Raw genomic sequence first — 144,179 nt, 5'->3', positions numbered from 1 at the left:
TTTATGAAGCCTTCATTTACTGATCCCAAAACCAGACCAAGACATTACCAGAAAACAAAACTATATATCAATATCCTTCATGAACACAGGCATAAAAATTCTTAACAAGGTATTTGCTAATTGTAGGGGAGGGGTGTGGGGGGATGGGCCAGCCCCCTGATGGGTATTAAGGAGAGCACGTATTGCATGGAGCACTGGGTGTTATAGGCAAACAATGAATCATGGAACACTACATCAGAAACTAAGGATGTACTGTATGGTGACTAACATAACATTAAAAAAAAAAAGGTATTAGCAAATTGAACCCGGGGATAAGGATCATCACCAAGTGGGCCTTATCCCAGAAATGCAAGTTGGTTCAGCATCTGAAAAGCAATCAGTGTAATTCAACACATCAACAGGCCAAAAGAGGAAAGTCACATGATCTCCACAGATGCGGAAAAAGCATTTGGCAATATTCAACATACAACAAAAACTCTCAGCAAACTAAGAGAAGATGGGAACTCCCTCAACCTGATGAAGGAAAACCTAGTGGCTATCATCATCCTTAGTGGTTAAAGATGAGTATCTTCCCTTTAAGACAGAATGAAGGAAGGAGTCTGCTCTTCCTATTCTTTTTAAACACTGTACTAGAGGTCCTACCCAGTGTAACAGGCAAGGAAAAGAAATAAAAGGCATATAGACTGGAAAGAAAGAACTATCTTTGTGGAGGACATCATCTTATACATAGAAAGGCTTAAAAATAATCTATAAAAAAGTGACTAGAAGTAAAAAAAAATCAAGTACACGTGCCACAGAAACTAAGTCAACAGAACAACCTGCAATTGAAATTACAGAAGAAAACAGTACCATTTATGGTATTATCAAAAAACATGAAATACCTAGAAATAAATCTAACAGATAGAAGGTCTGTACAGTGTAAACTACAAAACACAGCTGAGAAAGTTAGACTTAAATAAATGGATATAAACCACGCTCAAGAATTGGAAGACCCAATATTCTCAAGATGTCAATTCTCCCCAGTTCTCCACATATATGATCCATTCATTCATGAATTCATTCATTTTAAAAGTAAACTCTACCCTCAACACGGGACTCAAACTCACGACCCCAAGTCAGGAGCTGCACGCTCCACCAACTGAGCCAGCCAAGCGCCCCTAAGATCAACTAATTTTTGACAAAGGTGCCAAGGTAATTCAAGAGAGGAAAGATCGTCTTTTAAAGAAATGGTGGTAGAATAAGTAGACACCCACGTCTACATAGAAAACAACAGACTTTTATTGTTACTTCACATTACATATAAAAATCAACTTAAAACAGATCATAAAGCTAAAATGTAAAACCTAAACTATAAAATTTCTAGAAAGCAAACAGCAGAAACCCTCGAGTTAGGCCAAGACTTCTCAGGACACAGAAACTACAAATCACAAAAGAAAAAAGTTGACAACAACTTAAAATGTCTTCTCATCAAAAGGCACTGTTAGGAAAATGAAAGGCAAGCCGAAAGAAGGGAGAAGATACTTGCAAAACACATTCCTGATAAAGGGCTCGTATCCCAAAATGTAAGGAACTCATACCAGTAAATAATGAGAGAACAGTGCAGTCAAAAAAGGGCAAGAGATACGAACGTGTTACTTCATCAAACAACAGATGGGTGGCAAGTAAGCTCACCACCTTGACCATTATGGGCTGCAAATTACAACCACAATGAGACCCCACCTATTAAATGGCTAAAATCCGAAAAACTGACCTATAAAATGCTAGTGAGGATATGAAGCAACTAGAACTCCCAAACAGTGCTGGTGGGACCTTAAAAATGGCACAGGACTTTGGAAACCTGTGTGGCCGTTTATTTAAAAAAAACACACAAAAACTAAACATATACTTAAAACTTAGCAAACTGACTCCTAGATATTAACCCACGAGAAATGAGAGCCTATGCCCACACAGATACATGAATGTTTACAGCAGCTTTACTGCTCATTACCCCAAACTGGAAAAACCCACACATCAACAGATGAATGAATAAACAAGTATGGCGTGTCCAGGCAGTGGGCAGTGAAACAGGACTCTGATACGTCAACAACATGGGTGGCTCTCAAAAACATCATGCTAAGGGAAAAAGAGCCAGACACAAAAGCAGGTCGGGCAAAGGCAGGTCTACGGGGCCAGAAATCAGATCAGTGGTTGCCAGGAGGCAGGGAAGGGGACTGACTCTAATGGGACAAGGCAAAAAAAATTTGGCATTGTGACATCTAACGGCACAAATAAAAAAGTGCACTTTTACTGTATATAATTTAAATCTCAATAAACCTCAATACAAATCTGATATTTAAAAAGATAATCTGTGATAGCAATAAAAAGTATCAGGGACACCTGGGTGGCTCAGTCGGTTAAGCATCTGACTCTTGGTTTTGGCTCAGGATGTGATCTCAGGGTGTTAAGGTCAAGACGCACTCAGCGTGAGGCTTGCTTAAGATTCTCTGTCTCCATCCACCCTTCCGCGCTCTCTCCCTCTCTCTTAAAAAAAAATTATACAGATCTGTATTTATATATATGTCAGAGATTTAAAGATGAAACTGCACGAAAGTACATACGCAAAATAATATAGGTACATGTTCATTTAGGTCAAAATTTTAAGCAAAAAAATTGGAAACAACCTAAATATCCTTCATTAGTGAAGTGGTAAAACCCACCAAGAGGCCAAAAATAAACACCTCTGACCCCGCAAGGAGTGCAAGACCACGCAACGGGAAGAGTGTCCTGGACCAACAGTGCTGCCGCAACGACACAGCCACACGCCAGAGAATGAGGCTGGACCCCGACCCCCTTCCATACACAGACATTAACCCCAAATGGATCGACGACCTAAATATAAGACCTAAGACTAGAAAAGAAAGCATTTTTATTAGAAGCAAACACGGAGGTAAACTTTGGATTTGCCAGTGGATTCTTAGATTTGGCACCCAAAGCACAAGCAAAAAAAGAAAAAATAAGATATGCTGGGCTTCATAAAAATGAAAGGCTTTGGTACATCAGGGGACATTCTCAAGAATGCAGAAAGACAGCTTATGGAATGGGTGAAATTATTTGCAAATCATATATCTAATAATGGTTCAATATTCAGAATATTTAAAGGACAGTTACAACTAAATAACAAAAGACAACCCACTTTAAAAATGGACAATGGACCTGAACACACATTTCTCCAAAAATACAGAAATGGGGGAGGTGGGTAGGGGGATGGGGTAGCTGGGTGATGGGCACTAAGGAGGGCACGTGATGTGATAGGCACTGGTATTATACGCAACTGATGAATTACTGAACATTACAACGGAAACTAATGATGTACTATATGTTGGCTAACGGAATTAAAAAAAAAAAAGATCTAGAAACGGCCAACAAGCACATGAAGAGGTATGACATTGTTGCTTATTAAGGAAATGCAAATCCAAGCCACCAAACACCACCTCACACCCATGACCATGCCGTAAAACAAGACAGTAAGCAGCAAGCGTTGGAGACGTAACGAGCGACAGGAACTCTCCTCTACCGCTCCCCTGGCGGGAATGCAAAATGGTGCAGCACTATGGAAAACACGGCTCCCCAAGAATCATCATACGACCCATCAGTGCTGCTCCTAAGTATATACCCGAAGTAAGTGAAAGCAAGTATTCAAACAAGTACTTGCTCACAAATGCTCGTGACACCACTATTCACAATAGTCAAACAGTAGAAACAACCCCAATGTCCATCAACCCATGAATAAACAAACTGAGGCATATTCACAGAATGGATTACCATTCAGCCATGAAAAGCAATGAAGTACTGATACCACTTATAACTTGGATGAACCCTGTGAACACTGTGCTTAAAGTCCAAAAAGACACAAAATGTCAAGTATCGCGTGATTCTTTATATACAGAATATGCAGAATATGCAAATCCAGAGAGACAAATGACAGATTAGTGGTTACAGAGAAAGAGGAGAAGGGAGACGGGTATGGGTGTTCTTCCACGGTGAGGAAAAAGTTCTAAGAGAGGTGGTGGGTGCACAACATTGTACACAGTAAATGCCACTGAACTGTACACTTTATCTTTTTAAAAAGATTTTATTTATTTGAGAGAGAGAGCACAAGTGGTGGGAAGGGGCAGAGGGGGAGAGAGAGAGAGAGAGAAGCAGACTGCTTGCTGAGCAGGGAGTCCAACACGGGGCTCGATCCCAGGACCCGGAGATCACGACCCGAGCCAAAGGCAGACGCTTAACCAACTGAGCCCCCCAGGCGCCCCACTACCAATCTTTTATCAAGGCAGTGTAAGCTCTCTCAATCCACCTAGAAAGTAATGCATACTCCAACGTAGATCCCATTAAGACTGTTCATGAAATACGACAGGCTAATGATTAAGTGTTCATACAGAACAAAGGTTCAAAGTAGGGAAGAAAAAGTATCAAAAACCCAGGAGATTTGCCTTGTATAAAAATGTTTTAAAACTATAATGTACAGTATTAGCACATAAGTGGCCAGATAAATGGAACAAAGTTTAGAAGCCGCTATATATATATATATATATATATACACACATATATATACATATATATATACATATATACACACACACACACACACACACGTGTATATGTATACATATATATGGAAATTAAAGTCAAAAAAAGAGAAAAAACTGAATGAAAAGGACAATATAGGTTATAACACGTCTATGACCAAAGACAGACACACATAAACACACCTAACACCATAAAAAAAACAGAATAGCGATAGACTGACAGAAATTACTTATACATACTGAATGATCAGTATACAACAAAATACATTTTTAGTGCTAATAAATCAATGTAAAAATTACCTAACTGAAAAATGGGTGGAGGGACACAAACAGGAAATTTATAGGAGAGGAAAAGCAACCGGCCAACAAAAACAGATGCTTCACCTTACTAGTTACCAGGGAAACACACGTGAAGACGAAATTTCATTTTTCACCCATCGGACTGCCCCAGACTTAAGTCTGGTGATATGGAGTACCGACAGGGAAAGGGCAATATCCCCCAACACTATGCAGCGGAGGGGAAATCAGTCCAGCTGCTCCGGAGCACAACGTGGCAGGTCTATTAAAATAAAAAACGCACAGACCACACGAGCCAGCAATTCTACTTCTCGGTATCTACTCTCGAAAAACTCCTGCAGACACGCAGAAAGACATGTAAGACAGCGTTGGCTGGCACACCACAGAACGAGAAAATCACAAGGAACTTCAAATGTTCAGTTAACAGAAAAATGGCCAAAGAACCACTCCAACAAACCCAGCAGATTAAAAGCACACAGCAGACCTCTACTTAGTAAAAGGGACAATTCTCCATGAACACAGACCAGAATTTTAAAAGAAACATGTTTGCATCTCTCTGTTCCGCCACACCAAAAAAAAAAAAAAGTTACGTCACCTCGAACTGGAGATATTTAACTTCATGATTTTGGTAAAGGGTAAAAACTGTTAGAATTGTACAGCTAGGACATTCAAGAAAGGTGAAAAAAATCAGCGCTTATGATCACATTTGGACTGGATCTTTCCACAGACTTGCAAGTAACCCGGGTGTTCAGCGCCGGGCTGGACGGGGCAAGCACGCTCAAGGCTTCGTTAAAACTACACAGAAAGACGTTGACTGCTCCAGTTTATACTCTTTCCCCAGTCCCAACGCCACGGTCAGTTCTGGAAAAGTCGGCCACTTTGTTTCCAGGGACTAAATTAAGTATCCTAATCAAATCACAACTTATTAAAAGTGGCCTATCAACTAATAAAAATGGAGCTAATGCTTCTTTCATTACAAAGTAAATCAAGCAAAATACTAAGAATCTGAAATAAGGACCACGCAATAAATTCCGAAGAAGGCTGTTGGAAGGACAGAATTGAACTCGATCTTAAAAAGCTCTCAATGAGCCAAGTCGAAGAATCGTAGGTGAATATAGGTGAGAGAAAAGTCCAAGTCTGATTAATACACATTTTGAAAAATTAGTGAATGGAAATGAAGTTTGGACTGGCTCTCTCCCGAGGAGATCACACGCACATGCTTTCAGGCTGCTGACGACGTGCTGAGCGGAGCTTAGCTGGAGAAAGACAACGCCAAGACGGCTTTGGTGGCAGACTGCTGCGCTCCGCGCCCCCCGGTGAATTATTAGCCATCACTTATGATTTTGAACTGACTGTTCTCTTCCATAAGGCAGACGGTCAACACTCAGTGGCATGGCTTCCGAGATGTACTCGCACACCAACAGCTCTCAAGTGTTCATGGTACCCCAGCACAGCAATAAAACCCCAGATGACCGACTCCTTCGGTCTCTCCAAAGCTCAGACAAGCAAATGAAATCTGAGGTCCAAGTGAGCCTGCATTCCAGGGGGTTGTTTTTAGAATCGTCTCTGGTGCTCCACGTGATACTGGCGGGGGCACTACCCTGCTCACTGCTTTGCAGGGTCCAGACCTCAGCAAGGATTTTAGAGCAGGGGGTCCCCATGAACTTCCAAGAACACGCCACGCACATGGGTGTGTAGGGGAAATAATCTTCTAAGTCCCTTTCAATAAGGAAAGTCCGTGCTTTCCTTTCCACCAAGAAGTCTGAAAACTTTATCTACCCTAACTCACTGGGGCAATTCACAGCAAAAACTGATCTGTCAGAAAGAGTCTGCTGTTGGTTTTTCTTTTTAAAACAGAAAAGATCTTTTGGGCCATTTCTTCTCGTCCTTCCAAAATGAGGAAATATAGAACTAACGCTTCAGAGAGTAACTGTATTAATGAAACGTCAACGGATTACAGATAAACATTTTAATTGATTAAATATATTATTTTCAAGATCTTTTTGAAATCGCACTTGTACTGTACTAATCAACAGCCAAAGGCAATAAAAAAGTTTAAAACCAAAAAATGTTCTGACATGAACACATGACAGGAACTGCTGCTATGTAAAGTGACATACACTGCTCCCGAGAACAATGATATTTTTAGAAGAGAATTTATCTTAACATGTGCAAGGACAAATCTGTAATCAAAGGCTGGAAGAAATATATATTAGTGCCTGCTTTTTAAAAGTTTATTTTACATTTTAAATACAGTATTTTCTCATTAAAAAAAAAAAAAAAAAAGCCAAGAAGTGCCTAACCCCATGGTTTCTATACCATATATACATGAGAGCTGACGGAGAGCCTGAAAGTGTTCTGGACAGAACAGTGTGGACACCTTTGAGCTGGAACCAGTGAATCAAAATTAAAAAACACAAATTAAGCACTGCTTAGGAGAAAATAATCCAGTTTCTGAATAACCAAAAGAGAACAGAGTTAGGTATGTACAAAACCAGGTATTAAAAAACAGACAGAAACGCAGCACGCAAAACCCAACAGCCCCTTATGTAGTGAACTGTATATAACGCAGCTAGTCAGCGGAGACCCTCCTACGAGAAGTGATTTATGACTGGAAATTGTAAAAATCTAAGTATTTCAGTAACAACATACAGTAACGTTACATGTGCATTGCCGTCTCTGTCGCTTTCTAGCTATGCCACCCTCCCTCCTGAAAACAAGAATCTCTACACTAGTCGATCACTTATACAAACGCGAGGCAATTAATCCATATTTGTTTTCTGTAAGGAAAACAAAAATGTACCTCTTCCCATCTATAAAGACATAATACAGATTAAAGCTATAAAAAAATTTAAGCACGGGCATATGCATTTCCAATTCTCTAGTAAGCAATTCCAAACTGGAATTGCGTAGGGTCTGTGCCTAAGTATTAACACACGAAAAGAAAACAGACTGTCTCTGGCAGTGATTTCCACTTAGTGCAATGTTATTCCCCACACACCGAATTATATTTAAGTGACTTTATGTATTTTAATTCAGTGGGTGCCAATTCGAGTTTACAAAACCCCTACCTATATGCTTGTGTAGAAAACAGTTTCAATTTGAGATGCTCTATAAAGCCCAATCGAGACAAAAATGAGTTACTTTTGCTTTGTTACTGGTTGAGTGAGTACCAGAGGAAGAGCGAAGGCCCAAGCAGAGGCTTGCTAAGACGGATGTCTGAGGTGTTCTAGGTGTCTTGATAGTTCAATTATCAATCAGCTTTGAACATTTCTGAGATTATCTTGGAAAATAATTCTCTGTCCTACAACTCTGAACAGCTGCACTCAAAGCAAAACAATCTGGGTCGTTCAGAACAAAATCGAACTGAGGCAATTTGTCTATGATCATCTGTGAGGTCTCGAGTTTTTAAGTTTTCAAAATGATGACCTTCACCAAAGTCAGCTGCACCTCAGGGAGACTACTGACATGAGGACGTCCAGTCACAGGTCACCGTAACTACGGGCTCTCGTAAGACACACGGAGCAGGCAGCGAGGGACTCACCATCAGCCAGGTGGGGTCAACGTGGGGAGGTTTTATTTTGGAGACCTTAAAGATTTAACACGTAGCTCCTGTAACTTCGCATCCATCAGTGACTCCGGTGGTCAGCACCCAAGGGCTGGCGGGCTCTGAGGAATCCCCTGAACCCCAGAGTATTAATGCTAAAGGGTCTCAAGGGAACCCTGAGTCCCAACAAGAGTTCGCCAGCCGTCAGACCAAAATCAACAGGGTAAACACTGACTGCAATGCTCCACAAAGGTCAAAAGAAATTCCCAACTAAATGCTGTCTTCTGCCCAACCCTAGACTCCAGACTCTGTAACAACATCTTTATCTAGTGTAATAGACTCTGTAGTAGACTGACTTTGACCTCCACAAGGAGTAGGAGTTGTCGAACTTGAGGAGGTAGACCCCTCTCCCTGGGTACTGGTGGCTGCCGGCGTACACCTCCTCGTGGCAGTCCCGCCGGTACACAGGCACGATCTCGTCCAGCAGAGGCTTGCTGGCGTTCTTTTTGGCTTTCTCTTCACTACTGACGTTTTCTGTGAGACAGAATGGAGACGCGTCAGTGAACAGATCCCGGAAAACCACGTTCGCATCAAGCAACCCCGTCCCTTCCTTTGAGAAACGGCTCCGCAGGAATTCTCTGGAGCCACTCTATAACGTACGCACCCGAGAGCACGTACTGGTTTCGTCTTTCATTCATCTGTTCATTCCTGTATCTCAGCAGCTGCTATCTGATGGTGGAAGCAGCCAGCGTCTCTCTCTCCCTGAACTCCGACCACCACTCCCACTCTGAGCCCCCACTCTTCCCTGGGGACACCCACTCGATTCCTCACTCCTCCCGGCAGGTGGAACCTCGCTTGTCTGAGCAACACCAAGGAAAATGATGCTCCTGTCCTCTTCCTCAACAAAATGAAAGTTATGTTTTAGGAAGGGGCAATCGAGCTTCCGAGGACTGTCCTGTTCCGTACATCTCAGCTAGAAGAGAGTAAAATGAGGAAACTACAGTAGAGAGGCAGAAAATCCACTCCTTCCGCTACAGGCCTGTGTCAATCCGGGGATGATCCCAGTGGCAAAAAGTGAGTTCTGATTCTAGGTTTGTCCCCGTTAACAGTTTCTGAACTGTAATGATACGAGGTTAGGGAAAAAAGACCTCTGGAAAACTATAGGAGTGGGAAAATTACGAACCAGCTTAAAATCTCAGTTTCACACATTAAACATAAACAACCTCAGGCAAACAGGTCAGAGGAATATGCAGCGTAGAAGATAAAAGACTTTCGGGTCCCTAAGAAGGCAGAGTGAATTTTGGCAGCATGAGCTAACTGTGCGGTGACCGTCAGTGATCACTAGTGGACATCTAAATAAGGGAAGTCTGAGAAACTCTCGCGGGCTAGAGGGGCTGAAGGAGACAGGGTAACTACCATGTGGCATCCTGGATGGGATCCTGGAACATTAGACAAAAACTAAGAAATCTGAATACACACAGACTCCAGCGAATCATAATGTATCCACATCAGTTCATTAGTGATGATGAACATACCGCAGGACAAGATGGGTGTTAGCAGGAGGGGGAACTGGGTGCAGAGTATACAGGAACTCTTCGTACTGTCTTTGCAACTTTTCTATAAAGTTAAAACTATTCTAAAATAAAAAAGCTTACTTAAAAAAAAAAAAAAGCAACCGACATTCTGATATATAGGCCCAAATCAGATTTGCTGCATCACAGCAATACTTAAATGTCCTTCATGTGCAAATGAGAAATAGAGTCTTTCAAAATGCAAACTATTGCCTACAAGGATATCTAGGAAACAGATGATTGGAATTCAAGATCCAGATTTTGTTCAGAACCTGTAAAACTGGGGCGCCTGGGTGGCTCAGATGGTTAAGCGTTGCCTTCAGCTCAGGTCATGATCTCAGGGTCCTGGGATCGAGCCCTGCATCAGGCTCCCTGCTCAGCGGGGAGCCTGCTTCTCCTCCCTCTACTGTTGCCCCGTTCCCCCTGCTTGTGCTCTTCTCGCTCTGTCAAATAAATAAATAAATAAAATCTTAAAAAAAAAACAACAAACAAAAACCTGTAAAACTAAAACAGATGAGCAATGCACCTTCTGTCAAGGTAAGCAAAGACTTGGGACCTGGCAGCAATAAAGACGGAAAGATCAGAGCGGGAAGATGGGTTACTTCCTCAGAGAGAACAAACTCCTGTACCTTCTAAGACCGAACGGAGAAAAAAACCACCAAAGCAACAGACAAAAAGACTGGACTGCTCTTCCATCTCAACCCAAGCTAAAAGGACCCTCATAAAATGCCCCATGGGGACAAGACCTGGTGGCATGGTGGCCTTCATAAGAAGCCATGGGGACACATGGAATCTGTGAACTAAATCTTCAAAAAGGAGAAGGTTAAGCTCACTCTTCGCAAACAACTCTTGGGAGCAATAAAGCCTCACTGTTGTTTCAGATCATACAGGGGTATTAACGGCTTAGTTTTAGATGGAAATCATTTTATGATTAGGACTAGCGCGAGGACTAGTCCATTTCCATCTGAGGGATGTCACACGTGACAGCAAAGATCAAGGGTGCGCCGTGGCTCTCGCCTCCGGAGAGGCACTGGACCCCGGCCATGTTTACCGGCCCCGCCCAAGGCCAGTAGCCCCCAAAACGAGACTCAGCAGAGGGCTCACACGAGGATGCACCTCCCTTCGGGGACTCTCCAGCAGGCAAGCCGGGAGAAACAGACCGCCTCGACCTGCTTCCGAGCAGAGACTCCCACACCAGCCACAAAGCTCTTCAGAAGTACAACGGTCTGCACACACAACCTCCCTTCCCAGACATGCGCAAACAGTCTGCTTTTCCTGAGTCCCTCCCTGACGTTGCTCGGGGGTACGTGCCACAGGGGCTGGGGCACCTGCCTGGGTCTCTCTTTCCTCACTCCTGTGTTTTCCTTTTGGTTCAGTGAGCAGTATCTGTGGGCCATCTTTACCCAGCTCCGGTCCTCAGAGAGAAAGGCCGCTGAAATCGAAGCGCCATGGGACACAAAACAGCTCAACAACACGGGCCCACGTGGGTGTGGCCATACGTGGCCCGAGGGGGCCTGGCGTGTGGCACCCGTGGTGCCGGGTCCAACTGCGCGCCTCGACCGCTGACTGAACTGGCCTTCCTCCACAGACCTCCGACAACTCCCTCTTTCAATGTATCCCGACGTGATCTCTGGAAACGCTACCAACCGTCTTCAAGCACAAGCAGCTGGTCTGCGAGTCACCCGAAAGGTCAGCTAGTTCCAAGAACTGAGAGGCGGCCTCTCTGCTCCCACGGCCAGGGCACTCCTTCCACACCAGCCTCGGGAAGCCGAGCCGGGAACTCAAGTGCTCACTGCTCACTGCGTAGGTACCAAAGCCCTGAGCTCTACCTTTTCTGTAAAACAAACTTAAGGAGACCACCTTCTCCATTAATATGCACACATTTTATAACCTACTTCCTAGACCAACAGACTTTAGACTGCTCTTGGAAACACTCCGTTTTGTCTAAAGAAAATAAAAAATTACACTGTGCAAAATGGGCAAGAACAGCTGACTTATTTTTTTAGGTATGATGTTCTGGTATGAGTTTCTGTATTTACATAAAAAAAAAATCTTAGAGAGTAACGACCTAAAAAACTAATATCAGAATTGTACATTTAAATAAATTCCAGAGTTGGCAGATTTCTTGCTTGGTCTTTTAAAATTTTTCAAAATGATCTTGCACATTTGGCTTTCCAACACAAAATGGTGGAAGTAAAACAGTACTGAGAAAGCAGTCACATAACACACTGCCAGACAGGCCTGCCTGGCATCACAGCAATGGCACGTTCGGACCCCAGTCCCTTCTGGGAGGCTGGCCTCTCAGCCTTTTCAGCTGAGGTCCCACTTATGAAGAGGTGCATCAGGAAGATACGGGTGCCTGACACGGGACCCGTGCCATCTTTGCCAACACACAACCCAGCACTCGTCAATACGGACCAACGGCTCTACCTTCCTCCTCCTCGTCGTCGTCACTGGACTCGCTGACATGCACGCTGACAGCAGTGTTCGGAGAGTCTGTCCATTCAAAGTACACCCCAAATCCAATGTCATAATTGTCTGTAGCAAATTCCCAAAAGAGGTATGATCCTTCCTCATGGGTGGGGACTCGGACAGTGACCACTTCTCCTCGGCCCACTGTAATCACGGAGTCTGCATCCTGCCGAATCTTCTCTTTAAAGTCTTTGATCTGGGGTCGTGTCCACATAGACGGAGCTGCTATTACTGGAAGAGATTCTAAAGGCAACAGGAATTACATTTGCTGAAGAAGATGAGGCTTCACCTGCAGGTGACCCACTCGCACTGGACCCCTGCCTGGCTGCAGTGGGGCGCCACGTGCCATGGGGTCTACCTGAGGCTCAGGGCCTCAGAGGACTATACAGGCTCCCCAGCAAAGTGTCCCCCCGAACTGCGGCATTTACCAATGTCACTGGGTATTCGAAGGTCACCACACCACTTCAAGAACACATGCAATTCTCAATCTTAGAAGTGATTTTTTTTTAACACTCTGATTACATACGTATAGGGATTTAAGACTGACCTTGGAAACCTCCCAGCCGGAGCCAGGGAACCCTAATAATGGAGAGCATCTGGACTTAGGAATAAATTCACTTTTGGATCTGGACAAAGAAAGCTGGGCTTTGACTTCAGTCTCTGTCAAAAAAAATAAAAGCCTTGACCTCCGAGGATCCCAAAGTTCCAGGGGCTATTCTAAAGGAGCTCAGAGAAACAGAAAAACCTGGACAGAATGGCACCGCTAAGGACGGAGCAGACAGGGGGCCAGTCCTGTAGCTAAGCCGTGTCTGTGTGCACCAGACCACTCGGCAGGTCTTTCAGAAGCAGTCACAGACCTCTGACAAAAGATTCATTTAAAAATCCTGGGAGACCTGGGGCGCCTGGCTGGCTTAGCCGGTGGAGCTTGCAACTCCTGACCTTGGGGTCATGGGTTCGAGCCCCACGTTGGGTGTGCAGATTACTTAAAAAAAAAAAAAAATACTGATAAACTCTTAATAAGGATCAAAGGGAAGACAGATTAAACCATGGGATTTTCAGGGTCTTATCCAAAGCCGTTTTCTGTTATTCCACAAAGTCAAGGCAGATGTCTGAAACGGACTCTCTTAGGAGCCACACCGCCGCCCACGCCACCAGCCCTGCCGTGCTCTTCTCTTCCTTCCAAAGTTAGTGCCTAGTCTTGCTTCAGCTTCCTTGGCTCAAGCGTCTCTACCCCACGAAGCCTCTGCCGACCTCCGCGACTCAGTCACAGTCCCCACGTCACACGCTCTCGACCCACACCATGCCTCTCTCCCCAGCACAGCTCTTACGTGGCTACAGTTTACACCTCGTGGGTCCTTCTGCCTCACGCTGTCCCCCTAGCGCTCAGAAAATCTTCAGTCAATTGCTCAAAGAAGGAATGAGCTGCCCGTAAAAAGCCAGACCTTTGAAACTGCTAAGTTAACTTCTGGTACTTTAGTCTCAAAAAACACTGCAGTCTATGGCAGGCAGCCTCCAGGATGCCCTGACCCCGTGATCCCCATGTCTGGGTGCTCACGCACCGGGGAGGTCACCACCCACAATGTGCCTGGGTCGGTATGTGTGGCCAACAGAATGCAGTGCAAGTGCCAATGTCGTACTTCCAAACTCAAAGCATAAATGACACTGCCACCTCTGCCTTGTCCCCTTGGATAATGTGCTCTGGAGGAAGCCGGCCACTGCGTCAAGATCACTCAGCCTGAAGGAGAGGCTCCGCAGGGCAAGGAACCGTGGCCTCTGCCAACAGCCAGCACCAGCCTGCCAGCCATGGAGGAAGCACCAGGAAACAGAACCTCTGGTGCCCACGGAGCCTTCACCCGACTCCAGTCCCAGCAGCATCAGGACCGAAACCCCATGGGACCAGAGCCACCACCGCTCAGCTAAGCGGCTCCTCTGTTCCCGAAACCCCAGTCACCTCACCCAATGTGTGAGACAATCTAGAGCTGTTACAGGGAGCTGCTAAATCGGTACGATTTGTTACACAGCAACAGATAACCCATACATGGCCCCAAGTGTCCAAAAGTCCTCTGACGAACTCTTCTCGCTATTCTAAGGGTCACCAGAAGCATCAGATTCAGACTCAAGAGGGTACAAAAGCATTCAACTCTCACAAGGATGTGACTGCTCTCCAAAGCCAGTGAGCCCAACTCCTGACTTTCTTTCCATGCGTCTCAGTTATGACATCTGGACAGACACACACACTTGCCAAACTGTACCTTTTGGTCCATTCTCCACAGCTTCTTCTGCAGCTTCTGGTTCAAGTTCTTTTTCCGGGTTGTCAGTGTGAGTTTTGGCCTGTCCATTGACTGACGTCCTGTCGCCCGGCGCCGCTGCGTTCCCTTTTGATGATGCAGGCAAAGGAGCCCCCGCAACTGCTACTTCCTGCTGTTTCTGTAAGGCTGCCTGCAAGCGGGAAACAGTGAAGATATGCTGACCAGGACGGCTAAAGATGGCACTTTTGCCCTGGGATGCACCCTGACCCCGTGTTTTTGTTCTACCAAAGCACTGTGCTTCAAGAAATTACTAACAGACTTTATATCAGTTTTATCCTATCTATGATGAGTACGAGGACAATATCAAGCCAACAGCTAAAAATGATGAAAAACTATCACAAAAACCCAGATCACGTTTTTGGTCATTAGAAAAACTAACCAGGAAAAATTAAAGTAGACAGAAATAACCAACCCCAAATATAAGTAAAAGCAAAAATTGAACACTGTGACATCTGTTCTTAAAACCAACGGAAGAAAATCTTGACAAAATTCAGATACATAAAATCTGAATTAGGAAAATTAAACTTGGTAGAAATAAATGGTCACAGAGGAAAATTTACGAAGGCAGAAGCTGTAATTAGTAAAATCTGATACGGGCCCTCAAAGTAATCAATAAATCAAATATGGGCAATTACTCTAATATGGACAAAAATAATCAATAAATGAAATCTTCACCATAAACTATATACAGAAATACTCACATCACAATTGAACTGAAAACTGTTAATCATATTATAAAGAATATAAACCTAAGAATTAAACAGGCTTATAAAATGGAGCTTGAGGTCAAAATATTTTCTCAATGAAAATTCATCACTGGTTATATAATTACGATTAAAATATGTGCATTCATAAAAATGGAATCAAAATGTCCTGAGTCAAAATGGAAGAGCAAAAACATTTTAAACACAAAGGACAACTATTTGGGGACATTCCCTTCCTCCATCAAGATGGATATTAGTAGGGGACGCCTGGGTGGCTCAACCAGTTAAGCAACTGCCTTCGGCTCAGGTCATGAATCTGGAGTCCCAGGATGGAGTCCCAGATCGGGCTCCCTGTTTAGAAGGGAGTCTGCTTCTCCCTCTGACCCTCCTTCCTCTCATGCTCTCTCTCTCTCTCTCTCTCTCAAAAAAAAGATGGGTATTAGTATTACTAGATATACCTAAGTGTTGTTACTTAAGCAAATTTTGGGGAAACTTTGAACTATACATAGAGAAAGGTGTACCAATCATACAGAAATGTACAGCCTGGTCGTTCTTCATAAACCAAACATACCCATGTAAGCAACACCAGGACAAGGCATTATCTGCATCCCAGAATCCTCCTTTCAACACACTCCCCAGCCATACTGCAAGGGTCACAACTATTCTTTCTTACAACACTACAGACTTGCTCTGCCTGTTTTTTTGATGTTATATAAATGGAATTGTATAATAAAGGTTCTTCTTTGTGTCTGGCTTCTTTTACTCGACATTATTTTTGCAGGGTTCATCAATAAGGTCATACGAGTAATGTATTTTGTTTGTTTACGCTGCTATGCTATTCTGTTGTGAAGATACACAACTTATCCATTTTACTGTTGATGAACAGTTGGGCACTGAAGTAACTCTAAATTGAACCATGTAGGCGTTAAGTGAGCTTATGTTTACAAAAGTAAAAAATAAATAAAGTAATGAAACAAAGAAAATACAGGGGAAAAAGCCTTTGTAATCTCATGGTTTGGGGATAATGACATATTCCTGCATATCTGCACACACATTTAACATATCATCTACAATCCAATTACTTCCACCAACGGCAACGCTTTCTTCTGCGGCTAACGCAAGCTGGTAATACTCGCAGGATTTTAAAATACCTCCTTCCAAGGCCTAGATTCTCGGTCATTCCCACATCAGTTTTCCAGAAAGAATACCGGTTCCAGAAAAAGCGTATACAACCAAAACAAGCTGGCACACTGAGAAGGCTCACGGCACGATCTGTGGACGATCAGCCCCCCGCTCAGACAGCCACTCTCCAGGAGGCCGTACTTGAAATCCTCCGGCAAAGGGAACAGCTCCCTTTGGGGATCCCACTGCCCGCTGATATTTATCTATTCTAGACAACAGATCATAACGATTTATTTACACCGTCTCTCATCGGCACTTTGGGAAGGTTTTAAAAAGCACAGAAAGGTACAGGAACAAACACTCACGCAGCTACACCTCCGAATGAACAAGTGTTAGTATTTTGCCATTTTGCTCAGTATTTAGAAAAAAAAAAATCACTACTTTAGGGGGCTGAAGTTTCCTTTGCTCCCTCCCCGGTGCATCTCCTTCTCCATTCCCAGAGAGCACCAATCAACGTGTAACACCGAGTTCCATCGCTGTTATCTAAATTATGGATTCCAGATCCTTCTCTTCCACAGATTCTTGGTCTGCCCTACTTGACCAACTGTGTTCCACTAAATGACAGCAACCCATCGACAGGGCAGGGCGTGAGCTATCCCACTGGAAACATCTCACAGCCCGTCACGGAAGCAGGAAGAGGGGGTGGTATGCTCAAGCAGAAACAGGCTTTCGAGGACAGAAAAGAAACCCCTCAGAAAAGCCACTTATATTTATTGATAAATAAAATCTTTTTCATCTTCTCATGAACGACACAAAATCTGCAGTGCTTTTTAACTACTCGCTAATGCTAAAGATTCAAGGGAAGAGGTATTTTAAGTAAGGATATTAATTTCCAAAGAATTTAAAGAGGTTGGTAAAACAGCCAGGATCACTTCATCCGACAAGAAACGTCAAGCAACTACAATGTCGCACGCATCCTTCCCTCAGACTGTCTGGCACGTCATAACTGCTTTCTAAGTGAAAAAAAGCAAGTAAATAAAACTTGTCCGGCTTCACTCTGCGAAGGCATTAGTGCCTCTGCCCGGTGTGAAAAGGGCACACGGATCAGTGATCTGCTGTATGTACACAAATACTTTCACAGAGCAACTCCCGTTCTCACTTTAGTCCTCTGAGAGCTCGGTGAGGTGAGCGGGGCAGGTACCAGGATTTTTTATCCCATTCCCACCCACTGGGAGAAAAGACAGAAAAATCAGAGCAGCAGGTAGCCTATCTGATACCAAACTAGATTATGGCAAAGCCAGGACCCAATCCAAGTGTGACCTTGTTTTTCATCCCATCTCTTCATCCTAAGTCGCTCACTCCTGTGTGGAAGCCAAGTACCTGCGGGTAGGGAGCTGGGGGAGGACTACCACCGTGGTGCAGGGGAGCACGGTCTCGCTCCAGCACCTCACGCAAACATCAAGAGGACCAGCCTGCAAAACCAGCCGACAGCCTTACGGGACGGGTCCCCCCACAGGCAGCTGCCCCGGCCTATGAGAGCCCACCGCCTGAACACCATGGTCGAACGAACACGAGTTACCCAAGTCCTCATGGTGCCTGGACCACCAAGAGAGTCACCACCAAGAGAGTCTCCCCCGGACTCACCAGAATGACACCTGGCCCACACGACCCCCAGATGCCCTGCGACAAAGCAGTGGCCACGTCAGTTTTTGCTTCCACGCCATCTATCTGCTTTCGTAACTGCCCGCGCACCCCGAGTCTCCCTTCCCAGAGGCCCCTGCGAGTTACTTTATCCTTCGAGGCTAACGGATGCGGAAGTGGCGAGCCCCCGTGGCGAGGGAGCTGTGGTCCCTGCGGGAGCCCCCCCGCGCCCGGCGCACCTGCTGCTGGGCGAGCTGGACCTGGTACAGCTGCTGCATGTACTGCTGGTAGTGCTGCTCCTGCAGCTGGCGGATGAGGAGCTGCTGCTGCTCGAAGTTGCCCGGGTACTGCTGCGCCGCGTACTGCTGGAACTGCACGGCCGTCTGCGAGTTCAAGGCCGCCATGATCTGCTGCCTGCAACGTCAGAGAACACACAGCCGTCGGACCGCAGGCCACGGCTCGCGGCGAAAAAAAATGTCCTCACGGCTGATTTCTATTTGTCACGTCACGAAGGGACTGAGCCAGGAATGCCTTCCCACCAACACGTGTCCCAGGCCCAGATGACAGATTCCAGAAAAGACACCGGGCCTCTCACTTTCCGCTGAGGGTTTTCGAGGAAAATCTGGGCTGGAAGGAGAATGATACGCGGGTCGGATCCCCATCGTAACCACGAACGGTCACGGGGCCCCTACTATGCGCCACGCGGTGTTCGAAGGGCTTGCAGGTCCTCAGCTACCCGGGCGCTCATGACCGTGGCAGAGACAAGGCTTCAGATGGAAGACAGTGCAGGCCTTCGGGAATTTGCCTGAGATTACACTGCCGGGGAGCGGCCCGAGCCGGGACGCAGTCAGGCAGGCCTGTGTCAGCCTGGACTCCCAGGAGGACGCTGCGCAAGGGTGCCCTGTCATCTACGGTGGGGGGTGGGGACCGACAGGCGTCATTCAGCTGCTGGCCACGGCTTCTCTACCTGAATGCACGGAGAGCAGGAAGAGGCAGGACAGTAACCAGACTATGCCATGAGCGGCGCTGGTCAGTGTAAATACAGCCAGGGAAACTGAGTGCCCCTAGCATTTCATTTAAAGCCTATCTTTGAGGGGCGCCTGGGTGGCACAGTGGTTAAGCGTCTGCCTTCGGCTCAGGGCGTGATCCCGGCGTTGTGGGATCGAGCCCCACATCAGGCTCCTCCGTTATGAGCCTGCTTCTTCCTCTCCCACTCCCCCTGCTTGTGTTCCCTCTCTCGCTGGCTGTCTCTATCTCTGTAGAATAAATAAATAAAATCTTTAAAAAAAATAAATAAAGCCTGTCTTTGGGACGTGTGGGTGGCTCAGTGGGTTAAGCGTCTGCCTTCGGCTCAGGTCGTGATCCGGGGGTCCTGGGATTGAGCCCCGAGTCGGGCTCCCTGCTCTGCGGGGAGTCTGCGTCTCCCTCTGCCTCTCCCCCTGCTTGTGTGTGCGCGCGCACGCGCGCACTCTCTCTCTCTCTGACAAATAAATAAATAAATAAATAAGGCCTGCCTTCCAGAACAATATTGAAAATATCTGAGTACGTTTGGCTTAGAGACAGTAATTTCTCTTATCATAAATCTCATTTTCTCTCCTACAGGCACCACTGGCCTCCTACCTCACTTATGTGACCAACTTCACAAAGACCACAAAGCCATCTATCAATAGACAGATAAGCAGATAGATGAGATAAAGCAAAATCTCACAAAGCCCTGCAGGAAGCGACGCTGGGCCCACCCAGGGCACCGCCTGCTCCCAAAGCTGTAGCACTCTAGTCTCTCCCCAAAGTGGAACAGGGCCCTGGGCCGGTCTGTGACTACTGCTGAAGCCTGAGGAGCTGCTGGGAGATAACAGGACACCCAAGGACTGTCATGCTCTCTGGTTTCCTCTAAATGCCACCCCCCACCCCCACCCCGCACCTCAGACCTTCCTCCCCCACGTGCAGCGTCAACCCCTTCCTCCCTGTGCCCACAGCTCCCTCCTGAAGAACCAGTCCTTTGTGACGCAGCTGCTCTCACAACCCTGAATGAGAAATGGTTACAGGTCCCAAATCCCGTATGAGGAACAGACACGCCTGACACTGGCTGCACGAAGCAGCTCCTCTGTCCTGGGACTTTGTAACCGGGGCTCTCTCCGAATCTGGCCGGTCTACCAGGACAGCCTCGTGTCCACCAAGGCAGAGAACAGAAGGGGCGAGAACAGCTAGGAAGTGAGACAAGATCGCGTGGACCCAGGGACAGAGCCAGCAAGCCACCTCAGCTCCCGCTCTAGTCCCTGGGTCCCGGCAGCTAACCCCAAGGTCTTTCCTTGTCGCCACCCACTGAAGCTTGAGTTGAGGCCCTCTCGGTAACATGACAGATTACTGGTACAAATGGTGGGAACTGGTGGTGTGCGCCTCTCAGCGCACATGTCACAGAGCTCTCAGGTGGCACCCGGAGACCGTGGCGGTCCGGCGCTCACGCTTGAACAAAAGCAGTCCGACCCGCTTACTTCTGCTGCTCCAGCCGAAGCCTCTCCTCTTCTATTCGCCTCCTCTCCTCTTCTTCCCGCCTCAGCCTTTCCTCCTCCTCTCTCCTGCGCTTCTCCTCCTCCTTCTGCAGACGCTCTCTTTCTTCCTCTTCACGCCGCCTCCGCTCCTCCTCTTCCTTCCTACAATCGAGGACAGGCACGGTGAGCCCTGTACAAAGAACCCTGCTTAAACATAATTAAAGACTTTATTTCCCAGTGAAAACTGACACAACTCGGAGAGAACACTGTGGTCATATTATTGAAATCTGAAATGCATACACTCCGCTGGTAGAAATTTATTCTGTGGGGTCAATCTCACAATCTGCGAGAACATGGCAGAAATAATCACGGCCGTGCAGCACAGGAGAAAGGTGTCCCCCAGTAAGAGACCACTGAGATCATGATGTGCCCGCATCCCGAAGGTTTCCCTCACCTACGCTCACAGAGTCACAGGCTTTCCCTTCCCACCGTTTGCTGTGGTTGCAATGAAGTTTGTATGAAAATTCAGCAATGCACCTGCCCTACTGTTAAAAGTCCGTGCTCCGCGAGAGCAAGGCTGCCTGCCTCCCAGCACTCCATCCTCAGAGCTGAGCACAGTGCTGGAAAGAACGAGCACTCGATGCGTATGTCTAAAATGAATAATGTACCCCAAAATGCCATGTGGCCACAAAAAAACATGACTATGTGGCCTGACATGCAAAGACACTTCATATGCTTGTTTAATGAAAAAAGCAAGGAAATAATAGGAAAAGAACTGCAAAGAAACACCTTAACTGGGGGCACCTGGGTGGCGCAGTCAGTTCAGCGTCCAATTCTTGCTTTCAGCTTAGGTTGTGACCTCAGGGTCCTGGGACCGAGCCCCCCATCAGGTTTCACGCTCAGCGCAGAAGTCTGCTAAACTTTCTGTCCCTCCCCCACGTGCACATGTGCGCTCGAGCTCTCTCTCTAATAAATAAATCTTTAAAAAAAAAAAAAAGATACCCTTAAATGTGTCCTTTCTCATCTATCGAGAGAAGAGAGCGACTAAAAGCAGGGTGGGAGGGAAGGTTGGGTCTGTGCTTCACATACTGCCATAATGAAAAATATTTACACCGCATGTCTCTGTATATTACTGCTGAAATTTAAAAAAATATCAAAGCTTTGAATTTAAAAGAGAAAAAGAGCTGGAAATGCAGGTGCAGCCCCTATCCAGCTCTCGTCCGCCCTCAGCCCCTTTCCCGGGGAAGCACAGACCCCACCGCACGAGAACCGGGTGCCGTGCCGACTGAGCATGGTGTGGAGGGCAGGACGCCTGAGGACGGGAGGCAGGAGGTCCCTGAGGATCTGAGGGGACACCATTTCTTGGTCCCACCACGAGAACTACTCGGCTTTCCCCATTTTTCTCCCCAAACTCTTGTAAGTGATGAACAGCACATCCGAGCCGCAATCAAGGCTCAAAACATAGCAATAACGTGACCTATTTTTAACTGTCACAGCTGGTACAGGACAAGAGGTTCCACAGCCAGCACTGGGACTGTAGGAAAAGGAAGTCTGTTCTTAAACGCTTTCAAAGGGTGCTAGATGGATTTCATCTCACGACAGAAGTCCTTTTTTTTTTTTTTTTTTAAGATTTTATTTGTTTATTTGAGAGAGAGAGAGAGCATGCATGGGGGAGAGGCAGAGGGAGAAGCAGACTCCCCACTGAGCAGGAAGCCCGATGCAGGGATCGATCCCAAAACTCCAGGACTATGACCTGAGCCGAAGGCAGACGTTTTATGACTGAGCCACCCAGGCACCCCCAGAAGTACATTTTTAAAAGGAAAATGCAGTTTTACACGTTAAGATGACTACTAACTTAAATGTTCAATTTACCACTAGGAATCAAAACTTTTATTTTGAGCAGCAAAGCACGTTTACTGAGCGATAGTAAAGTAACAGTACAAAGCTCCCAAAGAGGGAGGGGACCCAAGACGGTTGCCTGAATCAAAACTTTTCCTGTGGATAAAAACAATCTTCCTTTGGATAAATATCTTCTGAAAATGTATTAAACTACTTCCTATCATCTTAAACAGGAATAAAAACAGGAATAAATTACCCCCAGTCTGTCTGTTGATGACTCAGGAGTTACAACTGCAAACATAAGAACTGTCTATGTCCGAATACTGTGATGGAGAAGTTTATCTTCATATCAGTGGCCCCTGACTACTATGCTTTTTTATAATTCTTGTGTCTATTTTTCATGGTTTCTGTCTTCCTATCAGGCTGTTTTCTGTTCCAATTCAGGTTAAGGTAGGAAAGCAGAGAACCAACGGTTTCTAAAGTAAATATAATGTGAGGAAAAAATGGCTTTATAGTGTCATTTTCATCACTCAGATATTTCAGACAATCAAAGTTATTGAAAATATAACCTCTAGATAAATAAGGTGTTAACTGGGGGCACCTGGACGGCACAGTCAGTTAAGCATCCGACCCTTGGTTTCAGCTCAGGTCGTGATCTCTAGCCCTTCGTCGGGCTCTGCACTCAGCAGGGAGTCTGCTGGAGATTCTCTCTCCCTCTGCCCCTCCCCCCGCCAATGCTCTCAAATAAATCTTAAAAAAAAAAAAAGTTAACTATAATGCTGTTGAATTCACAGTCATGACAAAAAATCCCATCGACATAAACGGTGTATTTAGCAGCATTCCCACCCACCCCCTGGAAACAGTTAATAAGCCATCTGGGAGCCAGAGCCAATATGAACATCTCCATAAGGCCTACCACGTAGTGTAGGCGATAGCCATCATATGGAGCATAAGGTTCTAGAAGCTCAAGGGAAACAACAGCAAAGGGTGTGTCAGACCCGACGGCAGGGGTGGGGAGAGGGGCTCAGTTTACAGTGGAACTTGCTCAAAATCTCGGTGTAACCAGGACAAGAGGAATGTTGCCTCGATGGAGAGGTGCTTCCTTTCAAAGGGAAAGCCAGACAGAACCTGCAGCGCCCTGCCCCTCCAACTCCTAGTACAAATATCTGCTTACACCAGCAGGTTTGAAAAAGTGCCGTTAAGAAGTAGGGATTTGGGGGCGCCTGGGGGGCTCAATCGGTTAAGCATCCGACTCTTGATTTCGGCTCAGGTCACGATCTCAGCGTCGTGAGATCGAGTCCTGCGCATCAGGCTCTGTGCTCAGTCTGCTTGAAATTCTCTCTTTCCCTCTCCCTCTGCCTCGCCCCTCTGCTCGCGTGCCCTCCTTCTCTAAAAATAAACAAGATCTTAAAAAAAAAAAAAAAAAAAAAAAGAAGTGGGAATCCAAGGGGAGTGGGACACGTGATCCAGAGCAGACACTCCCTAAGGCAAAAGCATCAAGACCTGGGTTGCACAGGAATAAAGTACGAGGTGCCCTCGAAATTCACCTTTTCTTCTCTTGCTCCTCCTTCTCTATTTTGTGGGATGCAACATACGTTGAAAAGAGATGGCAGCACCTAGTCAGGAGCTGGACAAACTCCACCATGGCGTCCTCCTTAGACATGCTTCCCAGGGCCGCCCATTCTCTCCTGGAAGGAATAGCAAGAAAGGTCATTACCTCCTCTTCCTCAGAGAGTAGGAACGTGATTTAACTTAAACCTAAACGTGAATAATTCTCAACGACAACTAAAACGCAGAATGATTCTACCACAAGCAAAATGCTCAAAACTCAAGTTTCAACAAGTATGCGTTATCGATGTACTAAGTTAGATGTGCCAGTACAATGCACACTTACTGCTGTAAACTACAGCTCAGCTGCACTGTGGGTAATTTCCATACAAGCAAAAGGGTATCACAGTCCGACCTTCCCTCTATCACGTTTTAGTCTGAACCGAATACAGCTCTCGGGGCACAGTTTTCTGCCACAACGGTGTGTGTGTCTACGTAAGGAAATCAATGACTTCTATTTTAAGTGGCCGCTCTGAATGTTATTTAGGAAGAATCAAACGAAGCTGTACTTGTCTTATGTTCATCAGCAGATGAGTAAATTTCTTCCACATTATTTATCCATAAACACCTCCAAGTCAAAAACAGATACACATCTGAAGACTCCAGAAGCTACAAGCAAAAATGGCTATTTCAGGCTTCCTCTAAGCTAAGGGACCAGCTGTTTGCATCTTAACCGATTCGCCTTGCGCTCTTCTCAACACTACTCTCACTAAGGTCATTATACAACAAAACACAGTTACCTCCTGTCATTCCCCAACACATCAAAGAATCCAACCTCAGGACAAGTGTCTGGATTATATGGGCCCATAAGAACCTGCTTATGCAGTGCCACAAGCTTCAGTTTTTCCTCATAAGTTGGATGAAAGGCTTTGCCATCTTTTTCTGTAAGATAAAGAAACATGAAAACAATCAGAATTGGCAAAAAATGTATTTTCGGTATTCTACGCTGAAGGTCCGCTGTAAGGGATGCCACTGCCTGGGATGGATACAGATCTTACGGTGACATCTGTACTTCAAATACTAAATATTAATAGTCGGAGCCTAAGAGAGAAACCCTTTATGCAGAGATTCAGCACTCATCCTTATGATCCAACTTCTACAGAGAAACCCGTCCGTCAAGTTAACAGACACACACACTGTTCTGCTGGACATCTTCTACACATATCAAAAATTGTGTAACAATCGTTTTTTAAAAGTTTAAAAAATAATTTTGTATCAGTCACTTTCAACACGATCACGCATAAGAGGTTACGCGTACCTTGAAAGGCTACAGTCAAACGCATCGGTCCCACTGAGGCGGTGCGATGTGCTGAAGGGGCTCTGAAATGAGAGGTAAATCTCCTCTCAGACCTTTCCTAGCTGTGAGACCCCCGAACCTCTCTGTTCACTAAGGAAGTAAGGAGTCCGTCCACCTCTCCTTCAGAAGTCATGGGATGGTATCGATGATAGCTATCAGATCCTTCTCCCTCCTCCATATCGTGGTTGGCTCAGGCAAGCTTCCAACAGGCAATGAAGAGTGGAGCCAGCTCTGACCTGTAAAGACTGCCCTACCACCACCATTCAAAGCCATATGAAAGTGGCTGCTGGTACAATGGGAAATCCTTAGGGAACGGTTCTGCTTCTCTGATAAATGGCAGCATTAATTATTGACTGGCTCCAATAAAAGAGACTACCACTTTTTTTAAAAAAAGGAAGTAGTATATACTGCCTACATATTTTATCCACCCACACAGTCGTCACCAAAATAAAATCACTGATAAGACAAGACTGTGGGTTAAAGGTTATGAACAGGAAACTTAGAGGAGAAAAAAACTAAAGTTGCTAACAAGCATCCCAAGATCCTCGACCTCACTAGTCAGACTGCAAATACAAGTGCAAACGGTTCCATTAGCTACCAGAGCCTCTGCCGTCACATGGGTCAAACAGAGTCAGGTAACATCAAGAGTTGGTAAGAATGGGACAAAGAGGTACCCACTCTCCTATACTGACGTTGGAAGTATACGCTGCCAGTTTTCTTGGAAGGCAATTTAGCAATTTATTTCAAAACTAAAAATATACATGCCCCATGACCCACTCATCCCAATTCTTGTGATCCACCCATGATACTGTCCCAAATACACAGACGTAGGGGATACAGCTGTTTCCTTGTTACCATAAACAACTGCAAAGTTCCTCAATAAAGAAACTAATAAATAACATGATACATTCAGACTGTGGTAAACATGAAGCAATTATAGGAAACACTAAGTGACAAAGCAAGTTGCAGAAAACGATACAGGATCGCAGCACACAATCTATCCCATCCATTCAAGCACTCCCCCGACCACACACTTTAACATCTCGAAAGTCAGATTCAGTTTTGCAATCCAGTATTCTACACTTAAAAGAGCAGTTTTCCTTTCTTAATAGCATGTAAGATAATAGTGAGTCTTAGAACTGACAAAATACAGAACGTAAACACACCCACACGCATATTCTCCAGGTCCCCTTATATGACGGTAGATGCAAATAACAAAATCCAGAAGTCACGCGACAAGAAACCAAAGGAGTCTCTCAGAAAACTGAAGCCTTACCTGGGACATCGGAACCTTTCCAAGGAAAAGGCGTGGAAGAACAAACTGAACTGTTAAGACGGACTGCCTCTAGGGAAAGCCCTGCCAAAACTGGTGGATGGGGGCTGAAAAGGAGCTTCCATTTACATACGCTTGTTTATATGTCAAAGCTTTTCTTCTTCAAGAACTTATTCAATACTTGGGAAAGATAAATATTAAGAAAAGACAAAAGTGTGGCACTGACCTTATTTAATAAAAATTGAAATAATTCAGCACTCTGTGGACCTCCCATGTGTCTTAGCTACTCAGCAAACAGTATCACTAGACAAGGAGCACCAAGAGCAGTAACTTCCTCTAAAGCTTTTGGGACGGGATTATCATAGTTCTGTATTTACTAATGAAAGGGCAACTCCCACTTCAAAATCCAACTCTTGGAATGCTATTTCAATTAATGATGGACATTACAGAAAACATTTTTATATTCATACCTTCAACTTAATACATATTTATTGAGCCCAAGTGTAAATTCACTGCCATCATGTAACTTACAAATTACTGAGGTTGAATTAAAAATTTATAACATGGCAATACAGTAAACAGCAGTATCCAGGTGCATATTTCAGGTATATATTTACTGCAAACAAAGTATAACAGTTACATGGGATAAAAAAAATATTCTATTTTATTTGAGGGGGGGGAGAGCATGAGCGGGGGAACGGGCAGAGAGGGAGAAGCAGACTTCCTGCTGAGTGGGGAGCCTGACACGACATGGGCCTCGGATCCCAGGACCCTGAGATCATAACCTGAGCCAAAGGCAGATGTCCAACTGACTGAGCCACCCAGGCGCCCCAAGAAAAGATTGGAGTTTACTTCTGACTTAGAAGGAAACAGATCAAAAGGCAACGAAGTAGACTTGTTTCAACTCAGGCTGGGCCAGTAGTTGAGTTTAATTCCATCACAGTCTATAATCAAGATAAAGCAAAATGGATTAGAGTTTACAAAACCAAAATAAACCTTTTGCATTGTCTTTCATGGAAAAACCAAAAAGCTCAAAAGAGTTGCTATTTCATTCTCTTCCCAATGAAATCTCTCTGAAATACAACCTTGAAAAATTATCTTGGCAAGAAAAATGGTGTTGTACGTACCTACTGTTGTATTATTTAAATTAAAAAAATCTAACTATTCAACAATAACACAACACTTAAATTACAGTAATCCAGGGAACAGAATATACAGCTATTAAAAAGGCAATTATAAGGGCTACACAGCATTTCAGAGAACAGGTTTATGATGTATTAACTAAAGTTAAGTAGAATGAAAAATTATATATGATGTTTAGAATTATATAAAAATGCCTACAACATGGCCAAAGACCCACACAGAATGTAGAAAGACGAAATTTCAAGAATTGGGTGAGCGATTATACATACTATAGAGCTTCCTTTTAAAAAATTATAGTTAATGGGGCACCTGGATGGCTCAGTCAGTTGAGTGTCTGATTCCTGATTTTGGCTCAGGTCATTATCTCAGGGTCGTAGGATTGAGCCCTGCGTCCGCTTGTGCTGGGCATGGAGCCTACTTAGATTCTCTCTCTCCCTCTCCCCCCCCCACAACCCCACTCTCTGTCTCTCTCCCTCTCTGCCTCCCCACTCTCTTCCAATCAATCAATCAATTAAAATTACAGTTAAGATTTTTCTTACAAAACTAGCTACTTAGAACCCTATTGTTAAAACGTATTACAATAGTGGCTACTTTGGGCTACCATTAACCAAAAAGCCTTCCTTTAATTTTGAAGATGTGCCTAACCATCCTTAAGCATCTACCTTTATTTCATACAAATTAACCACCAAAAGTTTTCTGGTACTAATTATGTCACAGGTAATTATTAAAACAGCCCGAGGGCACCTGGCTGGCTCAGTCGGTAGAGCATGCGACTCTTGATCTCGGGGTGTGAGTTCAAGCACCATGTTAGGTGTGGAGATTACTTAAAAAATAAAAAGAAGAAAAAGAAAAAGAAAAGAAAGAAAAAAGAAACATAGCCCAGAACAATGTTCTCACTTTCACCAACTTGTGATGATTTGAAGAACAGTTCCAACTTCTGATCTATTAGCTGAAACATAATTAAGCTTTTTTTTTTAAGATTTTATTTATTCAGTTATTTGAGAGAGAGGGAGAGAATCCCAAGCACACTTCCCGCTGAGCACAGAGCCTGAGGTGGGGCTCGATCCCAGGACCCTGATGAGATCATGACCAGAGCTGAACCCAACGGTCAGACACTCAACCAACGAGCCACGCAGGCGCCCCAGGTTTTTTTAAAAAAACCAAACAGGAACTATTCTAACTACATCATTTTATCTTGAGTCTTATAAAAAGAAATTATGTGCTGGTGACTTGAGAAAGAAGGTGTGGCGAGCCTGAGAAGTAGCAGGGGCAGAGCACATGGCACAAGTTCCTTGCTTTGTTCAGTCACTATTCCTGGGATTTTGTTTCATTTTCTCCTTCAGAAAAGAAAAAAGAAAAAAAAAAAAAAAAAGCCTGTGAAAGTAGTTGCTTTGACCTAAGTAAATGTAAATAAAGATAAAAGCAGATGGAAACTTCACTCACTGGAAGACCAAACACGTTCCTGATAAGTCACGTAATACAGGAATTTTCAAACCTACACAACACACAAATTCTTAACTTGGCACGGGGACAGGATTTGAACTAACAGGTCTAGCGCATACGAGGAAAAAATTTTTTAGCTTATGAGCACACCAGTTATTTTAATGGCGGGAGGGCCCATTTCTTATCAGGTAATGAATTTACTTTATTTTGAACACTCAGAACACTCAGCAGTAATGATCTAGGAGCAGGGGAAGAAGGGATTGGTGCGTAAACAAGGAAACTGTACTCATTAATCAGCAAGGTGTTCGGCTGACCTCCAGCCCTAAGAAGTGACTCATCAATAGGGAGGGTGAGTTTCAGGATATCTGAATGTCATTTTAACACCTGCCCTTTTTATGCCTGACGGAATTAAGAATATACCACCAATCCATAAAGGATTTTTCAAAAGAGAAATATGTCTCTGGGCGCCTACCTGGCTCCATCAGTACAGCACGGACTCCTGATCTCAGGGCTGTGAGATGGGGCCTCACAGTGGGTGCAGAGATTACTTAAAACTAGAATCTTTAGGGGCGCCTGGGTGGCACAGTCATTAGGCGTCTGCCTTCGGCTCAGGGCGTGATCCCGGTGTTTCGGGATCGAGCCCCATATCGGGCTCCTCCACTGGGAGCCTGCTTCTTCCTCTCCCACTCCCCCTGCCTATGTTCCCTCTCTCGCTGGCTGTCTGTCACATAAATAAATAAAACCTTTAAAAAAAAAATAAATAACCTAGAATCTTTAGAGGTGCCTGGGTGGGTGGCTCAGTCAGCTGAACATCTGCCTTTGGCTCAGGTCATGATCCCAGTCCAGTCCTGCTTCGGGCTCTCAAGAGCTCAGTGGGGAGCCTGCTTCTCCCTCTCCCCCTGCTTGTGCTCTTTCTCTCTCTCACCTGTTCACTCTCTCTCTCAAATAAATAAAAATCTTAAAATAAAATAAAATCTTAAAAAAAAAAAAGAGGAATACGTTTTAACAGTTAGTTCTGGTCAGGCAGTCAAATCTGTTCACCACCAAGAGCCCCAGAGCTAAGCAAGCACCATGCTTGGTCCACCAGTACTGCCAAAACCATGCCCAACAAATCTCACTAAAGAAAAAATTAACTTTACAGGTCAATTTCTGTGAGACTTAGCAAAACAGTACATCCATTCTTATGAATTATACTGGCATTTCCATCGAATCATTTACACACTTGTTAGTTTTAAGAACTGTTCCATAATCTTTTCTTTAAACTCTATTACCAGATCTTCAAATTAATCATCCTTATTCAGGCTGGGGACAAAATTTATCTAAAACAAGAACAAAACCCAAAAAAACCACAACAAAACAAGAAAAGGAAACACACCAAAATGTTAATAGTAACAGTTATTTCTGAAAGACTGGATTATAGATTTTTCTTTATTAATTTTTTATTTTCCCAAATTTTCTTCAATACGCATATGTACTTTCATATTAAATACATACACACTGCGATGCCTGGGTGGCTCAGATGGTTAAGTGTCCGCCTTCATTTGGGGTCATGATCCCATGGTCCTGGGATCGAGCCCCATGCTGGGCTCCCCACTCAACGGGGAGTCTGTTTCTCCCTCTCCCCGCTACTTTCACTCTCTCTCTCTCTCTCAAATGAATAAAAATCTTTAAAAATAAATACATACATACACACACACTTCTTTTCTTAACAAAATTTTTTAAAAAGTCAAGATAACTGGGGTACCTGGGTGGCTCAGTCAGTTAAGCATCTGCCTTTGGCTCAGGTCATGATCCCAGGATCCTGGGACTGAGTCCCATGTCGGGCTCCCTGCTGAGTGGGGAGTCTGCTTCTCCCTCCGCCTCTCCCCCGCACCCTCCACCCCCCTACCCGGCCCGCTGGGGCTTGCACATGCACGCTCTTTTTTTTTTTCCTCTCTCTCTCTCTGTGTCACAAAAATAAATAAAATCTTAAAGAAAAAAAAGTCAAGCAACTTATTTTTCAGCCTTTGGGACAGGTTAACAGATCAATTACCCTCCCCTGAGAGATATATATATACCTGTGTTTTGTGTATCCCTCAGGGGAGGGTAATTGATCTGTTAACTGGTACTCCTCCCTCCCATTGTCTGGCAACCCCAAGCATGCAGATGGCTACCTCACCCCTACTTCAGCAAAGAGCTACCTCACCCCTCCTTCAGCAGAGGTCTGCAGTTTACTAGAGAACCTGAATCAGATGCTCCAGATGGGAGGACACCAGGCTGCGAGTGAACTGCAGGACTAAACACAGAGAAACAAAAGTTTCCCTAGTAAATGGTGAACAACTCCAGCCGCCCTCCCTTCTCCTGCCTGGTTCCTGATGGCTGACAACTAAGTTCATACATCCCAGGAAGGAGACAGGAGTATTTGCAGGGGAAACTAGCCCAAAAGAAAAAACCGACAGTTACTGATTTGACAGATACTGATGTCTGAGGGTTCCCCTATGAAACCTGTGCCTCTTCACCCTCCAGGAAAGGCTTCTGCTCAAGGTTACAGTGAGCTGCTCAGTGCCCTACCCTTCTATATGAAGGAATAGCCAAGTGTTACCCAACATTTGAGAAAGCTTCCAACATGGAAAAAAAGTCTAAAAGAAAATTTTAAAGATTTTATTTACTTGAGAGAGTGAGAGAGCATGTGCAAAAGCAGGAGGGGTAGAGCGAGAGAATCTCAAGCAGACTCCACACTAAGCGTGGAGTCTGATGCGAGGCTGGATCCCACGACCCTGAGATCCTGAAACGAACCAAAGCTAAGAGTCAGACACCCAACCGAATGAGCCACCCAGGCCCCCCTAAAAGAAAATTTTAAAATAAAACACAGAACTAAACTTGCATTTAATATCCTCAGAGACAGAAGCTGATAAGTCCATTAAGCAAAACAAGGTACCAGAAAGAAAGACAATTTAGAGAATAAAAACTCTTGGAAATGAAAAATGTAAAAACAAATTTTTAAAAATCTTCCATAGGTTGGAAAATAGAGTTGAAATTATCTCTTAAAAGACAGAGCAAAGGGGCGCCTGGGTGGCAGGCCTTCGGCTCAGGGCGTGATCCCGGCGTTGTGGGATCGAGCCCCACATCAGGCTCTTCCGCTATGAGCCTGCTTCTTCCTCTCCCACTCCTCCTGCTTGTGTTCCCTCTCTCGCTGGCTGTCTCTATCTCTGTCAAATAAATAAATAAAATCTTTAAAAAAAAAAAAAAGACAGAGCAAAAAGACAAAGATGGAAAAGATAACAGAATTAGATGTTCAATCCAGGATCCAACACCTGATATTAACAGCATAATTCATACATTAACAGTATGAAGAGAGAGGAAAAAAGAGGGGCAATTATCATGAAATAATACAAGAAAATTTCCCACAAATGAAGGATGCAGGTTTAGAGACTAGAAGAACTATCAAACATTGAACATAATCATTCAAAAAATTAAACAAACAGAAAGGCAATAACAGAAGTTCTTGAACACCGGAGATAAGAGAAAATTCTAAAAACTTCTAGGAAGAAAAACAGGTGACATACACAGGACCAGGAATAAGAAAGACTACAGACATCTTAAGATTATGAATACTGAAAGCTAGAAAACAATGGACTAATACCTTGAAATTCTGGGAGGACCCATTTTGAACTTCTGACCTCCAGAATCGTAAGACTGTATGTGCTGTTTTAAGCCATTAAATCTGTGATTTGTTATAGTGGTAATAGGAAACTAATGCAATACAGAAAACACATTTTCCCAAGCAACTAAAAATAGAAATGGCTTCTAAATTATGTTCTTATTAAATTCATTAGTACTTAACTTTACAGTTCTAATAAGGCAGCATAATTTGATAATAGTATTATAATCACAGTTACCAACCCCAAAGCTCTGAAAGATTAATATTAAGTCCCTTCCACCTGAAATAATATACAAAGGGTTATTAGTCTCACCCCTCAATTGCTAGAATAAGTTTACACAAAAATCATATTTTTCTCTTCTCTCTGGAGATAAAGGTGGAGGATGTAACAAAGTATTTCAATGTCCCTTCTAGCCTTTATTTGATGAAATGAAACCATACAATCTACGAGCTGGAGAGGATATTCACCATCAGTGACTGAATTGCACACCTGAAGTTCAAATCCCCTCTGCACATCTACTTGGCCTGCAATAATTTGTTACTGGACACACAGTATAAAAAAGATGCATATGAAATCATCAGTACCCTAAAGTATGAGAGAAGCAAAGTACAGAGTTCCTGTATGCTGTGGAAGTTACCAGTTTAAACTAAAATAACTATAAAGAATTCTACGCAAGCCTCAGGGTAACCACAAAGAAAAAACCTGTAGCAGATACAAAGAAGATTAAGAAAGAGGAACTGAAGCCTACCCACCTTGCAACTGCTGACTTACGCCTGAGCAGGTCCAGGGGAGGGGAACTCACTGTCCCAGAGCATTCTATTCCATCTCTGCGTGGCTGTGAGTTTTAGTTCTTTAACCTGACTTCGCCTCTCACATTTTCATCCAGAGGGTCTATTTCCGGTGCTCAGCATTAAGTAAAACACATTTAACCGATAAGACCTCAAAAGCCACAAAACACCCATCATGTTTGCCCTGAGTTCCCTACTCTCTGGGCTGAGCATCCGTAGCTCCTTCCCTCGCCCCTCCCGAAGACCTGCACTTATATCCCCTCTCCGCCGAGTACGTAATAGGGACTACTCATTTAACCCTCCGAGCCTCAGTTTTGTTACCAATAAAATGGAGGGACCTTCTCCATAGGGTTCTTGTGAGGGTTAGAAAAAATGTGTTCCAAAGTCCTGGTAGAGTGCCCACACCGAGCACGGAGCAGACACTGACCGCACAGCACCCATCACGGTAACGACAGCAGGGATCTGAATTCCCGCATCTAGACAAGTTGCTCTCTTCTGGACCAGCTCCATTTGTCTTTAACCCTACAGGATGACGCCTCAAACTAAAAAGCATTATCCAGGGACTGTCTGATCTGTACAGAGGAGAGCAGGACCATCTCTCTCCTCCCTGTATTTCCACCAAACCAGCCTAAGATCAAATGTGTTTGCTTTCACGGCCCTAGCACACTGCCGACTCCCAAAGAATACTTGGAGTAAAATCCATCTTTCAGAAATATTAAAATTAAAACCACATCTCCTCCATGTTGGATTGAGAAAAACCTGACTGGTAAATTCTTATATTACTTGTAAGAAAGTGTAACACAATGCAGTATTTCTGAGCCAATGACTATAAAACACCCTGGCCTAGCACGTACTAAGTGTTTAATAAAAGCTGACTCCTCCTCCCAATTAATTCAACACACCCCATAATAAAGTCTTGGTTATCTCTCCTCTTTAACAACGTAAGCAGCCACAGAATACCAACTGCCAGGCACTCGACTAAGAATTTACATATATAATTTCCCGTAACTCTCACAACAACCCTTGAGTTAAAGGAAGGCACGGCATTTAAGAAACTGAGTGGCAGAACTAGAAAAAGGGCCCTAGATAGTGTTGACTCCAGAGCGCAACTTCCTAAATACTGAGCCAGAACAGATCTCATTTAGTGAACGGATTAAAGTACAGTAGTCCTCCCTTATCCGCGGGGGATACATTTCAAGGCCCACTGTGATGGCCATGGATGGTACCAAACCCTATATATAGTATGCTTTTTCCCCATATGTATGTATCTATGATAAAGCTTAATTTATAAAATGAGGCACAGTGAGACAGTAACAACAAGAATAGAACAATTATAACAACACCCTGTAATAAAAGTTATGTGAACGTGGCCTCTCTCAAGATACCTTACTGTCCTGTCCTCATCCTTATAATGGCGGGAGATGATAAAATGCCTCCATGATGGATGAGATGACGTGAGGTGAAGGACGCTGGAGGTGTGACGCTGCGCCAGGCTGCTACTGACCTTCTGACGCTTGGTCAGGAGGAGGACCACCTGCATCCTGACTGCAGCTGACCACCAGGGAGAGCGATGCCACGGATAAGGGGGAAGCTACCATAAACAGTATCTCCTTCTGGGTGTTGGTGACCAGAGTATGTACCCTTTGTGAAAGTCCATCATGCGATACACCTATCACCTGTGTCCTTTTCTGCATGTGTGTTAAACAAACAGAGGCTTCTGGTGAATGTTAAAATCACTTACATTAAACACACACGCATATAAACATGCACATGTACAAACATATCCTTGAATCCAGTCTTCACACGAAAACTTCAGCTCAAATTTAATATGAACCAGCAAATTAAAAAATTAGATGCTTGAGAGGTATTACTATTCTTAGTGGCTACAATTTCTTTTTTTTTTCTTTTTTTGATTTGGTGTTTTTTTTTTTAAGATCGTATTTATTTATTTATTTTAGGAGAGTGAGAGAGCAAGCATGCAAGCGGGCGAGGGAGAGTGAAAAACAGACTCCAAGCTGGGTACAGATCCTGATGTGGGGCTCGATCTCACGACACTGAGATCATGATCTGAGCTGATATCAAGAGTCTGATGCTTAACCGACTGAGCCACCCAGGCGCTCCCAGTGGTTAGAACTGTCTCTTGGGTCTGTATGTCCTCCTATAGTATTATACACTTACGTCTAAAGGTAAAGACAATAAAAAAGGGAAAAATAAACTCAAAATTTATGGGGTGCCTAGGTGACTCAGTCAGTTAAGTGTCTGCCTTCGGCTCCCTGCTTGTGGGGAGCCTGCTTCTCCCTCTCCTCCCCACTCGTGCTCTCTCAAATAAATAAAATCTTTTAAAAAAAACCTCAAAATTTAACAGATGGTCGATAGTAATAAACTTGAAATTATCTGAGGGCAGACCACTGAAGTCCAGGAGGCACACACTAATTATACATGTTACCAAAGAATAAATTACAGCTGTACATTTTTAAAAAACATTAATGGGGCCATCCTTACATGCTGTTGTACACGCATATGCTAAAGTGACAAACGGAAACAGCCATTTCGGCCCGTCCGCCTGACAGCCTCTCTGCGATCGGTGACAGCTGTGTGTACCACGGAGTATAATCACCAGCACAGCTAGCGGAAACGCATTAACAAGTCCAGAAAGACCCTGAGGCCAAGACTTAAGTTCCTCCAAATTCAACTACAGCTTAAATACATCATAGGCTCAAAAATGCTCCCTTCTCTCTGTCTGTCTGTCTGTCTCTCTCTCTCTCACACACACACACACCCACCCTTGATCTGTCTACCGAAAAGGCCTAGAAATAATGGCCAATCCAGTAGCAATGAGCATCCACTACCATCATCCATGTTACGTCTCTTCAAATGCTGTTTCCCACTAACGGGAACCATGTCTCCTTGGACAAATGGCTGATGATTCCCGCTGAATCAGGGAATGTATAAGAATAACCTGGAATATCTCATCACACCAGATAGCAAGGAAGCTATGAAAAATTACCAGTCATGTCAAAGGAACTTACGAGCCAATCTGACAAGGCTCCCACTTGCTAAAGATGGTATTGAGCATCGGTAAGAGCTTAAGAAAAATCAAATATGTTTAAAAGCATGAGTACATAAGGGCAATAAAAAAACCTGTCACCTGTTAAGGCTGCTAGAGAAACAACTCATTATTTGGAAAACCAATAAAGGGAAAGAAGCATTTTTCCTTTCCTATTTGAATTTACACTCCACACCAAACAGCATATGAAGGAAAGTATTCCAGCGAAAGAAAATTAGAGTACCACCATTTTCCAGTCCCCAATGAATTAACACATCCATTTTCAATTTACAAGAGTTAAAAAAAAAAATCATTACTCTAGCTAAATGCGGGCCTCCCAAAAGAGCTCATATTGTATTAGTAGCAGTGGGATTTATCATGTCAATATTTTGACGAGCACGTTTACTTTAGTCCTTCCGAGCCAATTTCCGCCCCATTACGTTCAAAATCTCAAGCCTGATACAATATCGTGTAGGAATTCAGAGTAGATGGTTATCTCACACTTCACTCCTCCAGGTATCTAAAGAGACTCAATAAAGTGTGTGCAGAAACCAATATGAATCTTTTCATTAGCCCTTAATATTTCCAAGCACATATATTTAAAAAGTTCCAAAATGAGGGGGCGCCTGCGTGGCTCAGTCGGTTGACTGTCTGCCTTCGGCTCAGGTCATGATCTCAGGGTCCTGGAATCGAGCCCGCATCGGGCTCCCTGCTCAGCCTCTCGCTCTGCCTCTCCCCACCGCCCCCCTTCGTGCTCTCTCTCAAATAAATAAAATCTTTTTTAAAAAATAAAAATAAACAAATAAAAAGTTCCAAAATGTGATAAGGCAACAGGATAGTAATTCTAAATATCTTCCTCAGAACACCATCAGAAAAAGCAGGGTTTCTATTCATTTGTCATCTCCTGTAGCGGGAAGACCTCTTTGGAATCAGAGTTGAGAATCAACACTGCCTCTTACAAATAACCGAGGGACCTGGATCAAGTTCCTTTACTAAGAAACCAGAACAACTCCTCACTAGAAGGTCTGTGGAGGATTACACAGAATAATGTATGTTGCATATTATGTATTATACTATCTCAAAGCCGTACCTGACATAGAGTGAACATCAGCTCAGCAACTGGGGCTAATTGACACTGTGGAATTTTAAATTAATGCAACCATCTAACAGCTTCATGCAATGAAAAAATAAAATACTAGAGAAGGACACATTCACCCCCAAAGACTCTAAAAACCAAAACACAACTCCTCAGGTTAGCTCCATCCAAGAAGTATAAAGGCTACAATAAAGCCACCCCACACAGTCCTTACCCAAAGAGCTCAGAATACCAGCTGAAGCTTGCTAAGCTAGAATCGGGCAACTTGGCTCCGCCCCGTAAAAACCTTCAATGGTTCTTCACTGTCACTGACAAAAAGGCTATTTACAATGGCCTTTAAGTCCCTCCGCGGAACTGACATTTCCCGACACACGCCTTGTCCTTTCACAACTCTTGGCCGTTCCCGCCCGCTCCCCAGACCCCGCCTCTGGAATGGCATCTGTCCCTTCCATCCTTCACACTGTATTGAGACTGTCACTGGGTCTTTAACTTTTGGGCACTAAGCTCCTTACCACTACTTTATAGTGGTAACCTAACATAAAACTTTACCCATTAAAGGATTCAACAATGTTTGAAGTTTATTTATCTAAAGCTTATTTATTTAGGTAATTTCTACACCCATTAATGGGGCTCGAACTCACAACCCCAACATCAAGAGTCACATGCTCGGGTGCTTAGGCGGCTCAGTTGGTTAAGCATCTGCCTTCGGATCAGGTCATGATCCCAGGGTCCTGTGATTGAGTCCCGCATCAGGCTCCCTGATGGATGGGGAGCCTGCTGCTCCCCCTGCTTGTGGGCTAGCTCTCTCTCACAAATAAATAAAATCTTAAAAAAAGAGCCACATGTTCTACCAACTGAGCCAGCCTGGAGCCGCAACAATGTCTGAAGTTTGGACAGTGAGAAAGCTAACTTACACTCACCCATACTTTCATCTATTATATTATGTTTACCTGCATGAAATTAAGAGAGTGATTAGTTGACATAATGGGTTCAGACACTGGCCTGTGACCACTGAGACAAGGATGGAAGAAGAAACAGAGTTCGTGATTCCCAATCCAAGTTATTTTCAATAGATAGCCATTCTTTCAAGATTTATATTTATTCCACAGTGGAAGATAAAATTTAATGTCATTTCTGAATCTTGCTGAGATTCTGGTACAAAAACCACAAAAGAGTGATCTATTAGAAATCCTTACAAAACTGATAAAAATGCCAAGTATTGCACTGGGAAAATTTACACATTAAAACAAATGCAGCAACATTTGACTCACCCACTTTCCGTCATTCTTCTGACTGCTTTTAGATTGCACCCCCCTTAGGCGTCTCTTATCCTAACAGCCTCATCATTGCCAACTATGTAATGATCCATGCAGAAAGGTAGCTTTAATTGCTACACTGCTATTTCTCCTTTTAAGTATCTGAATACTGCTTTGAGAGCTTAACTTAGGAAGTGAATGAACCATACCTATCAATGTAGCTTTTCTAAGGTCAGTGATAACTAGGCCCCCCAATTACAGGTTCCCCAAGGGCTTCTACTCAACGAACATGTTAAAATAATGTTAGCTTGAGACCAAATCTTAAATCTGAGACATCAAATTTCATCGAACCTAGCTGCTCTATACACACACATACACACACACACACACACACACACACACACCTGGAAAACAGTTTGGAAGAGAAAAGTTAGTTGTCTAGGAGTTTACATGGTAAATAGAATCCAGGGCCTCCTGACTCCCAAAGCAATGCTAAATTTACTGCACATCATACAGTGTTTTAATCTTTCCAAGAAAATATTACCACTTTCAAATAAGACAGGCTCAGAAGATAAAATGACCTTTATTTTTTTGTTAGTCATGTGGGAAAAGCTAGGATTAAAAGTGGGTCTTTTTCTATTCTTAGATACCTTTGTGCTACTATATACTTTAATCTTCCTGAACACTGGAAAAGTTAAGTTCCAAGAATAAAAATTTGAAGTAAAATATAGTTATACAAATTGTATAGGAAACACCAGATTTCTATATAAGTGGTAATATATCACAACCACAGGAAACACTAAATCCAAGCCAGTGACCTAAGGGTCAAGTGATCCAAAACCCATTAGCCATTACCAATTCCCCGAGCTGGCCAGTGCACAGAGGACTGAACTCCCTGTTCAATGACAATGAATATTTCAAGGGTAAACTTTTTAATAAAAAATACAATGAATGTGGAATAATCAAATGTTCTGCAAAATTTATAAAAGACTATCATTAGTTTGCACAGTTATTTCGGGAGAGAACAAATAGCTTTTGCATGTATCACTACAATGAACTACACAACTTCAGTTACTGAAGTATGTACTGTACTCCAAAAGGAACTCCCTCTGGGAAAAGTGTCATAAATATGCTGTTCTGGAATGTACACGAAACCTAGCAACCACTTTTAAAGTTTCATTCTGCAGAAGATCTGCACCTCAAGATCTAAATATCTCTAAGAATCAAACTAACGGGCTTCTCATCAGTCTTTCCCACTGAAAAGATCATGTGACTGGTATCACCACCAGTGAATCACCCAATTAAAAAAAAAAAAAAAAAAAAACCACACACCACAATGTTGCTCTAAGACAACAGGCATTTTACAATTAATTCTGCGAGAAACAGAGAGGGTACTTTTAGGCCTTAACTGAGAATTTACTCTTGCACATTGTTTCCAAGGTGCAATTCTAACCATCTAGAAGTTACTAGAACATAATGGGCATCCCTTCGAAGCCTTTAGAGGTTGATTAGCCAGAGGGAACCTATTAGCTTAATACTTGCTCCTCTCTGCCACATCAAAACTGCCAGGTGAGCAAGTCCTATCCGGAGTTTACGGTTCCCCAGAATGACTGGAAAGGGAGTGAACAGAACCTATGGGAAGATTTGTTCCTGCCCGAAAAAGGGGTAAAAATCGGTGGAGTGTGATGTGCCAAGCCATAGGAAACAAGAAAAGGAAGGCGACAGTTAAAAACAAAAATAAAAACAAAACCCATACAAAAAGTCATCCTAGAATGGGATCCCCTGGGAGAGAAAAGGCTCATTCTTCCACCCCGGCCATGGAAACCTGAGAAGCTAAATTGGGTAAAACGTCCTGGTAACCTCGGGGAGGCAGGACTCGGACTACTACACTGACGTTCCAGGCCCTTCAGGGGTGTGACCCAGTGGCCCAGCGGGTGGTGACAAACTTCGGGGACCCCCCCCCCCCAAGGACGGAGCTCGCTCCGGTCGCCGCGGCCCGGGCAGGCGAGGCGGTGACTGGCCCGGTCACGCTCGGGCCACGGCCCGGGTCGGATTCGCCGGGGCTGCCGAGGCGGGGGTGGGGCCGAGCCGGCTCACCTTTGAAGAAGCGCAGCGCCAGGCCGTACAGCTCCTCCAGGCCGAAGCCCCAGCGCTGCTCCAGGCGCCGCGCCTCCTCCGCCGCGCCCCCAGCCGCCGCCTCCCCGGGCTCCGGCTGCTCCCCCGCGGCGCCCGGCCCCCGGCCAGCCCCGGGCGGCGAGGGCGGCGGCAGCGGCGGCGGCAGCAGCGGGGCGCCCTCTGCGCCGGGCCGCTCCTCCGGGTCCGGGCTCAGCGTGAGGCCGTCGACGGAGACCTCGAGTCGCTCTGCGTTCAGCACCGCCGCCATCTCCGGCTGCTGCGCCTCCTCGGCGGGGACAGGCGGCGGCCACGTATCGACTTCCTGCTGACCTCTGACCCCCACTTGCCGACGCCGGAACTTCCGCCGCTGAGGAGGATCTCCGGCTCCGGGAGAGGGGCTGAGGCTCGCGCCCCGCCCCTCCGCGACCCCCAGCCCCCGCGGGCCCCGCCCCGGCCGGCCCCGGCCCCGCCCCTCGGGCCCGCGTCTACCCGCGAGCGTCCTCCTCCCCCCTTGGCCCCTCCCCCGCCCCCCACTTTCGGCGGTCGGGGCGGGGCCCGCGGGGCTGGGGGTCGCGGCGGGGCGGGGCCGGGGGGGCTGGGGTCGCGGAGGGGCGGGCCGGGGTGACTGTGGGCAGGCGCCCTAGGCTCGAGGCCGAGACCCCTCCCGGGTGTGGGGTCGTGGACTTCCCGGAACCTGCCCCCCACTTTGCCTTGGTCTTCACTGCAACGCTGGGCGAATGACTTTTTTTGAGGAAGCTGAGGTTGTAGAGAAATCATTGGCTTCTCTGCGGCTGTTTTAAATCGGCAGACCCTGGTTTTGCGAGAACAGTACAATTTGTGGGACCCCCAGTAAGAAAAAACATACCCCAGGGGCTCCTGGGTGGCTTAGTGAAGCAACCGACTCTAGACTCTTGATCTCAGCTCGGGTCTTGGGTCTCAGTCCTGAGTTCAAGCCCCGCGTTGGAGCCTACTTAAAAAAGAAAAATACCCCAAATTATGTGCATAAGTATACTTAGAATGAGAAATCACAAATGATACTTTGAAAAGTTAAAAAAAAGCCACAAGCATCACACACACACAGCCATAAAGCATTTATTAACTTCCTGACACACTTCTACAAGGTGTCCAAAAGTCCAGAAACACAATTACTTTTTTTAGATCGAAAATGCCCTTGACAGCATTACATTTATTTACCTGTCTGTCTAGACTTTATGGGCACCATTTATGATAATTTTTCCCACGCTTTTTGGCTGCATACTTTTAATCACCTTTTCCTACGATGTTTTGTAATACTCTTCCATAAAGAAAATAGGTGGGTGTTCTTTTCAGCAGGGTGCTCAAAATTTTTTGTTATTGTTTATGTTTCAGCCTCACAACTCATTAGTGTTATTAGTGTGTTCTTTTTAAAGATTATTGTCAAATTTGGAAGAACCTGTATCAGGTTGCTTTCACATACGAGCTGTGGGGTATTTTAGGGCTGTTTGGCAGCTTCCATGGCAATGTCGTGTATGGTTTTTACTGGATCCCCAGTGGTTTTCAGAACAAGATCTGTCTGCTCCCTTAAGACAGGTTCTGATCCATTAAGATCAATAAAACATGTGACTTCACCTACAGACAGACTCATTGAATTACACGTTTGTGTCCCATAAACGCAAGAATGGTACTAAATTCCGTTTTGCGTGATTCGCATACAAACATAAGCACGGTGCATTTACAACTGCAAATGTAACATAACTTAGTAGATGTCTGATGAGTGAGAACCTCCATTTTAGGTTAGACATTGAGAGACTTGATTCTTCTGCTTATAATTTTTTACTCTTGATGGTTGGAAGGATTTTCTATGGACTAGTTTCTCCTTTTCTTGTACGTCTTGTTTCCCCTCCACTACCCACGTATTTTCTGGGCCAGGCATCACAGAGCTCCTTTGCCTCCGGCCCTGCACCTTTGTGACGTAGTGCTGGCTGAGTTGGCATAATGGGCAGTAGGTGTATTTTCAGAAAGCCATTCCTACACCCACGGACAGCAATGATTTAACGGCTTGCGGAAACGACTGCAAATCACATAAATGCGAGCCACTAAGCCCCAATTAAAAGTATCCCTTACTCGGGGCGCCGGGTGGAGCAGCTGGTTAAGCACCCAACTCTTGATTTCAGCTCAGGTCATGACCTCAGAGTCGGGGATGGGAGTCATGGGAGCCCTGTGTTGGGCTCTGCGCCCAGCGAGGAGTCTGCTTGAGACCCTCTCTCTCTCTCTGCTCCTTCCTCCCCCTGTGCTTGCTGTCTCTCTTTCTCTCTCTCCAGAATAAATAAATCTTTAAAAAAATGTACCCCTTAATCGATCATTGTCCCCTTAGCCATATCCCAAAAAAGCCCGTGGCCATTCCTGAATCATGAAACACAGAGAAGTCACAGAAGTCAGGATGCAAAGAGACAGCGGTCTTAAGTACCTTACTTTAGAAACTTTTACAGAAACTTCGGACCAGGTGAATATACCGCTAGGGCTCCTCCAAAAGGCCTTGGGAGGACCTGTGTATGTGAGAGCTCTAAAACTGTCTTCATTAATCTCCGGTAAACCTGCTTCTAGTTGTCGGGGACTTGAACAATCAGCACATCCTTTGTATCAAACATTTAAACCTCTTCCTACTAGGGCCATCAGGAACTATCTCGCAGGTAGTTGCTCTTAGTGAGCTAAAAAGATTAGGGAATATAACTTCCCTTTAATTACTCATTATGGGAAGTGAGTTCCAGACACTCACTATAACAAGAGGTCAAACTTAACCATGCCTGCGAGTCACCCGAGTGGCTTGTTAAACTGCAGACTCGGACTCAGAAGGGAGTCAGAAGGGAGGCATTTCTAATAAACCTCCTGGGCTGCTACTGTCTATAGACATTTGGAATAGCAAGAGCCTAGGACGCTTTTTTGCACGGTTCTATTGAGGTATAACTGATGTCCAATAAAACTGCAAATGCTCGAAGTTTACAAGGCGATGTGCTTCGCCGTACGCGTACCTGTGAGACCATTAACCACGATCGAGATAACATATCAATGGCTCCTTCTAGACGTTACAATGGACGTTCGTTCGAATGTCCTTGCCACAGTAGAATCTGACTTGTATAAAACAATTCAGATGAACCACCCCCCTTCCATACTTCTCTCCTTTATATGTGGAGGCACAGAGAGTAAGCAAAATGGTATATTTTCCAAAACCTTTCAAATATCTTCCCCGTGTCTGTTCCTATACAAAAGAGGGGACGTTTCTCTTCTTTTTTTTAAAGATTTTATTTTTAAGTAATCTCTACACCCAATGTGGGGCTCGAACCCAGAACCTCAAGATCAAGAGTTGCTGCTCTACTGACTAAGCCAGCCAGGAGCCCTGAGAGTGCTTTTCTTTTTTCTTTTCTTTTCTTTTCTTTCCTTCTTTCTTTCTTTCTTTCTTTCTTTCTTTCTTTCTTTCTTTCTTTCTTTCTAGATTTTATTTACTTATTTGAGGGGCGCCTGGGTGGCTCAGTTGTTATGCGTCTGCCTTCGGCTCAGGGCGTGATCCCAGGGTCATGGGATCGAGCCCAGGGAAGTATGACCATTTCTGAAATGCTTTCTGAAGTTCCTCCCTAAAATGCCTGCTTCCCTCTGTTCCCTCCACATTATGTTCATCTTCTCTGTGAAATATTATTAGATTTCCAGACAGAGACAGAGTTCAATTTCCTGCTTTCTCTGGTGATAATCAATACTCAGTACACATTGCCATTAGTCTCAGTAATGCAGAACACTTCAGCAGTGAGGATTATTTTGTGTTCCTTGAGTGCAGGCATCTGGAGGGCAAAAGCTGCGCCTCTGATCTCCCATAGTCCCTAACAGAGGATGGTCAAGGGGGTAGGGACTCAGAATGTTACAGTGAGTGGGTGAATTGAGGTCTAATTACATCTGTCCCGTAGGATACCAGTTCAGCTCAATGTACAGTTAAGGAGTGACTCCTGCACCACACGCTGGGAGAAATACGAAGGTGAGGGGCTGTGCGTGGTGTCTACACCCGAGGAGCTGTGGTCCAGTAGGTGGGATCCGTGAGCAGCACTGTATTAGGGCCGGGGTGCCCGGTGCTGGAATCCCACTTGGTGACCTTGGGCGCGTGACTCCACTTCTGCCGTGTGCGCTGCAACCTGGGAATAATAATAGCACCCACCTCTTAAGCTGCTGAGAAGACGGGAGGTGTGAATACATGTAAAGCACTAAGAAAAGGACCCGTCTGGCATGCAGTAAGCTTTTCATAAATTCGGGCCACTGCTGTGTACCGTATTCCATCAAAACGCAGAGGAGACGCTGCCGTTGGAGGCTCGCAGGAGAAAGCCAGCCAACTTGATGTCTTTTCCTTGGCTCACAAGAGTGGACACCCACAGTGCTTTACGTGTGAATTGGCGGTTGGCATTTCAAGATCTGGGTCTGGCGTTGGCGCTGGGCGACAATGAACTTGGAGGCTGCTTCCTTGAGGAGGGACATGTGGTCTCAAGTTTGCAACAAGCCCCCCAGTCCCCCCCCAATGTGAAGGACACTGTCTTGCCATTTATCCTGGGCCTGGAGGAGGTGCTGGGGATCATTTTACACCGCTATCTATTTCTACTGCCACCTGCCTGGCCCCTGTACGCATTTGTGTTTGTGACTCCCTGATATAGGAGAAGCTGGTATCCTGCCTGGAAGGTTTGAGGAGGTCATTCTGTGGATTACTATGAGTGTTTATGTTTGAAGAAGGTAGAAATGACATTCTAGGGGCGCCTGGGTAGCACAGTCGTTAAGCGTCTGCCTTCGGCTCAGGGCGTGATCCCGGCGTTTCGGGATCGAGCCCCACATCAGGCTTCTCCGCTAGGAGCCTGCTTCTTCCTCTCCCACTCCCCCTGCTTGTATTCCCTCTTTCGCTGGCTGGCTGTCTCTGTCAAATAAATTAAAAAAAAAAAAAAAGAAAAGAAATGACATTCTAGGGAGAGGGAGTACCATTCGCTGACAACCTGTGGGTCTGGGTTGCAAGAACCTTGGCCTGAGCAGAAACTGCGGAGGGAGGGGAGGGGTGGCAGGGGGTGAGCATCCAGACAGCGGCAGGGGCCTGATGCGAGAGGCAGAAAAAGGTAGGCCAGGCCAGAGTTTCCTGAATGACTCGGGCTGCAGGCAGCAGTAGAAGGGGAAACCAGACGGGAGGCCGGCAGTAGGGAGCTCAGGATGAAAGCTGCTGTTAGCCCAGGCCAAGATGACGGGATCCTGAGAAAGCGCAGCGTAGGGATATGAGAAGGAATAAATGGGTTCCAAAAAGATGTGCCCCGGAGCCTACAGAGCCAGCCAGGGTGGGGGAAGGGCCTAGAGGGACTGAATCTGGCCCCTTTTAGACGTTGTGACTTTAGGCCCACTTTCTGGACTTCTGTCTCTTTCTCTGTAAAAAGTAGAAATTGTTTCTGCCTTTGTTCCGTCGCAAGATGTTGATATAGGAACAGGCCTAAAATAATTGTTTATCTATGAAAGTGCTTTAAATTCCTGGAAAGATAAGATAGGATTCACGTAGCTACTGTTACCCCGCCTTTCTGACCTTCACATTCAAAACACTCTTAAAGGTTATTTTTTTTTTAGAGATGGGGAAGGGGCAGAGGGAGAAGGAGCGGGAGAACCTCAAGCCGAGTGTGGAGCCGGATCCGGGGCTCGATACCACGACCCTGAGCTCATGACCCCAGCAGAAATCAGGAGTTGCAAGCTTAACCGAACGAGCCATCCAGGTGCCCCCAACATCCAAAACCCTCTTAAGGGCCATTGTCCGTTATGAAATTATGCACATTTGTTTAGGTGCAAAGGTAAAAATGAGTCTAATTAAAGACTTACAATTTTTAAAAGCAAGCCTCCCATAATCCCATTACTGAGATGTAACCAACATTAGCAACATGGGGTACAGCCTTCCATTCTCCTATTTGCAAATGCTAATATCCATATAATAATAATATCGATAATTGTGACTAAGTAGTATCCTCCATTGACAGTAGGAAGCGGTGAACTGCTGAGAAAAGGAGAGGCCCCTGAGTCCAAGATCTGTTCCGAAGAGGCTCAGACTAATGCTTAGGCTTCAGGGCCCATCAGCGCCACCTGCTGGCCTGAGGCGAAAGTACTGCCGCAGGTGGACTCACCCCTCCGCCCCGACCACCTCCAAGGTGGCGGGGCGGGGGTGTCAGCGGGGAAGGGGGAGCAGCGGCTGTGGCCCCACCTGGTACCTGCAGAGCCAGAACAAAGGCTGGGGCTCTGGGCGGGTCTGCTCCCGCACAACACACTGACCACCATGACACTTCCCTAAATGATGGATGTAAAAACCCAAACTCAATCAGCCCTGCTGGAGGAAAGACTGAATTATTTTTCTATCCCCTCAATAGAAATTAAATTTTGAAATTGTTATCATGTGGAGAACAAGGGATATGCAGCCAAAAAAAATGTAGGAAGAAAAACAAGCATAGAGATGTATCAGGAAATCACGTAATATGAATAATAGTGGTTATTATTACTGTGTCATTTTTAAAAAAGATTTTATTTATTTATTTGAGAGAGAGGGAAAGAGCGTGAGCAGGGGGAGGAGCAGAGGGAGAGGGAAAGAATCTCCAGCGGACTCCTGGCTGAGCGCAGAGTCTGACATGGGGCTCGAAATCAGGACCCTGAGATCATGACCTGAGCTTGAAACCAAGAGTTGGACGCTCAACTGACTGAGCCATCCAAGTGGCTTATTACTGTATCATTTGAATTTTATCATACTAGTCAGCTTTCTTAACACTTGTGATTCATTGGGGTTTCATTTTGCATTCTAAATAAACATTCATTTCTGTACCTGATTTTCTATTCTTTGTCTTAAAGAACTCCCCTTCCTCCCATCCCTGAATAAGTTTCAAGCCCCATGAATTCTGGATGTGCTCCCAGGCCTGGCCTGACCCCAGCATACACAGAAGGTACCCAATCTACGTTTGCTGAACGACTGAAAGGGCACGCACATTTCATAGCAATGCAAGGAACTTCCATGAAGGAGACCAACTTCAACTGACTAAGAGGAAGAGCTTTCTAAAATTTGAATTGATCGTTGAAGAGGGCCGATCATAGCACTCAACACGTATGTGCAAAGAGCTAGGCCAACCCCCCCCTTTTTTTTAAGATTTTTATTTATTTATATGACAGAGAGACAGCCAGCGAGAGAGGGAGCACAGCAGGGGAGTGGGAGAGGAAGAAGCAGGCTCCCAGCGGAGGAGCCCGATGTGGGACTCGATCCCGGAATGCCAGGATCACGCCCTGAGCCAAAGGCAGACGCTTAACGATCTGCGCTACCCAGGCGCCCCCAAGGCCAACCCCCTTTCTATACCTTGTCTTTTTTTTTTTTTTTAAGATTTTATTTATTTATTCAACAGAGACAGAGACAGCCAGCGAGAGAGGGAACACAAGCAGGGGGAGTGGGAGAGGAAGAAGCAGGCTCATAGCGGAGGAGCCCGATGTGGGGCTCAATCCCAGAACGCTGGGATCACGCCCTGAGCCGAAAGCAGAGGCTTAACCACTGTGCAACCCAGGAGCCCCTCTATACCTTGTCTTATTTAAGCCTCTGAGCAGCTGTTTGAAATAAGTGTCATTGTCCCTATTTAAAAATGAGGAAACTGAGTCACAGAGGTGAAGCAGCCAGCAGGTTCTTGCCCAGCACTGGTCGGGGAGCCTCCAGGGTTGGCCAGGTCTGTCCGGCTCCGAAGCTCCATCAGACCTCACCCTGAAGGCCTGACGCTACCTGCAGCCCTGGTTGGCCCGTACCTCTGAGTCCTGCCGACTCTCTGGGGCCCTTGCGTTTCATATGCAGACTGTGCCCAGCGTTTCAAGGGGGCGCTGCCAGGCAAGGCCAGCCTGTGTCTCCGATGGGCAATTCGGACACCACAAACACAGCTGCTGAACACCGCTGCTACAGAGCCAAAGCCCCCATGAGCCTTCACCTCCCTCCACAGAGCAGATCAAGAGCATTCCTCAAGGCGATGTGTCCTTGGAAGACCGGGTCCCCAGACAATCCACCTCTGGAACCCCCATCGTGGTAAACAGGGCCCCCCCCCCCATGGTATTAATGATGGCCAGTTAATTTATTTCACACATACAATGCCCCAAACACTTCACATGCTTGATCTCATTTATTTCTCAAAATCTCATTAAGTAGATGCTATGAATCCATTTTACAGAAGAAGAAACAGAGGGTCAGAGAGGTCTGTTATAACAGAACACTATTTAACAGAAAGGGGAGTGAGTATAGGACTAAGCACGGGAGACTCGAGAGCCAGTCTGCATAGTTTCGGCGCCCGTTCTCCCACCATCCTAGCTGTATCATCTTGAGCGTGCTACGCAATCATTCCGTGCCTCAGTTTCTACAGCTGCAGAACGATTATAATAACACCTTATCAGAACATGTGTTAACAAGCATAACCACCCATAGAATAGTAACCAGCGCAATAAATTCTCCATAAATGTCAGCTCTTTTATTATCACTGTTTTTATAGGCGCCTCCCAGAGTCCTGAGTCAACAAGGGCATAAGAAAGATCCTGCCACCAGACCTCCGGATGGGTCCCCACCCCGCATCTGGGCTGCCGCAGAGAAAGCCATCTTAAGGAGCCCTCCGCAAGAAGGGAAGACATTCTTACCTCCCTCTAGGACGTGCCATAAAATTATTTAAGATATGGGCACCTGGGTGCTTCAGTCGATTAAGTGTCTGCCTTCAGCTCAGGTCACGATCACTGGGTCCTGGGATCGAGTCCCGCATCGGGCACCCTGCTCAGCTTCTCCCTCTGCCCCTCCCTCGCCTTGTGCTCTCTCTCTCTTAAAATTTAAAAAATCATATAAGATAAAGTCTATGTTAAAAAGAAAAGATAAAGTCTAGGTTGCTTTCTTTTTCTAACTATAAAAGTCTGTGTTTGTTGTAGAAAATTTTGTCAATACAGAATAGCGTAAAGAAAAACAATCACGCAGAATTTGGCCTCCCAGAAAGCCGCACTGACACAGGTCCTATTCGTAGTAGCTCTGTTGTTTCTAACTGTGTGCTCTCCTGGCCAAGCCCAGCAGAGGCTGCTATTGGAGAGATGAAATCCCCCTCCCATTCCCCTGGCTTTGCCCGGGACTGGCCAGGCGAGGACAACAGTTGATTCCAGAGCATGGCAAGGGGTGCAGGGAGTCCCTCAAGAGGGTGCTAAGAGATAGGCACAGGAATGTTTATTACAACAGAGTTGGTTGTTTTTTTTTAAGATTTATTTTATTATTGTTATTTTTAAATTTATTTGAGGTCAAGAGTGAGAGAGCACAAGCAGGGAGAGGGGCACAGGGAGAGGGAGAAGCAGACTCCCTGCTGAGAAAGGAGCCCAACACTGGACTCGATCCCAGGACCCTGGGATCATGACCCGAGCTGAAGGCAGGCACTTAACCGACTGAGCCACCCAGGTGCCCCAACAAGTGTTTTAAGAGAAAAAAAATAAGTAGCAACCAAAGTGCGCAGCGATAAGGGACCAGCCATAAACATAATGGTACCTCCACTCAGTGGCGTTCTAGCAGATGCTAAAGACGCCCCGGTGTGGGGCCCCAGCCGGCTCAGTCAGGAGAGCATGCAGCTCTTGGTCGCGGGGTTGTGAGTTCGAGTCCCATGCTGGGTGTAGGGATCGCCTAAAGATAAAAAAAAAAAAAAGCCCCAGTATGAAAAGAGCTCAAAAATATTACTATGTTACAAAGGCAAGGGGCAGAGCCGTGTTCACAGTATGGTTTTTCCGGGTTAGAATATCTATATGGCTACAGAAACTACACGTATGGGATATTTGAGGGACATTTTCTACCTGTATGAATTTTCTAGTCTTATACAGGGCATTATTTAAAAAAAAATTTTTTTTTAAGTCATGTCTACACCCAGTGTGGGGCTCGAACTCTGGACTCCAAGCTCGAGTACACGCTTCACCAACCGAGCCAGCCGGGCGTCGCCAGGGCACTATTTTTTAAAAAATATCACTGAGGATTATCTGGGAAGGAAGATTATGGGTAATTTTAAAAATCTTTCTATTGTGTATTCTTGTATTTAAAAACACATGAATCTTCTATTCTTGTACTAAAAATAATTTTCTGGGGCTTCTGCAGGGAGCCTACATGCACAGGACAGAGAAAGGAGCTGGTGTCAGCTTCCCGGAATTATTTTCATAGTTAAGTTATTCATTCAACAAATATTTATTGAGCACCTACCATATATTCTGAGTGCAGAAGCTAACGGGGTGTGCAAAACAGGGCCACGTCCCAGGGCTGTTGATCTCAACCCCGTCAACCCAAAGCCTCTTCATAAATCGGATCATTTTTAGTGTCTCTGTTAGCATATTAGTGAAATGCTCCAGAGCCTCGCCCGCACGTGGGGCCACCTTGTCATCAGTTCCTACAAACGCAGATGGGTAATGGGGTTGCTGTGGGTGACACGATTTTCGAAATAGCGAACACCCCTAAAAAATTACTGTAGGTGTAGATCCCTCCCTGGAAATTTTAGTGTGTGTTAAAACAGTGCAAAAAATTCACTGTGTTTATTTGTAACATTCAGGTTCTGTGTTCAGATCCCTACAGACAGGTTCTTTGTCTCCAGGACCTTCCAGCAGGAAAGGGGAGGTTGGGAGAAGGACCTGAGCCTTGCAGGACAGACGGCTAGCGTCCGCTGCCCCAACCGCAGATCAACCAGCTCGTCGTCGTCCTCAAGGCCGAGAAAAACAGAACTGCCTGGAGCGGACGCACTACACTGGCCATTGGGAGCAAGGGGTCCGGGCTGGCAGGCCGGCGGGGAGGCTTCAGGGGCAGGACCTCTGAAGCATCAGGACAGCCCTGTCACACTGCATATCTTCAGACAGCAGCAGGAAGTCCTGACCCCCAGGAAAAACTGGTGGATGAGCCCCAGAGCCAGAGCGGGGACCAGGGGGCTGGCTTTCCAGGTGTCAGACAGCAGGATCCTGGCTGAAGCAGACATCGAGGTGATAATCAAATAAGATCTCTGTTTTAAAGGACCTTAAAATAAATACCAAGAATGTGCCAGCTACGGCCTCCCCCGTGGCACAGGGCCGGGCCCCAGGCTATACCTATTTATTAAAAAAAATAAAAAAATTGTTTAAGCTGCCTGGGAAGCAGGGCTATGAAACTCTTGCATCTGGATGTGGAACAGGGCGAGAGCGCCAGACCACGTATCCGTCCAACCTGGGCGATGGGAGCAGGCAATATTTCCTTATTCTTTCATTCCTTATAAATGTTATTTGTTAATCTTTCCTAATATTAATTGTAATTCATACATCTCCATATATGTTGTATTTTAGAAATATAACATATATACGTAGGAGACAAGTATTAATACAATTCTACAAATATAAAATATATGCCTATGAGATAAGCATTTATATAATTCTACAAATATCAATAATAATTCATATGTATCCTTAATAAAGGAATAGTTTTTATTCCCTATTCACTTCGCTCTAATATATTTGCTTTTTAATTAATAGCGCCTATTTGTGGTAAAAATATATTCACACAGCACCGAAGGATAGGTGAAAAGTGAAATTCCCCTCCCCCACCCCTAAACGCCCCAGTTCCACTTCCCAGAGGTTCGAACTTCTCATGCAACCTTCCCTGAAATTTTTTCTGTGCGTATGCAAATATACGCATGTATACAGAGCCTGGAGCCTTTTAACAGAGACAGATGTGCTTCTAGTGTGCATGCTGTTTGGCGATTTGCTTTCTGCCTTTCACGATATCCTGGAGGACTTCTCTCCATGACAGTACACTTCGAGCTACAAATTCTTTTTGGCCGGTCTTGATTTCCTTTGAACCGATGTACCTCCATTTATTTAACCCGGAATCGGGCACGCTCTGGACCCTTGGGGGGAGCAGGGCACAACAGACCGGACAGGAGGAACTCACCCATGCGAGCATCTGTCTGGCACACCTGGGGAAGACCAGGAGGACCCCATTCTAGAAGGCAGTCCTGCTGTGTAGTTAGCCCCTCTCCCCGTGCTAGCCCGGTAAGCGTTTGAGTCATGGAATTAGAAGGGACCTGGGAGTCCAGTGTCCTCACTGCATGGATCAGAGACCTGGGGTTAAGAGTTGGCCAAGTCACTGCCCAGCTGCCAGTAGAAGCATACTGCCTCCAAAGTCCCCACAGCCCCGCGGACCCACCAACCCTCCCTATGGCATCAGTCCTGCCCCACCTCACGCCCCGGCATCCCGGCCTGCCGTCAGAGAAGGATTCTCCTGCCCTAGGAAGAACTTTGAAACTATTGAGGTGGAGCCCCCTCTTGTGCAGTGAGCAGCCTTTAAGGTGGCTTCTTTGGGGGGATTTTTTTTTTTACTGTATTTTTTTATTTTTCAAGATTTTATTATTTATCAGAGAGAAAGAGAGAGAAAGCATAAGGAGGGGGAGTGGCAGGCAGAGGGCAAAGCAGGCTCCCCAATGAACAAGGAGGTGCACCCGAGACTCAATCCCAGGGCCCTGGGATCATGACCGGAGCCGAAGGCAGACGCTTCACCGACTGAGCCCCCCGGGCGCCCCCACCAATTCCCTTTTTAAAACAGGGCTGCAAGTAAATGATCTCATCAGACTGTGTTGGGTCCTCAGTTGCTGCTTTTTTACGAACCCTCCTTGGTGGGGACCCCGGTGGGCAGTGAGACGGGACCCGAACCAGCGGCCAGGAGGGAGGAGGTGCAGGGGGTCCACCGTGGGCGGCGTTTCAGCCTGGGGCGTGGCCACGTTGGGTTCTAGGCGGATGTGCAGGGAGCTAAGTCACCTGAGAAGGTTTGTACGCGGGTGAAGTGCACTATTGGTCAGATTCAGGAGAAGATTTTGGAGTAAAACCTCCATGTATGGCGTCCTGAGGGTTTTTAGCAGTCGGCAACGTGGCTGCACCTCCCATCAGAGCTGGCAAGGAGGTGGCTGCCTGGACAGTCGGGGGCCAGCTTCGGTCCACCAGAGCCTTGCTGTATGGTGCGACATAGGCCTTGGGGGTCCCCCAGGGCCTGCTACAGAGCCTCCCACGTGGAGGGTGGGGGAGATTCTGGAATAGCCAGGAGGGGCAGACAGTGACCCTAACAATAGGAGGGACCAAGGGCTAAAGAACTTGGTACAAAAGGAAAGCCCACTGCGTACTGGGCTACGTCCCCTCTGTCCCTGCAACTCCAAACACAGCGCTCACTCACAGCGCTCCCATGTCCTTTAGCCGTGGGGACAGACGGCCCGAGGGCCACTCTGGGTCCGGAGGCCCCGGCATGCTGTGATCGAAATGGCCAGACTTTCAAAAGTGGCCTCTGTGTTAAGGAAAAAATTATGGGGGCGCCGGGGTGGCTCAGTCGGTTAAGCGTCAGACTCTTGGTTTCGGCTGGGGTCGTGATCTCAGGGTCCTGGGATTGAGCCCCAGGCTGGGTCTGCTTGAGATTCTCTCTCCCTCTGCCCCTCCCCCACTCTCTTTCTCTCTCTCTCTCTAAAATAAATAAATCTTAAGAAAAAAAGAAAAATGATGCATGACACTTGTTAAAAATGGAAAGGCAGGCCTTATTCAGGACACTCTGGATACAATGGCATTGTGCAGGGCAGGGACAGAGATTGGTCTCAGCTGTGAACACAGCACAGGCAAGTGGGGGGTACAGCCGAGAAGCAGGTGGGGCAGTGCCTGGAAGGTCACCAAGAGGTCAGTACTAAAATTACATTAAATTATGTCGGTGGGTGATGTGGGCGGGATTCTGGCTGAATAAACCCAACAGGATTCTCACTGAAGACAGGCCAAGGGGGTCAGACATCACCTGGGGACAGTGGAGAATATTGGGGTCGGATACCGGTTAGTATCCCAAGGAGGGAGGGCGTGTTCTCGCCAAACCAGTTCAGCAGAGCCCCGGCCAAAACTGGATTTTATTTTATTATTTATTATTTTTTATTAAGGATTTTATTTATCCATTTGGCAGAGAGAGCACAAGCAGGGAGAGTGGCAGGCAGAGAGAGAGGGAGAAGCAGGGGACTCGATCCCAGGACCCTCGGATCGTGATCTGAGCCAAGGGCAGACGCTTAACCTACTCAGCCACCCAGGCGTCGCCCAAAACTGGATTTTACACGGAAGTGCACAGATGGGCCTGGGAGAATGTTCAGGAGGCTGACTGAAGTTTGGCCAAGCAGAGAATCCTTGTCGCCGGTAGGCGCTACTGTTCTCTTTCTGTGCGCAGGGTCCTAGGGCAGGACCAGAGCCCCTGGTGGGCGCCAGTGAGAATCCGAAGCCAGCGCCCCTCCAAGCCTGTCCTGGGCGGGGATGGAGGCCCCGTGGGGTCTCCCAGGCAGAGAGAGGAGAGGAGCCTGGCCCCAGGCTGAACCCCTGGCAGCGGACTCCTGCACCGCCCCCTCCTGGCTGCTGGTTTGGGGTCCCCTCTCACTGCCCATTGGGGTTCCCACCAAGGAGGGTCAGTAGAAAAGAAGCAACATGGTCAGACGGGATTGTTCACTTGCAGCCCTGGTTTTAAAAAAGAATTGGCCAAGGAGAAGAATGAAACCCATGGACAGGAGCGCTAGGTGTGGGGGTGGATCTCAGTGCAGCCCTGCCCTGTCTTCCCATATGCAACCGAGAGGGCTTTCTGAATGACTCAGACGCACAGGTTGAATTTCCGACCCCCTCCCCTAACGCCCCTCACGTGAAACTCCTCCCGTGGTGGGAAAGTGCATTACGTTAGCGAATCACATAATTCTAGAAATCTGCTCCAGTCCTCACACCAGTCTGCACCCTGGAATCACCCGGGGAGCTTTAAAAGCTTCTGATGCCAGGGTCCTACCTCCTTGGGGCTCAGCTTTATTCCCTCTGGGATGCAGCCGGGAGTCGGGGTTTTTACATCTTCCTAGGTGGAAAGTAAATAAAATAAAATAAAATAAAATCTTCCTAGGTGATTGTGGTGTGCCACCAAGTTGGGGGACCATTCCTCCGCTTGGCTTCCTCCTTTCCCACATGGGGAAACTGAGGCCCAGGGGAGGGGAAGTCCTTGTCCAAGGCCCTGCCTTTCTGGCCTCCACCCCTGGGCCTAGGGTCCTCAGCACCTTACCCCAAGTCCCCCTCCTCTGAGGAATGACGGGTTTTCATTGCAGATAAGGGCCCCCAGCTCCCCCACCCCCTCACCCTAGGTGTGGCTGATTGCCATGCTAATTCCTCTCCACATCACCCTCTGGGGCTTCACAAGTACCCGTCAGCTGACCACTTCCTCCAGCCTCCTCCAAGGCTTCGAAACTGCGAGAAACTTAATATGGCCCCAAGAACCTTTCATCCCATCCGTGCCTTTCATCTGAGCCTTTTAAGGTGCTGTGAAAAGCTTCAACTATCAGAGAAACTCCAGGAAGAAGGTGGGAGGCAGGTACCACTTTGCCCATTTCCCTGCTGGCAACACTGAGGCTCTGGGGGAAGCTGTCAGTCGCCCCCGCTGAGCCTCCCACCCCCAGTTCCTCTTGAATAAAGCAGTTGACGGAAATCTGCAGGGACTGACAGAGAGCCCCGCTGAGTCTTCCAGAAAGAGCTGGTGGAGCCCAGGGCCGCCCTTGCGTGGTTGCCCTCCCGTGTCCGCTGTCTCGGCACCCTGCGTGGGGGCCGTGCTCCTTACTCCTGCACCCGCAGGAGCTCGCGGCCCTCATGCATTTGAGCCAGGCCCAGAGTTCCACACACGCCTGGGGCCCTGCCCTCCGCCCCCCGGGGGGAGCTCGCAGGCCAGGTGGGCACCCAGATGGGCCCACCTGGGAAAACACTGACTGCAAAGCCTGGAGGGAGATGTGACAGACGTGCAGGGTGGGTGCCCGGGGAGCCCCGCCAGGCCGTGGAGGGCGGGGAGGGGGCACGGGCAGAGCCAAAGAGCGTGCACAGGACCCTCCACCTCACCCGAGCCGCAGCACCGCCAACGCCAAGGTCAGGATCGGCAGGCCCCCGGGGCGGTGTTCTGAAGCAGGTTCGTTCGCAGGCGCAGGTCGGCCTCGGCCACGGCCACGGCATGCACTTGGCCTGACTACCGGCTGGGCGAGCCCTCTGTTAGGTGAGCCCCTCTGCTCCTCGGAGGCACACTGAGCAGACAAGAAAAGCAAAGCTCAGAGCGGTTAGGGGCCTGCCCGCGCGCTGACCATCGATAAGGGACTAGAGTGAAGAGAAGTGCAACCATCTGCACCCTTCCTGGTGTGGGAGCCCTGGGGGGGCTGCCAGAGCTCATGGAGCATGGTGGCAGCAGGGGCACCCTGGCCCCCGAATGCTTTTTCATAAGGAAACGTTCCCTGAGCCTCTGTGATGTACCCGGGCCTGGGCAGCGGTGGGGGGTGGAGAACCAGCCTGACCCAGCTTCTGACTGTCTGCAGGGAAGGCCGTCAGGGGAGAGGGGCAGGCAGGCAGGGGGGCTGGGAGACGTCACACCCTCACCCCACCCTGCAGAAGACCCTGACCCAGTCTTGGGGCCAGGACTCCTGTTGGGTGTTCCATGTGGGACGGAACCCCAAGCCATCCATCCTGGGCCAGGGGCTTTGGGGACCGTGTGGGAGGACAGGTGTCCCTTGGAAGAGAGGCTGTGCGCCGAAGGAGGCCGCCTGGTCTGGCTCCAGGCGTGGAATGAACAGCTCAGAACAAACTGCGGCTTCCAGGAGCAGGTGCAGGGCCGAAACAGGGAGAGGACTTCCAGAGTCCAAGACGGACGCTCGCCCAACCGCCCAGCCAGCCAGCCCCCCTCGGCCAGCCCTGGACGCCACCCCCAGCCCTCAGATTCAAGGGGTCTCACTCAGGATTCTCAAGTTTCCTCCCCGGCCCTAAAGGCTTTCGAAACATCTCGAGGTTAAGACCAAGGCCATCCCCAAGGCCCCAGCTCAGACTCACAGGCCCTGTCCGCAGGACATCACACTCTCGGCCCACCTGCAGAGCCAGAGGGTGTTTTCAAAGCACGGCTGGTTTGAGTCAAGTAGGGTCTTCCCAGAATAGGAGCGTCCGGGGATTTCCCCTGGGGCATCCCGGAGGTGGCCCCCGTCCTCCCAAATCCAGAACACAGGCGAGATTACAAGAGTTTGAGTAGCTGCTGAAAGAGAAATACAGATATTTTATTTATTTCTTTCTAATGATTTTATTTATTTATTATTATTATGTTTTAAGATTTTATTTATTTATTCGAGGGAGAGAGAATGAGGGAGGGGCAGAGGGAGAAGGAGAAGCAGGCTCCCCCGCGGAGCAGGGAGCCCGACTCGGGACTTGATCCCAGGACCCTGGGTTCATGACCTGAGCCGAAGGCAGATACCTAACTGACTGAGCCACCCAGGGGGTCCTGAAATACAGATTTTTTTAAAAAGATTTTATTTATTTATCTGACACAGAGAGAGAGGCACTGAGAGAGGCAACACAAGCAGGGGGAGTGGGAGAGGGAGATGCAGGCTTCCCTCTGAGCAGGGAGCCCGATGCGGGGCTGGAGCCTGATGCGGGGCTCGATCCCAGAACGCTGGGATCATGACATGAGCCGAAGGCAGACGCTTGATGACTGAGCCACCCAGGCGCCGCATGAAATACAGATATTTTAAACACACGTGAGGTAAAGTGTGAAAGACCCTCTCCCCGGTTTCAACCCCTCCCCCCGCAGGCGAGCCTGCCACCGAGTTTGGACTGTGGGCTCTGAGATGTCTTTGAGCGAATCAATCAAATACGTATCGTGAGCCTGTTCCAGATCTGATGCTGTGCCAGGCACAAAATCATATGATACGTTCATGCTCACGAAGGAGTTAGTCTCGGGTTTGGTAAACAAGACGTGTCTGTATAAAAACCATGCGTGTACAGTTTTCTTGCAGAGCTATAGGTATGAAAACGTTACACACACATGCAGAACAGGTCTTCCACGAAAGGGCTGATAGTGGCCGCCCCCAGATAGATTTATTTACGGGTCTCTCCTTTTCTCTATGGTTGCGTTTGATTTCCACAGAGTGTAGGACTCACACTGGGAACTGGGGGGCGGGCAGCGGAGGGCAGGCCCCAGAGAGACTGTGGGTTCACGGAAGGAGGGCTTGGACCGGGCCTGCAAGGCGGGCGGGATTTGGAAGGAGCCTAAGTCCTGGGAGAAGGAACCCTGTCACCCTTAGCCCAAGTCTGGGAAGGGGAGCCCCACGCAGGACCCCCACGCTGGGCAGCACCTCGCAAACACCCCTGTGAGGCCTGCAGGAGGCAACGGGTTCTCTGGCGGCTATGAACCAAGGGCAGCCTTGCCTCTTCTGGAAAGTTCCTGGGGTGGGCTCCTCAGCCCCGCACCGCCGGAAGAGTCCCCTCACCTCACCTCCGGTGGGCCCAGGAGATGGGGAGTTATTCTCAGCACGCCGTGGATGAGGTGCGGGTCAGCACTCAGGGCTTTCGCCGGCCCCACTGCCTTGGCCCCTGTAGTCCTGCGATATTCCTGTCTTGTGCCTTTGTTCCTACACTCTTCTCCCTGAGGCTTTGTCCCAGCGCGCCCACACCCCGCCTCTGCCCCTCGTCCAGGGAGCGCCTCAGGGCTCCCACCGGGCACACTCAACGCTGACCCGGTTGTGGGGCCTGAACCCACTCCCCGCACTGCCATCCTCTAAGCACCCCCCCAGACCCAGTGGGGGGCTGCTCCCCTCCTCCTCTGCCCGGGCTCACAGAGCTGCAGAGCCTGCCTCCCCCGGAGCGAAGCTCTTGTCCTCATGCTCAGAATCTTCTTCTGCGTCTTTCAAAGACACTGACTTTTTTCTTTTTCACTTTTCATTCCAGAAAAATCTCAAACATACACAAAGGTAAAGAGAACACTGCGGTCAATGGCCCCGACCCAGCTTTAGCTGTTGTTCATTTATTATTCAATCTTGCTTCTTCTGTATTCCCCTGCCCCCAAACTAGATTATCGTGGAGCAAATCCCAAACATTGTACTATTTCTTCTGCCAACATTTCTATGTATCTCTGAAAGACGATAAAAATATAGCACGAAATCACTATCATAATTAAAAACTAACCACGGTTCCCTAATATCATCTCAGAGCTAAGGTTCAAATATCCCAACTGCTCTTAGAGATGAATTTTTCTTGAGTCACCTGGGTGGCTCAGTTGGTTAAGCATCTGGCTTGATCTCAGGGTCCTGGGGTCGAGCCCCTCTTCTGCTTCAAGCCCATTTCTAGCTCCGTGCTCAGCGGAGAAAGCACGCCCGTGAGCAGGGAGATGGGCAGAGGGAGAGGGAAAGAGAAAATCCGAGAACCCCAAGCACATGCCACACCCAGCACAGAGCCCGATGTGGGGATCACGACCCCGAGATCATGACCTGAGCTGAACCCAAGAGTCGGACGCCTACTCCTACTCGACTGAGCCACCCAGGCGCCCTGATTTTAATACATTTGATGTGTCCCAACCTATTGTTTTCATTATTCTTACTGATGCTCACATTATCCTGTTTGAGCAGTGGGAGCCTCTTCACTTATTTCCCGAGAGGCTAGCGCAGTGGTGTTTAATAGTGTTGTCCTCTGCCAATGTGACTGAATATTCCAGACTCATGCCTTTGCTGCCCCTGACCTAGAATGAGACATTTCTCAAAGGAGCACTCCCCCGCCCCTTTGCACTGGAAATGGTGTGGAGAGACCACAGCCTGCATGTGAATGAGTTTAAATAATCCCAGAATCATCAACCAGGTTAAAAGCAGGGCCCTCTCTGGCAGTGTTTGTTCAAGCGGCACACCCAGAGCGAAAGCATATTTGGGGCGTCACAAGGGAGCGGGCTGGTCTGGGTCTACGGCCGCTCCCCGGAGTCATGGGTCAGGTGCACTAGGGGGTGGGGGGGGGGGTCCACTGATGCAGGATGGCCGTTCACGCAAGAAGCCAGGCGGCTGAACAGAATGCCCAGTGGTAAGGGGACCCTCCCCACGGTCCCAGAGCGGGGGGCCAGGCATGGGGTTGGCACTGACAGCGTTGCGTGCAATCTGAAGGAGTCCCAGAGTGGAGCCGTTTAGTGAAAACCATACATCCTGGTGTAAATTAAAATGGAATAGTCTCTCCTTGGGAGTGCCTTCTCTCTTATATCCACCAAGAGTCTTAGAGTGGCATTTTACCCGCTCGGATGTCTCCCATCTATTGTAGGCGATGATATCCAGTAAAAGGAAGTATTTTGGACATACACACCCACTACTTGGGGCCGGAACGCCAAGTCCGGAATTGATCTTAGGTTACCCTGGGCACCTGCTAATGCTTTAATAAATTATTTGGGAGTAGAAAAGAACAGGTAGATACTGGCAGATGCTGAATTCTCCTGATGCCTCTCTCTTTATTTGTCCTTGTCCAGGGTGGCCGCACGCAGGGTAGGCGACATACGCTCACTCAGTCCCGGCCACGGCTCACACAGAGTCAGAGAACTTTTGAAGCGAAGTTGCACTATGTGGTTGCAAGAGAACAAAATTATCAGAACGACACGGGGTTTGAGTCCAATGACCATATTAAAGAAACCCACAGCATCCCACAGCTTTCACCAGCATGGACGCCTTTGAAGAAGCCACAGCAAGATTTAACGCACTGATCCGTGGCCACATCTATGGGGGACTGTTCGGTATGAAGACGGGTTCATCATTTTGAGGATCCAGAGCTCTGTTTAAGCGACGCAAAACAAGAGCCCAGAATTCAAATCTAGTGTATGGTTCTGAGCCAACTAAAGGCCTCATTGGACCTGCATATCAGCAACTATCAACCAAGAGGAGTTTGCTGGAAGATGACCCGGAGCTGTCCTGTTTCCGTAGCCACTGGCCACGTGAGGCTTAAATTTAAATCAGTTAACTTGAAATAAGGTAAAAAATAAACCACACATACAAAAATACGAAAACCCAGTTCAGGGGCACTAGCCCCATTTAAAGCGCTCGATAAGCCGCCGAAAGAAATACAGACAAACGTCGGTGTGAGGGCCACAGAGTCTGCTGGTCCATTCTGTTCTTCGTTATGAAGCGTGTGGACGCGAACTTGGGAAATCTATGGTTTTCTCTCTCTGGGGTTGAGATGTGCCTTAATCTTCCTGGCTGTGCGAGTCTGGGTGGTAAAAGACACCGCCCAGAGGCTTTGGGTAGAAATAATTGAAAGAAGGAAAGGAATCGTCCTTTTAAAAAACTCACTCTGTTGGGTCCCAAGTCTATCTCGCGTTTGGTATTGGAATTCATTCGGTGTTAACCAAGCAACCAAAGAGGCTCCTTCACCTTTTATCACTTTCCTGGCACATTAATACCTTTTGGGGGATGTCGTCTCTCAATCTCCTGTAACCTCTGCTTCTGGAATACACTCCAGAAACTCGGGAGGCCGGGCAGCAAGAGGGGAGGAAATCAAAGTCAGGATCAAAGGGGGCGAACAGCTCGGGGGCTCCGGGCGGGAGGAGAGCCATCAACTCTCCTTTTCCTGGTTCTCTGGTCAATAAACACCCGGCGGAGCGAGGGCCAGGTCTCAGGGCAGCGCCGAGGACCCGACTTGAACAACAAAGCCGGGAAGAGGGTACTTAGCACTTCGGGAAGAAAGGCAGGCGGCTGTGATGTTTGGGGGAACCAGGGACAGGAGCGGTGGTGGGAAATGCCGAGGAAGCAGAGCAGGACGGTTACCCCAAGTGGCTCCCGCCTCCCCACTGGGGCTGCTCCAGATAATGATACTTTTTTTTTTTTTTAAGCTTGTTGTTTTTTCTACAGCGTCCTCACTGGCCTTCCCTCAGGATGCAGGGTGTGTCTCCCTGAGGCCTGTCTTCTGTGTCACCTTGCTCTCCCCTTCTGTTTCACCAGATGTTACCAGGGACCAAATGCAAATAAGGACCAAAGCCCTGAGCAAGTCTGGTGGTGAGTGAGCGGAGCCCAGGTGTGGACGAGACCCCTTGATCTCAGTGACCCTTGCCTTCAGCTAAACCTGAACTTCAGTGTGCTGTTCTGAAACTGGTAACCTGACTGGCTTTGGTCCAGAAAAGTACCTCCTGGAGCCTATTAAAAATGTACTTAGGGGCACCTGGGTGGCTGGTCCGTGAAGCATCTGCCTTCGGCTCAGGTCACGATCCCAGGGTCCCAGGATCAAGTCCCGAGTGGGGGGGGGGGTCCCCTGCTCAGTGGGGAGTCTGCTTCTCCCTCTCCCTCTGCCACTCTCCCTGCTCATTCTCTCTCTCTCACTATCAAAAAAATAAATAAATAAAAATTTCTTTAAAAGCACTTAAATTTCACAGATTATGTATCTTGGGAAAATAACTTGCCATAATTATTTTTTAAGATGTTGTCAAGGATTGGGCTCTTTCTGTTTTCCATTTGGGGAAACAGGTATGGAAGAATTAACTAGAATATTCATTGTGTGCTTGCAGCAGGATAACTGAGTAAGGAATCCAGAGCTTGGGTTTCGTGGGAACCATTTGTGATTTTAGAGGTGTCTGTCAAACACAAGGGGAGCGGAAAGGACCTGTGATTTCGAGCGAGTGGACACATCAGAGCTTCTGAAGAGAGCTGTGGGAGCTTAGAGCTTCGTCACCCTGGTCCGCGTCCACCACGGAAATGGGAATTCCATTCCCAGCCAAGTAGTAGCTCTTTCCAGACACACTACTTGCATCCTCTAAACATTCAGATTTTAACAGTGTTCCCACTAACGTCCTTTCGTCTTTCCTAAGGATCCATCCCGGGGTGCCTGGCATGCGATCTCCTGCTCGTGAGTTCCGGCCCCACTGGGTGTAGACTTTACTTAAAAAAAAAAAAAAAAAAGATCCAACCCAGAAAGCCACATTGCCCCGAGTCATCATGCACGTGATGAAAGAATCATAAGGCAGCACCAGGGAGTGTAGGATAAAGTCTCCCTCACCGACCCCTCACTCCCACTTGCAATCCTGGGTTTCGGCCGTGTCCCCACCGAGGTGATGCCTTAGGTTACAAGCGTGCACGGATAAAACGTCATTTAGAGCAAAAGGAGGAGAGAAGGGGAAAGGCTGAAATCTTATTCCACTGCAGAGGATTATGATGCCACAGGCTCTCCAGAAAAGTCAGGAAGGAGACCGCTCGTCTAGCCAAGCCTGCGGGATGACCTGGCCCCTCGCTGAGCGCGGGCATCTCTCACTGCTGGTTCGAAAGCTGAGAAGCCTGTGTGTGTAGGTGGCTTTGTCAAACCGCCACCGTTTGCACCCATGACCAGGCACTCGTTCCTCTGGGCGGGTCCACCTTCCGGCCTGCGAGGCCCCGCGGGGAGCAGGTGCCGCAGAGGACCGGCTGGGACGCAGGACTCCGGGGGGCGGGGGCGGGGGAGGTGTCCGCACAGCCGGAGATTTCCTGTGACTCCTGGCCCTGGGCGGTCTCTGGCTCGAAGGGCCCTCTCCGGCTGTTGGACCTCAAGTGGCTGCCAGCAGCCGGCAAATCGCTGGCTCCCTCGGAGGCCGGCCTCCTGGTCCCGGTAGCTTGGCTACAGCTACGGACCTTAGGTCTGCTCAAGTCTGGCTGATCACCACTGCTTGTGCCCGGGACCCCAATGAGCCCAAGGGGCCTGAAAGACAACCCCAAGACCGGAGGGGCCAGGGGTTTTGCCCCCCTCCAGAGGGTGCAGGGGAACTGAGTGGTGAGACAGGAGTCTCTCTGGAGGCCGGCTTGGCACAGTGGCTTTGGAGTCCTTTGGGCCTCGTCTGGATTGTGGAATTACTCCGGATCTGTAAGACTGGGAGGGGAATACCTGCTTCATAGGGACACACGTGTACTACGGCCTTGCCCAGGGATGTTTCATAAATGGCTTTTGGGTGGGGGCGCCTGGGTGGCTCGGTCGGTGAAACATCTGCCTTGGGCTCAGGTCGTGATCTTGGCATCCTGGGATCAAGCCCAGGGTCTGCTTCTCCCTCTGCCTCTGCCCCTCCCCCTCTCATGCTCTCTCTCTCTCTCTCTCTCTCTCTCTGTCCCTCACTCTCTCTCAAGTAAATAAATAAAAATCTTAAAAAAAAAAGGTTTTTGGGTTAATGAAAGAATGATGGAGCACATCGAAATGGAGGGTCTGACCTCCCATCCCATATACCCTCTGCCTGAAGACTCATAACCCAGCAAAGGAAGAGAGAGAAGAAGGGGGGAGGAGGGAGAGAGAGAGAGAGAAGGCATGGGGGTGGGGAGACGGAGGAGCAGACTGCCCGGAAGAGCCTCAGGGGTTTGAAACAGTGCCTGACACCCCAGCCACCCGCCAGGAGAGAACCAAGCGCTGAACTCCTGTCCCCAGCAGCCTTTCCGGTTTGACACCCAGGACGTCCCTCCAGGACGGAAACATCCAAGGCCTTCCTGGGGGGGGGGGGTGGTGTCTTACTGCCTTCTAGAATGGACAGGCAGGGACAGCGCCCTGAAGGACACTCCCAACGAGTAACCTTGCACGGTCCTGGCCAAATCGGGGCTCAGGTTCTGGGAGCAGGAAGCCAGGGGCCTGCGGCCCCTCTCCTGGGTGGAGCGGTTCCCACGCGGGACTCTGCGTTTCTCTCCCCATAAAGTGAATTCAGAGGCATCCAGTGCGAGGGGCGTGCACGGGGGGTCTACGGAGGGTCTAGCACAGCGCCTCAAGCACGGTGAGATGTCCAGACTTGAAGGAGAGAAATGGGTGCCCGAGCTCTCAGACGTTACCGTCTAGGAGGGGAGGCGGAGGCGCAAACCATGACCACAGCACACATCAGGACCAAACGGGAACTTGGACGGGGCCCCCCAGGGCAGAGGCAGGCCTGCGTGGACACTTCCCAGGGCCCCGCCCGTCAGACGGCTCGTGAGCATCGCTGGAACACCCCGGAAAGACCAGATTGCGCGTCTGTAAACGTGGGCACGCTTTCAGGCCCGCGGCGCCCTGGGGACCCTTGTTCTACGGCCCACGGCCATTCCGAAGGGGCCGCCGCTCTCTCAAGGTGAGGTCGCGGCCTCCCTCTGCCGCCCCTTAATCTGCACCCCCTCCCGATTCAGGATGTGCCGGGGAGGCTGGCGGAGGGCAGGGGCCGGGCTGTTTGACCAACCTGGTACCGGGTCTGGCACGTAGCCGGGGGTGGGTGGGGGGTAAGTAAATAGCTCCGAGGACGCGGGCAAGGGTCGCTGCCCCGGCCCGGCGCGCCGGCGAGCGGGAGGCCCGCCCCGTGATGTGGATTGCGGCCGGCGGGCCGGGGCGGGCGGGGGGGTCGCCGGGGTGGGGGGAGGGGGAGCGGCCCAAGTTCACGCCTCCCCTCCCCCCGCCGCAGCGGCGGAAGCGGCAGTTCCCACGGCGTCTGGCGGGGCTGAGGGCGGGCCGACCCCCCGGGGGGACACGGGCCTCCGCGCGCCCGGCCCTTTGAGCGCGCCGCCGCCCCTCCCTCGGCCCGCGCCCTATAACCCGGGCCCGCGCCCCTCGGGCGGCGCACTGGCTTGCACAGCGATGGCCGCGGCTCGGTCCCAGCAGCTCGGCTTCGGGGCCGCCCCCGCGCTCCCCGCGCCCCCGCCCGGCCCCGCCGCCGCCGCTACCCCGCCGCCGCCCCCGGGCCCCGGCCCCTTCGCCGGCTTCCTGGGTGTCGGCCCCGTGCCAGTCGCGGCGCCCCCTGCGCCCCGCGCGCCCCCCGCAGGCGCGCCCACCCCGTCGGCGTCGCAGCGCCGCAAGCGCACGTCGTTCAGCGCGGAGCAGCTGCAGCTGCTGGAGCTCGTCTTCCGCCGGACCATGTACCCCGACATCCACCTGCGCGAGCGCCTGGCCGCGCTCACCCTGCTCCCCGAGTCCAGGATCCAGGTAAGCCTCGCGCTCGGCAGGTCGCTCTCCGGTAGCCCCCGGGTCCCGGGCTGCCCACGGCGGGTGGCGTCGGGACCCGTCGCTGGGGCGATCGTGGGGGGGGGGGGGAGTCCGGCGGCGCGCGCGCAGCCACTTTCCTCCGTCGGAGTCCAGTGTGATCGCGGCCCCTCCAAGGACGCCCTCCGGCCCCTTGAAAGGGTCGGAAAGTCCACCTCGAGCAGGAGGGTGAGAAGTACTTTAACACTTTTTCTTGATCCAGGAAGGACGGATAAATGAGGCACGCTTGGGGCTTCCCCCGGTGGGACCCTGGTCTCTGGGAGAGGCCAGGGCTGACTCTCCGAGTGGCCCCCAGCGCCCTGAAGGCCCCTTTCTTGGGGGTATTGGGTCTGGAATTTTGGTTCGAAGGAGTGTAGCATCTCAGTAAAGCCTGATTTACGGGGAGCTTCGTGCCACAGTTTGAAAAATCCAATGCCAGGCGCGTTTATTGCGAAGTGATTTAGACCCGAATCCTGGAGCTTGCTGGTGACGAAGAGCCTGCCTTTTTGCGCGAGTCTGCCGCGCGTTGGTCTGTGTCCACAGGCAGTTTTAAGTAGGAGCCCCCACTTTAACACTGGGAGGAGCGGACTCGTTTCCCCGCGTCCCTGGTGGAATCCATCTGTCGGCTCCAAGCGTTCCTAAGGCTTGTTCCCGAGCCTTCTTAAGCCGGACACTCTGTTTGTTGGGAAACGGTGAGCAGAAAACTTCATTCACAGAAGGGAAGTCCGCAGAGCAAAAGCACCTTCTCGATTGATTTGACAAGGGGCTGTACTTCCCGAAATTGATTTTCTAAATTCTCTCAACGCCTGGCATCTTTAAGCGTAGAAGCATTTTATCCTCAAATGCAAAGTGCTTCTGTTTCTGCTACGCTACTTTTCATCCTAGATACCCCCGTATGCTGCCCGGGTAGAACGAGGCGGGTTTCCCGTTTTGCACCCCGGAGCGGTGAGGCAGGGAAAGCCTGGGCCTCTGAATTCCCAGCCACCGTTTGGCCCAAGAGTTTTGTGAAAAGCAGGGGTGGGGGTGGGGCTCCGAGAGGGGAACAAGGGTGGGTTCAAGGGGAACTCAGGAATGGTGAGCTAGCCTAAGCACTCCAACCCCAAACAGCTTCCCTTCCCTCTTCCAGGTGTGGTTCCAAAACCGGCGGGCCAAGTCGAGGCGGCAGAGCGGGAAAGCCTTTCAGCCCTCGGCCAGGCCCGAGCTTTCCCTCCACCCCGCCGTTCAGGGAACCGAAGCGAAATGTTTGAAGCCCCAGCTGCCGCTTGAAGCCCACGTGAACTGCCTGCCCGATCCCAACAGGGCTGGGGAGGGCATCTCCCATCCAGGCTGCCAAGGTCAGCACTTCGAAACCTACTCTCCCCTCTCTGAAGACGCTGGTTCCAAGCCGGACTCGTGGGAGGAACACATCTTTTCTGCCTTCGGTCACTCCTGAGGAGTCTGGGCCAAGCCAGGATCAGCCCCCAGGAGCCAGGACGGAAGGCGACGACGCACACATCGGAAGGCTGGCCTTTCTGGCTGCGGGGTGAGGGACACATGCCTGCTAACCTTGGTGAGAGTTTCGCCGGCGGCTCTGAGCTGTGAAGCTCCCTCCCCTTCTCCTGTGAGCCTCCCTCCCCCCCCCCCCGCCCCCCCTTCTTCTTCCTCCGGCCCCGCCCCAGGAGTCCCGAGGTCCTTGACCTGGGCGTCTCCAAACCCGCACCTCCAGTTCAGTCTGCATCCCTGCTCCTGCTGGCCGGTCCCCCTCTTCCCTTCTGGACTGCGTTGTCAGAACTCCCTCTCCCCGTCCTGAGAACACGAAGGCCAGGCTCACTGTCCCGTTGTGCACCGCAGCTGCCGCGTCTCGGGTTCCTCCAAAGCTTTGACCTTGAACTCACTCGGACCCAGTCCTCACCCTGTCCCCGAGATCGACTCCTTTTCTGTGTATGTGGCCTGTCGTCTTTACACTTGTTCGTAGCTCCGGGGATCATACATGCAGATTATTCCAAGGGCCCCCAGCCTCTGGCTTCTCAGATTTCCACACATCACTCTCTTTAGAAATCTGTAGAAGCCTCCAGTGGCCACCAGATGGAAAAAACCTTTCTGTTACCCTCCCAGACATCTCCAGCCAACTTCTTGAGGTCAGGAGCCCCTCCTGTCCGTCGCCAGGGGACCAAATGAATACCTCTCTCTTTCAGACCCTCGAGGTCCCCGTCCCCTGGAGTCTGAACCCTCCTCTAATCCTGATTTTGTAACTTTTACTGCAGTCACTCCCACATTACCCTTAGCACTTGTAATTGTACTTGGTGCAACTTGAGTGGGTTATTAAATGCTTTCCGCAAATGCTTCCCTGTCATTCAGCTGAAATGAATTTGGTCCTTTGGACAGCACGTTGTGCAGGGCCTCCCTCCACAACTTGTGGAAGAACAGAGTCTCTGCAAATGTGGCCCTTTGGTCATCAGGCCGCTGTGCTGACAATCAGTGTTCCAATCAGTCGCATGAGTGCTGGCTTCTGGTTTCTCTCTCCCAACGTATACATTAGAATGTATGCACATTAGGGTCTAAGTTAGCCTGAGATCCATTAAAATCCTGTCTTGATATTTTGAGGGTTTTCAAGCTCCTGAGGGCCGAGGGAGACCGTTTGTCCATGGGGTGGCCGTAGGGGGGCTGTCTCTGTACATGGCGCTTTGGAGGAGGCTCTCGGGGGCTGTGGCTAAGGCCAGGACTCCTCTCCGGATGTTACTCGAACAGTCTGAGCGCGGTGGAATGTCCTCGAGATCGCACATGCCAGTTGCCCTCATTTTCACAGAGGTGTTATTCAAATGACTTGCACTTTTCAGAGTAGCGAATGCATTGCGAGAAGCCGATGGGAGACAGTTCAGGCTTTCCTGGCAGACCTGACTTCCGAACCCTTGAAAACACAAGATGGTAAACATTAGCTGTGGTTTATTTAAGTGCTCGCGGCGTGCCCACGTCCTGCTCAGCGCTCCCTTTCCATCTGGACGCGTGACCTGGACAGACGCGGCGCTACACACATTCACACTCACAAGACCGAAAGCCCGACACTCGGAACTTACGGTCCACTAAAGGGTCACGTGTGGAGGTGAATCTTGCAATGAACTTATTAATTGGATTATTGCCCTTACGTTGTGTTTTCCCCAGCGAATACCTACAAAATCTATAAATATGTAACTCTTGTCATTTTTAATTTTTAAAACTTGTGGGACCCTCCAAGAACATTAGTCTGCCTCTCCCTTTAACTCTCGAGTGACCCTACCTGCTAAATGTGTTATGGGCACTATGTGCTTAATCCTTACGACGCCACAGAAGGTAGGGGCTATTGTTGTTGTAAAGGGCAAGAAACTTTAGTGGTTCAGATCACAAGTGAAACTCCGACTTGTGAACAGGCACTTTATCAGGGCCTGGAAATACAACGGTGAGCCAGCCAGAAACGGTCCCTCTCCCCTCTCGGAGCAGAGGCCAGCAGGCAGACCAAAGAAGAAATACTGAATCACAGATGTGACATGTGCTGCACAGAGAGGTACAGGACCTGGAGACAGTGTGTTGTGGACAAGGAAAGCTTCCCGGAGAAACTGATGTGTAGGATGGTCAGGAGTTAACCAAGGTGAGGAGAGGGAACTGCATGTGCAAAGGCCCTGTGGCTTAAGAAGCAGGGTGGAGAAATTGTTAGGGGACGTCAGACCATACGTGGCTCTCTGGGTCTTACTGGAAGCATTCTGAATTTGTTCTGAGAGCCCTAAGACCTTAAATGGAGAGAACATGACCAGTTTTGCAGTTTAAGACGATCACTTCCGGAAGGCTGCAGTTGAGAGGGCAGAGTGGCCTCTGCAGAGAAGGCAGAGGTGACTGATGACTTCCAGGCTGGCGGGGACGGTGGCCAGGCCAAGCGAGAGAAGTGGTAATGACACAGGCTCATAAAGTGTGTGGATTCAAGAGAAGGAATTTAACAGGCAAATCTTTTGGTAGATTCTCAACGGTAGTGAGTGAACCTGGTTTTTGGGACTCAGAGAAAGTAATTCAGAACGAAACCTACATGGCACGTGGCATTGACGACTCTCTTTAGACGAAATGTGCTAGGCGGTGGCAACATCGTTCAGATAAATGTACAGCTGATCCAAAATGACTAGTTCGAACGATACAGATTTCTTCTTCCCTAAACAGAAATAAAATTCAAATATATTCTCGGCACAGTTCCTGCCACCAACACACAGTGGCAGTGAAAGGCGCGGGCAATGCTTGGCTAGAGATGTGTTTAGAACGAGGTAGAATTTAAATGTGACAAGTCAGTCTTTTTTTTTTTTTTTAAGATTTCATTTATTTGAGAGAGAGAGAAGGAGCACAAGCAGGGGGAGCAGCAGGGAGAGGGAGAAGCAGGCTCTCTGCTCAGAGAGCCTGACATGGGGCTCGATCCCAGGACCTCAAGATCATGACTTGAGCCAAAGGCAGACACCCAACCGAGCCACCCAGGCGCCCCCTGCCAAGTCAGTCTTAAATGTGAAAAACGGGACACCTGGGTGGCTCAGTTGGTTAAGCACCTGCCTTCGGCTCAGGTCATGATCCCAGGGTCCTGGGATCGAGTCCTGAATCTAGGCTCCTTGCTTGGCAGGGAGCCTGCTTCTTTCTGCTTCTCTCGCTCTCTCAGACAAATAAATAAAAAATCTTAAAAAAAGAAAAAAGAAATGTGAAAAAAACTGTTTATGTAATTCTAGGCAGACCATATTAAAAGCAACCTCTCACTAGGTCTACAGTAAGCCAAGAACTGGTGTGTTTTCTCACAGTGATTTGTAGAGATGGAAAAACCCCTCCCTTAAAGTTATATTGGATGATAGGTATTATATGATATTGTAATTCAAAATGATTTAGTAATTGATCTGTACCGTTTCCCCTAAAATTATAATTCAGTGGAGGGGCGCCTGGGTGGCTCAGTCGGTTGAGCGTCTGCCTTTGGCTCAGGTCATGATCCCGGGGTCCTGAGATCCAGCCCCGGGCCGGGCTCCCTGCTCAGTGGACAGTCTGCTTCTGGCTCTCCTCTCCACCCCCGAGCTTGTTCTCTCTCTCTCTCTCAAATAAATAAATAAAATCTTAAAAAAAAAAAAAAAAAATATATATATATATATAAAATTCAGTGGAATTTACAGTTCCTTAAAACTTTTGAAATAGAAGGAATATTTATCAACTTGTATTAATTAAATGAGAATGGCAGACAATACTACTTTTCATAGATCAATTTATTTAGAATTACAAATATTAAGAATAAAGGATTTATGCATTTCTTAATTAACATAACAGTTTAGCTAAATATAAACTCTGCACTAAAGTTCTGCAGGGCACAATACCAACGAAGAATATGGAAGCATTTTTAAACTATACAAAAATTTCAAATGGAAAATAATCTCGTTTTAGTTTTATTATACATTAACATATAAAAAGTCCCATTTTATGAGACATCTAAAAGAATCAAAGCCACCGCTACAGGTATATCTTAAACTCCGAATCTGAAAACAATGTATTATATTTTGACTTTATAATATTCTATATTAAAACAAAGAAAATTCCAAATACACACTTTTTACAAGATTAACGTTTTAGGCAGGGTTTTTCCTTTAAAAAACCAAAAAACAACAAAAAAACCCCACAACCGAATACAAACCTTTTTTTCTGCATTTCACAGCACTGGTTATTATATTTGTTTTCCTTATAAAATCTTTTGACTTTATAAATTGTGTACGGTTGGATTTTAACCAGTCATCTGGTTCAAAAGTTGTGCAAATAAACAAAATATGAAAATAGTGTGTTATCAGTCTTTTTAAATAAGTCTCATAACAATAGCACTTTTTGCCCTGAATTGACGGGAAAAGTCATGCCAAATCCACTTGCTGAAATTTAGCATTTTGCAAGTAATTTTTTTTCCTGCTCCTTCATTTTCTTTCAACAGACAAACAACAAAGGTTTCTTTTATAAATTATGATAAATTAAAATATTTATTATTATAAAATGATCTCTAGAGCCATGTCACACTGCAAGTATCCGTCCCGCATACTTGTCAAGGCCGCGTCTCCCATCGCTATTCCAGTGGCTTCGTCCGCACGTGACTGCCCATCTCTCGAGGGTGCGCTCTGCGGGAGACGGGGACGGAGGCCGGGACGGTGGGGAGCTGGCGGGCCGCGCTGTCATCTCCCGGCCGAGCCCTGCGCCCCCCTGGCCGCGCACGAGGCCCGTGTCTGCGCCGGCCGGGCTGCATTCATGCACGTTGAACAAAGGGTCAGCACACTCTTCCTCGAGCGCGTATTCCGTTCAGACAGTTTGAGTTTAAAAATACTTGCGAATAAACATGTAACAAGCGACGCTACTGCGGCTGAGTAATAAAAGACAAATAAAGAGACTGCTGGTCAGCGAGGCCGGTTAAGCAGCACAGGAGAGTAAAATGCCGTATTTGGAGATTACATTTCCCTTGTTTTCCAGCACTTGGGTTGTCTGGTGTTGGAAGCCGAGCGGAAGGAAACGCGGTGTCCGAGGCGGCTGCGACAGCGAGGTCCCCTCCTCAGTCTCTGTGGGTGTCATTGGCTGCAAAGGCGTGCAGGTTCCCCATCTGGCTCAGGCCACTCTGGATGTGTGCAACGTGGATTTCTACATTATTCTGAAAGCAACTGAAGAAGAAACACGGTTAACTGCTTCATTTCACGACGTTAAGAAAACAGCTGAATGTGAGCGGCCGAGCTCCTGACCCTGAGGAAGGAGTAGAGCCCCCACCCGGCAGCTACCGCTTGCTCCCGGGAAGGCTGCTGGAGGGGCACAGGGGCCACGGGAGTGCGGGCCAGGGGCCAGTGTCTCTGCCTGCGGAAGCTCTACTCGGTGACCCCCCCCCACCAACCAAAACCCAAATCCCGCGTCTTCGGAGTCCTTTACATCAAGCAAATCCACGCGAAATTTCTGTTCCGCCAACAGACAGGATACAACTGAAAAGCTCTTTTGGAATTTATTTACAGGATAAAACTTATAGCAATGCTTCACAAATATGCATAATTCTTAAAACTGGTACTGGAAATCCCCATGAACTTCGACAAATGGTTAGGGTACACCTAACGGATTACCTGATATTAGAAGCATCTATGGTGCTCTTGATATCATTTAACGAATCTGTAAGTGATTTGAACTCAAAGGAATTCAGGTCTCCTCCTTCTGCCAGACACTAAAGGAAAAAATATTTCAAAACTGAATTGAATTCTAGTTCAAATACAGACGCAGAACACCTGATACAATCTGTGTATTATAATCGTTTAGCAACAAATTAGCGTTGTTTGTGTAGGTGTCAGAATCAAGAGAATGTTTTCTCGCAGATGTACCTTAATTTGTAATAAAATAGCGGTAAGCCTGGAGATTAAGTCTGTCAGATTTTCGTTCTCCACACAGGGCTGTCCCGTGGAGGAGTTGGCGTGCCGGACGATCTCCTGGGCTTCCTCCTCACACCTCCGTCTCATATCCGTGGGCTGGTCTGCAGGCTGCAGGCCCTGGTCTGGAGCGAGCTGGAAACAGAGGGTTCGAGCATGAGAGGTACGGTCACCAGGCCAGACGAGTTCTGTGTGTTCGTGCCCTGTCTTCGGATGCGGATGGTTACGAAACCAGCCTTTATGAAGAAAACGGGCCTCACTCCTACCTTAGAAATGCTTCTTCTCGAACAGTTTTCTTTTCTTGATTTCATATTTTTGGCAAGTTTTAATTCTGATATAATTTCAAACTGCTAAAAAGGAATAGAACAAAAAACTCCTGAAAACCTTCTACCCAGACTCGCTGTTTCTGGTTTATTCCGTGTGGCAACATTTGCTCTCTCTCTGGGGAATCAATGTAAAGTTTCCCCCTTAATTATTTGAGAATAAGCTGTGAACACTGTGCCTCTTTCCCCCTCAATACTCCAGGCCGCGTTTCCTAAGGACACACCACAGGGCAACTGTCACAATCGGGAAATTTCACACGGATAGAAGACCATATTCCCCTAACAGGGACGTGCACGTTCCAGCAACCGTCCCAACAGTGTCCTACACATAGCTCTTTCCCCCTGAAGACATCTGGTTGTCCTGTCTCTGTAGATTCCTTTATTCTGGAACAGTTCCTCTTCCATGACCTTGATATTTTGGAAGACTACCAGCCAATTATTTTGTATACTGTCCCTCACCGTGAGTTTGTCTGTTTCCATGATTAGGCTAAAGTCATGCATTTTGGGGACGAACACCAGCGTGATGCCGAGTTCTTACTCAGGGCAGCACGGTCAGGAGGCGCCTGATGTCCATCTGTCCCATTACTGGCCGTGGCACCTCTGATCGCTCGGTTAAGGTGGTCGGGTGTCGGCCAGATTTCCCCACGGACAGGATTTTCCCCTTCGTCAGTATTTGTGAAGAGAAATTCGGAGGCTCCTCATCCTCACACTTTGATCCCCCAGGTTTTACTGAGGATCCTTGCCGTGACCAGTTACTGTGGTGATGGCCGCCAGGCACCACTCTGCTCGCTCTACCATCCCGCCTACAGTTATTAGCTGGCATTTTACTCTAAGAACTTCCCCTTAAAAGTTGATTGGTTAGGGGCACCTGGGTGGCTCAGTCAGTTGAGGGTCTGCCTTCGGCTCAGGTCATGATCTCAGGGTCCTGGGATCGAGCCCCACGTGGGGCTCCCTGCTCATGGGGAAGTCTGCTTGAGATCCTCTCTCTCCCTCTGCCACCGCCCCTATGTGTGCTCGCGCTCTCTCAAATAAATAAAATCTTTAAAATCAAATCGAATCAGTATTATACTTCCCCAGGAGCTTTGTGAAAATTAAATCATTTTACTTCATGGGGAAACGAGCCTATCACAAAAGGCCCTGTGCACACACGGAAATGACACAGGAAGACTGTGAGCGGCCCACTTCCGCGTGTGTCGTCAGCTTTGTTACGTGCGGTCTTGGACGGCTTGGTTTGCATCTCTCGTGGGTTAGCTGCTAGTCCAGAGGGAGAAATCTATTCTCTAGGACGACACTTATTACTGTGTAGGCGACAACTACCAGGAAAATAAAAGTAAACGATTATGGATGGCTAGAGGAATGAGCAAAATTTTCTCCGAGTGTAGTGAAGGCAACCGCAGTCCACTCCCCTCAGCTCCAGGCGGTGGACTGGTAACAAGGCCTACGGCAGACCTTTGGGACTTAACTAGGAGGCTAGTGTCCTAAAGAGCTAACTGTTGAAAAGCCTCCTATGACAAATGGGGGTGGCTCACAGGAAACATAACGCCTCTACAAATGCGAGCGCTGGAGCGTTCTGAGCTCACGTCAGTCATTTAATTCTTACCTTGTTGTAAGAAAATCAAATTGGAGGTGAAACCACTGAAATGCCTTCATCTACATAACTTATGTCCACGGTAACAATTCACAAATAACCCTGTGCTCCACATACTTGAAGTTCAAGAATCCACAGTTCTAATGTAAAGTTTCAAGAAGGAGGAAATAAAACTGTACACACGGCATGATCATAACTTCGTGAGGAAAAGCATATATCTCTATGTGTATCGATATCTATATAATGCACGTATCTATAGAAAAGACTAAGGGGAAATAAACCAAAATACAGTATTTGGGATTGTGGAACGAAGAGTTTAAGAGTAATCATTTTTCTGGATTTTTCTAAATTTTTCAAGAGCTAAACCATTTGTAATTGAAACAAAAATCAACGGAATTGAGAGGTGACTTTGTGTCATTAAGCATTCTTCGACACTGATGCTGTAAAATACGGTTCTGCTAAAGGACCTGATAGAGATGTTGGCTTAGTCTGAATTTTCTAAAATGTGAAGGTAACAGTATTTAGCTTCAAATACAAGAGTGGGGGGGGGCACAGGCCCTCGGGGAAATTTATACACATCACCCACCTCATAGCAGTACTGCTGAACTTTATGCAAAACTTTGTTGAGGTCCTTGTTGAGTTGCTCAAGCTCCAGAACGATTGTTGCATACCTCCGCTGAAACTCGATGCCGATGGGCATGGAATAGGATTTCTGCAAGAAAAAAGATCAGGTTATTTATTTATTTATTTATTTATTTATTTATTTATATTATTTATTTATTTATTTATTTATTTATTTAAAAGATTTTATTTATTTGTTGGACAGAGAGAGACACGGTGAGAGAGGGAACACCAGCAGGGGCAGAGGGAGAGGGAGAAGCAGGCTTCCCAGCAGAGCAGGGAGCCTGATGCGGGGCTCGATCCCAGGACCCTGGGATCATGATCTGAGCCGAAGGCAGACGCTTAATGACTGAGCCACCCAGGCGCCCCAAGATTTTTTTTTTTTTGAAGATTTCTTTCTTTCTTTATTTGGAAGAGAGAGAGAGTGAGTGACAGAGAGAGAGCATGAGCAGGGGGAGGAGGAGAAGCAGGCTCCCCGCTGAGCAGGGAACCCGATGCGGGACTCGATCCCAGGGCTCCAGGATCATGACCCGAGCTGAAGGCAGATGCTTCACCAACTAAGCCACCCATGTGCCCCCAAAATCAGATTTTGATAAGGATTTTTTTTTTTTTTTAGAGAGAAAGCACACACGGGGTGGGGGGGGGTAGAGGCAGAGGGAGAATCCAAACTGACTCCATGCTCAGTGAGGAGCCCGACTCGGGGCTCGATCTCACGACCCTGAGATCATAACCTGAGCTGAAATCAAGAGTTGGACGCTCAACCAAGTCACCCAGGGGCCCCGATAAGGATTTTTTTGAGCAGTGCACGTTCAGTGATCTAACGGGAGATCTGATGTATCCAAAACAAACGGAAGTTTATCGGACTTGTCCGCAGTGCTGTACTTCTCGTGTGCGCTAACGGTGTTACTGTTACGTAGGAGCCTGTTCTTACGAGCACCACGACGTCTGCCATTTACATTATATTTCTCTAAAAAAGCCAAATCTACCCTTTATTGGTGGGTTTTTTTTTTTTTTTGCCATTTACTTTTCTTTTTAAGATTTTATTTATTTATTTGACAGAGAGAGAGAGAGCACAAGCAAGGGGAGCGGCAGAGGGAGAGGGAGAAGCAGGCTCCCCGCGAAGCAGGGAGCCTGACGTGGGGACTCCATCCCAGGACCCTGGGATTATGACCTAAGCCGAAGGTAGACACTTAACTGACTGAGCCACCCAGGTGTCCCCACCTCTCAACTTGTTCTTCTCAACTTTCTATTGAAAATATTTAAAATTCTTTGGAATAGAAAATACATTTGCATGTCTGTGTATATAATGGGATATGTCAACTGTCGGACTGTGTTAGGGTGAGTGGAGAAGGGGAACCTGTCAGGCTGTGGACCCCGACTACCAGAATGAGACCTCTCAGGCATAACCTCATGTTATATAAAACTTGTGTTTTTTTTTTAAAGATTTTATTTTTAAGTCATTTCCACACCCAGTGTGGGGCTTGAACCCACAACCCCAAGATCAAGAGTCACATGCTTCACTGACAGAGCCAGTCAGGAGCCCTGTAACTTAGTATTTTTTTAATTGGAAAGTATAACATGAGGGGCGACTGGGTGGCTCAGTAGGTTAAGCATCTGCCTTCAGCTCAGGTCATGATCTCGGGGTTCTGGATGGAGCCTCTCCCTCTCCTTCTGCTCCTCCCCCCAGCTTGCGCTCTTTCTCAAATAAATTTAGAAATTTAGAAATCTTAGGGGCGCCTGGGTGGCTCAGTTGTTAAGCGTCTGCCTTCGGCTCAGGTCATGATCCCAGTGTTCTGGGATCGAGCCCCGCATCGGGCTCCCTGCTCAGCGGGAAGCCTGCTTCTCCCTCTCCCACTCCCCCTGCTTGTGTTCCCTCTTTCGCTGCCTCTCTCTCTGCCCAATAAATAAATAAAATCTTTAAAAAAATTTAGAAATCTTAAATTTAGAAATCTTAAAAAAAGGTATGAGAAAAATGCACAAAATATAAATGTACAATTCAATGAATTATCACAAAGCAAACACCTGTGTAAAAACAACAGTTCTTAAAAAGTTAAACACCTACACCTACCATAGGATCCAAGAGAAATGAAAACATTTTCCATGCAAAGACTTGTACACGAATGTTTGATTTTCTCTGTAATAGCTAAAAAAATGTAAACAATTCAAATGTCCTTCAACAGGTGAATGGATCAAGAGATCGTGGTACGTCCACACAGTGTGGTACCGCTCAGCAGAAAGAAAGAATTACAGCATGCTGCATGAGCTGTGGAACACACAGCCAAGGGGATGGATCAAGACCATTATACCGAATGAAAGATGCAGGCAAAAAAAGCGTATCCCTGTACGATTCCATTTATGCACAATTCTAGAAAATGCAAGCTAATCTGTGATAACAGAAGGCAGATCAGTGGTTGCCCGGAGGCTGGGTAGAGGGAAGGATGGATTATAAAGGGCTTGGGGAAATCTGGTGAGGAGGGGAGAAGACAAATACTTGTAACCTAGTCTGTGGTGATGGCTTCATGGGTGTGTATGTGTATACGGACGCACATATCTATCCAATCAAACCGTACATTTTAAACAGATGCAGTTCACTGCACATCAATTACACCTCAACAAAGTTGGGGAAGTCATGGGAAAAATCCACCCAGATCAAAACATTGCCAACCCTTCAGAAGCCCCCACGTGTCACCTTACAATCCTTTTTCCTTTTCTCCCCAAAGCAACCTTACTGACATCAAACATCAGAGTTTGACTTCTGAAATTTATCTGAAATGCAATTATAAAGTATATACTTTTGTTCCTAGCTTCTTACAATTAACATTGTGAAATTCATCCACACGGTTGTGCATATCCATAGCTCATTCACTGTGGTGTACTATTCCTTTGTAGAACATGATATACCCAGGCATTCTATCGGTTATTTGTCATTGGGCAATAGGGCTGCACCTAGTTCTTGGCCGATATGAATAGTGTCGCTATGACACTTTGTACTTAGGTACCCACATGTGTACTTTTCAGCAGCCAGAGCCAAAGAGTTCCCCAAAGTGATGGAATAAGAAAGTTCTGGCTGGGGCGCCCAGGTGGCTCAGTCAGTCAGGCATCCGACTCCTGGTTTCGGCTCAGATCATGACCTCGGGGTGGCAAGATCGAGCCCCACGTGAGGCTCCGCGCTCAGCGCAGAGACTGCTTGGGATCCTCTCTCTCCCTCTGCCCCTTCCCTACCCCCTCTCTCAAATAAAGAAAGTCTTTAAAAAAAGTTCTGGCTGCTTCACATATTTTGTAATCTTTGGTATTTTTATGATACATTGTCTTATTTTATTCAAATACCAGTCCAATCACATGTGGTCCAAGAACACAAATAATAAGCCACATATAAACAGATGCTAAAGATTGGTCTTTAAACATTCTAGCCAACGATGCCACGCTTGCCTGTAATTTCGCCGACATAAAACCACACTCACACCTCGGTGGCCACCAAACCATTCAGCAGGGCTTCCTTACTTGTGAACTGTGTGAGCTACCAGTCGGAGCACCCTTGACCATTTTTTTCAAGCTTTGAATAACTGCAGGGATCTCAGCAGGGGTTGGAGGAACCAGCTCAACCTTGGCATAGTGCCAAAATGTGGCCAATCAAGGCTTTGAGTAAGTCACAGAAGCGTTCACCAGTGCCGGGGCCTTTTCCGCCAGGTTACGGGCAAACTGGGCCATGGTTCCAGGATGGCCAATCTTTGATATTTTAAGTGTTTGAATATTAGCCACTTTCTCTATTACTAATGAGTCTGGATACCTTATCAAAACTTTTTTGTACATCTGAATATCCTCTTTTAAAAATGTATCTGTTCAATTCTCTTTCCTTTTTTCTATTGGGCTTCCTATCTTTTTCTTTCTTTTTTAAAAAAATATTTATTTATTTATTTGAGAGAGAGAGCACGAGCGGGATGAGGGGCAGAGGGAGAAGCAGACTCTCCACTGAGCAGGGAGCCCCATGTAGGGCTCGATCCCAGGACTCCAGGATCACGACCTGAGTCAAAGGCAGATGCCCAACCGACTGAGCCACCCACACGCCCCTGCCTATCTTTTTCTTACTGACTTACAGTTCTTTATATATTCTGGATGCAAGCTTTTGGTCAATTATATGTGCTGTAAGCATTTCTTTCCATTCTGTGGTTTGCCTTTTATTTTCTTGTATCTTTTGATGAACAGAAGTTTGTAATTTTAATTTAGTTCAATGTATTAATCTTTTCCTTTATGGTTACTGTGTCCCATACTCTACTTTTTTCATTTAAAGAATTCTTACCCCAAGGTCTTAAAAATATTCTCCTATATTATGTTCTAGAAGCTTTATATTTTGCCTTTCACATTTAGATCTAAAATAGCAATCATTTTGGGGGCACGTGGCTCTCAGCCAATAGAGCATGGAAATCTTGCCCTCAAGCTTGTGAGTTTGAACCTCATGTTGGGTGTAGACATTACTCCAAAAAAAATTAAATCTTAAAAAAAATAATAAAAATACATAATACAGTCATTTTTTGAGTGAGGTAGGGGGCGGGATCCCACCCCCACCATACTGATACCCACTGACTCAGCACAATTAATTCAAAAACTTTTCTTTCCTCATTACTCTGCAGAACCACTTTTGTCATGGATCGAGTGTCCACACATGTGTACGTCTATTCCTGGGCTCTCTATTCTGTTCCATGGGCTACGTGTCTGTGCTGTGCCAGCACCACACAGTGAAGACTCCAGCTTTGTACAGTACTGATCTCCAGAACAGGAAGTCATCCCCCCTTGCTCTTCTTCAAGAACACCTTGGAGATCCTAGCTCTTTGTAGTTGCACATACATTTTAGAATCAGCTTGTCAATTTGTATCTACTTCACGCATGTGTGTATGTGCGCACACATGGATTAGGACTCTGGGATTACACTCCGTCACCTATGGATAAAGTTGGGGGAAACACACACCTTTGCAACACTGTGTCTGAAATCATGAATGTGATATATCTGTTTTTAAGTCTCCTTTAATTTCTCTCAATATTTAATAGTTTTCTACATAGAAGTTTAATACATCTTATATTTACATCATTTATATATTTAAATGGTATTTTTGAAATCTCATTTTCTAATTACTTAATACTGATATATGGAAACATAACTACTTTTTTAAAAAACTGATATTTAATCTAGCAACTTTGCTAATTCTAATAATTAATCTGCAGATTCTTTTCACTTTCCTAGGTACACAACCACATCGACTGTGAATAAAGCCGGTTTTATTTCTTCCTTTCCAGTCTTTATAGATTTTTTGCTTTATTACACTGGCTAGAATCGCCAATATGCTACCAAATTGCAATTGTGATTGTAGGCTTCCATATGTCATTCTCATTTTTAAAGAGAAAGGTTTTGTTTTGTTTTTTTTAAGTCAGCTCTATGCCCAACATGGGGCTCAAACTCAGAACCGTGAGACTGAGAGTCACATGCTCTACAGACTGGGCCAGTCGCATGCCCCTAAAGAGAAAGGTTAGTAATAATTCAATAGTAAGAAAAGGGATCTATCCCTGAGAATTCCGTCTTAACCATGTTTAAAAACCTCATATTGGTGGTTCTCTGGGTAATATTCTCTCTGTGCTTCTTCCTGCTGTCCTGGTTTTCTTGCCCCAGATATGTTGTCAGAATTGTCCTGTCATGTTCTTAGTTCCCTTTTATTTGGATTTCTGCAGAAACCTGTTTACTAGTTAACCAGTCTTCACGCTCAGCGTGTACGTGGCAGTCTAAATAAAGCACACTAGCTATTATAGGAGCAATTGGTAGGAAATCACGTTTAGTTATAGTAAATATTTAAAAGGTCAGGTTTTTTTTTTTTTATAACAGCTTTATTATTCTTTTTAAAGTGGTATTTATTTGAGAGTGAGACAGAGTGAGCAGGGGGAGGGGCAGAGGGAGAGGGAGAAGCAGGCTCCCCACTGAGCTGGAAGCCTTGATGCGGGGCTCGATCCCAGCACCCTGGGATCACGGCCTGAGCCGAAGGCAGACGCTTAACCATCTGAGCCACCCGGGCGCCCCATAAGCTTTCCAAATTTAAAGGAGACTTTATCCGACCAATATTTTATTTTCCTTGCAAATTCCGTAAGAAAATAAACTTTGAACATACAGTATGTCTAGTCCTTTGAGGTGAGAAACAATAAACTCATCAGGACATCTGGTAAAAATAGAATATAAATTAACTTTCAACTTCAAAATTAAATTAATTAAATAAAATTAAATATTTGTTAGGGTGGAGGCTGGGTGGGGATAAGGTAGATAAAATTACTTCTCCTTGGTGCTAAAAACACTAGGGGTTAGCAATGCAAACGTTCAGTTAGCTTCCTGTCATTAACCTGAAGCTTCAGAGAAAAATAAGGGAAAACAGTTATAAAGAATAAATGGAATGTATACCCAGAAAATTTATGACTCATAAATCTGAAAGAGCTGCTATATTTCGGAAGGTTTTTTAAAATATTAGTTCTGCAGATATGAAAAATAAAATCTCACATTATAATATCTGGGATTGTTCTGCAAAGATGGAATTAAATTGAATAATTTGTATTTGTCCCTGAAATGCTCTGTAAAATTCCACTTCACAAGTGATATACAAACTAGGATGAGTAACAGCTATGTTAAGATTAAAAGATAGTGGGGTCCCTGGGTGGCTCAGTCGGTTAAGCATCTGCTTTCAGTTCAGGGTCCTGCGATCGAGTCCCTGCATGACTGGGGGGGGGGGGTCCTTGCTCAGCGGGGAGTCTGCCTCTACCCCCACTCTCGCACTCTCAGATAAATAAATAAATAAATAAATAAATAAATAAATAAATAAAATCTTAAAAAAAAAAGATAGCATGTGATTTTTACCACTCTACAAGGCACTGTACATATCTTATATCAATATACCAGAACTGGCACAGTCTCTAAGGATATTTGCCAGATTTTGTTTACATTCTAGAACTAATCCCCAAATCACATATCATACACCTATTTCCTTTTTGATGATTCCACTTAAAGGTAGGGTTTGTTTGTTACATGTCATACAAAGGAGGTACTCTGAATAAACTCCATCCTGCTCCACCATTTGTTTGTAGTAAACACAGGTATCAAAAACATACCTTAACATACTTCTGATAGCACTAGTCGCTAGCATCTCTTCCAAAATCAACACGATTTGCGATAGCATCCGTTTTACCTGCTATTTTAAACAATTTAAATTTCAACTAAGTAAACATGTGATTTATGCTTTTCCTTCTTTGGGAAACAAACATCATTCTACGGTAATCTGATACTTCTTGCCTTGTTCTTATCCTGTAAACCTGAATTCCAGGTTTACATTTAAGTGACAGTGCCTTGCTAGGAGAAAAAATACCATGGTACATTTTTCCTCCTGTTGTCTGGAAACATAATGAGTATATTTTTATTTTATTTTATATTTTATTTTACTTTATATTTTATTTAATATTTATTTTATCTTATTTTATTTTTAAAAGATTTTATTTTTTAGGGATGCCCAGGTGGTTCAGGCAGTTGAGTGTCTGCCTTTGGCTCAGGTCATGATCCCAGGATCCAGAGATGGAGTCCAGAGGGGGGGCTCCTTGCTCAGCGAGGAGCCTGCTTCTTTTCCCTCTGCTTGCCGCTTCCCCTGCTTGTGCGTGCTCTCTCTCTGACAGGTAATAAATAAAATCTTTAAAAAATTTTTTTATTTTCTAGTAATCTCCACAACTAATATGAGGCACGAACACACATCCCTGAGATCAGGAGTTGCACACTAACTGAGCCAGCCAGATGTTCTGAAGGTGCGTGTTTTAAATATTTTATTACCAATGACCAGGTTATGTTTACCAACTGGAATTATTTTATTAAATGTTTGTTTTGCATTGTAATACTCAATCAAGATATTAACATGAGTAGAAGGTTGATTAATGACAACTTGGAGATCCCCTAAAATCAATCTGTTTCATCTTTCTATCTGTTTCATCTTTCTTTTTATTTTCTTTTTAAGAAATATTTTATTTATTTATTTGACAGAGAGAGAGAAGGAGCACAAGCAGGGGGAGGAGCAGAGGGAGAGGGAGAAACAGGTTCTCCACTAAGCAGAGAGCCCGACTAGAAGCTTGATCCCAGAACCCTGGGATCATGACCTGAGCCAAAGGCAGCCGTCCAAACAACTGAGCCACCCAGGTGCCCCTCTTCCTTCCTTCCTCCTCCCTCCCTCCCTTCCTTCCATCCAAGAGGGGCACCACCCAGGGAGAAATTTCTGTGCCTCTTCCTCCTCTTGTAGGACACCAGTGTTATTGGATTAGGGCCCCACCCTTATGGCTTCATTCAACCGTAACGGCCTCCTTGGAGACCATAGCTCTAAATACAGTCACATTAGGGGTTAGGGCTTCAACCTATCAATTCTGGGGGGCACAATTCAATCCATAGCAATATCTTTCCATGATCTTTTTACTGTCTGTAGGCACTGTAGCAATGTTGCCTCTTTCTTGAGTTATTTGTATCCTTTTTTTTTTATAAAAAGTTTTACTTATTTGTCAGTGAGAGAGAGCGCGTGAGAGAGAGTGCGTGCACACACAAGGGGCGGGGGCAGCAGGCAGAGGGAGAAGAGGCTTCCAGAGGAGCAGGGAGCCCAACACAGGGCTTGATTCCAGAATCCTGGGATCATGACCTGAGCTGAAGGCAGATGCTTAACTGACTGAGCCACCCAGGCGCCCCAGTTCTTTTATTCTAAAACAGGCATGGCTGCAGCCCAACATGTTGATGTATGTAATTTTCAATACCATCCAATTCAAAACATTTTCTAAACTTCCCTCAATTTATTCTTTGATCTACTGCCATTTAGATTGCATTCGTTAATTTTCAAGCACAAAAGGTTTTTTTAATCTTTAAAAAAAAAGATTTGAGAGAGAGCGCGAGAGAGTGTGTGTGCACACGAGTGCTGCGGGAGGGGTAGAGGGAGAGAGAATCTCAAGCAGACTCCCTGCTGAGTGCAGAGCCCGGCTTGGGGCTCAATCCCAGGACCCTGAGGCTTGGGGCTCAATCCCAGGACCCTGAGATCATGACCTGAGCCAAAATCAAAGTAGGCTGCTCAACCAACTGAGCCACCCAGGTGCCCCAATCCTTTTTCTTATCAACTTCTAAGCTTATTCGTACTGTGATCAGAGAACATATTCTGGAAAAGTCTAATCATTCTGAAATTCGTTGAGATTTTATTTAGGGCCAGCATACAATTAAATTTTGTAAATATTCTATGTGAGCTTGAAAAGAATAGGTATCCTGCAGGTGGTAGGTATAACATGTCAATGTGATCAAGTTTGCTCACTGTGTTTTTGAAATCTATATCCTTATTAGATTTTTAAAAAATAACATTGATTTTTCAAAAGTTTTATTGAATCCAGTTGATTTTTTTTTTTTTTTTTTTAGTAAGCCCTATGCCCCAAATGGGGCTTGAACTCTTGATCCCAAAATCAAGAGTCAGCCAGGGGCCCCTCCTTATTAGATTTTTTTGACTAGTTGTTTTATCTATATAGTGGAAATGTCTTTTTCCTTTGAATTTTGCCAATTTTTGCTTTATGAATTTGGAAGCCATTATTATGTACATATAACTTTGAAATTATTTTGAAATACCTTTCATCATTACGAAGCACACTTCTTTATATCCAGTAATATCTGTTGCCCTGAATTTTACTGTCAGGTATTACTACAGCTATCAGATCTTCTACTGCTATTTTAAAACTCGGCACTGTACACATTTTCATACATTTAAAATTTTTTATTTTCAGGATGCTTTAATATTAAATGTGTCTCTTACATGCATCATAGAGTTGGGGTTTTATTTTCATCCAGGTTGGCAATCTTTGCCTTTTATTCAGAAGATTTAGTCCACTTATATTTAATATTATTACTGATATATTTAGATTTAAATCTACCATCTTACTATTTCCCTTCTACTTGTCCCTGCTTGGTGTCATTTTTTTTCTTTCCTTTGTCTTTTTTTTTTTTTTAAAGACTGATTGAATATTTTTATTGTTCCATTTCCCTACCCACCTCACCCTGATTAGCTTGGTAGTTAGGCGTCTTTTACTATCTTTTTTTTTTTTTTTTAAGATTTTATTTATTTATTTGACAGAGAGAGAGACAGCGAGAGAGGGAACACAAGCAGGGGCAGAGGGAGAGGGAGAAGCAGGCTTCCCGCTGAGCAGGGAGCCCGATACGGGGCTCGATCCCAGAACGTTGGGATCATGACCTGAGCCGAAGGCAGATGCTCAACCAAGCCCTTCAGGCACTCTTCATGTTTTCTCTTTTACTTGAACAAAACCTTTATTAATTTCCTTTAGTATAGGTATTCTGGTAACAAATTCTATAAATTTGTCTTCAAATAGTCCTTATGTTACTTTACCTTGAAGGAATTTTCATTGGGTATAGAAATCTAGTTGGTAGTAATTTTGTTTTAGCCCTATGAAGATGTCATTCCATTTTCTGTTCTCTATTGTTCTGTGGAGAAGTCAGATATCAAAGAAATTGTTGCCCAGTACCCATCTGGGTCTGGGTATCTCATTTATTTCATTTTATTTTAATTAATTAATTGATTGATTTTTACTTGTTTAAGTAATCTCTGCATCCTATGTGGAGCTCAAACTCATGACCCCATGATCAAGAACTGCATGCTCTGAGGCAGCCAGGTGCCCCTGGCTCTGGGTATTTCAAATATTTTTTACTTTATGTTTAGTTTTTAGCAGCTTTACTATCATGTGCCTTTAAGTCCTTATCCTTTTACTTATCCCATTGAGATTCACAGGAGTTCCTGAATCTCTGGTCTATTATTTTTTGACCTTTTGGCACTTAAAATCTGTCTAAAAAATTCCATTATCTAGAATCTGCCAATTGTCTATACTTTCTTTTGGTTTGTTTTAGGGTTATCTCGTCTCCTCTTGTGTCTGAGATTTAAAATTGAGTGTCAGACACTGTATATTAAGAAGTTTAGAAATAATTTGAGTGTAATGTTATATTCCACTAAGAGGAATATTTACTTCTGGTGGGCTACTTAAGGGTCTCAAGTTCTATAATCACCTTAATTCCATTTTAGAGATGAGATCATTTGAAGCTGGGCCAATGTTGCCTTTTGGGGTTTCAACTCAGAGCAAGGAAGGTTTGCCAGCTTCCCCTAACCCTTGGTGGTCTCTGACTCTAATTTTTGTCCTCCCTCCCCTTGTATACCTTTCAGGAATGCCACTCAGTTTCTCAGCTACCTTTTCTGAAAGTGTGGAAAACCCCCGAAGAAAAAAGCAATACTAAATGCCAGGTTCCCCCTTCTGAGTTTACCTCTTTTCCCAGATTCTATCCCTGTAATTCTTTAAGATCGAGTTAATGCTCTAGTGTCTTCAAGCAGGTGATTTTTATATTTTATTCCAGGGAAATGATTGTTCTCAACTATCTAGATTAGAAAGGTTAATCCAAATTACTAATCTGCCATTACTAAAAGCAGAAGCCTCAGATTTCCCCCAAATTCCATATGCAAATTCTTTAGAGGCACGTCTGTTTCCTTCTCTCTTTTTAACTTGGGTAAATGTCATGTTTACCCAGTTCTGTCACTAAGATGAAAACGGGGAATGAGGAAACAGACATTCAATCAATTCCTTTTAAGCAGTGCACCTCACTTCTGCATTCCTCCATCAAATGTGCAACTCTGGGGCCAGAGCCTCTTTAGGGTTCCAACATGCAGACTCCCAGCCATGTTCCATCTCTGCTGTGTTTCATCCAACACAGAAAATTTTTAAAATCTTGCAATCATTGTTAAACAGTCTGCTTCCATTTACTCTATTTATTTCTCTTTGTACATCTTATTTCATGTGAAATTGTAGGGGATAGGAAGAAAATGTGTCTTCAGCCTACCCCCTTAAACCAGAAAGTTTCATTAACTCTTTAAAATGTTCATATACTTTGGCCCAGCCATTCTACTTTTTAAGACTCTATCTTACAGATAGACACAGACGAATGCACAAAACTATAGAGAGGAGGATATTGGTATAGCACCATTTTATTTATTTTTATTTTTAATATTTATTTATTTAAGTAATCTCTACACCCAGTCTGGGGCTCAAACTCATGACCCAGAGATCAAGCTAGTCATGCGCCTCACTTTAGCACGATTTCATTTATTTATTTATTTATTGAGACTCCATTTATTTATTTGAGAGAGAGAGAGAGTGAGAGCAAGAGAGCACAAGCAGGGGGAGCGGCAGAGGGAGAGGGAGAAGCAGGCTCCCCGCTGAGCAGGGAGCCCAATGCAGGGCTCAATCCCAGGACCTGGGCCGAAGGCAGATGCTCAACCGACTAAGCCACCCAGGTGCCCCTTTAGCTCTATTTTAGAAAAATAATGGAAATAATCAAAATATCTATTAATAAACTAAATTATGGTACAATACAGAAATTTTTAAAGATTGAATTAAGTTAATATAATGACAGAATTCAATTTTTTTAGAAAATAATTTTCAAAACCACACAGGACAGTATATGCATAGAAGAAGAAGTCCGTGTGCTTACCATATAAACATTTATAGCACATGCTAAGCTAAATAACATCCATCTATGGGGAAGGTACTATAAAGCACTACTGTTGTCATCGGTCTTACAGTATTTGAAGTTTTATAATGGGAATTGTTTTTAATCATAAATAAAACAAAACAAGTAATAAAACATATCAAGCCATCTAGACTTCTACAAAGTTCTCACATGCCAAGAGCCAAGCCAACATCAAATCAGGCCTCTATTCGAAGTAGGTAACACTAACCAGGTTCAGGCAAGCCCAGTACTTTAAGGTGTGGAACCTAGACACAGGGAAAAGTCCTCGCTAGGGATATGAAAGTGACATAATTAGACTATGCATAAAGATGAAAGAGATGATAAAATGATTAAAAGAGATATAGGTGAGGAGCAATGAAAAGGCATTGAGAAAACGGCAGAAGTAGAACTGCTGGAAATCAAGAAAGGAATTAAGAGTCTAGTAGGAAAGAGGCAAGAATACACATTGTTATGTTTGGATGCATAATGGCAATACATTATAGCTAACTTTTTGCTATCTTTGAGAGCCTGTGTATCTGTCAATACTGTTTTCATATTGTGCCTAAATGAGTTAAGCTGGGACCAAGAAGCCTATTTTGTTTGTTTTTTTAAGCAGGCTCCAAGCCCAGCTTGGAGCCCAATGCGGGGCTTGAACTCCCGACTTTGAGATCAAGACCTGGGATCAAGAGTTGGACACTTAACCAACTGAGCCACCCAGGTGCCCCAAGAAGCCTGTTTTGGTATCTGTACTACTAAATAGCAGGATGATCTTAGACTGAAATTCCTTGACATCTTTGGTCTTCAGTTTCCAATTCCATAAAATGGAGGTTCAAATTAGAAAATTAAAAGTCAAGTTCAGATAAAATGCCATCATCCTAAAAGAAGACTGTTCCTCTTTCAACTGGGCATCCCTTATCCACCTGTCGGCCCGCACGCACTGGGGATGACTGATGCTATGACTCCCTAGGCCTGCGCTCAAGGCAGGTGCCGGCAACGAGCTGCGGCGCTTGCCCGGGTCTAGGACGGAGCTCTCCGTTACTTTCAAATCTCCATGTGGCCATTTGCAATCACTTGGAGACAGTACTTGGGATGAAATCTATTTGCCATCCTACAAATCCATAAGCAAGTTATGACTTTCAGTACAATTCAAAACCTTTCTTAGCGAATATTTTCTACATTAAAAAAAAAACTCTGATAATTCTCTCCTATGACAAAAACTGACTCTCATATTTTTGGACTGACTAGATTAACAGAATAGGATATGAAGCCCTGTCAAGATAACCCGAATATGCCAACTTATATATTTCTTGATTTATTTATTCTAAATCACTTTTAATAACCTCTGTTAACATGACTTCCTTAGTCAAGGCACCAGGGCTAGGAATCCTACATTCACGCAAACTGTCAAGAACCCAGCCCACCCGTTCATTAATCCTATCCAACCGGATAGGCAGTGGCATAATGAGGTCTGGGGTAATGAACTGCACTGTACTGCTAATTTACTTAGCATGTGTTTCGTATAGCAAGAGATAAAGATAGCAAGTGAGGATTTAAAAATAACATTTATCTCGTTTATCTCAAGGTTTTCTCCAAAAAAGTATTTTTAATTCCTTAGATATAGAAGTCCCCACCATTTTAAAAGTAGACAAATAAATAAAAAAGAGAAATATCCTTACCAATTTTTCTGCTTCTGTGTTCATTTCCCTTAATTTTTTGATATGTTCCTTTTTAATCATGAGAATTTTTGATAATTTGGTCTACAGACAAAGAAAAAGAGATGTTTTGGAATACAGGCATTTGAGTATAACAAACATCAAATTACCAATTTTCCACTAAGATATTTTAGCAGATTTTAGTGTTTCAATATAAATAAATATAGCACAGGCGTTTTTAAAAATAAATCTGATTGGCTAGCAGAAAAACATTTTCTTAAAATCCATTGTAACCAGAACATGTCGAAAGGACTCAGGAGTCAGTTTGAACAAGCTTTCACTGGCCCACATGGGACCATTCAGGGACCAGTAAGAATAGCCACTGCAATGGACGGAAGCACCAATATGTTAAAATGTATGAGTTCATACAGCTACTTAAAAAAAAATTAACCATTATTGGAGAATGCCAGTGACCAAACTCATTATTTTATAAGCTGGAAGACAAAGAGAAAGAATCATGTGTTTATCCTGCCTTTCCTATACGAACTATATGCCATTAGGTAACCAGATAATAGGTTAGGGGAAGCTTTTCTTCACAAAACTATTTCAGGGATACCTGGGGGCTCAGTTGGTTAAGTGTCTGACTCTTGACTTCTGTTGGGGTCATGGGATCAAGTCCCAGGACAGGCTCTGTGCTCATGATAGAGTCTGCTTGAGATTCTCTCTCCCTCTGCCCTCCCCTGTGCTCACACGCGCTCTCTCTCTAAATCAGTCAATCTTAAAAAAAAAAGACTATTTCAGTTAGTAAATGAAGAAGGAATGACAGAGCGAGAACAGTGCCATTTTGCAATCCTAATGAATGGCTGCATCTAGGCACTGACAATCAGTGGCAGCTAACTCTATATAAAAAACATAAAATAGCATGGGTCTATCAGAACACAAAAGCTCCTATAAAAGTAATCACATAAAATAAATGAACAAAATAAAATCCCCAAATCTAATCAAACTTCTATATTCAATGAGCAATTTACATGAAATACAAAAGACAAAAGGACATGCTGAATGATACAAGGATTCAGTCAGTAAAATCCACCGTGGGAGACTCTCTGGGCAAATAATCCAGTTTCTCCAACAAGTAAGTTGTGTGGGGAAAAGAGCAGTCAATGGTTAAGAGACAACTAGAAAATCTGAAGGCTGACTCAATGTTTGATGATATTAAGGCAATTCTGTTAACTTTTTAGATGTAATAATGGTGCTATAGTTAAGTTTCTTTCTTCTTCCCCCCCCCCTTTTTTTTTTTTGGTCATCTTTACACCCAACATGGGGCTCGAACTCATGACATGAGATTAAGAGTCACGTGCTCCTCTGGCTGAGCCAGCCAAGTGTCCCTTAGTTATGTTTCTTTGGGGGAAAAAAAAAAAAGTCCTTACAGATACATAATAAAAGATTTACATATAAATGATACAATGTCTGGCATTTGCTTCCAAATAATGCAAAAGGGAGAGAGTAGGTGGAAGAACAGATGAAATAGAGCCAGCCGGGAGTTGCTGAGAACCGCTCTAGTCCGATGCCGGGCACACGGAGGAGCAGTAAACAATTCTGTCTGCTTTCGTGTGCTTTAAATTTTCAATAATAAAAAACCCTAAGAATTGGCCTAAGTCGATACAGGCAGAGGGCCTAGTAAGTAAGCTATGCCTCAAACTTATTACGGAACAGACTGTAGTTAGTTCTCGGCAGGCCCAGAGCTGGGGACAGGCCTCCCTTCTCTTCCAAGTTGTTGGATTTTTATGGAAATAGGATTCTTCAGAGGTGGAAGCAGTAAAAGATGGGATGAAGGCAACGGTTCCTTTTTTGTTTCTACTTCAGTGTTGTGTTGCTTGTTTTTGATAGAAAATCATGCTGTTTCTTTTTCATTCTTTTCAAAACTGAGTCCCCTTGAAGAAGGCAGATCAGTCTCTTTAGATTCCTCAAAATCCCTAACCCCAGGAAATAAAAAGTTTCCTCAAAAAGAAATTCACTGTAAACTTGAATTATGAAACTTGCTTTTTTTTTTTTTTTTTGAGAGCAAGCGGGGTGGAGGGTGGGAGGGCAGAGGGGGAAAATCTTGAGCAGGCCCCCCGCTGAGTGCAGACCCAGACATGGGGCTCAGTCTCAAGACCCGAGATCATGACCTGAGCAGAAATCAAGAGTTGGACACTTAACTGATGGAGCCCCCCAGGCGCCCCAAAACTTGCAAAAAAATTTTAATACTTGTTTTGTCATAAGAAAAAAAATATTAAGAACAGAAAAAAATAAAAATATGTCTACTTGAGGGGCCCCTGGATGGCTCAGTCAGTAGAGGGTGCAATTCTCAATCTCAGGGTCGTGAGTTTAAGCCCATGTGGGGCGTAGAGCTTACTTAAAAAAAAAAAAATCATATATATACACACGTGCACACACACATATGTCTACTTCAAAGCTTAATATTAACAAGAGCAGCCTGAGTTTCATAAAACCTTATATAGTACAAAAGACAAGTACGTAAGAGAACTTTTACTTTTACCTCTTAGATAGCTTAAAATAATAGTAAAAGTAGTGTTTTAAGTAGGCCTTATACCTAGTTTTTGAAATTAAAATTAAGCACTGAAACCAAATATTTCAGCACCAATAAAAATATCAGTACTTAGAGGTACTGTAGTAGTACTTAGCTTCTGACTCCCTCTGCTGGTGTCTCTCTCCCTCCCCCCTCCCCTTCCCTCCCCCCCCACATACACACATCCCCAAAAAAACGTCATATTAGCTTTGTTTTTACTTCTCTACTTAAAAGAAAGAATTTCTTTAAAAAACAAGTGTCCTATTTGTGAAGAGGATAAGCCTTGGCTCTGTTCATAATTTCAACTTTTCATATAAAAATATCTTATCTACTTTGGAAGCCAAAAGGCAAAAGAAATTCTGCACTGCAAGGATAACCAACGACATATGATCAAGGAATACAAAAAGCTATACAAACGCAATTAAATGATAAGATGTGTCCTTAAAATAACATCAATTGCAAGTGGTAACAAGGAATATTTTACTGGGTTATGTTATAAATATATTTATTTATACTCTACCCCAAGCCAAAGTAGATTTCTTTTCAAAAAAGGAAAAGAAATCAAACATTATTAGACTATGATTCAAAGTAAAGGACTGATTTAATCTAATTTTCAAAGCAAACAGCTCATTACATTCTGATGAGTCAGTCTATTGAGGAATATTGTTCTACATAATAAATCTATACTTGTTTCAGGTGAGGCTTATATTTCTCCGTGTCTATATCACTAGTTAGCAAGCCAATGCATTGTAACTGCTCAGTTGACTGATAATTGCAGGATGCACTGAGGTCACTAAATAAAGGCCTTTATATTTACAGAGGTTATTAACAGCTAACCATTCAGGTTTGACAGAGCATACGTTATAACGTTAGAGTCCTTAACATAGCAAAATAAAAACCAAACCCAAGAAGAGCTCAACAAAAAAGACCTCTAAGTCTTTTTTGGTTGTTATGACTTTTATTTCCTTAAGGTTTTTTATTATTATTATTATTATTATTATTATTATTATATTATTATTATTGTTGTTGTTGTTGTTATTATTTTTAGCGAGTGAGAGAGAACAAGAGCGAATGGGAGGGGAAGAGGGAGAGAGAGAATCTCAAGCGGACTCCTCACTGACTGCAGAGCCCCATGCAGGGCTTGATCTCACAACGCTGAGATCACGACCTGAGCTGAAGTCAAGAGTCAGACACTCAACCTACTGAGGCACCCAGATGCCCTGACTTTTATTTTCACGCTTTGCTGGAAATAACAGGGTTCTTAAAACCAACACAATGGTTAAAAGGAAAAAAAAAAAGTAAAAATATTTGGTCATAGAAAAATTTTCAATTTTAATTAACACAAAAGACGTTGAGTTTTTTTCATAAGCAAGCCAAGATACTCAGCAATTCTTACCACTTGGATAAGGAATTCTACCGGAAAACCACCTAACGTTTCCGTGTCAGAGCCAGAAATTTTACTTCTCCAAGGTGACTGTCCTAGTAAAGGATCATTATCCTACGGGAATAAAAGGGAATCATTTAACCACTGACTGTTCAAAAGAAAGCATTTTATTTTTAGATAAAAAGTAAATCCGATTATAATTAATATTACATTAAAAATCTTACAAAAAGGAAAATATTTCCAGAGTTGAAGCAACTACTTACTTATTTTATTTAATAACTGACAACTTAAAATAATGTAGCTACCTCCCGAAGTTGCTGTAATAGATGTCTATTTCATAAAAACATAACTCACACTCATAATTATCACTTCAACTACTGATGACATTTAAAAAATATTATTTACTGTAATCGGTGACTGGAGAGGAGGGGTATAATGTAACCGTGGTGGAGTCATGAAGAATCGAGAAGGCCGCTGTTTTTGTCCAAAGGCAGCAATTGGCATCGTCTCGTGAGGCTCATTACTCTTCAAGAAAAGAGAAAAGTCCACAAGTCTTGAAGAACTTTACTGATCATCTTAGCCTTATACCCGTGACATTGCAGCTGGAAATACCACCAGCTCATGTGTTATATTTATCACAGAATCTATTATCCTACAAAGGTCAAAGGGCTTAAAACGTAAGTCAGAGTATGAAAATCCTACTTTGCTATCAAAAGGTTGAACTCACAAAACAGAAGAATTAAGAAAAGAAAAAGACCACCGGATGGAAACACTTAGGAAATGAAACGTCCTATCGCCGCCGGTGCTTGCCGTGAGCTGAAGGCCGGCTGGGTGTTACCTACTGTGCGCTTATCCGGCCGGGGGGGATATTTGGGCGATCTCATCAAGGAAATCACATTAATGAACGGGAAAAGCAATTTTCCTCTTTTGATGGGGGGGTTGAAAGACTGCATCCTTTAAGGAAAAACACTTAGGGTTGGCGTCCTTTGCTCTACAAACGTAGTTCGAATTTTCTTTCTCTCCTATTTTTCCTCTCTAAAAAGTATGTTTGATAAGGAAAGCCTCACAATAAACAGTCTTAATTTTTAAACGGTACGTATCAGAAAAAGAAGATTCTTCTACATTTGCACTAAGGAGATAAAGAAATTTTGATGTTTTTAAAAGATTTTATTAATTCATTTGAGTGAGAGACAGAGCACAAGCAGGGGGAGCGGCAGAGGGCAGAGGGAGAGGGAGAAGCAGACTCCCCGCTGAGCAGGGAGCCCGACATGGGACTCAATCCCAGGACCCGGAGATCATGACCTGAGCCGAAGGCAGACACTGAACCAACTGAGCCACCCAGGTGCCCATAAACCTTAAAAATCAAATGTATAACAAAGAAATGAAAAAAGGGAGGTTAAAAGTGAACAATTCAATTTCCATAATGCTGAGTGGCAAACAATTCTGTTATAAAGAGTTCATTATTGAGGCGCCTGGCCAGCTCAGTCAATACAGCACGCGATTCTCGATGTGAGTTGTGGGTTGTGAGTTCCAGCCCCATGCTGGGTGCAGAGAGGACTTCAAATCTTTAAAAAAAAGTTTATTATTCAACTTTTAAAAATCTTTATTAGATTGCAGAGTTGTCTTAGTTCTTAAAATTATTTTGACTTATTAGAAAGGTGCATAAGTCTCATGACACTGCTAAATCAAACATGATTGTGAAGTAATGGCCTAGTAGTTTAAAGCATTGATCCAAGAATTCAAAAGATCCGGATTCTGGTCTTAGCGTGCCAGGAAACCAGCTCTAGAGACTTGAATAAATTACTTAATGTACTATGTCTTAAGTTTCATTATGCAAAAAGTGAAGGTAATTAAAAGCCACCCTGCATAATTCTGAGGATAAAACAGGAGAACAAATCCTAATGTACAAGATGTTACTTCATACTTTTAAAATCATTTGGCATGGCAACCATAGTTTAACAACACAGCTGGAATAAAAGTGCCATGTCGCTTATTCCCCAAGGTTATTTAGTGAGCAGTGATCAGCTCTGTCACACTAAAATGCTGTGTGGATAAGGTACAATGGATGATGTTCACTTCTAGACAACGTTGAAGACTTGAGCACACTTCTGGTCAAGGCGCCTAGGAGGCAGGCCTGTGAACTCCTAAGGATCGCTTCCTCCATGACCTGAAGTCTCGATTCTACCACAAAATACAGTCTGTAGAAAATTCTACACAACACAGTTTTTTGGTTTGCTTTTTCTCAGATTTTTAAAAATTTTTGAGGCACCTGGGTGGCTCGGTTAAGCGTCCACCTGATCCCAGGGTCTTGGGATCAAGCTCTGCATCGGGCTCCCTGCTCAGCAGGGAGCCTGCTTCGCCCTCTGCCTACTGCTCCCCATGCTCGTGCTCTCTCTCTCTCTCTCCCTCAGATAAATAAAATCTTAAAAAAAAAAAAAAGATTTTTAAAATTTTTAAGTAATCTCCACACCCAACAGGGGGCTCAAACTCACAAGCCCAAGATCAAGAGTCATGTGCTCTACCGACTAAGCCAGCCAGGCACCCCATATAAAATATTTACTAGGCATAAGACACAAGTGCATTATGAAATACTTACAAGAACTTCGTAGTCAGGGATGGTATGGGTTCCAAGCCCTGCCCTATCAAAAGTTACTCTATAAGTAGCATTAAAAGTGTCCACAGCATCTATCTGTCCAGTGAAGAGACCATCATGAACACCACGTAATCGAGCTGGGAAAAGAAACAAGAAGGCATTAAGATATTTGGAAGATACAACGAATTGTCAAATATAAAACTGCTCTAAGCATGCAATTTAAAATGTAGAAAGTATAGTATCATTGTTTATTCTAGTTTCAAATAAAGCATGTACTTCCTTTTAGGTTTAGAGAAACAACAGAATCTTTAAACTACAACTATAAATGATGATGGCGGGGCGCCTGGGTGGCTCAGTCAGTTAAGCGTCTGCCTTCAGCTCAGGTCATGAACCCAGGATCCTGGGATCAAGTCCCACGTTGGGCTCCTGCTCTGCAGAGAGTCTGTTTCTCCCTCTCCCTCTGCCTGCTGCTCCCCCTGCTTGTGGTCTCTCTCTCTCTGTCAAATAAATAAATAAAATCTTTTTAAAAATGATGATCACTAATTAGGTATATGAATGAAATCATATTATCTACAGGGAAAATTTATTTTTAAAGATTTTATTTATTTTTTTGAGAGAAAGAAAGAGAGCACACACAAGCAGGGGAGGGGGCAGAGGGAGAGGGATAAGCAGACTCCCAGCTAAGCAGGGAGCCCGACACGGGACTCTATCCCAGGATCCTGGGATCATGACCTGAGCTGAAGGCAGATGCTTAACTGACTGAGCCACCCAGGTGCCCAAGGGGAAAATATTTTTAAATCACTGCTTTAAACCCCAAATTGAAAAAAAAAAAAAGTCAACAGAACTTTGGTTATTATATTCAAGTGAGACTAGGAGCAGTTCGGGGCACCTGGGTGGCTCAGTTGTTAAGCATCTGCCTTTGGCTCGGGTCATGATTCTGGGATCCTCTGATCAAGCCCTGCATCAGGCTCCCTGCTCAGCAGAAAGTCTGCTTCTCCCTCTCCCACTCCCCCTGCTTGTGTTCCCTCTCTCGCTGCCTCTCTCTCTGTCAAATAAATAAATAAAATCTTAATTAAAAAAAATAGAAAGAAACACTAGGAGCAGTTCAACTATCAAAAAAAGACCAGGATGATGTTCAGATAAGGTTAATATACCAGGCCTAAGACTGCGATCCTTAGAAAGGCCCGCCTGCAAGGCTGGCATCTAGGAACTTGAATTTCAGGAGTGCTCCCACTGTTCCAGTATTAACAGAGGTGGTGTACTGCGCCTGGACTGTGATTGTCAAAGACAACCATTTCGAGGTTCTGGAAAGGGACCAAATGCAAAAAACAATTAAGAAATGTTTACTGTTGGGGCATCTGGGTGGCTCAGTTGGTTGGGTGTCCAACTCTTGATTTTGGCTTGGGGTTGTGGGATCTCAGGGTTGTGGGATCAAGCCCCACATCGGGCTCCATACTCAGTGGGGAGCCTGCTTCTCTCCCACTCCCTCTGCTCCTCCCCTCATGCTCTCTCTCAAATAAATAAATAAATCTTTAAAGAAAAAAAAAAGAAACACTTACTGTTAAAAAACGGCTAAAGCTTCAGGTCGGGACAGGGGAAGTCAGTGGCCTTCTTGTGTGAGGCTATTCACACCCTCACCATCACCACGACCTTGGTTGGTAAGAATTGTTTTACTAGTGAAGGGCTGTCATGAAAACAGGAGTGTGATTGCCAGAAGGGGCAGAGTCAGTGTGGACCAATGGGTGAAACCTGTGACCCTGAAAGTGGTAAACTTCATCAGGAGAGAATAAGAGAAGCCCCCAGTTTTCTAAGCCCAAGGTGTAGTCCTGGCTGACGTGAGTGGCAGAACAGGGAGATCGTGGAAACTAAAGAGCCATCAAGGGCTGAAAGCTCTCCATAAATCTCTAGCTAACTGGAAAACTACGTGAATGGGTAGAGAAGATGCAGGCAAACTGGTAAAAAGTAAAAGCTAAGGTTCACTTGAAAACTGACAGCAACTTTGTATGTATTTCCCAACTCACACACAGATCAATCTGAGGCCTTTCTTATGAAGACGCTTGCTCACAACCTCTGCCCAGGTCGCTGGTTGATCACTAAGTTATACGGACACAGGTGCAACTCCTAGGAAGCCAAGCTTAAAAATACAAGAATGAAAAAACTGAGCAGAACATCAGTGGCTGCACAAGACAAGTTACTAAAGCAAACACAACTATCAAAAATATTAGAAGGCAGAGTTACTACAATCATTATCTAAAATGTCAAGTTTTTCTTTCTTTTTCTTTTTTAAAAGATTTTATTTATTTGACAGAGAGAGAGGCATCGAGAGAGGGAACACAAGCAGGGGGAGTGGGAGAGGAAGAAGCAGGCTCCCCGCCGAGCAGAGAGCCCAATGCGGGGCTCGATCCCAGAACACTGGGATCGTACCTGAGCCGAAGGCAGATGCTTAATGACTGAGCCACTCAGGCGCCCCTAAAATGTCACATTTTCTACCAAAAATGACTAGACATGTAATGAAATAAAAAAGCATGACTCTTACTCAGGATAAAAAGGGTATTAAGTAGAAATTGACAGAAATGACAGATTTAGCGAAGGCTTCAAAAGTAGATACTATAACTATGATCAGAGAATTAAAATAAAGATGACAATACTTGATAGGACATCTCAACAAACAGAACCTACAAAAGAACCAAATGAGAATTCTCGAGGTAAAGAGCAAACTTGAGATAGCAGAAGAAGCAGTGAATGTTTCAAATAATGTATTGTAGAAGTCTGGACTATGACCTATTAAGAAGAAACCAACAGAAATTACGCAATCCAAAGAACAGAGAGAAAAAGATTGGAAGAAAGAGAACAGAGCCTCAGACACCTACGGGAAGATATCGGGTTACCAACATATTTGTAATGAAAGTCCCAAAAGACAGAAAGAAGCAGAAAATATATTTGAAGAATTGATGGCCAAAAATCTCCCATATTTGATTAACAAATTAACCTACCAATGCAAGAAGCTCACTGAACTTTCAAAGAGCTCAATGAAATACAAAGAGCATCAAACCTAAAACATCGTAGTGAAATTCCCAAAATCCAAGGACAGAGAGAGACTATTGAAAGCATCAAGAGAAAAATGACATCACATATAGAAGAAGAGCCACACAATTAACAGGTACATCTCACTAGAAACTATCTCCTCAGAAGCAAGGAAGGTCAGAGGGCAGCAGAGCAATACATTCAATGTGCCAACAAGAAAAAACAGGCAAGAATTCTGCATCCCATGAAACTATTCTTCACAAATGTAGGAGAAATAAAGACATTCTCTGATAAACAAAAATGTAGAGAATCTGTTGCTACTAAACAAATTAAGATGAAATACTAAAAAACACCCTTTGGGATAAAAGGAAATACCAGACATTAACTAAAATCCACAGTGAGGAAAGAAGAACACCAGAAATGGTAAATATGTAAGTGCACATAAAAAGCTATGTGTACAATACACACACACACAGAATTTTTCCCCCTGTTCTCTTAATTTCATTTTAAAAACAAGATCACTTAAAGCAATAATTATAATACTGACTTCCCAGGTTTATCACAGACATAAATGTAATATAGATGACGATGACAGTAAAAAGGAAATGGGAAGAAATGGTGATATACTGAAGCAAAGTTGCTATATTTTACCAGAAGTCAGTAATTAACCTTTGCTAGGTTGCGATATGTTAAAAATGCATCATATTGCTTAGAGCAAACACAAACACACACACACCTCAAAAAATAACAAAAGAAAAATTAAAATTGTATAGTAAAAAATATCTGTTTAACACAAAAGAAGGCAGCAAACGAGGTACAAAGGAACATAAGAGACGAGACATACTGTAAACAAACAGCAAAGGCACGGACATAAACACAACCATATCAACAATTACATGAAACGTGAATGGACTAAAAACTCATCAAAAAGCAGAGGTTTGCAGACTGGATTTAAAAAAAAGCAAGACTGAACTATATGCTGTCTATATATTTCTAAATGTCTGAGACATGCTTTAGATTCAAAGACACAAAGAGGCTGAAAGTGACAAGATGGAAGAGGATGCGCCAGGGTAACAATCATTGTAGGAGTCGTGGAATGGCTATACTAGTAACAGACAAAAATAGAAATTAGGAATATTACTAGAAACAAAAAAGGACATTTCATAATGACGAAAGGGTCAATATATCAGGAAAATATGACAAATATAAATGTGTATGTACACCTTAATAGAGCACCGAAATACATAAAGCAAAAACTGACAGAATGGTAAAACAAAACAGATTTTAGTATTTCTTTCTCAGTAATTGATACAACAATGAGACAGAAAATCAATTAGTGTATAGAAGATATGAACAATACTCTCAACCACATGTCTAACTAACATATATGAATACTGACCCAACTGTCCTCTGAAACACACATGGGACATTGTGTAAGACAGACCATCTGTTAGGCTATAAAACAAGTCTCAATAACTTTATTTTTTTTAAGATTTTATTTATTTATATGTCAGAGAGAGAGAGAGTGCGCGCACAAGAGGGAGAAGCAGGTTCCTCGCTGAGCAGGGAGTCCAATACAGGACTCGACCCTAGAACCCTGGGATAATGACCTGAGCCAAAGGCAGACACTTAACCAACTGAGGCACCCAGGCGCCCCCGAGTCTCAGTAACTTTAAAAGAACTGAAATCATACAAAGTACATCCTCAAACCACAACAAAATCATGTTAGAAACAATGAGTCTTCACCAAAAAGCACTTGGGTATGTAAAATAACCTGAGAGAATACTTGTAAAATGAAAAATGTAAGAATTTAAATATAAAGCAACTAACTCTCTTTTTCTCAAGGGAAAATTGGGAGGGAGGACAAGCTTATATTTTGGCATATATTGTGGGACTAAATACACCAAACTTTAGAGGAAGAAATATAAAATTGGGGGAGTGGGGTTTCACCTCTGCACTTCTGGGGATTTTTTTTTTTTTTTTTGAGTATGTATTACTTTCATAAATCAAGAAAAAAAACTATTGCCACATTCTTAATAGATTATCTGCAGATGATCCTTTTTTTTTTTTAAGATTGTATTTATTTATCTGAGACAGAGAAACAGAGATAGTGAGAGAGAGCATGAGCAGGGAGGAGAGGGAAAAGCAGGCTCCCCGCTGAGCAGGGAGCCTGATGTGGGGCTCGATCCCAGGACCGACACCGGGATCGTGACCTGAGCCCAAGGCAGACACTTAGCTGACTGAGCCACCCAGGTACCCCTGCAGATGACATTTATGCCCCTCTTCCACAGATCTGTATCTAAAGTACAAGTCAGGCTCCCCTATTATTACAGGAGTATCTATCTGTTCAAGCGATGATTAACTTCTATTCAGTTTTTTTTTTTTAAGATTTTATTTATTTATTTGACAGAGAGGGAGACAGCCAGCGAGAAAGGGAACACAAGCAGGGGGAGTGGGAGAGGAAGAAGCAGGCTCCGAGTGGAGGAGCCTGATGTGGGGCTCGATCCCATAATGCTGGGATCACGCCCTGAGCCGAAGGCAGACGCTTAATGACTGAGCCACCCAGGCGCCCCTAACTTCTATTCAGTTTTACTTAACTGGTTCAAAAACTTTAAAAATATTTTGTTTTAAACTTCTTTGTCTCTAATGTAGCAGCTTTCTCCTTAACAGTCATTTCTTTTTTATGTTTTTAAGACTGATTTATTTATTTTAGAGAGAGAGAAAGAACATGCACATATGAACGGAGAGAAGGAGAGAGACTCTCAAGCACATTCTGCATTGAGTCCACAGCCCAACTCGGGGCTCGATCCTACCACCATGAGATCATGACCTGAGCCGAAACCAAGAGTTGGACTCTTAACCAACGGAGCCACGCAGGGGTCCCCTTAACAATCATTTCTGTATGGGATCACTGTGCTGTGCTGACAATGCAAAGCTAAAAAAAAATCAAAAACAAAAGCAGCAACCTACGTTAGTATACATGATCACTCAGGGAAGAAAGTAGACTCTAGGTCAGAAAGCCAAGTTCAGGAAAATAAGAAAAGACATCCCCGCGTCAGGCTCCCTGCTCAGCGGGGAGTCTGCTTCTCCTTCTGTCCCCCATCCCTCTCTCTCTCAAATAAATAAAATCTTAAAAAAAAAAGAGAGAGCATGCATGAGCGGGGTGAGGGGCACAGGAGAGGGAGAAGCAGGCTCCTGCAGAGCAGGGAGTCTGACGCGGGGCTTGATCACAGGGCCCTGAGATCATGACCTGAGCCGAAGGCAGATGCTCAACCGACTGAGGCACCCAGGCGCCCCAAGATGCAGTTCTTGAAGCACAGCAGATGGTTTGCTGGTAATGTGGTGAATATACCTAATGGCATCCCGAAAATCTAGAAAGTAATTTCATTACAGACATCAAGGGGCAGCTTTAAAGATTATGGGTCAGGACCTCGGCTACGGGCTAGCACTCAAGAGTTTGGGTTAACAAGAAACTGTCAAATCTTAACTCTATTTATTGCTGTAAATCCTGTTTTTCCTGTTTGTCTGATGGTCTCTGTCCCTTTACCCCTTTGACTTAGACAAATTACATTACCTTTGGGACACTTCAGACTCTTACAGTTTCCTAACAAATTATTTCAAATCTTTTTTTTTTTTTTTGGTATTTGTCCTCATTTTAATGGTCACGGCAGAAAGCCTGATGTGGACCCCACACATGGGAACGGTAGTGAGCCTTCACCAAGCCAGCGCGAATGAATGTAGGTTCTCAAACCCAGGACAAAACGCTGGGTGGATGCCAGGGAGAGGATCCAAACGCCATGGTGGGAAGACTGTGGGAAGTCACTGTGGGTTCCAGGTGGGATTCTGGAAGGGGCTGAGGAAGAGGGGCAGCCTACCAGTTATAGGGGGAGTGAAGTGCTCCCCATGCGGCAGATGAACAAGGCAGGGGAAGGACCCCTCACCCCGGGGCTCGGGTGGCCCCACAAACTTTTCAGAACATCTTTGCTGAGGCCTGGGTCCCACCCTTGGCTTGAGCTGCGAGTGCCTGCGAGTTCTCTGACTGCACAGCGTGCTAGTTCTAGAGCCATTCGGAGTAATGGACACCTAATGAACAATTTCCTGTATGGTGTGGCTACACTGTGGTGTCTAGACATTTCCCCAAAACTTCTCCACTACTCGGCTTTCCCATCATGTTGAGCACCTTGGTGTTGATCAGAAATCCTCTGCTCTTCCCTCTGCACTAGGAGCCATTTACAAAGTCCAGTCACTTTTTACCTGCCTGCTTTGCTCTTACAGCAAATATGCTTTTAAAATTCATTTTGTTATTGTTTGGGGGGAAGAAATCAGTCTACTACTACTTGTTCACTAAAAAATTTTTTGCAGTAAGGAATGTGGAATTTTGTTTGTTTATAGCACTTTTCTTTCTAGGTAAAATTTATATACGGTGAAATCTAAATTTAAGTGTATAATTCTATAAATTATGGCAAATATCCATGTAAAACAAACCTTTATCAAGTCACAGAATATTCCTATCATTCCGGAAAGTTCCCCCTTCCCAACCAATCCCTTCTTCAGCAGAACTGCTTTCCTGGTATTTTTCTGCCATGAATTAATTTTGCTCATTCTACAACTTCATAGAAATGAAAACCTAACGATATGCATTCTATGGTTTTCAGCCTCTTTTACTCAGCATATTGTCGGAAGTTAATCTATGTGTCAGTAGTTTCTCTTAATTACCAATTTATATTCCATCATAAGAAAATACTACGTCTATCCATCTTCCTGTTGTTAAGTTGACTTCAGGTTTTGGCTTTAAAATTATGAACATTCTAGCACATAGCTATCCATCTATGGACAGCTGTTTTCACTTCTCTTAAGTAAATACTTTGGAGGAGAACAGCTGGATCATAGGGCAGGCATAAGTTTAATTTTGTAAAACACTGCCAGACTTTTCTCCAAAGTGGTAGACCATTTCACAACGCCACCAAAAGAGGCCAGGAATTACGGTAGCTCTGCATCCCTGACAGCCCTTGGTGTTACTAGCTGTTTCAGTGTTAGCCATCCTGGGGGTGGGGGGTGGTACTTCACTGTGCTTTTAATGTGCATTTTCCTGATGATGTTGAGTACTTTCTCACGTGCTTCTGCGCCATTCATATATCTTCCTTTGGGAAGTGTCTATTCAAGTGTTTTGTCTAGTTATTTGAACCAGACTGTCTTTTTATTACTAACTTACAGAGTTCTTAATAATTTCTAGATACAAGTCTTTTTTCGGATATACATTTTGGAAATATTTATTCCCAATATGTGGCCTGCCTGCCTACTTATTTTCTTAATGGTGGCTTTTAATGAGCAAAAGTTTTTAAGTTAAGCCTAAAAATCATCTTTTTTTGTTATTTTGTCAGATCCAAGAAATTTCTGCCTACTTACAAATCACAAGGATATTTTCCTGTGTTTACTTATAGAAGCTTTATAATTTTAGCTTTTATGTTTCGCTCTTTGGTCCATCTCAGGTAAAGTCTTTTTGTGTGGTGTGAGGAAGCATCAAGGTTCATATGGACATCTAATTGCTCCAGCATTGTTGGAATGCCCTTCCTTTCCACTGAAATGCTTTGATGACGTAGGAAGTCAATAGCACATATGTGTGGATCCACTTCTGGGTTAGGCTGCCCTTCCCATTTCCATATAAACATTAGAATAAGCATATCAATTTCAATTTAAAAAAAGAAAATGTCTGCTGTGATTTGGACTGTCTGCCTCAACAGGTCAATCTTGGCAGAAATGACTTTTTTTTTTTTTTAAGATTTTATTTATTTGAGAGAGACAGAGAGAGAGGAGGGACAGAGGGACCCTGGGATCATGATCTGAGCTGAAGGCAGACACTTAACCGACTGAGCCACCCAGACGCCTGCCATTGGAATGTTCACAGGGACTGCACTGGGTCTACAGATGGCTTTGGGAAATATGGACAGTCGAACCATGTCGAGAATGTCAATCCTTGAGCATGAGGTATCTTTCCATTTATTTGTGTCTTCAGTTTCTTTAATCAATGTCTTATAGCTTTCAGTATATAGATTTTTCACTTCCTTAAATTTATTCCTAAGTATTTTAGTGTTTTTGATGCCATCATAAATGGGATTTTTTTCTTATTTTCTTTTTCAAGTATTTTGAACATTAGCGTATAGAAATGCAACAATTTTTGTATATAGATTTTATATCCTGCAGCTTTACTGAATTTATCAGTTCCAATAGTTTTTGGGTGGAGTCTTCAGGGTTTTCTATATATATGATCATTTCATTTGTAAATAGAAACAATTTTAATTCCTCCTTTCTGATCTGGATGTCTTTGCTTCTTTTTCTTGCCCAACTGCTCTGGCTAGGACGTCTAGTACTACGTTGGTGAGAGTGGCTACCCTTGTCTTATTCCTGATCTTAGAGGGAAAGCTCTCAATGTCTCCCTGTTGAGTATGATGTTAGCTGTGGGTTTATTCTCTAGTTTCTTAAAATGCAAATTTAAATAGTTTTTTAAAAACATGTAAGCACTTTTTTCTGATATAAGCATTTAAAACTGTAAATTTCCCTGCAACTACTGTTTAGTGCACCCCACGAATTTTTACATGCTGTATTTTTATATTAGAAGTATTTGCTATTTTCCCTTGAACTTTCTCTTTTTACATAGGAGTTATTTAGAAGTAGAATCCTTAATTCCCAAATATTTGAATGTCTTCAGGATTCACTGTTTCACTTTCTAATTAAATTCTGTTGTGTTCAGAGAAATTCTATGTATGATTTCAATCTCGTAAAATTTATTGACATTGCCAGCAGATGGTCTGTTTTGAGAAACAAATCATGTGCATGTGCAAGGAATCTGTATTCTACAGTTTTGCGGCTTAGTGTTCAAAAATATCAATTGGATCTGGGCGCCTGGATGGCTCAGTCGGTTAAGCGTCTGCCTTCAGCTGAGGTCATGATCTCAGGGTCCCTCTGTCCCTCCTCTCTCTCTCAAATAAATAAATAAAATCTTTTAAAAATGTATCAATTGGGGGCACCGGGGTAGCGCAGTCGTTAAGTGGCTGCCTTCGGCTCAGGGCGTGGTCCCGGTGTTCCGGGATCGAGCCCCACATCGGGCTCCTCGCTGGGAGCCTGCTTCTTCCTCTCCCACTCCCCCTGCTTGTGTTCCCTCTCTCGCTGGCTGTCTCTCTCTGTCGAATGAATAAATAAAATCTTAAAAAAAAAATGTATCAATTGGACCATCGTAATTGACAGTGTTTTTCAGATTCTCTATATTTGTACTGATTTTTTTTTTTAAAGATCTTATTTATTTATTTGACAGAGAGAGAGGCAGCGAGAGAGTGAACACAAGCAGGGTGAGTGAGAGAGGAAGAAGCAGGCTTCCTGCGGAGCAGGGAGCCCGATGCGGGGCTCAATCCCAGGTTGCTGGGATCGTGACCCGAGCTGAAGGCAGACGCTTAATGACTGAGCCACCCCAGGCACCCCTGTACTGATTTTTTTTCCTCTTCTCAGTTACTGGTAGAGAGGTGACAAAATTTACAACTATGACTGTTGATTTGTATATGACTTCCTTCAGTTGTCTCAGTTTTTGCTTTAAGTAAAGTTCTGTTATGAAGGACTTACTAATGAACGTATATTAGGATTGTTGCATTTTTCTGCTGATTGACCTTTTTATCATTACCAAATATTCCTCTCCCCCTCTCTCTGGTAATACGCCTTGTCTTGAAATCTATTTTGTCTAATGTTAATATAGCCAGTTCAACTATCTAGGGTCAATATCTGCATGGCGTATCTTTTTTACCCTTTTGCTTTTAATCTATCGGTGATTTTATATTTTAAGTATAATTTTTAAAGACAGCATACTGTTAGGCATTTTTTTAGAAGATTTTATTTATTTATTTGACAGACAGAAAGAGCACAAGCCGGGGGAGGGGCAGGCAAAGGGAGAAGCAGACTTCCTGCTGAGCAGAGAGCCCGACATGGAACTCGATCCCAGGACCCTGGGATCATGACCTGAGCCAAAGGCAGACCCTTAAATGACTGAGCCACCCAGGCATCCCAAAGTTTTCTCATATCTTTATACATCCTGTCCGACCTATTCTCTACTGTAACGAGAATACCTACTTACAGACCCTCCATAAAACTGTCAGTCCTTAAAATTCTGAACAATTAACTTCTATGTCATACTATGCATTCTAACACTTCTCTGATTTGTAGTTGTATTGCACACTTTTTATCTGTAGTTATTTATACGGGGTTTTTAGAACTAATGTATTTTTTCAAGAATACAATCTCCTCCTCACTTCATCTCCAATCTCACCCCCACACTAATTTTGTTGAGCGAGAGATCATCTGTAACTTCTGTACATGGTTAAGTTGTCACGGTAAGTTATGACCAAATCTATTCTTCTCTTTTCTACCTGCATTTCATATGCACAATAAAGTCTCCTCTCTCTTATCTACCTTTCCTCTTAATTACCCATTTTTAAATATAATGGAAACACGTACCACTTTTATAACCAGAAAAAGTGATATTAATATGTCACTCGAGGTTACCTTTCATCCAGAAAATATTCTTTGATAAATCCAACCATTTTTTAATCCCTTTCAATACAGCTACTAATTTACCTACTCACTTAACACCTTGTTATTTCCTATATTCCATAAATTGTAATTTTACTTTACCAAATTATTAAGGATTAACTTAAACTTGAGATTTCGGTGGTACTTTCCTTCCGTGTCATAACTGAATGGAACACACAGAATCACATCTATGAGTTGACAGACTTTACACCCTTAAAATTCTGAGCAAACTACCTACTGAGTAATTACTATTCAGTCACTAGAAACGGACCATCCCTAAACCCAAAGAGCACGAAAACAATGGTACTTGTGAACTAACCATTGGAGATTGGTTAGAAAGGAAAATAAATGATGTGAAGGCAAAAGACAGAACAATTTAAAATTTTAAAAATTTAAACAAGGTAGAGAGATGCTTATTCCAGTGAGTTTTAAATTTCATCTTTGTGGCAGTTTGCTTTAGTTTATGCTGTCGAAGACGCTGCTCTGAACCAGTACACTTTTTCCCAAGTAGTTTAAGAACCAGATGCCACAGATGAGGAAATAGTAACTTCTACGGTACCCTGCTGTAGCACTAGAGTTTCAGCTTTTAAAATTTAAAAGCCCTTTGTCCAGTGGTTATCTAGTAGTTGTCTGGTGAAAAGTTATAAAGCAAAATGGTCATGAGCTTATGTTCACTTACCTGTAACTTTGGTTCCAATAACCAGGGGCAAAGGAATTTCATCTGGGAGATCTTTGAACTGGGAAACATCTGCAACTTTCCTTTGTTGTAACAGCCTTATTTTCTGTCGTTTCTGTTTTAATGCAGATCTCTCTTCCTCAAAAAATGCAGAAGAACATCTAGAATTATAAAAATCATATAAACTGATAACTATCCTATACAAAAACTTGAAATCAGGGGGCCCCTAGGTGGCACGGTCGGTTGAGCATTTGACTCTTAGTTTCGGCTCAGGTCAGGATCTCAGGGTTGTGAGATCAAGGCCCAGGTCGGACTCTGAGCTCAGTGAGGAGTCTGCTAAAGTTTCTCTCTCCCTCTCCCTCTGTCCCATCCCATGATCACTCGCACTCTCTCTCTCAAAAGTGAATAAATCTTAAAAAAAAAAAAATAGGGGTGCCTGGGTAGCTTAGTCAGTTTGAGTGTCTGCCCTTGGCTCAGGTCGTGATCCTGGAATCCCAGGATCGAGTACCGCCTCCAGCTCCCTGCTCAGTAGGGAGCCTGCTTCTCCCTCTCCCTCTGCTCCTCCCCCTCCTTGTTCTCTCTCTCTCTTGCTCACTCTCTCTCAAATAAAATATTTTTAAAAAATAAAAACAAATTTTAAAAAACCCCTTGAAATCAGACCATCCATCTCACCATTCCCTCTTTTCCTCTCTTTTTTTTGAGTAATGTATTTAAGAATGAGTTCTTAGAAATAATAATTGTTTCTCTTCAAAGTAAATTATATCTTTTTAAAAACAGGACTTTGCAAGACTTAAAGATTTATAAGCAAGTCTACATCATCCTTTCCTACAACGCAGGAGGATTTGTTCACCATCCTTTAACAACACTGCATCTGGATCCCAGGTTTCCTCCTGGGATGAAGTTCAATTATAATATCCTATTCAGAAGAACATGGTATTTTTCCTGTGACCCAGGGAGCACACCAGTATAGAACCAAAGATGAGGCTTACCACTGTGTAAATGTTTAATCATACTTCCTGCCTTAAAGCATAAATACTGAATTTACTCTTATCTTTAAGGGCTAACTTACTTCTATTTTTAAATACTAGGATGAACCCAAGTAACTTAAACATAGCTTTCATGCCACGAAATACATATCCGCAAAACCATCATCACAGACAAGATAATGAACGTGCGAAGGTATCAATCACTCCCCAAGGTTTCCTTGTGGCACTTTATTATCCCTCCTTCACATCCCTCCCACTTCTCAAGCAATCACTAGGTTGCTTTCTGTCATTGTAGTTTCTATCTTCTAAACTTTTATATCAACGAGCTCATCTCCTATGAGCTCTTCTGTCAGGCTTCTTTCACTCAGCATAATTATTCCAAGATTAACCCATGTTGTTACATGTATCAACGGTTCATTCTTTTTTTCTTGTTTTTAAAGATTTTATTTATTTGAGAGAGACAGACAGAGATAGTGACAGAGATGGCAAGAGAGAGCATGAGCGGGGAGGAAAGGGAGAAGCAGGCTCCCTGCTCAGGGAGCCCGACGCAGGACTCGACCCCAAGACACTGGGATCATGACCTGAGCCAAAGGCAGACACTTCACCGAGTGAGCCACCCAGGCGCCCCTCAATGGTTCATTCTTTTTATTGGAGAACAGTATCCTTCTCTTTGAATGTGTCGTAATTTGTTTATCCATTCACCTATTGGTAGACATTTGCGTTGTTTCCAGTTTGCAGTTATTACAACCAAGTTGATACAAACATTTCTGTAAAGGTTTTTGTATAAACATACGCTTTCATTTCTCTTAACTAAATACCTAGGAGTAGAACGGCTGGGTCATATGGTCAGTGTAAGTTTAACCTTTTAAGCAACCAAAGAAGTCAAATATTACCAAAGAAGATATACAGATGACAAGCCAATTTGATGCTCCACATCATATGTCATCAGGGATATGCAAATTAAATGAGACATTGCTACACATCTATTAGAATGACTGGAACACAGACAACGCCAAATGTTGGCAAGGATGTGGAACAACAGCAACTCCCATTCATTCTGATGGGAATGCAAAATGGCATGACCACTTTGGAAGATAGTTTGGTGGTTTCTTATAAAACTAAACAGTCTTGCCATACAATCCAGAAACCACACTCTTTGGTATCTACCCAGATGAGCTGAAAACTTATGTCCACACCAAAACCTTAACACGGATGTTTACATCAGTTTTACTCATAATTGCCAAAACTTGGAAGCAACCAAGATGTCCCTTAGTAAGTGAATGGATAAAAAAACAGTAGTATATTTAGACAATGGAATATTATTTGGCACAAAAAAGGATGAACTATCAAGCCATGAAAGATACAGAGGAACCTGAAATGCACATTACTAAGCGAAAGAAGCCAATCTGAAAAGGCTGCATATGGTATGATTCCAACACATGACATTCTGGAACATGCAAAACTCTGGAGACAGTAAAAAGATCAGCAGTTGGCATGAGCTGGGGCCATGGGGAGAGGAAGGAATAAGTGGAGCACAAAACATTATTAGAGCAGTGAAAATACTGTGTGTGACATTATAATGATAGATATTATGTCATTACACATTTTTTCAAAACCCACAGAATACAAAACCAAGAGTAAACCCTAATGTAAACTATGGACTTGGGAGATTATGATGTGCTGATACAGACGCATCAACTGTCATAGTGTATCGCTGTGGTGGAAGATACTGGTAAGGAAAGCCGGGTACTTGCGGGGGCAGGGAGTATATGGGAAATCTCTCCTCTCAATTTTGTTGTGAACCTAAAATTCTCTCAAAAAAATAGTCTTTAAAAAACAAAAGAGAAATCATCAGTTTTTCAAAGTGGTTACACCATTTTATAATTCCCCTCAGCAGCACACAGGATTCCAAGTTTCCCTATAGCCTCACCAACACTTGGTATGCTTAATCTTGTAAATTTTAGACACTGTGGGTTCATTTGCATTTTTCTATGGACTAATATGTTGAATATCTTCTCTAGTATTTCTTTGACATCCTTAGATCTTTGGTGAAGCATCTACTGAAATCATTCTGCAATTTGTTAATGGGGTTTATTCTTTTTTTGCATTTTTTTCATTGACGTGAAAATGACATACAGTGTTATAGTAGTTTCGGGTGTACAACATAACGAGCTGACAATTTTAAACACTATTCAATGCGGACCACAGTAAGTGTAGTTGACACCTGTCACCACATGCTATTACAATATTATTGATTATATTCCCTATGCTGTACTTTTCTTTTTAATCTCCATGACTTGTTCTTTTTATAACTGGAAGTCTGTACCTCTTAATTCCCTATACTTATTTTACCCACCTCCCCTCTGCTAACCACCAAGTCTGTTCTCTGTATTTAAGAGGTTTTTTGTCTTTTTTTTTTAAGATTTTATCTATCTATTTGACAGAGAGAGCCAGTGAGAGAGAACAAGCAGGGGGAGTAGCAGAGGGAGAGGGAGAAGCAGGCTCCCCATTGAGCAGAGAGCCCGATACAGGTCTCAATCCCAAGACCTCGGGATCATGACCCGAGCAGAAGGTAGACGCTCAACCAACTGAGCCACCCAGGTGCCCCTTTTTTCGTTTTTTCGTTTCTAAACATGAGTGAATCATATGGTATTTGTCTTTCTTTGTCTGACTTATTTCACTTAGCATAATACGCTCGAGGTCCATCCATGTTGCTGCAAATGGCAAGGTTTCATTCTTTTTTATGGTTGAGTAATATTCCATTGTGTGTGTGTGTGTGTGTGTGTGTGTGTGTGTGTGTTCTTATAAATGAGGAAAATATTAAAAACATCATCACCAAGGTCATCTTTTAATACAGAAATAAAATATTACCAGTTCAATTAAAAGTTCTCCTTGCATTTCATCACAATCTACAGAAATCATTAAAATTAAATTCTGTTTCTACTTGCCCAAGTCACTCTATATTTCCATGCCTTCCCTGGATTTTCCCACCATCTACAGTGAAAGAGTCTTGTGCATGCTTTTACTAGGCAGAGAGACATAATATGAGAACTAATCTAACAGATTTCAAAATTTCACTCGAAAGTAATATACGGTTTTCCAATGTGTTAGAAAGCAAGATAACACTACATAAGGAAAAGTCATTTCACATGAAAAGTAATTTTCAGAAAACAACATATTGGATAGATTCAATTGATTTTTCTTTCTGGGGTTTGTTTTTTTGAGATAGCATATGTTTTGACTTTACTGAGGTGTCACAGACATATAACACACTATGTAACCTTCAGGTGTACAACAGTGTGAGTCAATATTTGTATATGTTGTGCAATGATCACCACGCTAAGTCTAGTTAACATCTGACACCATATATAGTAACAACATTTTTTTCCTTGGGATCAGAACTTTTAAGATCCGCTGTCAGTAACTTTCAAATGCTTTACAGTATTAGTAACTATAGTAATCACACTATTCGCTACACACCAGGACTTACTCTATAACTGCACGTTTGTACCTTTTGATCCCCTTCATCCATTTTGCCTACCTCCTTATCCCATTTTTATTTATTTTTATTTTTTATTTTTTAAAATATTTTATTTATTTGACAGAGAGAGACACAGAGAGAGAGGGAACACAAGCAGGGGAAGTGGGAGAGGGAGAAGCAGGCTTCCTGCAGAGCAGGGAGCCCAATGCGGGGCTCGATCCCAGGACCCTGGCATCATGACCTGAGCCGAAGGCAGACGCCCAACTGACTGAGCCACCCAGGCACCCCATCCCATTTTTATATAAAGTAAAATACGTACTTGTAAGAAGGCGTTTGCAGTGATAAACGGTTTTTAAAAAGATAATAACAATGTATGGATACCCTGAGAGCTTATTAAATACAGCTGCCTCCTGAAAAACATGGATGTGACCACCCACATCCACTTATACATGGATATTTTTGACAAATGCAGTACAGTACTGTAAACATATCTTCTGTTCCTTATGATTTTCTCAATACATTTTCTACAGTATACTTGACATACACATGACATACAAAATATGTGTTATTGACTGTTTATGTTATCAGTAAGGCTTCCAGTCAATAGTAAATGACTAGTAGTTAGGTTTTCGGGGAGTCAAAAGTTATATGTAGATTTTTGACTGTGCGGGGTTGGCGTCCCTAACCCCCATGTTGTTAAAGGATCAGCTATATTTTCTACTGCATTCTTAAATATTTTTTGGAACATAGTGGGGCATAGATAATGTAAGAAAATTATACTCAAAGCCTGTAATTTGAACAAAAATGGAATTGTACATGTAATTGTAAGACACACAAGTATAAAAAGCACCTACATTAAGGCTGGTTAACAGGATATATTTAACATATAATTATTCTGAAAAGTTATGTTTCAGTACTAGTCTTTGTGAAGATGAAAAAGAATCAATGTGGTAATGATATTACCAACTAACTTAATGATTTTATTTTAAATAAAAATATTATTTTTACCTCCGTGGTTTTCCCATAAGTCGCCTGATTTTTCCCCATTCTACTCTTGTTAACTTTCTTGTTTTTAAATTAGGAAAGGATTCCTTCAGGCATACACAGAAGTCATTATCGCCTTCAAAAAGTGGTCTGTAAAACAGAAATGGTATTTTAATGGTTAAGACACAATGAGTTACTTCAGAGGCATAAATTTCAAAATGTTTTCCAATTTTCAACATTATACTAATCACCAAATGCCATCTTTTACTTCTACCCAGAACATATACAAAATAGGTACAAATTCAAAGTGCTAAAACTAAAAATGGCATTTGTGAAACAACATGTACAAGTTACTCAAGAAATATTGTCTGTGCTGGAGATTCTAGGAGACACTGATTTTTGTTAAATCTCATATATGAGTATATCCTAGTATATCCTAGCACCGTCATTATATCCAGTGGGGATGAACAATGTTAGCCACAATGTATCCTTGTCCCAAAGGTAATACCAACACCAAGGAGTCCTCTTTGAGATTAAATCAGTTTTAGAAAACTAGAAGATTCTAAGGGGTTAGGTCATGATCCCAGGGTCCTGGCATCGGGCTCCTTGCTCAGTGGGGAGTCTGCTTCTCCCTCTCCCTCACTCCCTGCTTGTGCTATCTCTAAAATAAATAAATAAAAATCTTTAAAAAAATAAAGAAAAAAATATGTCTTGTTCATTACAAATAAGGGAGCTTTGTTCTAGGGCATCTCCACTCCATGGTCTTTGTAAATTATAATATAGATTATACTTTCATTTGAGTTTTCTCAAAAATGTATAACCACTTCTGCAAAGGAGAAAGGGGAAAAGCAAACTATGAGGAATGGAAATGGATCAAAGTAGAATGAAGAACAGAAAAAAGAAATCAGGAAAAAAAAGAATCAAAACAGGATTACAGAAAACAGCTAATAATGCTTGAAAAACTTAAATTTCTGATTCAAGTGATATCCACGATATAAGCCATGATACATACTTATCTATATTTGAGTAGAACCATTCATATATGCACCATTTGTGTGCTTTGGGAAGCTTGAGTAGGTTACGTAATCGAAAACCAATCTTCTGTGAGGCTTTCTTATCTGGTGTAGACATTGTTGCTGTAAATTTCTATATAATAAAAAATAGAGATTAATTTCAGGTCCGCCAAGTAAAAATGAACACCTATAACATCGAATACATTTGTAAAAAGGTAGATTATGATTAAGTACTCAAAAAGATTCAACAACATAAAACTTTTTGTTATTAATTAACAAAATAAACATTGCGATTATTTCTTACAAAGTTAAAGCTTCCAGTTTCATAACATATTCTGACAAGGAAAGTGAAAACATTTGCCCCAACCATGTTTGTACTGCTGTACAATTTCAATTTAAGTACGTAGGAAGAAGATAATTGTGACAGAGAAACACAGAAAATGCAAGCAAACAAGCACTAGGCCCAGAAGGTTTCACCAGTGAATTCCGTATCAATCACAGCACCAATGCTATTAAGATGTTTTAATTCAATGAAAAACAAAAAAAAGAGTGCTCCCCAACTATTTTTATAAAGACAGCATAGACAGATAAAATCTACTGAAGTATAATAAAAGAAAATCTGAAAACAAAATCACTTGTTTGCATGAATTTTATTTTTTTAAGATTTTATTTATTTACTTGAAAGAGAGAGCGAGCGAGCCCATGAGTGGGGGTAGGGCCAGAGGGAGAGGGAGAAGCAGATTCCCCATTGAGCAGGGAGCCCAATGAGGGGCTCAATCCCAGGAACCCGAGACCATGATCTGAGCCAAAGTCAGACACTTAACCGACTGAGCCACTCAGGCCTCCCTGCATGAATTTTAAAAAGGCTTGGAAAGATCCTCCATGCTCATGGATTGGAAGAATTAATACTGCTAAAATATGCATACTATCTAAAACACTCTAAAATTCAATGCAATCCCTATGAAAATTCCAACGGCATTTTTCACAGAAGTAGAACAATCCTAAAATTCGTATGGAATCACAAAATATCCTGAATAGCCAAAGCAATATTGAGAAAGAAGAACAAAGCTGGAGGTATCAAGCTCCCAATTTCAAACTGTATTACAAGCTACAGTAATCAAAATAGTATCATACTGGCATAAAAACAGATACACAGGTCAATATAACAGAAGAGAGAGCCCAGAAATAAATGCATGCATATATAGTCAATTAATTTACAACAAAGGAGGCAAGAATACACAATGGAGAAAGGACAGTCTCTTCAATAAATGGTGTTGGGAAAACTGGACAGGCACATAAAAAAGAATGATGCTGGACCACTATCTTTACATCATACAAAAAAGTAGCTCAAAATAGATTAAAGACTTGGGGCCCCTGAGTGGATCAGTCTGTTAAGCATCCTACTCTTGATTTTGGCTCAGGTCATGATCTCAGGGTGGTGAGATTCAGTGCCGCACTGGGCTCCACGCTGGGCAGAGAGCCTGCTTAAGATTATCTCTCTCCCTCTGCTCCTCCCCCTCTCTAAAAAAACATAATAAAAAATAAATTTAAAAAAACAGATTAAAGACTTGAATGTAAGACCTGAAACCATAAAACTCCTAGGAAAAAATGTAAGTGGTAAGCTCCTAGACACTGGTCTTGGTGATGATTTTTTTGGATTTGACACCAAAAGGCATAAAAAAAAAATTAATAAATGGGGCTACATCACACTAAAAGCCTTCTGCACAGCAAAGTAAACCATCAACAAAATGAAAAGGCAATCTATAGAATAGGTGAAAATATCTGCAAATTGTTTATTTGATAAAGAATTAATATCCAAAATATATAAAAACTCATGCAACTCCATAGCAAAAAAACCAATCCAATTAAAAAATGGGCAGAGGATCTGAAGAGACATCTTCCCAAAGACATACAGATGGCCAAGAGGGGCATGAAAAGGTGCTCAACACATCACTCATCATCAGGGAAATGCAAACCCACAATGGGATATCACCTCATACCTTTTAGAAGGACTAAATCAAAAAGATAAGAAATAACAAGTGTTGGTGAAAATGTGGAAAGAAGGTAACCCTTATGCACTGTTGGTGGGAATGTAAATTGGTGTGGCCGCTATGGACAACAGTATGGAGGGTCCTCAAAAAAAATTAAAAACAGAACTACCTTATAATTCAATAATTCCACCACTGGGTATTTATCTGAAGAAAACAAAAACACTAACTTGAAAAGATAGCTGCACGCCAATGCTCACAGAAGTATTATTTACAGTAGCCAAGACATGGAAGCAGCCTAAGTGTTCATCAATGGATGAATGGATAAGGAAAATGTAGTGTACACACACACACACACACACACACACACACACACAAGGAATACCATTCAGCTCTAAAAAAAGAATGAAACATGCCATTTGCGATAACACCAATGGGCCTTGAGGGCATTATGCTAAGTGAAATAAGTCAGAGAAAGACAAACACCAAATGATATCACTTATACGTGAAATCTAAAAAAACTCCCCTGAAAAACAAAACAGACCAAAAAAACCAAACCAACCCAAACCAAAAACAAACCAAACCCCATACACAAACCAAACTCATAAATACAGAGAGCAGATTGGTGGCTGCTGGGAAGGGGGGAGTGAAATGGATTGAAAGGGGTCAAAAGGTACAGACTTACAGTTATAAAATCAGTACGTCGTGGGGATGTAAGGCACAGCATGGTGACCATAGTATATATTGTATTGCATATTTAAAAGTTCCTAACAGATAGATTTTTTTTTTAAAAAGATTTTATTTATTTATTTGACAGAGATAGAGACAGCCAGTGAGAGAGGGAACACAAGCAGGGAGAGTGGGAGAGGAAGAAGCAGGCTCACAGCAGAAGAGCCCAATGTGGGGCTCGATCCCACAACGCCGGGATCACGCCCTGAGCCGAAGGCAGACGCTTAACCGCTGTGCCACCCAGGTGCCCCCTAACAGAATAGATTTTAAAAGTTCTTATCACAAGAAAAAAAATTTGTAACTGTGGTGACAGATGTTAACTATATACTTAATGTGGTGATCATTTCACCATGTACACAAATATCAAATCATTACGCTCTGCACCTGAAACTTACATGATGTTATCTGTCAATGCTATCTCAATTTTTTAAAAGCTTAAAAAAAAGGTACCAGGGCACCTGGTTAACCAGTTGGTTAAGTGACTGCCTTTGGCTCAGAGGTCATGATCCTGGAGCCCCAGGATCAAGTCCTGCATCAGGCTCCCTGCTCAGTGGGAAGTCTGCTTCTCCCTCTGCCCCTACCTCCTGTCGTTCCCTCTCTCACTCAAAATAATAAATAAAATCTTAAAAAAAAAAAAAGGTACCAGATAAACATCATCAGAACATCAAAAGAATACCACACAATCAAGTGGAATTTGTGTCAAGAATGCAAGGATGGTCCAGCATTAGAAAACTGTGCCATTACCAGAGCCTGTAAAGGTGAACCCACTGGGGCTGGCTGGGGGAAAAGAGGAAGCTTGTTCCAGAAGGAACTGCCTGAGGGATCGTAAGGGATTTCTAAATATGGGAAAGGGGGAAATAAATCACTTGCTGAAGTCGATTGTATATTTGTTTTCCAGGCCTGAAGAAAGAACAAGGCCTATATCACAGGAATCCAGTTCTTCAGGAATAACAAAAGGAAATTTTCAGGTCATTTTTTGTACGACCTAGTATGGAAAGTAGCTTATATTTGTTTCAGCCTTTCTAAATAAAAAGTTTAACCTTCAAAAACAAACAAACTCTGTCATTAGAAAAAAGTGTCATTATTAATGAATAAAAACAATAAAAATCAGGTGGTCACCTCTACAGGCGCTAAAGATACTGGATAAAATTCAATATTCATTAACAAAAACTCTCAACAGAATTAGATAGAATGACTGAAAATATACAACATACCAAAAGTTAAATGATACAGCTAAAGCAGTGCTTGTGGCAGGGGAGGCAGGAGAGAGACTAATTTATAAGGTAAATGCCTATATTAGAAAAGGACAAAGATCTCAAATAAATAACCTATTCCTCCAACTTAAGCTAGAAAAAGAAGAGCAAAGAAAACCCAAAGCAAGCAGAAAGAAGAAAATAAAAATTAAAGCAGAAATACGTGAAATAGAAAAATAAGAGACAAAAGGATGAAACCAAAAGTTCTTTGTCTTAAAGATTTTATTCATTTATTTGAGAGCGAGAGAGTGCACGAGAGACAGCAGGGGGAGGGGAGCAGCAGAGGGAGAGGGAGAGGCAGACTCCCCGCTGAGCAGGGAGCCTGACTCAGGGCTCGTTCCCAGCACCCTGAGATTGTGACCTGAGCCGAAGGCAGACACTTGACCAACTGAGCCACCCAGGTGCCCCCAAAAGTTCTTCGAAAATATCAACAAAACTGACAGGCCTTTAGCTCTACTGACCAAGAAAACAAAAATAGATGGATACTTTCTTAACCTGTAAAATTTATTTCTCCTCATTCCAATCCAAAAGTCATTATCATATTCAATGTTAAAATACTAAAAACATTGTCATTAAAGTGAGGAATGTGACCAAGATGTTGACTATCACTACAATTTTTTAACATTGTTTTGATGGAATTATCCAATAAGAAGAATAAAAACTGTAAAGGAGAAAATAAAACCATTATTTGCAGGTGATATGACTGTCCTCGAAAACTCAAGAACAACTATAACCGTGTAAAACAGTAAGAGAATTTAATAAAGTGGGCAATACAAAGCTGACACAAATCAATATCTTAAAAAAATCACTACTTTTCTCTAAATACGTGAGAACCAGTTACAGACAATAAAACAGAAGAAATATCCTGTTTATGAAAGCAAAAATGACAAAAGTATTAAATACTTTTGTATTTAGGAATACACTTAACAAATGTTCAAGATCAACACGGGAAAATATTTTAAAGTCTACAGAGGGACACTGAGGCTTGAATAAGTGGAACTGAAACCAGTTCTTGGGTAGAGAGTCTCAATGCTACAAATATGTTACATAACATAAATGAATTCATAATATTAGGGTAATGCCAGGAAAAATCCCAACAGGGTTTTTTTCCTAGTCAAGTTGATTCTGAAGTACCTACAGAAAAATAAAGGTGCAAGAATATTTAGGAAAACCTAAAAATAGGATATGTAATAATGTCTTACCAGACAAAAACAATTTGATACTAGCACATATAGAGACATACTAGTCATAGACAGATACAAAGTCTAGAAATAATCCCAAATATATACAGAAATGTAGCTTGTGATACAGGCAGCATTTTAAATCAATGTATAAAAGATGGATTACTCACTCAATGTTAACAGGACAACTAAGTAGTCCTCTGGGAGGGGGAAAGAAGCGAGGTTGCAGTATAACCCAATCCTTAACTCCAAAATAAATCCAGATGGATTGAAAATTTAAGCATCAAAAAAAAAAAATGAAATAAATTTGAGTCAATTAATAAAGTATAAATTTTAGACTAGGGAAGATCTCTCTGAGTAAGTATAAACCCAAGAAGTCATAAAAGGAAAGACAGTTCTATGTGACCCTTAAATTTTTTTTCAATCCTACATGGTAAAAATACAGAAACAAAGGGAAAAGACAAACTACAAACTGAAAAAAATTACAACCAATGTAAGTAGCCAAAGGGCTAATATTCTTAATTATATACAAAATTAATTATATACAAAATTATATACAAATTATATACAAAATTCTTACAAATGAATAAGAAAATGACCAAGAATCTAACAGAAAATAGGAAAAAAAGACAAACAGTTTACAAGAAAGAAACTGTTTTTGAACATACATGAAAAGTACCTCGACGTCACTCATAGATGAAATACCACCTAGAACCAAGGAGATGCTATGAATCAGATTGGCAATAACCTAGATGTTTGTTTATATACTGAGCTGACAAGCATTTGGGAAAACAAGCACTATGATGTCTTGTTAGTAGAAAATATAGACCAGATATGCCTGGGTGGCTCAGTTGGTTAATCGTCTGTCTTGGGCTCGGATCATGATCCCAGGGTTCTGGGATCGAGCTCCGCATCAGGCTCCTTGCTCAGCAGGAGCCTGCTTCTCCCCCTGCCTGCCGCTTTCCCTGCTTGTGCGCTCTCTCTCTGACAAATAAATAAATAAAATCTTAAAAAATATATAGAGAGACCAGTACAATGTCCTTGTACAATAATATAAAATGTCTAAATGTGCATATCCTATGATACAGCAATTCCACATTTCAGGCATCTGTCCTAGAAAAACACTTGCAGTGCTTGCGGCAGGGGTGTTCACTACAGCATTGTCTGTAAGAGTAAAAACTAAGAAACCACTTAAATGCTCATAAATAGAAGAAGGTATAAACTACAGTATCATAAGGCTGAATAATATATAACGGTAAAAAGAAAAATATTGAAGGCTGCCTGTCATTGATCTAAATCAATCAGCATGGCCAAATCTCAAAACTAGACTTTAAATGAAAAACTGAATTACAGAATGATGATTTCTATGAATACATATATAAAATTTTAAGAAAGGTCTATAAACATCTAAAAGGCTAATCAAACTAATTCCAGTGGTTACCAGTTAATGAGGGAGGTAGATCTAGAGAACTGGTAGAGGTAAAAATTAACTTTTTATTTTTTGTTAAAGCCTTTAACTTTTGAAAAATTGTAAATTTATAGAAAAGTTGCAAAGATAGTACTGAGCTCCCACATGCCCTTCACCCAGCTTTCCCTAATGGGAGCATCTAATATAACCACGGTTTGTCAAAACTAAGAAACGAACACTGGTACAACACTATTAACTAAACTACAGACTATATGTGGATTTCTTCAGTTTTTCTATTAACGTGTTTTTTCTGTCCCAGAATCCAATTCAGAATAGCACCGGTACTTTAAAAAATTAACTTCAAAATGTAAAAAAATATTTGTAAGCTGGGAGTGGTTTAGCATAAATAACAACCAAATTATTATAAAATATTATTATCAGGGGCGCCTGGATGGCGCAGTCGTTAAGTGTCTGCCTTTGGCTCAGGGCGTGATCCCAGAGTTCTGGGATCGAGCCCCGCATGGGGCTTCTCCACTAGGAGCCTGCTTCTTCCTCTCCCACTCCCCCTGCTTGTGTTCCCTCTCTCACTGGCTGTCTCTCTTTGTCAAATAACTAAATAAAATCTTTAAAAACAAAAAAAAGTAGTAACATTTAAAAATAAATAAATAAAATAAAATATTATTATCAGAAAAAGTGCTATTTTTCTTTCTGTTGAGTTACTAACCCAGATTTTATTTAAATAGGGTATTGGTGGTTCCGTGGCTATAAAACTGTGTTAAAGATCCCCTGGCTAGAGGTAATATAAATTACCACAACTTCCTCGAATATTTAGTAGAATCTTCCAAATTAAAACTACAGTGAGATACCACCTGACGCCTGTCAGAATGGCTAAAATCAAAAACACAGGAAATAACAAGTGTTGGCAAGGACACGGGGAAAGGGGAACCCTTGTACGCTGCTGGTAGGAACGCAAACTGGTGCAGCCACTCTGGAAAACAGTAAGGGGGTTGCTCAAAAAAATTAAAAATAGAACTACCTTCTGATACAATAATCCCACTCCTGGGATTCGAAAAGATAGATTCTATGTTTACTGCAGCATTATTTACGACAGACAAGATACGGAAGTAGCCCGAGTTTCCATCCAGAAATGAATGGATAAAGGAGAGGTGGTATATATACAATACGGAATATTAATGAGCCATAAAAAAGAATGAAATCTTGCCATCTGCAACAACATGGGTGATGCCACAGAGGATAGTGCTAAACGAAGTAAGTCAGAGAAGATGAACACCACATGACTTCACTCACACATGGATTTTAAGAAACAAAACAAACAAAGAAAAAAAAGAGACAAAAAACCCCGGACTCCTGAATACAGAGAACTGGTGGCTACCAGAGGGAAGGTGGGTGGGGGAGTAGGTGAAACAGGTGAAGGGAGTTACGAGTACGCGTGGCGTGGGGCACCTGGCTGGCGCAGTCAGTTAAGAGTCCGACTCTTGCTTTTGGCTCGGGTTGTGATCTCAGGGTTATGGGATCGAGCCCCTGCATCGGGCTCTGTGCTCAGCTCAGAGTCTGCTTGAGATTCTCCATCTCCCTCTGCCCCTACCCACTCTGCTCTCTCTCTCTCTCTCTCTAAAATGAATAAATAAATCTTAAAAAAGAGTACACTTATCACAATGAGCACTCAGTAATGTATAGAATTGTTGAATCATTGTACTGTATACCTGAAACTAACAAAACCCTGTTAATTATACTTCAATTTTAAAAAAGTTAAAAAGCTAATGAGAAGATATTGAATAAATTAATCTCTTACTGAAAAAAAATGCCAAAAATGAAAAAGAAGATATGACTTCATACTACACAGTTTCCTCTTTCGGATAAGGAAGTATTCAACACACTTTCCTCAGTGATAAAGTAAAATGTTTCCCTCCCTCTTATTTCCATGCAAAACTCCAAACTGATTGCCTACTGCCAAATCCATCTGCTTAACGTCCACTCTCCTCTCCACGCTTAAAAGTGTGCGTTTGTAAGACTGAGGACCGACTTTCTACTCCCAGAAAAAGTCGATCAATAAAATAATGGCCTTTCTAGGTAATTAATATAGGAGCTGAGTTGGAGCACTGACTTAAAAAAAGAACTTGTTACTCAAAATGTAATAGAATAGTAAAAAATAAACTTTATTATGCTGAGCAATTGCTCATTTCCTTTCACATGGAACAATACGCTAGCGACACACATACCTGTGGGACCATTGCGACTCTCTGGTTTCTTTTGGGTGACCTTGTATTTATCTGTCTGTCATCTTCATCAGAAAAGAGTCGACTTCGTTTTGAGTTTCTGAAAGGCTATGGTAGAAATTTGTTTAGTTAATAAAAAAACTGAACACATCCCATTTTTATTCCAAAATGCAATTCTATATTTGGGAGACAGAGCTGACGCTGGACTGTAAGCAGCCTGGAAGGGTAAGTAAGGATGGGTAATACAAAGGACACCACGTCGAATACAAAGAAGCTCAGATTTACAAACTAGTACAGATTTATGCAACTTGTTTACAATCAAAACATCTAGCTGATGACTAAATGAAACACCTAGCTGATGACTAAAACTGGAACCCAAGTATCCTTAGCAGCCTTGAATGGTGACGAGAGGAAAACAAGTTCTGGAAATTCCAGTTCTCGTTATGTTAGTGCTCAGATTAATAGCAGTTGGGTGTATCACACGTTGTGTTGGCTGCATGGGGCTGGGCTGGACGAAGTTACTAGATCACTCTAGAGAGTCAATCTCAATGTATAATAATGCACTAGATGCGCTGTGAAAAATTGTTAACCGAATTTCCATCTGTGAATAAAAGTACAAGACACCTGTCACAGGTATTTGGTAAGTGACTATAGGCTAAACTAGACTGCAGAACCAGAACTAACTTGTTGAAATACCCAAAGGACATCATGCACTAAAGGGTCTGTAATAGGAACAATTTTACAGTCCACCCTAGGTTCAGGGGCCTCATCAAAACAGAAGAAGAGAAATAATATCCCAATCATACCAACATCCTGTTTCAAATCCTTCTCCCACCCCTGCAGACAGACTTGCATGCCCAGTCGGAAGAGAGGTAGGCACAGAGGGCTAACAACATATGGGCAGCGTCCAACTGGGTCAAGGCTAGAGGTACTGACCCTTGAAATTAAACCTACTGAGAATCTTAATACTCCACCACCCTGAAAGAAGACCCTTGTACCCTACATGTACTTACCCTTGACCTACACAAGATTTTATTATCTTACCACTTACTTATACATCTTTTTGCAGAGACCAGAACCATGTGAAATTTTTTATACTCTAAATAAAGGATGATTTGGGGTTGTTAGAGTTTTTTTTGTCCTGCCAATTTAAAGAAACTGCAATTACTTAACAATGCTTACTGATGACTAGATTATCAAAGGCTATAGACTGTTAACCTAAGTATGATCGTACACTACACTCAATGGCGCTTAAAGACTCAAATGCTTGGAGTCGGGGAGAACCTTAGAAAACTCTTACTGGTCTGTAAGAGTTGTGTACATGACAATCATACAAACAATTTAGCTATCATATTCTAAAGAGTAAGAAAAACTAATCCCTTACCATCTCCACAGCGGAGCCCGTATTCCTGCCTTTCCAAACAGGTGTTTTTTGTAAAGAGCTGTACTTTTCATTCCATGTGTTAGATAAGCTTCCCTCTGTAATAAGTAATTATTACTAGTAAGATTTAGGTTTAGTTCAAAGGATTTTATACAATGAACATTGCCTTTTTATTAATAGCAATATATCTGAGATATTTAACAACAAGGAAAAAATATACTGCCCACAGTAATTTTGGTTTATTACAAATTAAAAATCTCTTCTGTATCTTTTTGTCAAACTCTACATAATTTGACAAGGCAGTGCATCGTGAAAGTATTAAATTCTCATATTAAAATATGTGTGGCTTCTTTGTGTTTTTAGTAATTCCTTTATTCTAATTTGCTAAGAAGCTTAAGTACAATCTGATTGAAAACAGTGCAGTGGAAAAATGGAAAAAGCTTCTAATCTTCAATTTAGAGTATACGTCTAAATGTTTCCTGCTTCAATAAGTGAAACCGTGGATATACAAAAATAAAATGTGTGGGTGTTTCTGTTTTCCTTGATTTGAAGAAATGTCTTCAGAATTGTATGCAACCAGAAAAGAATCCAATCAAGTAACTGATTAGACATATTATGAAAATACAGAATGGTGAGTTTAATTTTTATAAAAAGGATATGTTTATTAGAGAAAGACAAAGAAAGCTGGGATGAAAACACACAAGATAGTTATTTTCATTTCTTCGAGCTGCTCATCAGCATTTCCTAATTTTTTTCTGTAAGAAATAGATCACTTGTATATGTCTTCTTTTTTAAAAAAAGAATAGTTTTTATATTGGGAGGAAAAGAATAATGGAATACTTTTTGAGATGTACGTTTTAAGTACAAAAGAAAAGAGGTGGACCAGGGTTGATCCTGCTAGGCAAATGAATTAGGGTAGTTCTGGAAGGCAAGTGTTCTCAAGCCAGGACTCGATGTGGTGAATCACCAATGCAAAGCACAACACAGAACTTTAAACACTAAAAGTACCAGTGAACTTTTGAGCATAGCTTGGTTCCAGATTTACTTAGTAGAACCCTGCTCAAGCAAAAATTCAAAACAAACTACAGTAAGAGGCTTGGTCTAATGTACTTGTAGAAAGAAAGAGCAAGATCAAAGAACATGTATAACCCTGTTCTTAGGAAAAGAAAAGTACTGTCATTCTTTCATTTCAAGAGACTTGCATTTTTACTTAGAAAGCAGAATTCCTAAAAATATAAACTCTTTTTTCTTTTTTAAGTAGGCTCCCACACCCGGCATGAAGCCCAATGCAGGGCTCGAACTCAGGACCCTGAAATTAAGACCTGAGCTGAGGTCAAGAGCCAGCCACTTAACTGACTGAGCCACCCAGGTGCCCTGCTAAAAATATAAACTCTTAAGCAAAAATACAGCTGAGTACAGCTGTTCAAGAAATGCTTTCACTCTAGTAAGATGTCTGCAATGTCTAGTTAAAAAGTTCCTGGGGTTTGAGGCACCTGGCTGGCTCATGGGGAGCATGTGACTCTTGATCTCAGGGTGGTGAGCTCAAACCCCACATTCAGTGTGGAGATTACTTAAAATCTTAAAAAAAAAAAAAAAAAAAAGTTCTTGGGGCACCTGGCTGGCTCAGTTGGTGGAGCGTGTGACTCTTGATCCCCCGGTGGTGAGTTCAAGCCCCACACTGGGCATAGAGTTTACTTACAAAATTAAAAAAAGAAAAAAGTTCTTTAATCAATAATTCTCAGGGAAAAAATTTCTTAATAATTTCCACTAACCAAAGATCAATTCTCCTAAAACAGTCCATGAATTTAAAATTACCATCGTGAAAACCAATACTAAAAAGCTATACCGAATCCTAACTTAGACTGAAAAGACTATACCCAAATCAATTTAATGAATTAAATTTCTAGCTTATGGCGTGCCCACAGAATCGTGCTATGATCTTACCTTTTAAACTGACAAGGGCTTTTGCTGAAGAGCCTGCAATTAAAACAAATCAATATTATTTCATAATCAATGTGAGAGAAAAAGAACTTGGCTACAGGGCGAGAGTGCCCCGTCTGGTTTTAGCGGTGCTGAGGCTGGAGTGACGATGGGATGTGCAATCAGAGATAACCAGAGGGCCACTGAAGCTATCAGACAGAAGTCCCAGAAGGTAAGGAAGAGCTGGAGAGAGATATATGGGAGTCTTGTTGAAGTGAGAACCAGAGGCCTCTCCAAGAGTGGGAAGAGGGAGAGTGGGCAGAGAGATTCTGGATCCGCATCCGCAAGTATTCGGGTGCTGGAGGAGAAGAGACAGGGACTGACGTTTACTGAAGCAAAGATCGGAAGCGGTAATAGAGCAGAGAGAAGAGAAAACGAAAATCATCCAGGGGCGCTGTGGTATCTGTCAACAAGTGCCTCGGATAGTCTAGAATGCAGGTGTGTGCAACCCTTCAAGACCCTGAAGGGTTTCCAAGCTGAAAAAGGGAGTTCAGAAGAGTCAGAGGGGCCAGCATACCGATGGAGGGGTTCGCTGCCTAAAACAAGCCTCAGTGTGTATTAGAATAACCAGGAAGCTCCTCATGCACGCAGAGCCAATGTTGTTAATAAAGGTCCTCGGGGGTTCTGCTGCAGGTAACCCTCGGGCCCGCTGGGCTGAGACGCACTGCGCTACAGGCTCTGGTGTGAATCAAGGGTGGGATCTACGGGTGAGGGGAGGCAGGAGAAACCACAGGGAAATACATTTTTATGAGACAGGGAGAGAACTAAATTGAAAATCTCAGGATTGGAGATGTATATTGCAAAGACGTCCAAGTCATTTGAAAAATAATGAACGATGATCTCTCTCACTTACATGTGGCATCTTAAAAACAAAAACAAAAACAAAAAAACCCGAACTCCTAGATACAGAGAATGAACTGGTGGTTGCCAGAGGTGGGGGCTGGGGTTTGGGCAAAATGGGTAAAAGCAGGGGCGCCTGGGTGGCACAGTCGTTAAGCATCTGCCTTCGGCTCAGGGCGTGATCCCTCCGTTCTGGGATCGAGCCCCGCATTGGGCTCCTCCTCTGGAAGCCTGCTTCTTCCTCTCCCACTCCCCCTGCTTGTGTTCCCTCTCTCGCTGGCTGTCTCTCTCTGTCAAATAAATAAATAAATCTTTAAGAATAAAAAAAAAATGGGTAAAAGCAGTCAAAAGGTATAAACTTCCGGTTATAAGATAAATAAATCCCAGAGATGTACCACACAGCACAGCAACCACAGTTAACAATACTGTATTATATACATGAAAGGTGCTAAGAAAGTAGATCTTAAAAGTGCTCACCATAAGAAAAAAAATTGTAACCATGTGTGGTGATGGGTGTTAACTAACCCAGGTGAGGCAATCATGTCACACACAGCAAATCATTATGTTGTACACCTAAAGAATACAATGTTAAATGTCAATTACAGCTCAACAACAAAAATTAACAGAAAAAAAAATCCCTTCTACGCTCCAAAATGCAAACTATTCACAGAATTCTAGATGAGTGAAATCTCCCTCTTTTAACCTAAAAAAAAAACTGTTTAGAACACTTTTTTCTTGTATTATAGTCAAATTATTACATATCATTTCTCATTTTTAAATTTGCTTTATTTTAGAACCAGCTAGTTCTCATCTCAGTTACTGTGACATCCATCTGTGTTTGACAGAATATAATCTAAGATCAGGCAGTAGTTAATGTTATTTGAAAGGCTGGTCCTTTACCTGCCCTGAGAAAAGACAAATTTTTAAATGGCAAGTTCAAAATGTGTGCAAATAACTCCAAGGAGCCAAACCATAATGGCATTTCATAAAAACACAAATATAAATAAATAAAGGATGATTCCAGGGGATAAAGTAAGAAAGAAGACAATGAACCAGGTAAAAAAAATCAGAGTAGACAGATTAATTCTCCTTGGTGTTTAACAGAAGCAGCCATGATTTACAACTCTTATAAATGGCCAACAGACTTTAAAGGAGAAACAATGAGAATGCACTGCGGTTCTGGCTATGAAATATTTTTATGCCACTCTGATCCCTAAACTTCATCTGACTTTTCCTCTGCAGGGCAGGATGAGAGGCTTATAGAACCGACAAGCCATCAACACCAAAGCCACCCTTGCTCTCACTCTACTCTCTTGCACAGATGTGGAGACCAGGTAACAGGACACCTGGCCGGCCTCCAAACAGCACGGTGGTTTAATGACCAATGGAAGTAGGATTGTGGGGGAGAAGTTGGGGAGAGAGGCCATAAAGTCTAGCTAAAAAGCCTCATGCAGAACAATACAACTGGGAAGCAGCTAGTGGACAGAGCACAGAGCCACCACGAGAAATACAGTTTATTTTAGAAAAAGTAGTAGCATCCACTCATCCAGTGAATATGTGGAGTGCCGACTGCACCCCCGTCCCTGCTGTAGGCACAGGGGATACAACAGCATGCAAAAGAGCCAAAGTCCCCACTCTCATGGAGTTTACGTCCCAGTGAGGGGAGAGGGGAGACAAACACATACATACACATATCAAGTGATGATGAATGCTGCGGGGTGGGGGGGGGGGGGTAAAGCAGGATAACAGGAATGTGCTAGAGGGTTGGGAGAGGGAAGACTATTTTTCTAGGAGGTGCTCATGAGTAGCTTCTCTGAAAGGTGATACTTGAGCAGAGATCGGAAGGAAGAGGTGCGAGCCTCAGGGATATCCATTCCTATTCCATGAAGGCAAGACTCTGTCCTGGGGATTCTGACCTACCACTTTGAACTTTTTTCTGAGAGGTGGTATAGCACAGCAGTCAAGAGCACACACGGAGGCTAGCTGTGTTTGGACACTGGTTCGGCCACTTTTTGCTGGGTTACTTAAGCATTTTACTTCACTCCTCTGTGCTGATTCTTCATTTGTAAAATGGGGATTAGACAAGTTACCATATGTAAAAGTGCCTAGAGACCAATGCACATAGCACATGGCTAATTTTTAGATCATGCTTATTGCTACCATTACTTTGGTCAATCAACAACAGCGACATATCCACTGAACGCCTGCTACCACACTATGCGAGGGCCTGGGCTGACCTGAAGGTCAAGAGCGACAAAGGCCTCTGCTCTCTGAGAGTTTTCACTCCAGTGGAAGAAGACACACAATAAACAAGTACATGAAATGATAATGATGCGTGGCAGTTATCATAAAGGAAACAAATGAGGGGATCTCAGTGTGTGTGCGTGGAGGGGTACTTTACACAGGGTAGAGAGGGAAGGCTTCTCTGAGGAGGTAACATCTAAAAAGGACTAGTCTTGAGGGAGCGGAGGTCAAAGCAATGAGTCTGGGCAGAAGAAATAACAGGTAAAAAAAAAAAAAAAAAAAAGCCCTGAGATAGACCGGTTAGAACATTCAAGGAACAGGGGGAAAGGGCACTGTGCTTGGGAGTAGCTAGCAAAGGAAGAGGGCCGTGGAAAAGGGTCAGAGAGGTGAGCCAGGTATTATTCATGGAACCGGAACTGGATATCTTCTCCAGGAGGCTTCTAGCCAATCATGTGAACAAATGTAAAGTGGCAACTGTGACAGGTGCCACCACGGAGTTGCATGGTGGTAGGAAAAGATTTAATAGGAAGATGTAATCTTTGTCAAGGACAGAAAATCACTTTCTAAAGAAGCTTAAAATGGGATCTGAAGGCTAAGTAGCTGTCAACTGCACGAGAGGAGAAGGAAGAGCGTTCCAGATAATGAGAGCAGCATGTGCAAAGGCCTTGCAAAAAAAAAAAAAAAAAAAAGAAGCAAGCCTGGGGAGTACAGGGAATGAAAAAGGCCAAATTTAGCCCAAAGGGACAGGATGAGAGGAAGAGTGGTACAAACTGAAGCCGGAGAGGTGGAGTGTGGCCAGAGTCCAAGGCTCTTGTGGCAACTAAACTGTTCCAAGCAGCAGGATGACATGTACACATTCTGGAAGGACCGCTCCGGCCACGTGTAGGTTGGGGTGTGGGGGCGGGCCATGGGTTCATGGTGACTGGTGCACAGGAGCGTCACCCGGGCTGGGGCAGGAGATGGTGAGAAGTAGGCAGATCAAGACATGCAGAAGGTAAAAGTTACAAGACGTAGTAAAGGCTTCGATATGGAACATGGAAGAGAGGGAAGGGCCAAAGCTAGCCTTTAGGTTTCAGCAAACGCGCAGTGGAGCCGTTCATTAAGACAGGAACCCCTGGATTATGATGTAGGTCTTGGACCCGTAAAGTCTGAAGGGCCCCTGAGGCATCTAAGAGGAGATGTGAAACAGGTAGGGGATACTGAGTCCAGAGCTCAGAGGAAAGGCCTGGGCAGAAGACAGCCTCCGATTCCTCATACACACAATCCAGCTCGTAAGAGTACTTAGCCGACTGAAATGAGCACTCAGTGAGCAAATGCCTATCATAAGCTTTGCACAGCATCTGGTTCACAGTAAATACTCAGATGGTAGCTTTTAGTATTGATAATGTTATACTGGCTATTGGCTAATTTATGAGCTAGCCCCTTTGACTAAAATTGGCAGAGAAACATACAGCTATTTTCAGTATCAGACTGAAGTCACTTTCCCTTTCCAAGACTCTGCTCCAGGTTCATTAAGAATGCCTCTTACTCTACCTTTGATTCAGTATAAATCAAGTATTTACATATACTCGATATGCAGCTCTATGCAACCAACGAAGTAAGGCAATTTCTGCTTTCAACAAGCTGTGGTCTAGCTAAACAAGACCTACACCACACAAACACAGGGGTACACCCATATACACCCCAATGTACCAGAGATGTCACAAAGTAATATAAACGTCAGCTATATCGTTTGAGAGTGTAGTTGGAATGTGAACCCTACTGTGAGTCCCCAGTCTCTACGAAGAACCATAGTAAGTTTTCAACAAATGTTTAACGACGACAAGCAAATATTCCAAATGACAGTTAAAAGAAGGCCACTTAAAATGCCTGTCATCTCAACAGAATGACCACAGTAATCAAAATGACAGGTCTAGTGGGTGTGACTTCAAAGCCCTGATATAACATCTTTATTCTAAAGATAGCACAGATTTTCAGATGACAAGCACGTTGTGTCTAGTAGGCCCACCCTTATTTGGGGGCATCCAAAATCACAACTGTGTTCTCCAGACAAGAAACAACAAGCCCCATGGTGGTCCACGGAGTTGCCCTGTCCAATGTAGTAGCCACTGGCCACAGGAGACCTCGTAAATTTCAATTAATGAAAATAAAATAAAATTTAAAATCCTGATCTTGTCACGCTAGCCACATCTGGAGAGTTTCGCAGCCCCGGGTGCCTCGTGGCTACCCTCCAGGACATTACAAAATCGAGTATTTCCATCAACCAGAAAATTCTACTGGAACTTTGCGCTGGTCTAGAACAAATTTAAAACACAAACTCTGTTCACCAGTTTGGTAACTTGAACTTTTCACTTTGTAACACATTAAGGATACATGACCCCACAAAGAAAACAGAGTTAGCTGTATGTAGCTCTCATTTTAAGAGTTTCTATTTGCCTCCATCCTGCACAGTTGGATTTAGCCGTGATTGAGACTTTTGTTTTTGTTACACTAAGACTCTCGCAAACGACAGGCATACATAAACCGAATAGTGAGTGTGGATCAGGAGGACCCTTCTGTAATTAACTCAAATACCTGCCTTCTTCCATACCTCATACAACACTGTAAATTACAAAATTCCGCCCTGTCGTGCTTAACCTACAGAACTGGTGCTTGCACTTACTAAACACGGGTCAGTGTGCAGGTCAGAGGCAGCAGGGTGAGTAAACACCGTCAAGGCAGGCGATCGCAGGGGTGGGTGTCAGGAAGGGCACCGTGCGTGCAAGCTGCGATGCTCTCAGCCATGCAGAAAGGTACCCCATGATTCTGAAGGCACCAACGCACACCAGGAAGTCTGCGGGCTGGGGGCTACCAGCACACCGGGGCGCCCAGCCTGGATCCCCCTGGAAAGGTCCACAGCCACCTGTGGTCCCAGGGGAAGGGGCCAGCCCTTTGACACGGAAACACTTCCAGGGGTGGACACAGCAGGGGGGTGGGGGGAGGACAGCGGGGATCCCGAGTGCCTGCAGAGGCAGGAGCCGCGGAAGGACGCGACCCCGGGCCCGGGCAGCCCCTCCCCGGCCCCCGCCCCGCGCGGCCCCGGCCGGGCGGGTTACATAACCCCGCCGGGCGTCCCCCCGCGCCGGGTGAGCTGGGCAGGCGGCGCGGACGGCCCCCGCGGTCCCGGGGCCGCTCCTCCCCCACCCGGCCGGGGGCCCGAGTCGGGCCGGGACAGCGGCCCCCGCCTCCGCCGGGCGCGCGCCGGGCCCTCGGGCTTTCGGTTTCCGGCCCCGGCGCTCACACCACCCCAGAAACCAGCACACAGACACCATAACAAAGGCGGCGACGCGGCGGCAACCCCGGGGTGGGAGCACCGGGGGAGCGCGGCGGGGCTGGCAACCGGCCCGCTCGCCCGGCGGAGGGCACGGCCGCCCGTCCCGGCCGGCGCAGCCCGGGGGCGGGCGGCCGGCGGGAGGCGGGGGGCGCTTTGAGGTGCTACTCACTCTCGTCAGGCAACTGGTCGAGCTCCGCCATCTTGAACGAGCCGCGCCGCTTTTTCAAAGGCTGCCCGCCGCGGTGCATTGTGGGGCGGAGACTGTCTTTGCGAGGGAGGTTCGAATGCGGAGCTCGCTGCCCGCGGCGCGGCGCCGCTCCCGCGGATGTCGGCTGAGGCGGGCCGGCTCCGCCCGCGGCCGCCGGGGAGGGGTGCGGCCGAGCGGGCCTGGCGCCGCGCCCCCCGCCCCCCCGCCCCGGACCTCGGCCCCCCGCCCCGGCCGGCCACGGGCCGGAGGGAGGCGGAGGAGGCCGCGCTGCCAGGCCCGGCGCCGGAGCGCGCGGGGAGCGGCGGAGGCCCGCCAGAGGCCAGCCCGGCTGTCCCGGGCTCGCGGCCGGCGCTGCGGCTGCAGTGGGGGAGGGGGGGCGGAGAGGGGCGGCGGGCTGGGGCGCGGCGGGCAGCCGGCACCTGTGGGCCCGGCCGGCGCTTCCCCGGCGCGCCCGGCCCTCCCTGCCGCGGGGAGCCTGCGGGAGGGCCCTGGCCGGGTCACCGACTTGAGCTCGTCGGCCGGCCGCCGGGCAGCTGCTCTGCTCGCCGCAGGACTTCGTACTGGGTGGGGAGGGCACTCTCGGCCCGGCGACCGGAGTCCGCGGCGGGGCGGCGGGTCCCCTGCCCCAGGTGTTCCGGGGACACCGATGACAGCTCGTCCCGCTGCGGGAGAGATTGCACTGCCCCGTGATAAAGCCACCGTAGCTTGTCAACAGTAACGGACGTTAGTGAGCCCCGAGGCTTCCTCTCCACGAGTTCAGGGGGTCGGGGGGAGAGTGAGGCAAAGACGATACAACACAGGTGAATTCAGGGGACTGGAAGCGCCGACGGGGCAGGCAGGCGAGGCCAGGCTAAGCGCGCTGGAGCGATTGAGAAGCCGGGTTCCGAGTAACAGGGTGGCAGCTTGCATCTGTGCCGTAGAACAAAAATGTGGGCAATGGATTGCGGTGCCACAAGGTTAGAGTCCTGGAGACACGTATGGGTGGTGGCGGGGAGGCTCTTTGGGGCGGGCAGGCAAAAGAGGGGAGAGACCTGTGCACCTGCCCTGGGAGAGGTTCAGAGGGTGCGCTCTGGAGGCCCTAAGGCCCGGTTGCGGTTCTGGCTGCCAGTTGTGTAATCTATAATGCAGGTTTGTTTCTCCTTCTTTTTAAAAAAGATTTATTTATATTTGAGAGAGAGAGCACCAGAGGGAGGGGCAGAGGGAGAGAGAATCTCAAGCAGACTCGCACTGAGCGAGAAGGCCGACGTGGGGCTGGTTTCGGGGCTCCATCTCACCACCTGGAGATCACCACCTGAGCCGAAAAGGAGAGTCAGGGGAGCTTAACTTAGTGGGCCACCCAAGGCGCCTGGTAGGTTTGTTTCTTAAATCTCTGTGCCTCACATTCTTACAGGGGAAAAAGTGCTGTTTAAGTAATTTTAGGCTCTTCTGATAATCTGCATTTTATTTTTTGTTGTTTTTAAAACTTTATTATTTTTTTAAATTCCAGTAGAGTTAGCACAGTGTAATATTAGTTTCAGATGTACAATAGAGTGATTGAACACTTCCATACATCACCCAGTGCTCATCACGACAGGTGCACTCGTTAATCCCCATCACCTATTTCCCCCATTCCCCCACCACCCTCCCCTATGGTGACCGACAGTGTGTATTCTCTAGAGTTAAGAATCTGTTTCTTGGGGCGCCTGGGTGGCACAGCGGTTAAGCGTCTGCCTTCGGCTCAGGGCGTGATCCTGACGTTATGGGATCGAGCCCCCCATCAGGCTCTTCCGCCATGAGCCTGCTTCTTCTTCTCCCACTCCCCTGCTTGTGTTCCCTCTCTCGATGGCTGTCTCTATCTCTGTTGAATAAATAAAATCTTAAAAAAAAAAAAGAATCTGTTTCTTGGTTTGTCTTTTTTTCTTTTTTCCTTTGTTTCTCAAATTCCACATATGAGTGAAATCATATGGTATATGTCTTTCTCTGACCTATTTCACTTAGCATAATACCCTCTAGGTCATCTATGTTGTTGCAAATGGCAAGATTTCATTCCTTTTTACGGCCGAATAATAATCCATCATGTATATATATCACACATGTGCATGGATATATTGTGAGGGCTGCTTCCATACCTTGGCTATTGTGGGTGCTTCTGTAAAAAGTGGGGGTGCAGGTGTCCCTTTGAATTAGTGTTCTTGTATTCTTTGGGTAAATACCCAAGAGTGCAATTACTAGGTTGTAGGCTAGTTCTATTTTAACTTTTTTTTCTCTATTTTTACTTTTTGAGGAACCTCCATACCATTTTCCACAGTGGCTGCACAAGTTTGCATTCCCACCAACCGTGCACGAGGGTTCCCCTTTCTCCGCATCCTCATCAACACCTGTTGTTTCTTGTGTTGTTGAGTCCAGCCATTCTGACAGCTGTGAGGTGGCATCTCATCGTGGTTTTGGTTTGCGTTTCCCTGACGATGAGTGATGTTGAGCACCTTTTCACGTGTCTATTGGCCGTCTGGATGTCTTCTTTGGAGAAATGTCTGTTCATGTCTTCTGCCCATTTTAATAGGATTATTTGGGGTTGGGGTGTTGAGTTGTGTGAGTTCTTTATGTATTTTGGATACTAACCCTTTATCCTCTATGTTATTTGCAAATACCTTCTCCCATTCAGTAGGTTGTCTTTTAGTTTTGTTGATTGTTTCCTTTGCTGTGCAGAAGCTTTTTATTTTGATGAAGTCTAGTTTATTTTGCTTTTATTTCCCTTGCCTCTGGAGACATATCTAGAAAAACACTGCTTTGGCCAATGTCAGAGACATGACTGCCTGTGCTCTCTTCTAGGAGTTTTATGGTTTCCGGTCTCACATTTAGGTCTCAAATCCGTTTTGAGTCTATTTGTGTATGTGGTGTAAGACAATGGTCCAGACCCATTCTTCTGCATGTTGCTGCACAGTTTTCCCAGCACCTTTACTGAAGAGACTGTCTTTTCCCCATTGGATGTTCTTTCCTGCTTTGTTGAAGAGTTGCTGACCGTATAGTTGTGGGTTCATTTCTGGGTTTTCTGTTCTGTTGCATTGATCTGTGTCTGTTTTTGTGCCAGCACCAGACTGTCTCGATGACTACAGCTCTGTAATGTAACATGAAGTCCGGAATCGTGATGCCTCCAGCTTTGCTTTTCCAAGATTGCTTTCACTCTTTGGGGCCTTTTGTGCTTCCACACAAATTTTAGGATTGTTTCTTCTAGTTCTGTGAAAAATGCTGGTGGTATTTTGGTAGGGATTGCATTAAATGTGTAGATTGCTTTGGGTAGTAGAGACATTTTAGCAATATTTATTCTTCCGATCCATGAGCATGGAATGTCTTTCCATTTCTTTGTGTTGTCTTCAGTTTCTTTCATCAGTGTTCTGTAGTTTTCAGAGTACAGATCTTTCACCTCCTTGGTTTGGTTTACTCCTAGGTGTTTTATTGTTTTTGGTGTGTTTGTGAATGGGATTGTTTCCTTACTTTCTCTTTCTGCTGCTTCTTTGTTAGTGTTCAGAAATGCAACAGATTTCTGCACATTGATTTTTGTACCCTGTGACTTTACTGAATTTCTCAGTTGAAGCAGTTTTTGGGTGGAGTCTTTCAGGTTTTCTAATAGATAGTTGATAATCTGCATTTTAAACAAAAACCCTCGGGGCACCCGGGTGGCACAGCGGTTAAGCGTCTGCCTTCGGCTCAGGGCGTGATCCCGGCGTTATGGGATCGAGCCCCACATCAGGCTCCTCAGCTAAGAGCCTGCTTCTTCCTCTCCCACTCCCCCTGCTTGTGTTCCCTCTCTCGCTGGCTGTCTCTATCTCTGTCGAATAAATAAATTAAAAAAAAAAAAAAAAAAAACAAAAACCCTAAATGAGTCTTCTCACACTCTGAAGACCGAAGCTGTCTCCCAGACCCACACCTACTACGTATTAACTGTGGGACTGCCAGCAACGCACGAAACTGTGATTTTCAGTGAGGTTCTTTATTGGGTATTTATGAGAGTTTAAGTCATTGGCTTACTTGATTCTCTCAACAACCTGGAAACTTGCGCAAGGACATCGACCAGGTGAGAGAATCAGGAACCTGGCCCCCTCTCCCTGCCTAAGTTTCTCCCTCTGTGGTGTGACAATGACACATCCATCACAAGGCTATTAAATTGTGTATTCCAACTTAAAATGACGTATAAGAGGGGCACCTGGGTGGCTCAGTTGTTAAGCATCTGACTCTTGGTTTTGGCTCAGGTCATGATCTGTGTCCTGAGATCGAGCCCTGTGTTGGGCTTTGTGCTGAGTGTGGAACCTGGTTGAGAGTCTCTTTCTCCCTCCCCCTCTCCCCGCCCCCCCACTCTCATGCTCCCTCTCTCTCAAAAAAAAAAAAAAAAAAAAGGAGGGAAATTCTCAAATATGCTATAACATGGATAAACTTTGAAGACATTATGCTGAATAAAATAAGCCGGTCACAGACAGACAAATATTGTAAGGATTGCACTTGTGTGAGGTACCTAGAGCAGTCGCGTTCATAGAGACAGAAAATAGAGCAGGGGTTCCCAGGGGGAGTTAGTGTGTGGCGGGTGCCGAGTTTCAGTTTGGAACGACGAAACAGTTCTGGAGATGGATGTGGGCATGTTTGCAGAGATGTGTGAATGAACATAGTGCCACCGAACCCTACCCTTCAAAATGGTGAAAATGGGGGCACCCGGCTGACTCAGTCAGTGGAACGTGCAACTCGTGGTCTCAGGGGTTTTAAGTTCAAGCCCACGTTCAGTGTAGAGATGACCCAAAATCTTTTAAAAAATAGCTAAAATGGTAAATTGTATATTGTGTATGTTTTACCACAGTAAAGAAATGCCATGTTGCACAGACAGTACACATAGTAGGATTCCACTTACAAATATGTATAAACTAAAATCCAGAACAAGACCTATCCACCCGTGGCTATCCCTGGGTAGTGGGATTATGTGTGATTTTTATTTTCTTTATGTCTGTATTTACCACTTTCCTACAGTAAAATTTTTATTTTTCTTAAAGATGTATTTAGAGAGAGTGAGAGCGTGGGGGAGAGGGGCAGAAGGAGAGTCAGAGGATCCCAAGCAGACTCTGCGCTGAGTGTGAAGCCTGACGCAGGGCTTGATCTCACGACCCTGAGGTCACGACCTGTGCCAAAGGCAGATACCCAACGGACTGAGCCACCCAGTCGCTCCAACTGAAAACCTTTGGGAGTCACTTTTTACAGAATGCTTTTCTAAAAGCCACTTAATGAAAACGCAAAGTCAAAGACACTCTGCTGGGCAATTTTCAATGATAGCGGCAAACCAAAGACCAAAGAAAAGAGAAAACAATATCCAAACGCTCTCCTTTCCACTCTGTCTTTTCGCCAAGCATGCTCCTTACTACTTTGCACACTATACTGGAAAGAGAAGCCACCTCTCCCGCCGGAACCAAGTGACTGCAGGGAGATGCAAATTGCATCCTTGACCACTCCTGTTTCTTTAGAATGACCCCTAGGAGGGTCATCAAGTACCTGTTTCTCCTGAGACCCAGGTCAAGTATCGTTTGGTTCAAACAAAATGGCACAAAGCAGAAGGCATCATTAAACCTATTTCCCGGGGCTCTACTGAGAAGTCCGTGGCTTCACTGAGCTAGAACACTGGGCTCACATCCCGGCACGTCGGACCAGCTCCCTGCGCCCCCCCGCCCCCGTCTCCCCTTTCCCTAAGTTGTACCCAGAACCAACTAAATGTTGTCTGTTGTATTTCTGAGGCACGACTTCTAAAGTCTGTGCTCAGCAAAATTTACTAGTGTACCGCAGGTGATCTGTAAGTACTTTGTTTTGGTTGAGATTCCCTTTTCCAAAATGTGTCAGAACTCTGCTTCGCTCGTGGATAATCCTCTTCGTTGCTGAGTAAATACCGACCGTATCCATTATTCCCTGTACCCTTTTAGTAGATATTTCTAGTAGAATTAAGTAAAATCGGGGCGCCTGGGTGGCACAGCGGTTGGGCGTCTGCCTTCGGCTCAGGGCGTGATCCCGGAGTTATGGGATCGAGCCCCACATCGGGCTCCTCCGCTATGAGCCTGCTTCTTCCTCTCCCACTCCCCCTGCTTGTGTTCCCTGTCTCGCTGGCTGTCTCTATCTCTGTCAAATAAATAAAATCTTGAAAAAAAAAAATTAAGTAAAATCGTGTTGTAATACATTTGATTATCCAATTACGAGCACCCCGCTCTCTCTCCCCCTGCAGGCTCGGGCCCAGGGCTCCTCCAGCCCGTCTCCCCACCTAGCCTCTCCCGCAGAGTAGCCAGATGTCTGAGCCCAAGAGCAGAAGCTCCCAGGAAGCTGGAACTGCCCAGCGTCCCTTCTGCTGCATTTTCTTGGTTAAAGTGCCCCGCGGGTCAGCGCAGGTGCCAGATGAGGGGAGTGCAAACCGGGAGGCATGGTTCGCTGGAGGCCGGCGGTGTAAGCGACTACCACAGTGCCTTGGACAAGTAACTGGCTTTACCTCTCTAGGCCTCATTTGCTTGTGTTAAAAGATGGTTATAAGGTAACTTACTTGATTAGGTTGTAATGCCAATGGAGAGAAATAGCCGATTCAGAACAAAGCTGGCCCAGAGGTCTTAAAATGATCTCCTCAGTCTTTTTTTTTTTTTTTAATTTTTTTAAAGATTTATGTATTGGGGCACCTGGGTGGCTCAGTCAGTTAAGCGTCTGCCTTCTGCTGGGGTCATGTTTCTGGGATCCTGGGATCGGGGCCCGCATCAGGCTCCTGGCTCAGCGGGGAGCCTGCTTCTCCCTCTCCCTCTCCCTGCCGCTCCCCCTGCTTGGGCTCTCTCTCCATCAAATAAGTAAACAAAATCTCTTAAAAATAAAGAAATAAACAAACTAATAAATAATAAATATTTATTTGAGAGAGAGTGTGTGCTGAGTGTGGAGGCCAACGTGGGGCTTGATTTCAGGTACCTGAGATCAGGACCAGAGCTGAAATCAAGGATCATATGCTCAACGAACTGAGCCACCCAGGCGCCCCTAAGGTGATGGATTTTTAAAAAGTTCTTCCAGAAGACTAGGATGCAAAATTATACTTACAGTAGGGTTACAACCAGAACATTCTGTATAGAAAACAGACCAGAAAGAAATGCACCAAAATGTGAGTAGCAGCTCGCTTTGGTTGTTTGCTCATTATTTGGTAATTATTGGTTATTTATTTTTTTCCCTTTCTTCTGGCCCATTCGATTTTAAGCCTTAGACTACCTGCCTGCCTGTGACAATGGTTATTTTACATTTATATGATAAAATTAACAGAATACCCACTACATATTAGTCACTAGTTAGTACCACTTGCATTTTTCTCCCTTGATCTCACAACCTGTTGAGAGAAGCACCGTGATTATCCCTCATTTTACTAACGTTCCAGGAGTTTAGGAAATTTTCCAGGATCACCCAGCCAGTAAGCTGCTGCCCCCTCGCCCCAGAGTGATGGTGGCATGTCCAGTCTGTCAACAGAAGGAGCACCAAGCTTCACAAAGGCTATTTCAGCGAAGTTTCCACATGATGCCTGTTTATTAATTTAAAAATATAAGAACTGCTAACATTGAAGAGTGGCACAAGGATTTTGTTAGTTACTCCCAGCTTTTTCATACAATTTTCTGTTTGAATGGACTACTTTGCCTTTTTCACATAAAAGCAGTGAGTCACGCATCAAATTCGACTGCATCGATAGTGAACTTGTCTCTGGATCATGATAGAATTATTTGGCCTGTAGCAACTGCCAGGGATCCATGATCAAGAACTTATGTCATTGAGCCTCTGCGCATTTTCTCTGCCGGCGTAAATCCTCTGTACATTTCAAGACCGGGCTCCTATGTTCCATGGTCCTTTCCAGAATCACTCCAGCGAGTCTTTCAATTTCCCTTCCTCTGCATCCCAAAGACACAGTAGCCTTGAGCCAACAATTTGCTGCTTGATCATATATTGCCTCTGGTTGATTCAATATATATATGTATATATATTTAAGACTTACTTATTTTAGGAGAGAGAGCAGGGGGAGAGAGAGAGAATCTCAAGTAGACTCCCTACCCAGCAGGAAGCCCAGTGTGGGGCTCGATCTCACAACCCTGAGATCATGACCTGAGCCAGATCCAAGTTCTGGGTTCTCAGCCCCCTGGGCCCCCAGGTGCCCCAACTAATATTTATTACATGCATCTTGTGCGCGGGACGGAGTGCCGTCCAGTGGCTTCTTGAGAGGGAAGCTTGCACGTTGGTTCCAAGTATTCTTGGATTCCTGGTGTCACGTACCTAAGTGAACACAGAGCGGATATTAATAACTAACTATTGGTGCATCCCTCGTGCCCACCCCTGGTCCTGGAACTTGTTCTTTCTCCTACGACCTTAGCTCCTGGGTTCTAACCCTCCCCCTGGGCCTCTGTGTTCAGCAGCCGTGTCTCATCTCCATTGATCACCAGCCTTCTAATGTCCTCAAGGTTAACTAGCGCCTCCTCCACCTCCTTCGTGTGTGATTCTAATTCCTCTTCTAAAGCATAATTCCCTCCCAAACCATGTATATGCATTTTTGTCTATATTTAGCTTTTGGCTTTCTTCTTTTTTTTAAGATTTTATTTTTTTAAGGTTTATTTATTTATTTGAGAGAGCGCACAGGAGCAGGAGGAGGGGCAGAGGGAGAGGGAGAAGCAGACTCCCTGCCGAGCAGGGAGCCTGAATTGGGCTCGAACCCAGGATCTGATCATGACCTGAGCCGAAGGCAGACCCTTAACCAACTGAGCCACCCAGGTGCCTCTAAAGATTTTATTTTTAAGTAATGTCTACACCCAACGTGGGGCTTGAACTCACAACCCCGAGATCAAGAGTCCTGTGCTTTACTGACTGAGGCAGCCAGGTGCCCTTAGCTCTTGGCTTTTTGTTCCCCTCTCCTCCTCTGTTTTCATGTTGTGTCTCAATTGCTCCTCCCCTGTTGCTTTCCTCTGAGGGGAAACACACGAA

General features: G+C 44.5%; 3 protein-coding genes, 1 non-coding gene and 1 pseudogene across 7 annotated transcripts; 2 read left to right on the top strand and 3 right to left on the bottom strand.

Annotated features, from left to right (window-relative positions):
• Window positions 1-6,816: 6,816 nt before the first annotated feature.
• On the bottom strand, window positions 6,817-41,594 carry ACBD3 (acyl-CoA binding domain containing 3). Of its 3 annotated transcripts, none has more exons than XM_057315192.1 (8): window positions 41,245-41,589; window positions 24,905-25,046; window positions 24,104-24,244; window positions 20,721-20,879; window positions 18,468-18,642; window positions 14,705-14,891; window positions 12,399-12,695; window positions 6,817-8,943 (listed from the first exon to the last, which is right to left on the bottom strand). In XM_057315192.1, exons 1-8 carry the CDS (start codon window positions 41,528-41,530, stop codon window positions 8,732-8,734), a joined length of 1,599 nt encoding a protein of 532 aa, XP_057171175.1. In that variant the 5' UTR covers window positions 41,531-41,589; the 3' UTR covers window positions 6,817-8,731. The 3 variants fall into 3 exon arrangements, with proteins under 3 accessions (XP_057171175.1, XP_026365296.1, XP_057171176.1); XM_026509511.4 differs by having other exon boundaries at window positions 12,411-12,695; window positions 41,245-41,586; XM_057315193.1 differs by lacking the exon at window positions 12,399-12,695 and having other exon boundaries at window positions 41,245-41,594.
• Window positions 41,595-65,888: 24,294 nt separating this feature from the next.
• Window positions 65,889-68,440, top strand: MIXL1 (Mix paired-like homeobox). The gene is made up of 4 exons (XM_026509041.3): window positions 65,889-66,130; window positions 66,186-66,238; window positions 66,455-66,972; window positions 68,135-68,440. The coding sequence occupies exons 1-4, from the start codon at window positions 65,889-65,891 to the stop codon at window positions 68,438-68,440; spliced, it is 1,119 nt and encodes a 372-aa protein (XP_026364826.2).
• Window positions 68,441-72,215: 3,775 nt separating this feature from the next.
• On the bottom strand, window positions 72,216-135,294 carry LIN9 (lin-9 DREAM MuvB core complex component). 2 transcript variants are annotated; one of them, XM_057315433.1, is made up of 16 exons: window positions 135,165-135,209; window positions 129,916-130,011; window positions 128,563-128,595; window positions 126,622-126,716; window positions 125,241-125,345; window positions 116,441-116,574; window positions 115,453-115,578; window positions 109,981-110,138; window positions 97,710-97,843; window positions 95,519-95,638; window positions 95,126-95,227; window positions 91,182-91,262; window positions 76,891-77,016; window positions 74,349-74,528; window positions 74,097-74,194; window positions 72,216-73,652 (listed from the first exon to the last, which is right to left on the bottom strand). In XM_057315433.1, the coding sequence occupies exons 4-16, from the start codon at window positions 126,622-126,624 to the stop codon at window positions 73,547-73,549; spliced, it is 1,473 nt and encodes a 490-aa protein (XP_057171416.1). In that variant the 5' UTR covers window positions 126,625-126,716; window positions 128,563-128,595; window positions 129,916-130,011; window positions 135,165-135,209; the 3' UTR covers window positions 72,216-73,546. The 2 variants fall into 2 exon arrangements, with proteins under 2 accessions (XP_057171416.1, XP_026365297.1); XM_026509512.3 differs by lacking the exon at window positions 129,916-130,011 and having other exon boundaries at window positions 135,165-135,294.
• On the bottom strand, window positions 80,323-80,830 carry LOC113262925 (ATP synthase subunit g, mitochondrial-like; annotated as a pseudogene).
• On the top strand, window positions 119,856-119,982 carry LOC113263000 (small nucleolar RNA SNORD22). The gene has a single exon (XR_003319019.1). It is a non-coding gene; the product is annotated as a small nucleolar RNA SNORD22 (small nucleolar RNA).
• Window positions 135,295-144,179: the final 8,885 nt, after the last annotated feature.

Source organism: Ursus arctos, unplaced genomic scaffold (assembly GCF_023065955.2).
Source record: "Ursus arctos isolate Adak ecotype North America unplaced genomic scaffold, UrsArc2.0 scaffold_2, whole genome shotgun sequence".
NCBI lineage: Eukaryota > Metazoa > Chordata > Mammalia > Carnivora > Ursidae > Ursus > Ursus arctos.
This window is presented reverse-complemented; position numbering and strand designations above follow the sequence as displayed.

What these genes read in the sequence shown, in the direction of transcription:
- MIXL1 (XM_026509041.3), top strand. Translation starts at nt 65,889, where the DNA reads ATGACCACAGCACACATCAGGACCAAACGGGAACTTGGACGGGGCCCC. An exon ending in GGGGCCGCCGCTCTCTCAAG is followed by an intron (nt 66,131 to 66,185) that starts GTGAGGTCGCGG and finishes CTCCCGATTCAG; the next exon opens with GATGTGCCGGGGAGGCTGGC. An exon ending in TCCCCGAGTCCAGGATCCAG is followed by an intron (nt 66,973 to 68,134) that starts GTAAGCCTCGCG and finishes TCCCTCTTCCAG; the next exon opens with GTGTGGTTCCAAAACCGGCG.
- LIN9 (XM_026509512.3), bottom strand. Translation starts at nt 135,243, where the DNA reads ATGCACCGCGGCGGGCAGCCTTTGAAAAAGCGGCGCGGCTCGTTCAAG. An exon ending in TAGAATTCCTTATCCAAGTG is followed by an intron (nt 91,263 to 95,125) that starts GTAAGAATTGCT and finishes CTTTGTCTGTAG; the next exon opens with ACCAAATTATCAAAAATTCT. An exon ending in TTCAGCAGTACTGCTATGAG is followed by an intron (nt 74,529 to 76,890) that starts GTGGGTGATGTG and finishes CTCTGTTTCCAG; the next exon opens with CTCGCTCCAGACCAGGGCCT.
- ACBD3 (XM_057315192.1), bottom strand. Translation starts at nt 41,530, where the DNA reads ATGGCGGCGGTGCTGAACGCAGAGCGACTCGAGGTCTCCGTCGACGGC. An exon ending in GTGTTGGGGAATGACAGGAG is followed by an intron (nt 24,245 to 24,904) that starts GTAACTGTGTTT and finishes TATTCCTTCCAG; the next exon opens with GAGAGAATGGGCGGCCCTGG. An exon ending in TGTGGAGAATGGACCAAAAG is followed by an intron (nt 12,696 to 14,704) that starts GTACAGTTTGGC and finishes TGTTGCCTTTAG; the next exon opens with AATCTCTTCCAGTAATAGCA.